At 37.5% G+C, this 144,179-nt stretch overlaps 3 protein-coding genes across 16 annotated transcripts; 2 read left to right on the forward strand and 1 right to left on the reverse strand.

Moving 5' to 3' along the window:
- Positions 1-268: 268 nt before the first annotated feature.
- On the forward strand, positions 269-16,362 carry LOC121332034 (Golgi membrane protein 1-like). Its single transcript, XM_041397032.1, has 9 exons — positions 269-366; positions 661-670; positions 847-901; positions 1,885-1,987; positions 7,543-7,669; positions 11,995-12,124; positions 13,337-13,624; positions 15,592-15,705; positions 16,021-16,362. The coding sequence occupies exons 1-9, from the start codon at positions 269-271 to the stop codon at positions 16,083-16,085; spliced, it is 990 nt and encodes a 329-aa protein (XP_041252966.1). The 3' UTR covers positions 16,086-16,362.
- A 3,600-nt stretch (positions 16,363-19,962) lies between these two features.
- Positions 19,963-45,265, reverse strand: NAA35 (N-alpha-acetyltransferase 35, NatC auxiliary subunit). 2 transcript variants are annotated; one of them, XM_041397030.1, is made up of 23 exons: positions 45,046-45,265; positions 43,687-43,830; positions 40,906-40,939; positions 39,384-39,498; positions 38,204-38,278; positions 37,038-37,205; positions 36,132-36,198; positions 35,370-35,413; positions 34,732-34,782; positions 33,931-34,014; positions 33,041-33,155; positions 32,376-32,554; positions 31,242-31,301; positions 29,914-30,020; positions 29,620-29,686; positions 28,268-28,366; positions 26,829-27,007; positions 25,057-25,193; positions 24,017-24,084; positions 23,636-23,776; positions 21,936-22,058; positions 20,775-20,855; positions 19,963-20,283 (listed from the first exon to the last, which is right to left on the reverse strand). In XM_041397030.1, the coding sequence occupies exons 2-23, from the start codon at positions 43,808-43,810 to the stop codon at positions 20,224-20,226; spliced, it is 2,178 nt and encodes a 725-aa protein (XP_041252964.1). In that variant the 5' UTR covers positions 43,811-43,830; positions 45,046-45,265; the 3' UTR covers positions 19,963-20,223. The 2 variants fall into 2 exon arrangements, with proteins under 2 accessions (XP_041252964.1, XP_041252965.1); XM_041397031.1 differs by having other exon boundaries at positions 44,995-45,265.
- An 8,970-nt stretch (positions 45,266-54,235) lies between these two features.
- On the forward strand, positions 54,236-119,365 carry AGTPBP1 (ATP/GTP binding carboxypeptidase 1). 13 transcript variants are annotated; one of them, XM_041397057.1, is made up of 28 exons: positions 54,378-54,540; positions 55,445-55,515; positions 63,095-63,226; positions 64,236-64,306; positions 71,513-71,643; positions 72,169-72,236; positions 72,651-72,714; positions 73,057-73,203; positions 73,438-73,569; positions 75,408-75,501; positions 77,108-77,145; positions 78,673-78,881; positions 79,286-79,463; positions 80,894-80,991; positions 81,996-82,112; positions 82,708-83,420; positions 86,864-86,947; positions 87,202-87,288; positions 87,375-87,523; positions 88,490-88,577; positions 89,286-89,430; positions 92,108-92,261; positions 92,989-93,169; positions 94,534-94,663; positions 95,024-95,155; positions 96,827-97,003; positions 102,169-102,329; positions 115,889-119,365. In XM_041397057.1, exons 4-28 carry the CDS (start codon positions 64,275-64,277, stop codon positions 116,061-116,063), a joined length of 3,684 nt encoding a protein of 1,227 aa, XP_041252991.1. In that variant the 5' UTR covers positions 54,378-54,540; positions 55,445-55,515; positions 63,095-63,226; positions 64,236-64,274; the 3' UTR covers positions 116,064-119,365. The 13 variants fall into 13 exon arrangements, 12 of the variants coding, with proteins under 12 accessions (XP_041252988.1, XP_041252991.1, XP_041252985.1 ...); XM_041397058.1 differs by lacking the exons at positions 54,378-54,540; positions 55,445-55,515 and adding exons at positions 57,825-58,007; positions 59,179-59,312; XM_041397059.1 differs by lacking the exons at positions 54,378-54,540; positions 55,445-55,515 and adding exons at positions 58,106-58,219; positions 59,179-59,312.
- The last annotated feature ends 24,814 nt before the right edge of the window (positions 119,366-144,179 follow it).

A 144,179-nucleotide genomic window follows, 5' to 3' on the forward strand; every position in this document is an offset into this window, starting at 1 on the left:
GATAATAGGGGAACTGACAATGAAGCCTGAGAAATATCTTCCTAAGTCTGGACTAGATTGTTTCTGAAGAGTCAGTGGATCTCTTTTTTGTATTCTTAAGAACTCTTCTGCATCAGACTTGATAAATGTTGAATATGAATCTGAGTTACCCTGACATCTGGCTCACAGGAATAATTTCACTTAGCTGTGATTTGATTCAGTTTTCAGGTGTTTTGGGGAATGTGTGTATATTAAATGGTAGATGGAGATGGATGAAAGAATAGACGAAATGTGTTCCTATGTTGACTACCTCTTCAGAATGAGAGGGAAAACAAAGCGGAGAAGTGGAAGAAGGCCACTCCAACATGAAAGCAATCGAGAAGATAGGTAGAAAAGTGACACAATGCAACGGTTTCACATTGCTTTCATGGAGTTGATTTATGCTGAATGATTAATGCTTTCATAGATCATCTTTGCATGCCTGAATGCAGGTGTATTGATTCCTGAGTGAGAGGGTAATTGATAGTGAGCTGTGATGTTGTATTCTTCCTGTGTGACTGTGACTCCAGTCATGAGATGAAATTAGAATAAAGTGACAACTAATTTTATTGTCTATAAATTCCTTTAAGTTCTTCCTCTTTTCATTTGTGCAGTAATGTATTCCCCTGCTCCCCTATACAGGAAAATCTGGGTAAAAATGAATGAGTGTTGTTTGCAGTAGGAAATGTCTAAAGCAGCTAAAAGGTTTTGTTCAACTGTGACACACAAAAAGTAGCTCTTGTTACAAGTGCTTTGTTAGGTGTTGCTTATAGTGGTAATACAGGTCCTTTGTAATTAAAACACTTGTTTTTTTTCTGCTTCTTTCAGGCGATGCTGATGAGTAACATCACAGTAAATGATAGATTGATTCAGAGTCTACGAGGTATGTTGTCATACCCCCTGTGATTCTCTCTCATAGTGATTCTTAGGCCCTCTGTTTTTAAGACTTGCGCTTTCTTTTGAGAATGCTGCCTTTCTTCAAGTCGTGGGGGTGGTACAGGGGCTGCCATGACTTAGATACTTCATCTGCATAGCTCCAGTTAAGTGGCAGTCTAGTCTGCCTCAACAGTAGAAGGATTTATCCAGGTACTGCTTGATGTGGTACTCCTGACTCCTATGATATAATATAATAGAACTAAGTTAATACATTTTTTCTTCATTTTACCTGGCAACATATTGCATTCTTCCCTGAGGCGTGGGGTCATGCATTTTAGCACCAGAGGAATTCACAAATCCTGTAATAAATAAAAAAAGTCAGTCGAATTAATTTCTATTCATGGTAGTGCTTCAAAAGTGTTGTTAGCAATGTATTCTGGAGGTACTTGGGAATGAATCCTATAAAGAAGTAAATATGTCGTAGTATTGTCTTCTCATGCCATCTCACAGAGGTTTCTGTCAGGAAGAAAACTCTAAATCATAGATGCCTCTTTTGCTAAGGAACATGAGTATAAAATGCATATTATTCAGGGAAGCATTGCAAGCTTGTCTATATATGACTGATTAATGTGAATGCTGTTTCACATTGTGTTCTGATTATGATTTCACAGATGTAAATATATTTTCTAGGCTACAACTTAGCAGGGGTTGCAAATCAGTTCTGTGTATTCCTTAAGAGGAAAAGTAGGTAAAAATATGTATTATACTGTTTTGCCAATATATTATGCTGAAAAGTTATTCTTACCAGATCCCATGCACCCTTGTTGAATAAATTCAACAGTTATTGATCCATTTGTGTATGAAATGCAGTTTGCGTGACAGATGAATTAATTTAACATTGTTGTTACAGATTTGTTTCCTGATGTTTCTGGTTTAGAATCTGTACGTATATGTGTATTTTAATGTGTATTTTAATCCTGGTTTGACCAGAACACTTGAAAGAGTTACAGACGGAGTATGGAAAGCTACAGCAGGATGTTTACTGGTTTCAGAAGAACCAGACTAACCTTCAGAGGAAGTTCTCATATGACCTGTAAGTATGTTCTTTAGGAAAGATGACTTCCTAAATTACAGGTGACTTGGTTATAACCCAGAGCACTCTTGTGTTATCCATAGCTCTGTTCGTAAATACATGTTTTTGAAGAGAAGGTAACATCTCACTCATCTGAAATTGCTCACAGTTGATCTTTGAGAAGAGCATTAACTTTCCAGTGTTACTCATCTCTGTGCCCAGATACTTCTTGATGTTCCTTCTATTGCAAGAGGATAAAGGTAGTAATATTATCACTTAAGAATTGTGTGGGAAAATTGAAACACTAAGAGGTTAAATTGTGAAGAAGTTTAAATTAAGATAGGGGAACACCTGATGAGAAGCTATACCTTATTGAGCTGACAGAGGTCTTGGGAATTTCTGGTACCATCAGACTCATGTGTTTTGTTTTACATGACATACCTAGTCATGGCTTTTTCTTGAGATTTCCCACTGAATTTTAAAGCATGGATAACTGAACAAAAGTACTTATCAGTATCCTTACACTAAACACACATTTCTGGTATTTCTAGGAATTTCTCCTCCATTCTTTCTGCTCAGTAATATTCTTGTTTCTTTTACCTGCTTTTACAACCTGTAGTATCTTCCCCCTTGTGCATAGATATAAAAATGCAATAGAATTTGCTGTTTGCATGTTCTCATAATGATATTCCATCAAGAATGTAATTGTTGTAGTGATAGGTCTTTTTTCAGCAGCCATTGTTTAGCCAGGTTTTGTTGGAATTATAACTGAAAGTGGAACACAACACTCAAAGAACTTGAATTCTGCAGGCTACACTTGAAGTAAATATTTTCTTATTTTTATTTTTCCCTCCATGTTAGAATTAAAGATTAATGTTAGGGCTTCTGTGATACTTACTGATTACCAGTTGGTTGTCACCTTTTTTTTTGATTATTACTCCTGTAATAAAGATTACCTTAATGGATTATATTAGTGGAGAATTTAAGACTTCTAACAGAAATGTAGAAGGAAGTTGGAAACTTTAGTTTGTACCTGCCTTTCAGTAAGCTGTGTTGCTTATGTGTGTGTTAAGGGGCCTCTGTGTTCCCCCTCTGTGTTTTTTGTGTACCATGGTTGTTAAGCACTGTCTGTTGGCTGTTTAGTTAAATGACACACCTGAGACCCATGGACCTCTGTTGATAGTTCTGTGCTAGTCAGTGAATCTGTTTTCCAGTGTCTTCTTCTAAGTCTGAGATCAGCAGGAACTAATAGATCTGTATATAGCACAAATATATCTATCTGCTGGACAGTCATGCTCCACATGAGAGGTACACCTGTTAAGCACTGGATTGATATGCATGTGCAGGGAAGTGATACATGGCAAATGTAGTTAGTCTGGCTTTGGAAAACTTGGAGGTTTATCACCCATGTCTGGCAAAGTGTTTACAAGCATGGCTGTGTTGCGGAAATCACTGACAGAGCACCCCTGCTTGTGGTAGTGTACCATAAAGAATCCCTCTTTGTTTAACAGAGGAAGGTTGTATTCAGACAGCATAGCTCCAAGATTTGGGCTGGCTCAAGGTGAAGAGCTAAGCATGATACAGTGGTAAAGATAGGCTTGCTTTTATGAGCATAAGTGTAGAGACAGGTGTGGTAGATCAGCCATGTGGTAGTTGAACAGGGACTCAGCTAGCTGAGCTGCTTGTGGTTGGTCTTGAGTCAGGTGCACCATTCCCTGCAGAGCCTTCATGGGAGTCTGTAAAGGCAATTATCTCAGACTAGGAGTAATGCTGTCTTCACTAACTTTGCTGCAAAATACTTAAATGTTCATATTCTATTTCTAGACTTTTTTCCCTAAGAGTGCAAGTGAGGAAAACAAACTTTGGACTCAAATTTTCATAAAATAATTTATAGCTTCAGTACTATGCAGTATTCACACAGTTCTAGGAGGAACATGTATTTTTAAAACATTGCGTGTTGTGTACCTTTAGGGAGGATGTTGAAATGTTAATATTTCTCTGCTAAACTAATTTACACAACTAACTTTACATTGTGTTTAGGTAATTGCAGAAATGGATATTTGATGGTGCATGGCTATATATGTTCCTCTTTGCTATATGCTCACTTAATACTGTCACTTTAAATGCTTACAAACAGCCTTTTCCCAATGTGATTGTGAACTTAGAAAAACAAGAATTATTGGAAAGACTCCATATGTTATTTTTAATGTCTTCCTTCCTCCCCTCCCAATTAGGAATAAACTGCTGTGTTGCCTCTGTGTTCATCTGCCTTTCCAGGAAGGGGCATTAGAGCTGATTATGTGCTTCTTTATTTTACCTGGATTTGCGTGGATGAAGGTTTTGCACCTTAGGTAGCAAGTACACTATGCCCAGTGCAAAAATAGATCATATTATTCATATAAAAATAATGAAAATGTTATAAAAAGATGACAGAAGTCAAATGTCTTTTTCAAACAGCACATTGTAAATCACTCTTTTTAAACATTCAGTGGCTGTTCTGTAAAAGACAGTGGTAAAAGCAGTTGTGCATATGAAATGCATAAGAACAAAATCTGTGAACTTGGAAGAAAAAAGAAAATCATTGTTCCTTCTTGCACCTGAGTCTTGAAGTTTCATCTTAGCAGTTTTTCGAATGAGCTTTGTGTTTTCCATGCAGAAGTCAGCAGACGCTATCTGGCCTTACTGGGGTTGTGTGCAAAAGGAGCACGCGTTCCTCAGCAGTCAACTTCACAACGTACCCTTGGTATACACTGTGCCCAGTGCTGTCTGGTCATGGTTAGAGCTTCTTCAGCAAAGGCTCACTGGCACACTCATCCTTTTCTCTTGCAGCAGCCAGAGTGAAATAGAAGCTTCTGGACTCATCTTTTGAAATTGTTATTGAATACATTCCAAGATTCAAATGCATTTTTGTTCCTAAGAGCTTTGTTTGTTACATAACTGCATCCTTAGAAATCTCACTGTGTGTAAAAAGTCTGATAATTAGTGTGATATTTGCATACCTGACAAGTGCAAGAGTGTAAGTGCAGGAGTAATCTCTTTTGGTAGGGTTGTAAGAAAGAGGTGATAGATTCTCCTGGAGAATAAAGGTGCTCTGTTTCTCATGCTGGGCATAGGCAAATCCAGCAACTCAGCAGGGAGAGGCTGCACGTGTGTTCTGTGCATGCAGACCACATCTGTACATGGCCAGGTCTGCAGAACACAGAACACATAAAGCATGAGCACACACAACACTCTCCTGAGAGTGAGTGTCTGCTAGTGCAAAACATGCTGTGGGATTGGTCTAGATGGGCTGTCTCTCCTTGTACTGTGTAGTTTGGGCTCTTCTCCACCTTTGTGCCTCTGTGCTCCTTTAGGCTCTTGGGAGCCCCCTTGGGTGGGCTGGTGGCTCCCTTGATGGGCCTGGGAGCAGCTGGGGAGGGTATTATTTGGGCTCCTTTGTGTGTACACAGGTGAGCTCTGTGTCATTGAATTAACTGTGTAGTGAAGAAGAACACATGCCACAGAGACTGAATTTAAGAACATTAGTTTTGCACATTTGAAATGTCATGGTGATGGGATGAGGTGGAGAACCTAAGGCAGTCACTTACTCTAGAAGTTGTAAGCATGAGGAGAGTATTCAGATCTCCTTTAAAAGAAGGGAATTCTGTTACAGATAATAAGCTTAAAATGGTGAGGGTTTGTAACAGAAGTTAAATGAACTTTATTTTCATGTGCATTGTGGGCAAGCTTTCTCAAATGCTCTGTCTCTGACGTCAGGTTGTCTGTGTACTGCATCTTTTTCAAACTTGAAAACTGTTACACAATTAATATGGCCTTTTACTTCTTAGAAAATAGTGATGTGAGTATAACTCAAGCTTATGCTGTTTTACTGTCTTCGATATTTACCAGTCTAAAGCACATCTTATTTTGGTGACTCTTCCGTGTATTAGCACTGTCAAATCAGACTTTAGAATAATGTCTGGTCTACAAGAAAACATAATAAAGGTAATGCTGTTCTTCCTTTCTAGGTGTGAACTAAAGAAGGGATTTTTTGCTTTTGAAAGGCAGGGTTGGAGAAAGAGAAGGGTGAAAGTGCAATAAAAATGAGTCACTTGCTGTCATAGAGTGTGTGTAGCCTGGAAACTCCTTTGGATTACATAGTAGTTTATTTTCAGCTTGAGAAACTGCAACGTGCCTGTCTGAAACAGCTGCTGTTGTGCAGAGGGTATTGACACTTGGAATAACACTGGTCAGAGCCAGAATAAGGAGAAATTCACCACCCTTCTTAGTCTTAGTGATGGGGATGAGAAATGTGCAGTGTGTTGACCATGTTGTACAAAGGTTGCTGGAAAAGATTTTGAATGCAGAAAGATGTTTGCAAGGTCTGTAGCTGATTGTATATGTAAAAACTGGAAGTACCTTTGACTGGAAGAACAAATGGGAGAGAGAAAGGAGAAAAGGTTTAAAAATCCCATCAAACTTCCTTCCTGCTAGAAAATGTGGTCCCCAGCCAAGAGCTTGCTCTTCCTTGGGCAGGCTCTCCAGGGCTGTGGATACTGACATTGATAGTGATTTTTCACCATATTTTCCCCTAGTGTGACACATTTGTTATTGGGGCCCACTCAAGCAAAGTGCTGTTCCTGTTCCTAGTGGGGTCAGAGCATACTTGGGGTCATATGATGACTAGTTTCTAAGATTTGTCTGTGTATATTATGGGATAATGCTTGTCTTGGTTTGTTATTCACTAGGTCTTGTTCTTCCTCTGATATAAACTGAAAGCTATAAAACAGCTAGTGAAGCGAGTGGGAGAGAAAGGATTATCTTACCCTGGCTGCAGCCGCTTGCGTTGAGAAACAGATTGACAAAACTCCTGGGCTTTGCACAGGATCCCCAGCACATCCACAGAAGGGGAGAACACTGCCCTGGCAGCTTTAGGAAAAACACTGCTGCAAACAGCAGACCTTACCTAGCAGTTAGGGAGCTGTGAGGGCAAGGCAGGCTGGCTGCATGGATACAGATAGAAGATTGCTGTCACAAAGGTTGAGATCTATTAAAAGTATGTAAAATATATTCCTTCTGGAACTTACAGTAGCTACTAGTGAACTCCATTTCTGTAACATGTTTTGTTACATCTTGCAGCACTGCACTTTGCTGAACAGTAGATTACATCTGTTTCCTATTTCAACTGCTACTATTCTGTTTTGTCTTTCTGGCTAAAACCAAAATACGAATTTCTGTAATCATACTAGAAATGCTTCAAGGATCAAAATTGATTTTAACTTACCTGGACTTGAGTGGTTAGCAAAGACACAATGGAAAAATCATGTAGCTTGTTGAGCTGGTCAGACAAAAGTATTTTAAATTCATTTCTTCCAATAGAACTTGTCTGCACTATGAATTTGTCCTTAGGACCTAGGTCAATGCCTCATATTTTCCTAGTGACTTCTCAGATATAAAACTAGGTAGTAGAATTAAGGCAATAATAAAATGTAAAGAAAAAAATAGATATATCAAGAAAAAAATCAGATAATTTTACAAAATTACACTATAGAAGAGTCTAGATGAGACTTAATTGTCTTGTTTGTGTTTTTTTTCAGCTCACAGTGCATCAACCAGATGAAAGAATTAAAAGAACAATGTGAAGAAAGGATAGATGAGCTTAGAAAAAAGAGTAGCAATGTACCACAAATCAAAGAAAACAAAGACTTCACAGAAGATAGCCAGGTATGGTTTGGATAATTTATTGAAAATACTTTTTTTGTAATTCTTAAGTGTTTCTTCACCTTTCTGCTATCTCCTATTAGCATTACCCCATCTCATTACATTTTTCACTACTTCAGCATTTGTTTAATGTTTCTGTGGGAATATCTGTGGGAAATGGGGTAATTTCAAGGACAGAACAAGGAGACGTCCTGCAGGAGATTCCAAATCACTGTGTCTCTGAGATGGGCAGAATTTGAGAGATGATGCCAGAAGCGGTGTAGGTTCCATTAAGGAATATTTACACAACTGAACTTCAGTTAAAAATAACTTTTGACTTTGTTGAAGTACTTAGTTGCTTTGTGTGTTAATGATGAGGATAAGCTGTGAATCACTTCAGAGAAGCAGCAAACCCTGAATATTGTAGTCCAAGGTTCATCACCTATGAATTTTCACAGAAGTCCTTTATGTCAGCATTTTACTGTAGGAATAAAGGGATAATCAAATGTCATAGCTGTTTAATGTCAGATATTCTGAGCCAAAGAATCAGAAATTCATTGCTGAACCTCACAAGGGTAGGGCAGGCTTGGCAAATAGGTTGGCTGCGTTGTCAGCTGGCTTTTTCTCCTGGGGTGCAGAGGGTGGCAGAAAATCATGAGAAAAGGTAATTTCAGTTCATCCTGTTATCATGGCATGTGACTTGTTGATGCTTCTTCATTGATGTGAGATTTGGTCAGGGATAGGATTTGACTGATTAAGCTTGATATGTATGGCCCTGGAAAGAGGCAGTCAAGCTCTTGTGTGAGAGGGAACCCAGTTTATTTCTGTACCAAAATAGCCCTTTCTTCAGGATCATTGAAGAAACAGAGGTTTCAGTAGTTAGACTTTTCACATGTGACTGCAGGGCTGGCTTTCCCTCTACCTGAGTGGCCTACTCTCATTACAGAGGCAGTGGAGGTTTAGTGGAATACACCCTTTTCTCTTTGGCTAGGAAAAGGCTAAATTTGATGGCTTCAGAAGTGGAAAGGGTAAGGCAGTGAGGAGTGAATTTTGGATTTACAAAGAAGTGAAAAAGCATGTGAGAAAACAGCTAAAATGTCTGCCCAGAGATTCCCATAGGTAATGGTTTCATTCCTCTTTGTAAAATGGGGGAGACAGAACTACTAAAGTATAGTACCTTTTATCCTGGGAACCTGCACTATGTGAGAGCTGCAACATGAATGAAGCATTAGAAACAGGAAGTGCTATCCAGTTATGCCTTAAAATAAAAGTTACAGCTCTTGTCAATGGTTTTTATAAACAGTATCAAATAAGTAGATAAAAAGTAAATAATAAATACATCATTGTAAGTAAATAGAACCTGCATAATTTGGAGATGATACGTTAGTAAAATATATCTTATTTAAGAAAGTTGACTTAGGGAAGACCCTAATAAAGAGGTGGTCAAGTTAATTTTTAGTGTGGCTTTGCAACAGGTTTTAATGACAATTACTTGCACTAGATTCCTTTTCTTTGTTTATTTGTATATGTGTTTGTTTGTTGCATTTTTGGGGTTTTTTTACCACTTTCAGTTTGGAACATAAATTATCTGAGAAGGAACTTGAGGAGTTTTACTGAAGCCCCTCTGCAGGACAATTTCAGTCTCCTGAACAAAATTGTGTAGTTGGAGGCAATTTTTACTCAAAGCAGATTATCTGTAAGGCAGGGCAGGTTATCTCTTATCCTTTTTATATATAAATGGGATGGTCTCAAATGAGCTAACGGATAATATAGCCACTGCTTAAATAATTTCTGTCTGTGTTCCCTAGTATCTGTGGCAGTGTTTCTTTGGCCAAGCTGTAACTTTCTCAGTTGTTTGCTTACCCAAGAATTTCAACCTTTTGCTTTTATAAAAGCATACACAGTTATAGTTAGTGCAAGATGACCCTGACAAATCTATGTATGTTTTTGTCCAGTGTTTTAAGCTGGAGTAATTCCTATTTTTAAGATGTATGTGCTTATGTAATAGAAAAATCTGTCTTAAAACAGAAAGAAAATGGAGTGTTGCTTGGTTAATAACTAAACAGCTTTATTTAGAGCTTTGTAATTTGAAGAATAATGTATACTTCTTGGCTGAAGAAAATACAGCATGTTCAGTTACTATCTTTTTATCCAACTACTTAAATTTTTAAAAAAATCAGCATATACCTTTTGAATCTATTTGACATTAAGAATTACTTAGCTAGAAATTTAAGGTAAGTAAAGGGATTTTGCATGTGTAATTAATAGGTAACTTCTTGCTGTTAAGTCCAGGCTCAGTATTTTTGCAGAAGAATTCATGCCCAACAAAAAGCGCAAAAAGTCTTATGTTCAGGTTCTGATGACTTCTACTATAGAGAGTGATCTTAAGGAGCTAAAATATTTACAGAACAGAACCATGTTTAAATACAGCATTTTTGTTTTACTGATTGAAGGAAGATGGAGTTCTTCTGAATATCTTTACTGCACTAACCAAATATTCTGCAGTAACATTTGCTTATCAAGCATTAATGCTAGATTAGTTGCTGATACTGGGCTTCATGGTGTTGACACAAAAAGATCTTGTTCTGCCTGGCTTTGATGGAAATTAAATGCTTTTCAAAACAGCCAAGTAGTCATGCTGCAACTCTGGTTTCTTGGTGACTTACATACTTCTGTCTGTGGTCATTTTTCCAAATGACTGAATCAATATTTGACAACATAGTGTTTTACTGCCCTCCTTAGATAAATGGGAAGCTACAGTCTTGACAGTACCAATGACAATTGGTAACAGAAAACAATACTGTCAACTGTGAGACTTCCTGTACTATAAGATTGCCCAGTCATTCGTATGATACCAGACACAAAGAGGTTTGTATTTCTGAATGTGCATATGCTTGTTCTTTCTCTGCATATTTTTTTTTTTGAAACAAAAACCAAAAATGCAACCAAAAAATCCCCATAGAACAAATGGGTTTCCTCTCAAGTCTTTCTCTTTGCTCGTTCCCAGAAATTCATGCACAAACAGCTCAGCTCTGCTCTTTCCCCACTGGCCCTGGCTTTACACCCTCATTTAGTGTTTCTAAGATGACAGTGGGGAAAGAGTAACTCCATATATCAGGGCAAGCAGGGTCTTGACTGCATGAGCAATGACCATGAATAGAAGAGCCTGAGTGCTTCAAGGGGTACCATATGAACCATAGGGCTACATTAGGGGAAGCATGGGCGTCCCATCTTTTCAAACCTCTTCTACCTTCACTCAACTCCAGAAACATGCAGAGAATCACCATTCTCTACAGGCAGCTCCAGATTCCCCTCCTTCAGTATGGGTGTTCTTAATTTCACCTGTGTGAAAGCCCCTGGGTACATCCCTCAGTTCACTGACCATCTTTCATTTTCACCTGGAATTAATGGTGAATCATAAGTTGAGTCCTGTGTCTCTCAAGAGATATAGTACAAACCTACTCTCCCAAATACTTAATTCATGTAGTCTGGGAGTAATTTATGGAGGGGTGGTGACATGGCATTCCTGAGCTCCCTGTTCCACATGCAATAGATGAGGGGATTCACTGACAGGGACGGCACCAAGCTCAGGACTGCCAGCCACTAGATCTAGAGAGAGGGAGGAGATGGAAGCAGGTCTCAGGTAGGCAAACATGCCAACTCTGACATACAGGGAGACCATGGCCATGTGAGGGAGCCAATGCCAAGGTAAGTACAGTCATACATAAAATTTTAATTGCCCAGTTGGAAGATCCTCAAGATGGTGTATATCTTAGGCTTAATATCTAAGAGGGTCAGATACTTATAGCAGTCTAGCACCAGAATTTAGTACATTCTTAAGCATCTCCATCATGTTAAGCAGGTATTATTTTCTAGTTGGTTATTTTGCACTTTTCTTAATCCTGCATTTAATATAGTTACAGACCAGTTCTATACAAGCCTTACTCAGCTGATGTCTAATGATGACCAAATTCAGTTTTCTTGCCCTGTAGACTATTAATAGTAAATGGCATCTGTTTATTTGCTCTGCTGACCCTGCAGAACAACAGTGGATAAACATGGTGTTACAGTTCTGTAACACTCTGAGAATAACCAAGGACAGTAATCTCATCATTAGCTGCAGTTAAATAAGTTATGTTAAAATTCTCCTGATGCTGTTATATAGAAACATTAATGCATATTCAGAATTGTACAGTACATCTATTACCAATAAAAATTTCAGTCCAAATATTTCCGAGTGTGTTGGGATTTTTTTCGCCATGCAAAATTCTTACCTAAATTCTACTTCCCTTTCCAAATCCAGGTGCAGTTATATAGACCAGTGCTTATCTGCTGCATTCACTTTACAGGTTGATACTCAACTGCCAGCCTTGAAGCAAACAGGGTTCAAGCAGGCTGACTTGGAACAGCAGAAAACAAATGAAGATGTTCCTAAAGCAGTACCTACAGTAAAAAAGACAGACCTGATGCAGGCTAAAGGTGAGGTGGAAATCCTTGTCTGACTAACAACTGGTTAAGATTGGTTGTTTTTCAACTGAACATTTAGGAACATTTTTGTACACCAGATAAGGATGAAAAAAGTGACACCAACAGTCTGAACATCAGTCGGGTTTCCAGCTGAAGGAAAACTTACTCAGATTTGTTGGTGCTGTTTTGTTGTAGTAGGTATGTTCCACACAGCAGAAAATAGAAATATTTACAATTCTGGAGTCATCTTCCTCATTTAATATGGAGAAAATACCCAACTTTTGGAAGGAATAATTTTCAAGCATACTTAAAATTTGCTTTCTTAGTAAGTTTGACGTATTCAGCCTGGTACCCCTCCTCCCCGTGGAATAGGTGAGAGTTAGGCTTACAACAAACACACATCCATACTTCCCATGTGTTGTCATTGAGCAAAATGCAAGTGTGAGAAATGATACACATGGGTTTAGGTTAGTTAGCCTAATGGTTCCTTTTGGCACTAAACTTCAGAAACTATTAATTTGAATGGATGTATCCTTGTATGTTTGTTTTGCATAGTAGTGTGTGTGACAGAAATTCAATTCTTAAATTTATTTACTCTTACATGCGATTTTAAATTACAATCTTGTGAGCATGCAGCTCTCATTTTAGAGAGCTAGCAGCTGAAGACAGCATCTACATATAGTTTAGTTGAGAAATTTCATGCATTTTTAAAATTAAAAATGCAGATACGTGTGAAAAGATATATGTTAATGTCAACTAAAAATTATAGTACTCCTTCTCTTGAACAAGAACCGGCTTGGATACTTGCAAATCTGCCTATGTGATGCTGTGTCCTGAGCTACTTTTGAACCCCAAATCAATTTTATTGTTGATAATGACATGTAACACACAGAAACCTAATGCTTATACAGGTCACCACAATTTCTATTTAAACTTCTCTGTTTCACTTGCCCAATTTATTAACCACACATAGCAATATTTTAAGGATATAGAAGCATGGATCTGTTGACAGTAAATATAATTCCCTTATTTAGCTGTTCCCAGTAGGAAAAACACAAGTTGTCTTATCTTTGGTACTTACCTTTGGTATTGGAAGATACTCTTTCAGGGGAAAACCAATAATTTAGTGAGAAATATAAAGCATTCTTTATTAAAGGTTTTTAACTTGTGCCACACTGGAAGGCATTTTTTTTTTAAACTCAGAATCATTTTTGTTGTTTTCAGAAAGAACAGACAGCCTAACAGACATGAGAAAACAGAAGCCTAAGGCAGAAGAGGAGCAGCTTTCTAATCAGTTGGAAAAACCTCAAGAGTCGCTCAAGGCTGCTGCAGGCCACAAGGAGATGCTGCCTGTGTCAGAGAAGGACCCAAATCCACCTGAGGATGAGAAACATGTAGCTGGGCAAGATATGTCAGAGCCAGCAGCAGAGCAGGCTGCCAGTGAGGAAGTTGAGAGGGAACAGTTACTAAATTACGATGATAAGCAGGATGACTTGCTCCCTGGAAAGGCTGGTTTGTAGCATGTCATGTGTTGTTAAAAACAGTAACAAGATGAAAAGTAAAGGAATGAAAGTGTGGAATAGGGCATGATTTCTACAACAGTGGTGGAAGCTGGCCAGACTAAGTACAAGTTTTCATAAAGGCCAATGTGATATGGAAGGTGTCAGTCCCAAGCAGTCACCTACAATCCATGAGTTAAAGATGGAAGCTTCTGATTGTGCAACATGAAGCTGCCAAGCTGAATTTGTCTGCATCACCCTAACAGCCCTACTGTCTCTCCAGTGGCTCTACAAAGTGTTTAGGGAAATTCACCCCAAAACTTTTTGGTATTGTGGCTTTAAAAGAATGTGATGCATCTGAAAAGAATGAGATATTAATCATCCGAAGCATTGATGAGTAGACCACTTAAGTGTGGATGTTTTGCAGTTAGTCTTTTTACAGTGTCAGTGTGTGAATACTAGCTATTCGTATTTCAAAATAAGCTACCATGAGTCAAACTGGTAACTCAGACTTCAGATATCTGTAGTTTACTGTTGTGAGTCTTCAAAAACATGGATCAGATATTGTAAAGGTGCCAGTTTCTGGCATCTATCAAGTGACCCTGAGCTACACATCTCAACAGCACCAAGCAGAAGAGTATTGATACTGTGGCTAAACCTAACCAATGTCTAGACATTCCTCTGTCTTGAGAGATTTGGTGTCAGTAGCCCAAAGTAATCAAAAGGCAGCCTTATGGCAGTCAGAGCAGGAATTGATGCCCACAAAAAATGCTGTTTATGCTTTTCTAGTAAACACATCATTAGAATTTTGAGTTTCAGTGTTAGTATTGTTGCTAACTTGGCAGGGATAAATAATCTCATCTGCATTGCTAAAGCAGTATTTTTCCAACTGGTCCAAAAAGATACTGGCCAGATCAGGCTATACACCAAAGAGATGTAATTACAAGTTACCTAAACTGTTTTAATTTTCATGGAAGTAAATAGCAGAAATATTAGATTTTTAAAAAATCATCCAACAATTAGTGCAAGGAAAAATCTGCAGCCCATGAAAACTCAGTTTCAAAGGCTTGCATTTCTGTGAGATAAAAAGGCTAGGAGGATGTTCTTCAGGCTTTACTATTCAACCTTACTGCACAGGTTCCTTGTAGCCAAAGGAGCTTAAGGTAGAAAGACTTCTTCAATAGTCCACGGCATCCTCTTTCAAGAAGAGCTGCTTCTGAAATTTTTAGACATTTAGGTCTATAACTATAAAAATCTATTGGATGTGGTGGTCTGAACATGAATGACATAAGGCTTAAAATTTTCAAGCCTCTTTCTTAGCCACTTACTAACTGGAAGGTTTGTCTTCAGAACATTTAGAAGAGAGGCTGTGATCCATCTTAAGTGAGGTTTACACCTCTCTGCTGTTACCTTCTTTTCTGGTTCATTATTTGAAAAATAAGGATAGTAGTTTGGCAATCAGAAATGTTTCCATTTGTGTCTGAGTCCTCTGTCTAAAGAAATGTGATAGTCAATAAATGTTGCTTGAGAGGAGTTAATGGCTGGGTGAAGAAATCTTCTGGGAGAAAAGTACTTTTGTGACAACTTGGCACATCATATAACACTTTACGCTATAGCATTCTGCTGTATGGACAAGCTAAAAAAAGAAGAGATTTTCAGAAATTGCTTCAGGTTTTGCCCTTCCTTAGGCTGTCATTCAGTGTATTCTGAAATTGTGCAATGCCTCCTCTTTATATTCATGAGAGTGCTAGCTGATTTTGCTATGCTTTCCAAATCCCAAAAGATTATCTTTTATCTACTTTGGCAGGATTTACAGCCAAAGTTGCTCTGAAAATTAACACTTCAAAGAAAAAATAATATAATAACCTACTCAGAAAAGCAATTCATTCAGCAGCAACGTAATTCTGTGGAAGATGTTTACAGTCACTCTTCTTGTGTGCAGATGGTATAGCATAAAATGACTTAATTTTAATCTTGCAGACAAACAGGAGCGTGAAGCAGTGAACCAGGTCAAGGATGTCGATTACAATTTAGATGTGAATGAAGCTGAATCAGAAACTGACAAGCAAGCAGCATTTGCTGGGAGTGAAAATGGTAAGAAAGAAAAAACCCCAGTTTTAACCTAAATGTGCTTAAAATGTTAAGATCATATTTTGCATGGTATCCTGGAGCAAGTGATACCTAGCTAATTTGTTTGTTTTTTGAACTTCCCTCCATGTTTACAGTGTGACCTATTTTCTCTTTAGCACCATTGAACCTACTCATTACTTGGTATCTATATCTTTACTGTACTACATAGTATTTAACAGTTTTTACAAAATTTCTTGTTTTCTAGATAGAACTTTCTATATGAAGAACTACTGCCTCTTAAGAGATTTCTGTACCTTTTCCTTTTTTCCCCCTCATTAGTTCAAAACCATGAAGATACAAAGAACCACTTACCTGACGATGGTGAAGGACGACAGAAGTTGTGAACAAAGGAAGTTCATGCTACAACTGAATCACCTCTTCCTCCAAATGCAGCAATGATCCAGTAAAGTGATCTTAGAAGGTTTTGATTATCTTCTAAAGGCTTGACTAAGGGCCCAAACGAAGTAGTATTTTCTTGTGAAGTTTTAGTACTGTTGCAGTGAGAAGAAGTAAATCTCTGGAGGCTTGTTTCAAAGCAGTTGGCCTCTGCAATGACTTTCTCCTTCCTATCAATTATAAAATTGCAATCAGGTAGCAATAAAATTAGTAACTTTGAAGTTGGCTACCTTGTACAGTCATACTTCAGTAAGCCTATGTGTGGATTGGTGGCAGATGATGAGCAGTCCTCTGACAAGGATGGATCTCTCTGCTGAGCAATGCACAGTAGAGAAATCCCTGGCTTAGTTTTAAGAATTTAAGGGGGTGTGTTACTGCAACAAAACACGGGAAGGATGAAAACTAGTCCATGCTGCAGTCTATCCTTGTGCCTGTTCTGGCTCTTTTTTACTGCAACACAGACTGAGAAAGCACAATTGTAGTCTTCAGATACTATGCAGAATGATGTATGTACCTGGGCCTCTAAATTAAATTCCTACAATACACTGTTGAGATGTGTATTAGCTTCAAAGTTAAAAAAAAAACCAAAAAAACAAAAAGGATTCTGAAAATAGAAGCTTCTTGCTAAGAGATTAGCCAGGAAGATTTTTCTGAAAGCTTTGTTGGATTCCACAAGGTCAGTACTACAATTTGGCTTGGTTACCACTACCGGGCACAAGTGTAGCGTAAAAATTCAAACTCATAAACTTTTCATGATAGAAGCCCTCTGAAATGGTGTGCTACAACTACCCTTTACTCCACCCAGACATTGTCTTTTGTGAAAACAGAAGAATGCAAATGCTTGCTTTGTACAACAGCGATCTCAGCTGTTCAGTGTGACTAATCTTCTCTGCTGGACTTCAGGAGGTAACCAGATTATGCATTTAGAAGACAAGGCAGTGTCTACCACAGGTGAAGCTTTAGTTGTTGTGAAGTTGTATGTTAATCACAATGTATCATCTTGTTAATGTTCTGCAGTTTTTTCTGTAACTTGTTAAATGTAAACTAAAAACTATTTTACTTGCTGTGAGCTACAAAATTCCCTCTACTTACCACAAAGGCACCCTTAACTGCAGTCCAACCACCATGTATAACCAGCTGGTTTGAAGAAATTTTTATATTTGTGTCTGCTCCCAAGACTGACCCCTGTGTTTGGAACATTATGAGTGTGAACCAGCCTCTGTCGATACAGCACAGCAGCCAGACAGCTGTGACTATCTTGCCAACCAGCATTCCATTTAAGAAATTTTGCTTTGCTTTCCGTTAAAGCACTTCACATTGTAACTCCTTTTGTGCTGTGTCATTCTTCAGTGTACTAGTTTATAGCTCCTGTACCTTAAGATGAAGCCGGTTCTTTTGGATATGAAAAGATAGTTGTCATCAAATGAAGGTTAGAGTTTAAGTCAAAAGATACTTGTTAAGCCTAAACACAGAAACAGTTCATTAACAGTTTTTCACCATTTAAGTAAGACCTAACTGGTCTGGTCTACTACAGTCAATATAGCAGGGAAAACATGCTTGTAAACAGGACAGAATAGGAATGAGCATCTCTTTTGGCAAGTATTGGGAAACTCAGGTTACTGGGATTTTTTTTTTTTTTTGCAAGTAATGACATGTTTGAACATCGAAGTGTTTACCCATAATTTGGATAAAAATATTTACCCATTTTCTGAGCATTTTCCTAGGACTTAATCTGTAAACAATTATGCAGCTGAGATTTAAGTTGATCAGGAATTTAATATTGATTGTTAAAAAGCATATATTCTAACAGTAAAAAATAGACAGTGAAACACTATATTCAAGTTGAATGAATAGTTTTACCAGTATCAAGTTAAAAATTCCAAAGAATCAAACACTTAAAGGTAATTAATATATTGGCAGAGGATTATTTTAAAACTAATTGTTTTGGCTATGCTTCTGTACATTTTTAGGCTTCTCCTAGCCAGCTGGATGTTGTCCTCCATAAATATGACCACCTCTGTACAAAGCAGACTTGTAAACCTCTGAGGGCAAAGGGTCTGAAAACATGCATAAGAACAATGTTCAAAATGAAGGAATGCATTCTATTCACGATGACTTCAAGTGCTTCAATCTGATTTGGGCAGTCAATTTCTAGTAGGCAAGAGCCTATATGTCTACTGTACAGAATTTTAGAATTAAAAGAGATTAATTCGGAACTGTGGTGTACATAGTGTTGTCTCTCACTAAAGTTTTTAGCTGGGTGAGGCATTACTACTTTTCTCTAATCATCTTGGTGGTATATTAGCACTTAGGTTTGGTTTTCTTTACAACTAAACTTAATCCATTTTAGGTCAGCATTTAAAAGTAATCTTCTCTAGTGTACTGATGTTATTTTGTACAATTCATCCAGTTCTAATTGTAATGAAAAGGGGAAATATTATTATTGCTAATTTCTTGGTTCCGCAAATCGCATGTGATTTGCTTTGTCTTTTACTTGCTGCTTGCTTTGGAGAAATAACCAAGGCTGTCCTTGAGCTACTGTCATGTAGTTCAGGATCTTTAAGATGAGAAAGATTTTGTGACTATTTACAAGAAGCCAGATGAATGTTCTGTGCCATTTTACCTCTACATCTTCCAGGCTTTTTATTTCTTTGGCAGCTATATGGAAGCATTCAAATATATTAATCACGATGATAAGCAAACATGTAATGTGATATACCATCTTGTTAGCAGAGAATTTGGAAAAAACATGTCTTCAAGACAGTACTTTGGCTTATTTCAGGAAGCTGCAAATTGCTGGAAGACAAGTGGGTGTTCCACTTCAGAGGTTACTCATTGTTTTCAAGCTCTAGCTCGGCAGTGCTGCTGCTCAGGGGATGAAGCTGAAGTGATACTAATTCACAGTAAAATCAGGTGATGGGATTAACACCAAAAAATGTCTTGTATGGCCAATATGGAGTTACAAGCTCATCCCTACAGTGGAAGTCATTGTACACCAAAATGAAGAATTGTCGTGTCCAACAAAGGATTTGCTTGTATGGCCTACGTATGACTTGGCCAGGGCCAGGTCTGCTTTTTTCAACAGTTTTTCCTTGCTTGTAGCAAAGGACAATCATTTTTTCTTTGGTTGCTCTTTTGCTACAACACAACAGCTTACCTTGGTTATTTCACATCTGAAAGCTTGGAAGGCATAACTATTCCAGGAAAGCAAGGATACGTTTGGGGCTTTTCCTGTTTTGGAAATCTACCTGAAAATTACTACAGAAGACAACAGGATGCAGCAGCCCAATTGCAGTCAAAAATGGAGAATAAAGATCATGCAAATGTAGCAATCCTTTGTTTGCACGAGCAAATACTAGGATTGTAACAAAGTTGCAGAGTTGGTAAAATAGAGTCTTCAGTGTCTGGTGCTACTGCTAATGACTACTGGAGTGTCTGCTGTGCAGATGCTCCAGCACTTGGAGAACAAAGACAAAGGAACAAATTCCAAATATCCAGCTAGGAATCACTCACTCAATTGCTCAGTGACTAATTTTCATGTGCTCTTGCTCTCCATAGAGATCATTTTAGCTTGGAGGATGTAGTGAGGAAAAAAATCCCAACATTTCTCTACTTGTAAAGTGAGCAATTCTGATACAATTAAACAAAAATATAGAAACTCAAAATTTCTCCAAGTGACTTTGTAAATGCAGAATTGCAGTAGCTTAGCTGTGCACATCAAACATGAGGCTCTATTGCATGATTTTTATTCAGTTCCTAATGCACCACTTTGTCAGAACACAGTAATAAAAATTATTTATGATTAAAGTCTGTAATAATATCAAGTAAGATACAACTTATCTTTAATAATACAGTTGATTAAAATCAGTTTCACGCACAAAATCCAATAAACTTTATACAAACCACTTTAAAACAGCAGTTGTCATTCAAATCACATAAAGGCAGCAGACTACAGATATTCCATGTTACAGTATTTTTATCCTGGATGTCCCTCGTAGTCCGAGTGCAGCACTAGTTATTCCCTCTTCTAGAGCTGGTATCTGCTACACAGATATTCTTCAGGTATTCTAAAAAAATTCTTGTACTTCAAACAAGCTTCACAACTGGGAAATATTTGTGAGGAGAGAAGTCAAATTCTGGAGGAACCTATAAAGATGATTTAAGATTAGATATTAGACAGCAGTACTACTCCATTTAATACTCATTATGAGAACAACCTGCAGACAGAAAAGAAAAATTAAACAGCAATAGACTAAAAGAACACTGTCCTTGTGGCAGACAGCACTCTCATAACTTTGTTCACACAAGCTGCTATTCCCGCTATTGAAGAATACCCTTATATTCTATGTTGTCCAACATGCTTTTCCCAATTTTTTTTCTCAAAACTTATAGGTTAGAATTTTCCATATTTAGTTAACTACAACAAACTATTTCCAGGGGAAAAATAAATTAAGTTACTTGCCCTGATCTTAGAGTAACTACAGCTTGAATGTGCTCATTTGGCTCTTAAGAGATCTGTGGTGGCTTTACACAGAATTAGATGAAACATTCATGTTGGAAAATCTCCAGATCATTGAATCCAACCTTAATGTATGTATTACTACATTTTACGTTTAATTGAGCTGGCATTTCCTTACCTTAGAGTCTTTCTTGTGGCCTCCTGCCAGCAGCTTCATGACCACAATATTGGGTTTTGCAACTTTTAGAATTCGATTGACCTAAACATAAATCAGAAGGAAGTCTTCAAGTCAAAGCATTTGACCTCACAATTATTTCAAAGATAATACTGTAATGTTGATATCCTATTAGCAACACAGGAGTTTTCTTACAGGATCTGTTTAACAGAGATCAGACTGTTTCAGATTTGTTTTTAAATACAACAGCTGAATTAATTAAATTTAATGAAGGATGCATTTATCTTAATAGTCACTTTTTAAAAAATTTGACAGGCCACAGAAACCACAGCTTTAACAATTCTTGAATAAAAACTTGGGAACTACAGCAAGTTCTGTGGCACCCACACAAATAAAGGTATAGATAGACTCTAGGCATCTAATCTTCAACATTGCAACACAATGGTAAGAGGAATTCATGTATGAAACTGGTGACTTTTTGCATGGAGGTGCTCTGTATGTGCTCAAAACTACCTCTTAACTATCTTGGCCTCAAATAGACAGCTCATGTGTGAGTACCACCATGATCCAGAGAGGAAAAAGTGAGTCCTAAATTCTCAGAAGAATCTAATGCTGTAACTATTCTTAATCTGCTTAGATGTGACAGCAAAAGCATTCTTCTTGCTCCAAAATACAGTCACAGACACTTAAGGTTTTAGGCTATGGACAGAGGGAGAAATTGCTACCCATGTTTACAGCTCAGTGCTGAGAAAACTGCTCCAGGGAACAAGTGCCAAACTCAATCCTCTTTTCATCATAATGGTATTCAAACCTATTTTCCTCACCTCTCAGGAGTCCACCTGAATTACTAGATGCCAACTAAGCATGACAGGCATGTTTTCACTGTCTGGTTAAAAGTGCTGTGCTTTTAGAAGGCAACATGCAAGGAAATAAGCTGCTATCCAGCATCTCAGGTCCTCAGCAGAGAGAGCTTTTTTTTAACAGCGAGCACAACTTTATGCTAGCTGATGTATTGAAACAGACCACTGTCTACTCCTTAATCAAAGCACTCAACTTTGCTCACCATTTTGATGAAGTACGTTTTGGATCTCAAGAAGATTCAGCTGAAGAAACCACTTACTGTATTTTGAGCAAATACTCGTTTTCCTAGTATTTCAGTCTTACCTCATTGTCTGGATTCGGAATATTCTCAAGAATCATTTTAGCTTGCTGGTAGTGCTTGCTAGCTGCCATGTAGAGATCTGATGACTGAGGAGGTGGGCTATACTTATTTAAATCAGACATTTCCTAGTGTGTTAGAGAAAAACAAATACATATTAAAATATATAAAATTAAAACTAAAAATTGCCAGGAGATTGTTTTTGTCACATTACTGTATTCAAGAGACATGTCAACTAAATACTATTGAAAAAATCAAAACTGAAGTCGGAAATATTTACTTAAAATGGCAAAACCCAAGCAATAACACAGTGCTCAAGTATTACAGTGAGCATAATGAAACATAATGAGAAACAGTCTCTCTCTTGAACAAGTCACCACTCATTTGCTTTAATAGTGGCACACAACAGGGTATGATATTACAGGGAAAAAAGTAGATATAAAAAGTACACTGTTTACTCAAAGCTACAGCAAGTCAGATGCTGAAACTACAAAACTTCATTTTATATAATTTTAATTCTTCAAATTTTTTTGTTCTTGATTACAGATTAAAAAAAAAACCTTTAATGACAAGACCATGATGATTTCTTAACTACCACTACAACAATTTATAACATTAAACTGGGGAGAGTAACTGGAATAGAAAATAGCACTGTTTCCATAGAGACTAACCCCACAAGTGAGACCATCTGGATGAGCAGCCAGGGGTACTGCAAACATCTAGTTCAATATGAGCCAGCAAGGTGGTCTTACTACAAATCAGACAAGCCTCATATGGGATTATACTAGCAGGAGTATGGTCAGCATATCAAGGAAGGTTATCATCCTGAACTAAGTTTTTGTGTTCTGTTATCTGAAATACTGCATCCAGGGCTGGATCCACTCAAGTTCAGGAAAGTTGTTGAGATGTGGAGATGGTTGGGGGCCTAGAGCATGTAAGCCACAAGGAGAGGTCAGTGGACCTGGACATTTTCAGTTTTACAGGAAGGATGCTAATGGGTAATTTTAACAGCAGCCTACAACTACTTGAAAGACAGTTACAAAGCTGTCAGAAGATAAAGATTCCTTGTTCATGACAACGAATGTAACATAACAAACAATGTAACATGAGAGGCCACAGATTGTGGCTTGGTAATTTAGACTGGGCATTAGGAAAAAAAATAGCACAGCCCTCAGTTATCCTATGACTTAAAGGACCAGAAAAAAAAAAACCCGGATCAGGTTTAACCAAAGACATTGGAAAATTTCCAACCTTGACTTTAAGATTTGTCTAGACAAAGACACAGGTAATGTGATTTATAATGCTATTTCAAGAAGGGCGCTGGACAAGACAAGCCTCCACTGGTCCCTTCTAAACACCACTCAAAACTTTTTTATTTTTCCATTTGCTTGCTGCACTAATAGAAACACGCTGCTGTAATTAACCACAGCCAAGAAGTCTGTTAATAGACTTCCAAGAGATTTTATTTTCATGCAACTCAACGGAACCATCTTAAACTGCCATATCAGACCAACTGGTAAACATCTAAGTTTATAAAGACTTCAATGGAACATATCTTGCACAAAACTAAAGCTGGAAGTCCTTGCCATTGTGACATAGCTTCAGTGTGAACTTTGAGGTTCTTTTGACCATGACAGTGTTTAAAGCGAGTGAGTGAATGTCTTCTGTAAAAGCATGGGCAGCACCACGTTTGAAGATTACTCACTTTAAATTGCAGGTAGTGCACTGGAGGTGGTGTTATAACACTGTTGAATGGAGCAAATCTGTGCTCATATCGAACTTGTTCACTATCCAGTTCAAACTTAGGTTTTCTTACTTTGCCATCCATGTCAAAGGCAATCATTGTCTAAAAGAAAAAGATAAATATAGTGAAAAGTAATAGCTTTATGTCACATTTTGCTGTGAGGTAGATCAAAATGATGACGTAGATGTAACTGGAAGGATAGAAAAACCGTACAGAATTTACCATAGAAAATTATAAATTTGAAATTAATTTCCAGTACCACTACAAAAAAAGAAGACATGCAATGGATGCAGGATCCCTATTACAAAAAAATTTGAAACAAATAGAACACAAGTGAATTACCTTGTACATCCCAGCACACATATTTTGGTATGCTTGACTCATGGTGATCTCTCTACTGAGAGGGCGAACTGCAAATTTTACAAAAAAATACATTTTCTTACTTCAGTGTAAGTACATGTATTAATTTCAGATCAGCGGAGTTCTTCCAAATTTCCACAAAGTCAAAGAACTCTTAATTATATTTTAAAATAACTGAAGTATACAAAGCCTAGACATGCATTTCTGCTCACCTGACTCCTGGTTACTCTTAGGACACACCTGCCAGTTACATGAACACAATTTTCCTCTCAGTGGAATAAATTGGTCAGTGGTATTCCCGTGACTTTATAAAACACTCAACAACAGCCTCAGACTTACAGTCCGCATGCAAGAGGCTTAGTTCAGGGATCTTTTTAACTTCTACGGCTAAGTTGTTAAAGCACTTCTTATCCAAATAATCTTGACAGCATTCTTTTAAGTTTCCCTTTAGTTTCCAGTGTTTAATTAGTGCCAAACTTCGCAACACTTGGCATTTCAAGTATATTAGTAATTTTCTGAACTTCTAGAGACAAGGGAATTTAGTTGATATGATCCTGAGCTGTTCATACCTGAGCTGTTCATATCTTTGTTCCCCTTGAAAAGGTGGCAAGGAAAAGAAAGGGAAACTCACCACTGTATCATTAAGAAACAGGTTTTAAGAACCTCTAAAGCCAAACAGAAATTACAGAAATATGCTGCAAGTCTAGTGTTTGAATCTAGTTACAGTCACTAAAAGCATAATTCTGCAGGCATTATAAACTCTGAGATGGTCCAACACATAACACAACTGAAGAAACTATATACGGTGAATATAAATGAGTTTGTGTTTTTCTGAAAGATCTATTTGAAAGTAAAAAACTAACTAAATAGGAATTCTTAAAAAGTTTTACATTCAGCCTTCATAAACATTAGGATATTTTTCCTACCCATATCAGTGTTGCCTGTTTAAATTTTGAATTTTAATTCTACATGGCTGCATGAAAGGGAAAAAAAAGGTGTGTTAACACTCTACACCTAGGTACCTTTCTTCTTTTTCTTTGTTTTCTTACTACTACGGCCTTTCTGTTGTTCCTCCATTATCCTCTCCTCTGCCATTTGAGAGCTGTCAGCACGGCTCAGCGTTGACATCAGCCAGGCGTAGAGGAACTCGGACAGGTACCTGCACAGAAGCCGTATGGAGCGGTTATGGGCTGCAGCGCATCGCGCACTTGTGCTGCGCGCGTCCCGCCGAGTACCAAGGCACTTGCTCCAAGCGGTAAAGGATATGTCCTAGCAAAGGACAGTGTTTACGGGCCATGAAAACTGTTTTGCATGGCTGGAATCAACACATTGGTCTTCATTCGTGTTCTGGTTCAGATTCAACCACAAACAGCTCAAGGTATGCAAGATTCTTACACATTTACTAACTGAAGTCTAAGCTTCTTATTTCAAAACTCCTGTAAGACCAAATTTTTCTAGAACTCTTCCGCCACCAAATCAAAGTGGGGGTTTTTTTTAAAGATACTATGTTACTACCTTTTCTACTTTTGTTATGACTTGTTAATCTGAGAAACAAGACAACTACTGACTTTTTCAAGCATTAAAAAGCTGTGAGTTATTGCATAAAGGGGCCAAGCCCACAGACACACAATATCCATATACAGTTCCTTCACAGTTAAAGAGAAAACTTTAAGAACATTTTTTAGAAAGTGGAAGTGAGTCCAATAAATATCTTACTTGACATCAAATCAAAAGTAATAGGGAAAAAGAATAGAAAAAAAATTTACAGATTTGGAGCACAATAAAAATTCAGTAATAGTTATAAAAAATTTTAATCAGAAGAAAAATTATTGAGAAATTTGAGTTTCATTTGCACATTACCTCTCAGAAACTGCTTCTCCTTTTTTTTCCCTTGAGAAAGCAGTTGACATGACAATTGCAACTAAGAGTGGTTTTATTAAAATGGTAGAGGGAAACACGAGCAGGTAAAAAAAAAATAATGTCTTATACAAAAGTTGGTATTATTGAGTTACTAATTGAAAAAGATTGCCATCTTCTGGTAACTTCTGAAATATTAATTTCTTCACTTAATCCACTATTGAAGCAACACAGAAATGCGATGCATTGAAGTTTGTGCCATTTGCACTGTTTTAATCTTTCAGATTAAAAGAAGGCTTGTGACTTACATAGGAATCTCTTGGTAGTTTAGAATTTTTTTTTTAATTCTCTTTCGACACAGGCCATTAACTATGGAAAATAATTAATGTGAATAGAAGTGGAAAAATAAAAGTATTCTGTTTCCAGATAATATAATCATTTTCACTAATGTGAAAGGTGGAGGATGTCTCTTCAAATATACCACAGAAAAGAAGTTAATTTTAGCTAGTCAACTTTCAGATTACAGTTCTGACTTAAAACTTTGCAGAACTTTTCCAGAATACTAGAGATCAATAAGACTAGTGATTCTGATACTGCAAAGGCAGAAAAGAATAAAGAAAATTGCTGTTCTCCTGCATGCTTCTTGTCTACCAAAATCAACACATATTTCATTCATTGTCAATGAAAGACACTCTGCCAAAAAGTGAGAATTACTATTTCAGGAAAAAAAGGTACAGTATTTTGTAAGTTTAAAAACCTAGAGACCAATGGATTTTTTTTTCTCCACTTGTAATATCATAAATAGGTAAACCAAACACAATGGTGATCAAGCTTGAGATCATAAAATCATATTTCAAGTCCCTCCTTCTAGTATGTGTAATTACAGCTCTCTGGGAGCATCCCTCCTCAAAGAGCTGTCAATAAAACATCTTCTTACCAATAGATGTAGTAATATTCATGCATACTGTAAAGTTCTAACTCAAAGCCACTGAGAAGATACTGTATCATAATACGAAGGTTGTGATACAGGACCCAGGTGCCCAAGCAAGCCAAATGTTGCCTTTGTGGTTCCTGCTTCAGTAACATGCTATGAAGCGCTGCATCTACTTTCTCTGCCTGTTGAAAAAAAACAAAGGTCCTCAAAGTAAGAGACAGAGGAGGAAAAATATTTGAGTGAAACAGCACCCTAAGCCAGACATAAAATCTTAACAAACTGGGTCAGTAGATTTATGCTCCATATTAAAAGATGGAAATAAGTCTAGAACTGTCAGAAAACTGGAAAGAGAGTCATCTAAGTAAATTCTGCTGCACAGAACAAAAATATTCTACATAGTAATATAGCAAGAACATTAAATAGGTAAAATTTGTAATTTTTAAATGTATTTGTATATAGATCATTAGCAGTCACATGAGCACAAACTCAGAACCCATTACATGCTGTTGTTCATTGTTCTATATTGGCAATAATTATTTTTTTTTTTAAAATAACCTAGCTGTATTGAAAAAATAACTTTGTAAGCTTTATGTGCAAGAAACACACTGTGTTCCACCAGAGTAACTAAAATATTGCCAAGACAAATTTTGTCTTAAGAAGAAAGTTACATGGAAGACAGTCTCTCAGAGTTGGAGTATCATCAGAAAGCCTAAACAGAACAATCCATATAACCTGCTACAAAATGAAAAAAACAGTGCCTCAGCTACAATACTACAAGAAACTCAAACCATCTTGAAGAAAGCTGGTGCACACAAAACCTCCCTCCAACTCCAAGTTCCTCAACTGTTCTCCTTGCCAAATACATCTTGGGAAGTATTTTATTATTATATGGCTCTCACTGCTGAGGAAACTTACTTCCAGCAAGAGAGAATATATTCTTTCTTCTCATCTCTCCCCATTCTTGATGTCCAAAATAATTTTTATTTATATCACAGCACATATTTTTAAGAGTTATTTTTTAACTTTCCTTTTAATAATTGTAAAATTTTGCAGTTTATATCTCATGTAGGTATAAGGCCGAATTTTCAAAGGTGTCTTGTAAGCACACCTTGTCTATCTCCCCCTGGTTACATCTTGCAGCCTGATAATCACAGGCAGGATAGAGACTAAAAGCTGTGCAGTTACCATTAAATTACAACGCAACAGGTCATTCTGAAGTCCACTTATTGGACAAAGTTAATCTTAAAAAATGTAGTATGTTTTTGTTCAACACATGTAGCACAAAGTTTTTGGATGCATTCTAACAATTTCTTGTTAAATAAGCTAAATTTTAGGAGTCCTTAAGGATTTTCCATCATTCATTTAGAATTTAGTACCATGCTTCACTCTGGCAGTAATATAGCTGGAAAGAAACTTTGCTGGCCTGCTGCCTAGGACATTACCTCATCCTGTAATGTGGCAAATTCTTCAAGGATGTGACCTAGTTTATCTCTCTGACGAGCTCTGTTGTGTCCATGGATTTGAATCAGACTACAGAATGGCTGAAAGAAGCAAAGTGTAATTTTAAATTACCAAAACAACTTCGAAACTACAGGAGAAGTACTACGATGTCTATTTAGGCATCTGGTTTATACATCTATATTAGGAGGTGGGTTCCTTACTACTCCCTACAAAGTGCGATTTAGCAGGAAAGCAAACTCTATGGAGTGATGCAAGAGCCAAATTCTCTGCACACAAGTTGATGTGAGATTAAGTCAGCATCCTTTAGGAAGGTCACCACAGCAAAATGCTTGAGGCTAAAGAGGTATTTCTTATGCCTAAATCCACGTGCCCAGGTGGTTAAGGTGGCCAATGGCATCCTGGCCTGTATCAGAAACACTGTGTCCAGCAGGATCAAGGCAGTGGTTGTCCCTCTGTATTCAGTACTGGTGTGTGAGGCCTTGCCTCAAATCTCGTTTATTTTTGGGCCCCTCACAACAAGACAGACACGGAGGGAGCATGTCCACAGCAGAGCAATGGAGCTGGGGAAGGGGCTGGAGAACAAGCCCTGTGAGGAGAGGCTGAGGGAGCTAGGGGTGTTTTTATTTTACCCTGCAGAAAAGGAGGCTCAGGGGAAGCCTTATTACTCTCTACACCCACTTGGAAGGAGAGTGCAGCCAGGTGGGGCTCATCTCTTCTGTCAAGTGACAGGACAAGAGGAAATGGCCTCAAGCCGTGCCATGAGATGTTTGTACTGAATATTAAGAAAAATTTCTTCACAATCAAGTTTGTCAAGCATTGGAACCACTTCTCAGGAAAGCAGTTAAGTCACCATCTCCGGAAATATTTAAAGAATGTGTAATCATGGCACTTAGGGGTAAGGTTTAGTGATGGACTTGGCAGTGCTGGTTTGGACTCAATGAGCTTGGAGGTATTTTCCAACCTAAATTCTGATTTTGTTGAGATTTTCATCATGCCACATTCAACAACAGAATCTTAAAAAACTGAAACTGAACAGAATGTTAAAATAGTTTTGTTTTTATTAGTGATACGCATTTATGACATGAAACTACTCTGTAAAGAAGTAGTACATGCAGATTTTTTATAAATGAAATGCTAAATAAAAATATGGAAGCAGAAGAAAACCAGCAATAATTACACTGGATTTTTAAAAGGCATTACCAATTTAAGATGGCCAACTTCTTCAATTTTGCCTTCATGTCAGGTGTGTAAAATAACTTGTCTCATTTTCAAATGTATGCAAATCTGCCAAGTTCTCACACACATACAGGTTATAATTGGAAAGAACACTTACCCGAACACAGTGTGTGACAAAGGAATCAATATAGTCTTTTGCCTGGTGGTTATTATAAAGACAACACCTAAAAAGGAAATATCCATGTACATACATATTTTTATAAATGCCACCAGTCTATGTAGCACAAAACAAAAAAAGAAACCTGACTGCAGCAACAGCAACCGAGTCCTTCATACGTAAGCACTATGTACAAAATGTATGGTTTTTGTACGTTTGTCATTGCTCTTGTAAGCAGAAATATCTTTTCATCAGACATGTAAACACATGCAAGTACATTCAAGATCCACTTACTTTGGAGAAAGTACTGGAGGACTGACGAAAGATCTTAAGGCATCTTTTACCATGTCTTGCATGAGATGAGTGCCGAACACCTTCTTGTTATCTACTAGGAAAGTTGTCTAAAAGTAAAGATGTGTTTTTAGAAACATGTTTTAAGTTAAAAGTAATGCTCTAGAATTACTAATAGAAAGCTCTGGCAATACTTTTTTATATAATAAAATTGTAAGATTACTTTAAGAATTAAAATGGTTCAACTAGGTCCAAGGTTAATGACTCAGAAATATTGAGATCTGACACTTCTGTGGTATTCCCAGGACACTACATACAGCTCTAGTACTTGCACAATAGAGTGCATGCAAAATTGTTTCATTTCTTGGATGATAAATCAGACATTTCTGAAGATCAGCATAAAATGTGAGCGTTCTCTGGACACACATAAGGCTATATCTCCAAACTACTGCTGATGTTTTTCAATCCCTCTGTATGCTACTACTTACATCAGTCATGTCTGATACTCATTTAACTTCCCTCCATGAGTGCTGTGTCCCTTTCTTATATGGCTCTTCAGCACTTGAAGGAAAAACTCTGATGTCAGGCACCCACAGCGATTACACAAATACATGTAGTGGAAGGTGAGAAAATACACACTACGAACACATTTTACTTGCCCACAGTTATAGTCCATTGGCTCTACAAATGGTTTAATAGGGATCAAATGTAAAGAAGTTCTGGCATCTAGGGGCACCATATTATTCTGCACCAACAATCAGTTTTACTGTTGTAGCAATAGAAGCAGTCTGTACATTAAGTTCTGTCCAAACAAGGAGATGAATACAAATACCAGTCCCAAAATGGCAAAGCACATAGACAGAAGCATAAAAATGTGTGTACAGGCACAGCTTTATGGTGGAGGAAAAAAAAAATTAAATTATTTCTGTTTTAATTAGCATGTACTAAAATGATCAAAGCAACAGTGTTTAAAAATTATTTTAAAAATTAGATCAAAACATAAGCCTCCCTATATAGAATCACAGAATGGTTGGCAGTGAAATGGATACTAAAGATAATCTACTTCTAAACCCCCAGCCATGGGCAGGGACACCTTCCTGGCCTTGAACACTTGGTGGAGCATCCACAACTTCCCTGGGCAGCCTCTTCCCATGCCTCATCATCCTCATAGCAAAGCATTTCTTCCATAATACTTAATACTTAAATATCACCAGAACACTTTCTACCACTTAACTATTATTAACTTACATGAATATTGTTAAAATACTTAAAGAACAGGAATTTATAATGAATACATAAGTATTTTATTAATAGACATAATTAGGACTTGCCTGTAACAGGGATCTTGAAAGAACACATGGTGATTGTTCACTAAACTCACAGAAAAAGTCCTAACATATATGTAGGAAAGGAAAAAAGAAAAATCAGGTTAATATGCCAATTTATATATGTATAAACATACAACAAATCATTTTTACACACACACATGCATCTTTCCTAAACAAATATACAGCTGTGTAAATACACCTATATTTTGTTTAAAAACATACATAAACAGCATAGCAACAACAACTTCTAAGAAACAGACCATGAATAGTTTGAACAGAACAAAATATATTACGAAGATTTTCTGCAATTACTCATTACTCAACAAAATGATTTCTGAATTTTCAAATGCTACAACTAGAAAGACAATAGTAAAAAAATACTGTGACATTGTTAAGATCATTATGTAACTATATCAGGTATTGAACAAAACTGAGAATTGATTTTAAAAAATTGATTTCAACCCAGGTAAGGTCTAAATGGTACCAGGCGCTTCAATGCAAACACTCCTTTCATTAACTAACAGGAAATAGGAAGACGAAAGGTTTGCTGTAACTGTATCTCTTTTATCAGTCAGTGAATGCATGGATACCAAAAAATATTTCAAGCTCTTACGTGTTTTCTAATAAATGTAGGCAGTAACTAACAGTAAACATCAGTAACAGTTATTAAGGAAAGAATATAAGCAGGTGCTTAACTTTATGCCTATTTAGGGAACAGCATGTTAGGGAACACCTATTTAATGCCCTCTTGTGTAATAGGCACATGTGCAGAATACTGCTTAATGAATTTGAAAAACGTCAGACATATAGCAAAGAATTATGTTCTGTTATTGTAGACACAGTTATTGAACCAAAGAAACTTGCTTGGCCTTGGCCAGTAAGACACATAATTATTTCATGAATTACAGGAAAAGTAAGATGTTTGAGAGAAGGTCTTTATCAAAAGAAGAAAAGTAGTAACTATCAGGAAGGATAGTAAATTTTGAAATTGAGCCTAACAGTTAAAAACACCAAATACACACATAGTGCTCACTTCTCTCTCCAGTAAGCAAGAGCATGCATATATGGAATGATTTTTTTCCAAGTAACATTTTCAGATCTTATTTCTGGCAATAAATAAGAAACATTTATGCTTACCAGTATACAGTGCAAGTTACTTAAGTTGACTACTTCACATACAGTTTTTATTCGGTCTATTAGTTTGGAAAAATATTTGACCATTTCCTCCCTTTTAATGATTTTTGCATATCGAGGGAAAGTTGGTGGCAGCAATCTCTGATTAACCAGTGGCTCAAACCCCATCATAATAGGATGATCTAAAGAAGAAGGGGAGAGAGACAGAGACAAGCTGCATATAAGTTGTGTTTTCATAACCCCTTTCAATAATACAAATTATTGAATTAGCCAAAATGAATTCTTTAAGTGACAGTTAACTTCCTGAGACTCCAACAACCCAACTACGACAATGATTACTCTTTAAAAAACCTAAGTCCTCGTGTACAAACAGTGAAGTACTGTTCCCTATTTTAAAATGGTATACACTCTGATTCTAAGTGCAATGCACTTAACCAATAGTTCACATTATCTCTGGCTTTGAAATTACAGTGTTGCTCTCAGGAGAACCACCACCTGGTAAAATAAAATTAAAATCAAACAATGCAAATCTGTAACGACTTGCATAACGAGTGTTTTAGTTCAAAGTAAATACTGTTTTCAATTTTTTTTTTCAATACACAAAGGTATTTGTGTTTATGAAGGGATCATACCCAGGAAAGGAAAAAATTGTGTAATTTGATACATACCTCCTTTAGTGGTATCATTCTGTGCCTGCATACCATGATGCAGTGAATTGTGTATGGCAGAGAGCAAGTCAGCTGCCTGAGTCATTAGTTTCTGAGCTTCTGCAACTGCACTAGTCTGAAAGGCAGGAAACTATTATTATTACTACAAACCAATACATTTTGACTATCTAATTAATGTTAGTATAAAAAAAAGGAAGGGCATTAAAATTCTGATATTTTTACATAACCTGCTCTGAAAAAAACACCCCAAATGCAACATTTTTGTGTGGTAGCGTATTTTATGTAACTGTACATAAATTCAATGCTGCAAATTTTGGTGTGTAAGACTTTACAATAGTTACAACTGAAAGTCTTGTACACTATGCATGAGAGTCTGCTTGGGGGGGGCACGTAGTTCTACCCCTCTCAGCAATTACAAAATCTTATATTCAAAAAACAGGCAAATTGTATGGAAGACTATTAAATTCCTCTTCCCAGACCAAAGATATGTAGATATAAATTCCATATTACATGGAAGGAAGAGCATACAGTTCTTCTGATATGGACAGAATACTGCCCAGCATCAAGTAACTCCACAGGAGAGAACTGAACTCAAACAAGAAGTTTTGCTTGTGTGTGAAAAGAGTAATTAGAAATTCATAAATATTTTTAAACATTTTGTAATTAATATGTCTTTCTGCAAGGCCATAATAATGTCAGCTACTAGCCTTCCCTGTGCTTCCCACTTTGAACTGAGTATTTGCCACTGTAAGGCTTTACTCAAAGCTTTACCTCCATCCACATCAATTCAAATCTCCTCAATCTACACAGTAATTACCTGATCTTAAAGAATGAAAAATGGGTATTTCACAGGATCCCAATGCAAAAACAGAAACGCCAAATGAACATACCTCTTTTTTTGTAAAAGCTATTAGGACAGTGAGTAAGATGCGGGTAAACTTGACTCTGCTGAAGACAGCTAAACATTGTTGATGCTGTAATAAAATAATACTGCTGATTACTAAGCAGTAGATATTTGATAATAGAATCATAGAATATCCTGTGTTGGAAGGGACCCAGAAGGATCATCAGCCCAACTCCTGGCGCATCCCAACTGCTTGAGTGTGGTCCAAACTTTCCTGGACTCAGAGTTTTGGTGCTGCGACCACCTCCCTGGGGAACCTGTTCCAGTGCCCAACCACTCTGGATGAAAACTCTGTTTCTAATATCCAACCTAAATCTCACCTGACACAACTTCAGGCCATTCCCCCAAGTCCTGTCACTGGTCACCACCAAAGAAGAGATCAGTGCCTGCCCCTCCTCTTCTCCTCACAAGGAAGTTGTAACTGCAATAAGGTCTCCCCTCAGTCTCCTCATCTCCAGGTTGAACGGAGCAAGTGATCTCAGCTGCTTCTCATACAGCTTCCCCTCAAGGCCATCCACCATCTTCATGGCCCTTCTTTGGACACTCTCTAATACCTTAATGGCTTTCTTGTATTGTGGTGTGCAGAACTCCCACAGGACTCCTGCCCTCCCTGCACAAACTGCCACACAAAAAGCCTCGGCATGCCCTGCTGTTTGCCAGCTCTTCCGTATGCTCCTTGGCGCTCACACTTCCTGGCTGCTTCTTATACACATGGGTGTGGTTATGCCATATTTACATCTCCCATTTACATTCATGAAATCCAGGAAAAAAGCAAACAATTCATTACTTCAAGTTCAACTTCCGGATCTCTCTCTTCTCCTTGTCGACTTCGGGTGCTCTGCAAGGTAAAGAAATGTCAAATAATTTACTAAAAATTGCAAAGGGAAGCTACTGATAAAATCTCTTTGCCTTCTCTAAAACATCCACCTGTTAAATAACTCAAAAAATCAGTTTTCAAATTCAAAAATTCTTAAAATATAATCCAGATACTTGAATGACTCTCCTATACTAATAAGATCTATCTCAGTAAATTCTACAAATCAGCAAGGAAAGTGCATGAATGCTTTACACTGTAAGCTGTGGTAAAAGAAAATTAAGTAACTTCTTTAACATTACATACTATATCTGCTTAAAACTTGAAAGTTAAATACTACTTTCTGTGTCCCAGCCCAGTGTTATCTTCTACATAATGATTCTAGCTTCTACTGCTACTGAAGCAACTACTAAGGAGTTTACAAATAAAGTCTGAAGATCTAGCTAGAAGACAAACTAAAAGCATGTTGCAGAAACCATTATGGCAGTTCTCCAAAAACCCCACCCTAATGACACAAACCTCCTTCATTCCACATCATCCAGCTCCCTACCCCAAAACCAATGTTAAGTACACCTGAAATATAATTGACAAGACAAACATGAAAACAATACCTTTACTCGTCTTTGCATGTCATCTTCTACATCTTTCAGCATACCTGGAAAAAATCACAGCATGATTAAAAGCTGAGAAGCATTCCTAGGCACACCTACACCACTCAGGGGAAAAGAAGTTTTATGGGGAAAATCAAACTTGAAAGTGCTTTACATATCCATTAGTCAAAGACTAGACAAAAAATAATCTTGTGAGGGATGGTGGGGATGTCTTGGAACAATAAAAAATCAGAATTCAGACCAACTGATGCAACGCTAAAGCATGCACAGGTTTTTCAAAAATAAATCAATGGAAAGCTCAAACACACCTAAAAAACTAGTGCATCAAAAGATTAATTTACATACTTATACATGTACTTAATAACATATGTATTCATAGCTGTAGAACTACCAGACTGCTTTTTTTCTAAAGCAGCCTATTTAGAGCACAACAAATTAAGAGGCAAAAAAGCAGAATTCAAACAATGCACTTTTCACTGATCTGTAACTTTACTGTGTTGAGCTCGTGCTTAGCCACTTCACTGGCACATCTAAAAGCACTTCTTCTGTTTCTCACGGATTAAAAAAAAAAAGACAACTGAACCTTTTTTTCAAGGAAAAAATAATTTCATCTCATTTTTACCAAGTCAGCAATTTCCACAAGACAAATAAAAAACTTAATAGCTGAGACTCCTAGCAATTAATCAGATGTGTCTGAAAGCAATCACATGCCCAAAAGAGAAAGAGGCTGCTGGACAGATACAAAGAAAGCACAAACTGTACCTGTAACTCTAAGATCTGTCACACTGTTGGCCATTTTAAATCCATAAGTCATTGACTGAAAATCTTCCTAAAAAAGAAAAATCAAAGAAGCAATATGCAGTGAAATATAAAAGCTGCACTTACATTTTCAAGCTGGGGTTTGAGGTTTTCTTTTTGGTTTGGGTTTTTTGGGACTTGTTTTCTTATTAGGTTTTGGGTCTTTTTGCTGTTTTTTCTCTTTTGGAGGAGTGATTGGGGATGTGCATGAGGTGTGCTTTTGTTTAATTCCATCAAGTACAGAATGCACTAAGAATGAATACACTGAATGACTTTCCCACCCAAATCCAGCTTCAGGTAATTATTTTCTGCATAAATCCTTAATACCAATACACCCTTCATATTTTCATCAAGTGACACCCTACCAATATGTTACAAGAACTATAGCTGCGAAGTAGTATTTGATCCATTTTAGACATAGTCAGCAAGAGTGACTTCTTCAAGAGCAAACTCTATTTCCTCTGAGCTGAGGACAGAAAACAGGACTCTGATCCCAGTGCCAGATGGACATTTTAGACAAAACGTAATCATTACTATCTAACATAGAAAAATAAAAAAATTAAACAGTTTCACAACTGAAATGTATTTCAAATGGTTAGCCACAAGACTTGCACTACTTCTTGATTAAAATATTCATGTGACTACAGTATTCAAGGAAAATGTAGAAGAGAGCATGAAATACCTTCATTGTGGCGTTAATGCAAATAACTACATTTTAAAGGTATCCAGTCTAACACTTTTAGGATCATGAACTGCTATTCCTACAGTATCCTCGAATCAAACACTAACAAATGGCATTAATACATTGTTTTACTTGCATTATGGTATAATGTTGCACATTTAACCCCACAGGAGATGGGAAACACATACCTCCTCAAAAACAGCTGCTTTGTTAACCTTTTCTCTGGCAATATCACAGATTTTCAGGATTCCAAGAGCAAAAGCCTTCATAGCAGGATCTTCTATGAAGTCTGGATTATGAATATAAAGGCAAGTGAATACTGTCTGTGCCAAGGAATGTCCTTCTAACCATGTTATCTAGAGAAAAGGAAATTAAATATTTAACTCATGACAGCCAAGTCCTCATTTTTATAGATCCATTCCTTTTCCATTTTACTGTGCTTCAAAGACCCATTAAGAAATGAAACCTTAAAATTAAAGTTGCCTTTACTCAAGGCAAACTTCCAAGTACCAAAAAAGTGAAGGTGTTTCAGGCCTAGAATTCTGGCATTGGATAAACCTATTCTCTGAAGTTCAGGTCTAACCCCTGTGATTTATACATGACATTATGTCAAGAGAACTTCACATTTACAAATTTTCTCTGCAAAATAGTGAATGGAAAATGGAAATGACTATGAGACAAGTCATTAATGTTCTTCACATTCTCTCTCATAAAAGTTTCCGGTCACAATCCCCTCTCTACCACTTCCATGTTTCCTTAAGCTACAGGGAACAATTCAGTAACTTAAGTTTCTATCTTGAAATAGCAAAAAATTAAGTAGAACCATATTTTTAATATGGTCCCCTTTCGGAGACCAGGAGTAGAAAACAAATGATGTTACACTGAATCAGATATACTATGATCTTTACATGTTATTCTGACTAAACTGATTGGAAATATTTTTAAAAATAATATTTTTGATGTAATTTTAAAGAATAGATGAAAATAATGAGTATCATTCACGGAGAAAATTAAAGCATATACACAGAAAAAAAATGCAATTAATAAGTAACTGATATTCAACTTATTTTTACTAAATAGATTTATTTTCTTTGTTCAAAAAGCTTTTGTAAGCTCAGTCAATTTTGGCTGTACAGAAAGGATCAACAGAGTGCTACCAGTTACTGCACACTCAGCTTCCAACACAGTCAAACATCAATACACAGCAGGCAATCAGATAACATGCATTTATAAAACCAGAAACTATAAAATCTTTTAAAGTTTTTAAGGTGCTAGCTGCTGTCTTCCATATTTCTTATAGTAAAAAAATTAAAAATCAAAATTAAGCTAACCTAAATAACAGAAAAATGCTTACCAAACAACAAAAACACGTGTCCATTATTCCTACCAGCTCAGGTGAAGTGAGATCCTTTATTTTAATGGTGCCATCCTTAGAAAACAAACAAACAAAAAAAACCCAACCAAAATTCTAAATACTATGAAAGCATACCGACAAAATACAACTGATTTGTACCAAAGCCAAAAAATAAACTAAAATTTTGTTCAAGGCTTCAGAGTAATTGTATACCACCAGCTTTACTGATCAGCTTTACAACATGTCTCAAATTCTTGAAAACTTTTCATTCCCATCAGTTAACACCAACCAAACATAAAACTATCCAAAGAGAAGACTAAAATAAGAATTCTTATTTATTACTAGTCAGGAAAAGTTTAACACCAGTTAACTTCTAACACTAAAATCACAAAACTATATCATCATAATAAAGATTGAACAAGGAGTAATATACAGTACCAACTCCTTGAAGACTGCTTTTTAAACTGGAAATACTTGTAGTGTTTTACTGCCTTAAAGATCAACACCAAAAAGGCTGCAAATTACGTAATTTAATTTGCCCAGTGTATGCAATCCTGGATAAATTCTACATGACTTAGCTAGTATTTTACGGAGTTCTCTGACTCCAGTCCAAATGCTCACCATAAAAAAATACTTTTTCCTCTGAGTGCATTACTTTTTCTGAAATAACAGCAAGTCTTTCAACCTCTGTCCTCCGATTTATCTTGATCATAAATCAAAAGTTAATCATTACTGTCAATGTTGGTAAATTATCTGGCTTCTGCTCATGCTGATAAACTCAAAGAATGATAAAATGTTAATTTCCAGCTTTTTTAAGAAAGCTGGTTTCCATTCAGGTTAAACAGAAGCTAACCAATACATCTTCACATAAAAGACAGATTTTGGGAAAGCAGAGTGACTTGCAAAACAATGTTGGAGATATATTTACTTGAGGTATCAATAACTAATAATTTCATACTACTTTTCACTGGAAGAGTTAGCATCATTGTGATAATGCAGGTAACAAGAAAGGTAAGCATTACAAGCTACTTTTTACTTAATTATTCAAAAGAAAAAAAAAACCAGAGATGTCAAGAGAAGATTGAAAACATGAATTATGCTGTATTGTGCTTAGCTGTAATTTGACAAAAATGAGTATTTCTACAGACAGTGTAGGCAAAGCCAGGAAATTCACACAAACCTTAATAGCTTGCTCGAAGTTAAGAACCTTTCTGTTAACCTGATTTCCAATCATACCAGCATCCATCTTGGGATCCATCATTTCAATGGCAGACATGGCTTCAAAAAGACCAAAACTAAGAACACAAATGAAATAAATGTGCTGAATGTAATTATTTTATACAAAGTAGTCTTTGCAAACTAACAAAAAAGAACATAGGATGACAAACCAAGTACACTATATTCTGACCACAGACAATAAGGTATGTGAACATTAGTATTGATCTTCAGAGGTCATGGTTTTCAGTTAAGGATCTCTCATGAAATTCGTAGGAGAAGAGATGGCTAAAAGAAAATTATTAGCCTTTATCTAAGGATGAAGAACACTCCTGAGCAAAATATCCCACTACTATATCTTTGCACACTTGTTTCTATAAACTTCACAGCATCTTCTTAAACATCATGTAAAATCATAAACTGACATTAACTGAAGCTGTTCCTTAGTACACCACATCCCAAAAAAAACAAGATATGTTCCCCACACACTAATGACAATATACCTAACATAGACTAATATATATTGAATATACCAGCTTTGTTTAAAATGGGCACATTAACAAAACTGATGCAAAAAAAACCCTCAGCATGAGACAACATATCACGTGTAGTCAGGGAAGAAGAAAAAAAGCTTGCAGAAGAGCCACACCAAAAGACTTGCCTACACATGAAGAGATACAGTGCTTCACTTTATCATGACATTTGTCAGAACTCCAGCAACAGGCTTTATAATACAAAAAGCCTATTGCATATGGCTCATTTAAATTCTGTATTTTCTGTATTTGCTCTGAAATGCTCTTATGTAAAAAACTACACCTGAAAATTTGCTTTGATTCTACTTAGTAACTAGCTGGTGACAGCCTTGCACACACTTTTTAGCAGGTTTTCATTTAATAGCATGCTTCTGTCTTCTGAGCTATTAGTTTCAAATATAACTTTTTTATTTACTCAAGTGAACACCTTCACTAGGAAGAATTTAATCTTTAAAATATTTAAATTATTTAATCATTCTCAAATAAATTCAGCAAGTCTTTACCACATGCTTTTCTTTGAAATATACTTCCAGTGTGTAGAGTTCTCACTTTCTGCTTTAGCATGTTATTTACATTGCATTAAGGCATACATATTGTTTATGAAATACTTGATAGTGACATTTGAGGCAACCAGGTTTAAAGTCCTTCTGGCCTTTTTTCACAAAAGCATGTCCCATAAGATAGTAATGTAATCACCACAGATCATAAGATGTGCTATGAACTTCTGAAATACAATTTCAATCACAATGAAAAATGTAATGTTATACTTAGAGCATCAGACATGTTCAGCATTCATACAGGTGCAGCATATACATACCACTAAGAATATATGATATTCTATATACTTCAAATAGTTTATTTAAAGTGAAAGTCTAAAGCTTAGTTATTAGGTAACATCAACATGTTTGCAGTAATCTTATCTAAAAGCCAGAACCATCCCACACACATACTTACAGCTTGTCATGAAGCAGTTCTCCTAACTTCAGTTCTATAAAGGAACAGGACAAAACAAACAATTACAATCATCCTATTAGCACAACTTTTCCAGAGTAGTCTTGTCACGCACCAAACTGCCTTATGCCAAGACAGAACAAGCTTCAGGCAGCAGATCAGGCATTCCTACTTGCATTGGGTTTGCATGGCCTGGGTTTCGTAGCTTGTGGGGGAATAACTACAGGGATGACTTTTGTGAGAAACTGCCAGAAGCTTCTTCCATGTCCAGCAGAGCCAATCCCTGGCAGCTTCAGAGATGGATGTGCTGCTGGGCCAGATAGAAACAATAATACCTTGTGGTAACAGATTCAAGAAGAAAAACAAAAAACACCCAAATTGCACAGTTTCAACTGCAGATGGAGAAGAGCTGAGTGAGAACATGGGAGAAGAAGAGCACTACAGACATCAAGCTCAGTGAAGAAGGAGGGGGAGGAGGTGCTCCAGTTGCTGGACCTGAGATTCCCCTGCATGGTGCAGAAGCTGTGCCCCTGCAGCCCATAGAGGCCCACAGGAATGCAGAGATCCACCTGCAGCTGGTGGATGCCTGAGGAAGGGTTGTGAACCTATGGGAGACCTGTGGAAAGAGGGGCCCTGCTCCCATGCTGGAGCAGCCTATCCTTGGAGGACTGCACTCTGTGGAAGAGAGACCCATTATGGGACGACTGTGTGTCCATGGGATGGACTCACATTGCAGCAGTTCACTGAGAGCTGCTGCTCATGAGATGGACCCATGTTGGAGAAGCTAATGAAGAACTGTCTCCCATGGGAGGGATCCCACGGTGCAGCTGGGGAATGACTCCTCTCCCTGAGCAGTGGGAGAAGCCTCAGGTGATGAACTGGCCACAACCCCCATTCCCTGTCTCCCTGTGCTGCTGGGGTAGCAGGCAGAGCAGGAAGGAAGGAAGGATGGAAGGAAGGACGGAAGGAAGGACGGAAGGAAGGACGCTGTTTTTAAGGGTTATTTTACTTTCTCACTATCCTGCTCTGATTTTGTCAATAATTAATTCCCTTCATATCTCTAAGTTGAGCCTGTTGTGCCCATGATTATATTTTGTGAGTGATCTCTTGCAGTCTTTATCTCAACCCATGACCTTTCATTAGGTTTTCTCTCCTCTGTCCAGCTGCAGGGCAGAGTGAGTGTCTTTGGTGTGTGCCTGGCATCTGGCCCAGGTCAACCCATGACAGTACTGCTTTTACTTACAAAGCACTTTCAAGACTGAAAGACTGAAAAAAAACCCCATGGTTAACAGTGTGCCCACATCCCTCTGTTATTCTAGAAAGTAAAGAAGTTTTAGAATTATGAAGCACACAGTGCACTCACAGCACAAAAAGCTGATATACTGGGCTGCATGTCAAGGGAGGGGGTTCTGCCTCTCTGCTCTGATGAGACCCCACCTGGAACCCTGCATCCAGGTCTGGGGTTCCAGCACAGGAAGGACATGGGTCTGTTGGTACAAGTTCAGAAGAGACAAACAAAAATGAATGGAAGGCTAAAGCACCTTTCCTGTGAAGACAGGCTGAAAGAATCGGGGCTGTTTAGCCTGGAGAAGAAAAGAGTCTATGGAGACCATCTAGCACCCCTCCAGTTCATAAAGGAAGGCTAGAAAAGAGCTGGAGAGTGACTTTTTACAAGGGCATGTACTGACAGGACAAGGGGAAATGCTGTTAAACTAAAAGAGATTTAGATTAGATAGTGGTAGAAATTTTTTACTATGAAGGTGGGGAGTCACTGGAACAGGTTGCCCAGAGAAGCTGTGCATCCCCCATCCCTGTGACTGTTCAAGGCCAGGTAGGATGGGGCTTTGAGCAACACAGTCTGGTGAAAAGTGCCCCTGTCCATGGCAGGAGAGTTGGAACGAAAGCACAAATCTAGCACAAATCATTCTGTGATGATTATTCTGTGAAATAGTGGCATCTGAATAGCCTGAAATACAGCTGTTTCCTCTGCTCCTTTATGCAGGTATCTTAGTCTATTCCAGGGGAGACTAGTGAAAAGCTTGCTTTCCCTCATAACTTTTAAAGGAGTCTTTAGATATATTTGATGGGTACAGATATAAGTAATCTATTACAGATATAAGTAATATAGAGAAATAATTATTTATAAGTCATTTAGAGTAATATAGAAAAATAATATACAGAAATTGTGCTTATCATTATGTAATAACCTGTGTGGTAAGATGCAGTTTTTATATTTATTTTTATATTTTTTTATATTTATTTTTTCCTAGTGTCATCATAAAATCAGTTGAAAAAACTAGCAGTAGCACCTAACAGTAATAAAGGCACTGTTTAAATGAAAGCAACTGCTTCGCCATTACTGAGATGCACTGCATCAATTCAAAAACTCAGACTTGTTTCAAAGATGAAAAATGATGCACTGATGAATTAAATGAATTACTGGAGCCTGGAGAGCCAAAAATATGCAAGAAAGAAACAGAGTGTTGACTCTGCATGCAGGTATGACATTTCCACTTGGCAGAAGAGACAAAAGAAAGAAAAGCAGATGTGAAAATGCGTAAAATGAAAAAACTTGAATTAAAGAGGTATTTACGTAATCTGGAAGAGGAAACAAAGTGAGGTGGTTCATGACAATTCTAATCTCCGAGTTAACACAGAATCAATGTAGCTCATGCATCTGAAGCTTGAACCTGGGTCACACTATTGCTCAAAAGAGCTGAAAGAACTATGCTTAGGCCTCCAAAGGATTCCAAGTTTTCTCAGAATGAAAGGACTACAACTCACCTCTACAAGCTTCTTCAAAATCCTGGGTTATATCTATCCAGCTGGTATTACTCTTTTCCATCTTGTCAGGCATACCAAGTTCCCATCCTGAATCATCATCTTCTAGTGTAGCTTTCATAACCATGATGCTGCACGCCTAAATTCCTGTCAGAGACACCACATATTTGCACAAATTAGAGAAGGTGCTTTGTGGGAATAATTTTTTTCCTTTTCAATAATCAGGTGAGAATGGGAAACTAACTAACATTTTATTTAAATATCTACTGTTACACAGGCCCAACACAAAAACCCTTATTAATAAAAACTCTTTAAGAAAAAGATTTTCTTATGAACCGTTTCTTTACAAGTAGCTTGTAGGCTGTGAAACCTCAAAAACTAAGGACACCAACTGTACAGACCTATACTAAAGTGTCTATTGTCAAATTAGGAAAAAAATCAGAAGCATAACAACAGATGCAGACATCACAATTTTCTATTTGTTCTTTTATACTGTTAGACTATACGTCTAACAGTCTAACAGGAATTAAAAAGATGGTACTGTAAAACTGAAAAAAATACTTATTTCCTATGATTTCTTCAGCAGAAAGCAGTATCAAGATTGCAGCAGTTAAGCAAGTTCAGACTGGAATATAAGTTTTAAACTCCACCGACCAGCTACTTCGAACTGGTTTTGTTATTTCGCAACCTCGCGACACGCGGGCACCCCCCGGAGGACTTCCACTCCTTCACGGTGAGCCTGCCCGTGCGGTATCAGCAACGCCGAACCCCTCCGCAGACGGAGCTCCCGCAAGGGACAGCTGCGAGCTCGGCAAGCTCGGAGCAGCTTAACCACAGCCGCCACGGAAGCTTCAAACAAAGGCCCCAGTGGCAGAAGACCTCCAAGGCATCGGCAATTAACAAAAACAAAGGGGAGGATCAAAAGGCTTTTGAACAGAAGCCCGAGGGTCCACCCGGCCGAGCCAGGCTCACTCCCCATCGGGGGCGGTCAGGCTGTCACCAGTTCTCAAGCGACCGCAGGGACTGCCAGGCTCAGTGGGCTCTGGGGAGGAAGTACGTGGGAAATCAGTTGAAATAAATTAAATTCCCCCTTGCATTCCGGAACAATCAGGCCCTTGGAGCTCTGCTTTTCCCACAGGTCACCGCAACTCCGGCGCTGCTCAGCGGGCCCCGCGCAACCTGCCGGGGACGCCGGGCACGGCCGCCCGCCCGCACGGCTCCTCCGCCCCGCCGCAGAGGAGGGGCCAGCGCGCCGCCCGCCCCGCTGCGGGGCAGCAGTACCGCCGCCGCGGGCTCCCCCTTCCTCCGTACCTCTGCCGGCTCTGCCTGCGCCCCTCGCCCCGTACCCTCCCCGGGCCTCACCGCTACGTCCCACGCCGCCGCCCGCCGCTCCTGGCTGGGCCGCCGCCGCACACGCGCAGACCCACTGCTGCCGCCACCAGCCCGCGGTCCCGGCCTGAGCGCCCCGGCGCAGCCGCACACACGAGGCTCCACCGCCCCACCCCATCGCCCCTGCACGGCCGTCGCTTACCGAGAGCGGCGAGGCGGGGCGAGAGCGGCCGGGGCGGCAGCGCTCGGCAGCCGCTGCGCCCGCGAGGAACGGCCCGGCCCAGCCCAGCCCAGCGCGGTGCAGGCTCGGGCGCCATGAGGCTCCCGTGCGTGGGTGGGGACAGGGCTGAGTAGCGGCTGGGGGACAGTGGGGGAGCAGCGAGCGGCGGGGCGCTGCCGCGCAGCAGGAACAGAATCCGTCTCCAGGTCCGTTGTGAATGCTGTGTAAATATCTAAAAGGCGTGTGTCGACAGGACGGAGCCAGGTTTTTCTCAGTGGCGCCCAGCAGTAGGACAAAAGGCAATGGGCACAAACTGATGCACAGGAAGTTCCACCCGAAGAACTTCCAGGAGGAAAAACTTCTTTACCGTGCAGGTGACGGAGCACTGGATCAGATGGCGCAGAGAGGTTGTGGAGTCTCCCTCACGGGAGATGCTCAAGAACTATATAGACACAAGCCTGTGCCACGTGCTCCTGGATCATTCTGCTTGAGCAGACAGGTTGGACCAAATGACCTCGTGTCTTGTAGCCTGACCCATTGTGTGAGTCTCTGAATCGTGCCAGCGGGGTCCCGGGCGGCCCCTGGCTCCCCGGCGAGCCCGCAGGCCGGTACTGCCGCTGCCCGCCCGGGGCGCGGGGCAGGTGCGGCGCGGGCGCCGGGGGCTGAACTGAAAGCAGACTCCAAGCAAGTTTTTTTCGTCCTCTGTCAGACGTTCTCTATCCTTCCTTTCGCACTCCGTTTTAATGAACGTCATGTGCTGGAGAGTACTTTACTCTGTGTTCTGTACAGGGTTTACGGAGTTGTGCTGATTATCTCTGTTGAGAGGGAAGCCAGGTGACGTAAGATGATGTCCTAGGGAGCCGTAGCTCCTTTTTAGCATAACTGAATGCTTGCAGTTTCAGGCCAAGATCACCAACGTAAAAGACAGTGGCTGATGTGCTTTACTGACCTGGTAGAGGCTATCTTCAGTAGGCCAAGTAGCCCAAGGTCTTGGAGAAAAAAGTTAGAGATTAAAATAAAAGCACTGACTTTGTCCACCGTCCTTTCTATTCAACATGCAAAGCACAGAGCACTTGTGCTTGGTGGGAAGCAAGAAGAGAAATTTCAGTGAGAGTTCCTGTTAAACCAATGACAGCAACCTACTTTATCTGAAAGAATAAGTTATCTTTAGTTTAATGGCTGTTGAAGTGTCTGATGGCTCACAGCTGCACTGTACTTATATGGAATTCCTGGGGTGATATACAACAATATAGCAGACATCTTGTAATGATCCCAATGTTGTGGTAGAAAGAATAGATTGTTATTATTGAACCTGATGTGGGTTAAAACATCTATACATGAAACCTACTGGTCTTTAATACAGAAGACAGTGATAGCTTGATCACCACTCTCTTCTGTAGTTGATTTTCAGAGGAATTCTATCTTTAGTTTCAGGACAGAAAGGCTGTAGTCCATATAATAATAATTTCACTGTGAAAGTCTCTTTGAAAAAACCCACAATATTTAACAAAAATTACTTTCTGAAAATGTTTGGAGTTTGTCAGAGAGTATTCCATCAGCAAATACCTGTTTGTGGTTCTGTGCAGACTTTATGGTTGAAATTATAAGCTGACTTTTGTAAAGTAATCATGGAAATGGATTCATCCTAAATAAATGTGAGAAATTATCAGTTCCCTTGACAAAAATACCAAGCATGAAAAATGAACAGCAGGTTGGTTATGTGTGTGTGAAATGACCATAGCAGTTAAAAAATGTAATACATGTTCACTGCAATAACCTCTAAGGTGAGATGCTTTGCTTTGAGAACATCAAAGCACTTCAACCTGAAATGATACAATGAAGTGCCTTGACTAAGTTAGATCAGCCTGTGAAAGGCTGATCTAACTTCTGGTACATGTGATATGCACGTGGGGAAATCCAGAGAAATAAAATCAGTTTTTATATATTTTTGGATTATGCGCACAATTATTATTTTTTTGTGGGGATAGTTTACCAAAATCACTAGTATTTAAACTGCCTTGGAGTTTATTACAAAAGTATCCCTTGTTTCCTTAGTCTTCTACACCACAGAGTTAGTCCACCATGTTAAGCAAGAGAGAAGAAAAAACAACCTTCATATAATACTTGCTGGTTATGTCCAACGCATGTTTTGTGCTTCTGTCTTGGTGAAGTGGGAGTAGATCAAGGATTATGAGAAACTTGCTTCAGTATTAATTATGGAGTACTTTTGTTCCTGTAACACATTTAGAACATGTCATCATATGCTTGACTTAAATAGGTTGCTTTGTTTAAGAAAACTTCAGCTAACCATGTGACAGTTTAGGGTGCAGCCATTTGACTGACTGCTATTTTTGTCTCTGTGAAATGATGTTACATTAATTTTGAAAGTACTGATGTATTTTGTATGAGTTTGTAATACAGGGTGTCTATTTTTACACTGCAGAAACTCATACTAAAGCATTATGAATTTTTTAGGGATACTTAAGAGAAGTGAGCAAACTTGTCCTCTACTATTTGGCTTTAAAAAAAAAATTCTGTAAAACAAATTTTGACTGGCATAAGCAAAAAGGCATTTCCAGTCTTTCAAGTACTGTGTGAAATGAAAATCAGATTTAAGAGATAAGTCTGTTTTGTTTACTCTAAAGAATTTGAAGTGTATAGAACTTCTTATTGACATGTTTGTACAAAATTACAATTGTTTATAATTTTCTAAATAGCAGAGATCTGTCCTGTCCCTCAGGTGACAGGTAAGTCCATTGTGGAGATGGTCATCTGCTGCAGGATGTCTTCATAGCCTTGCCCTAAGAAGGAGGTATCTTATACTTGTTTCTGAAGATTATTCTTTACCTTTTACCTTGCTTAAAGTAGTGCTGATTTTTCAGGAACTTGCTGTTGCTTTAGATGTGCTTCTTAATGGATATAATTGGTGCAGGGAGAAAAGGGAAAGTGAGAAATCTCAAAGTATGCAAATACCTTCATAAATAGAAAGAAGGTGACATTCAGGTAGGCTGAAAATGATACACATTTAATTTTTTTTACACGGTGAGCATTTCATCTTGAAATTGTGACTGCCTTCGCTCGTCAGAAGCCTTCGAAGAAGAAAAGTCCTGCCTAAAACAGAGGATCTCTTCTTCGAAGGCTTCTGACGAGCGAAGGCAGTGACAATTTCAAAGTATGGAGGTTCTTGATAGACTGAAACAGATGAGATGCAGTCTTGGTTTTGGTTGGGTCATAGAGGGGGAATTATGTTAATATTCTGCATGTATAAATTAAATGTGATTGTCAGTAGGCATATGGAAAAAAGTGGCTGACTTGGTATGAACCTATGAAGCAGTGCATCACTTTAGAAACTTGTCCTCTTCATACACTGAAAAAATGCCCATTCCTTCCCACCCCACTCCCCAGAAACTTAGATGAAAATATCCAGCAAATCTATACATGCTGAATTCTCTATGAAGAATATTGATGTGTTATTGCATTTGTAGTATTGCAAAGGCTAAAGTAGCTGAATGAAATCACAACAGATGTGAAGTTGAACTAAAATACTTTTTTATGCTCTGAAATACATGCATAAGAGAGCAGAAAAGATCGTCTCAAAAAAAGTGTTCTAACTAATAAGATACATTAGAGATAAAGAGTCAAAACCAAATTCTCCAATGTGCATGTAGGCAGGCACTGGCTTCCAAATGAAGGAGTGATTGTTTTTAAGAGTTATGAAGAGTTGTTAGCTTCATTACTGGAAGTGACTGGATCTGTTCAGTAATAGGCGTATAGCAACAGGCAAGGCAGATTTAACTAGTAGAGGTTAAGTTTTAACATGAAAAAATGATTATCTGGTTGATAATTACAGGGAACAGGATACAATCTAGAGATGCTTATATGTTGCTACCCACTAAATTATTTTGAAGAGCTTTTTCTTATTCTTCTTGCTCTTATCATAGAATCAGAGAAATTTTAAGGTTGGAAAAGTCCTTTGAGTCCAGCCACCAACTCAGCACCACCACCATATTCACCATTATATCACCTCCTCAAGTGACATATCCACACACTTTTTTGAACACTTCCAGAGGGGGTGACTCCACTACTTTCTTGGGTGGTCTATTTTAATGCTTTACAACCCTGTCCTGCTTCCAGAGGGGCTAACCATTATATTTTAAATTTTTTTGTGATTATTTTAAATGTATAGTCTGATCCTGGAAGTTGTGCTTTACAGCTTACTTAATAGTACATACTCTTTTTAGTAGCCTGTAAAAATGCAGGACTGAGGAGCCTATCTTTGTCTGAAAACTTGTGTCTCTGCATAAATGTCAGTAATCTGTGACTCAATTTGTTGCTTGTATTGCCTTGCCAACAATACTAAATGAACAGAACATGATTTATGTAAACTTATAAGCTTTTTTTTTTAGCTTATGACACTTTTGATGTCCTTGCCTTTCCACGCTGTGTGTAGATTGGTATATATTTGTTACCTTCTCTTATTCCATGGATTGTCCCATTAAAAATATATTCCTAAGACTGAATTTCCTACAAATCATAGAGTTATTAAAGTTGAAAAAGACCTGTAAGTCCAACCTTTGACTAATCACCACCATGCCAACTAAACCATAGCCTCAGGTTGCATGTCTAGTTGTTTACTGAACACTTCCTGGGATGGTGGCACCACCACCTGCCTGGTTAGCTTGTTTCAATGCTTAACCACTCTTTCAGTGACTAAATTCTTTCTCATGTCCAACCTGAACTTCCCCTAGCCCATCTTGGGGCTATGTGTTTTTCTCCAGTTGCTAGTTGCCTGGGAGAAGAGGCTGATCCTTGTGTGCTACACTCTAAGGTAGTTTTAAGAGAGAGAGATAAGGTCACTCCTGAACATCCTTTTTTTCTTTTTCTCCAGGCTAAACACCTCCAGCTCCCTCAGCTGCTCCTCATAAGACTTGTGCTCCAGACCCTTCATCAGCTCCATTGCCCTTCTCTGGACACACTCCACACTCCTCAATGTCCCAGGTCAGGATCTGCTGTAGACCCCTAGGTCGTTTTCAGCTGAGCAGTTTTCCAGTCTTTCTGCCCCAAGCCTGTAGCAGTGGATGGGGTTGTTGTGACCCAAGGGCAGGACTCAGCAGCTGACCTTACTGAACCTCATACCACTGGCCTCAGCTCATTGATCCAGCCTGTCCAGATCCCTCTGCAGAGCCTTCCTGCCCTCCAGCAGATCAACACTCCCACCCAACTTAGTATTGTCTGCAAATTGGGGTGGTATTCCAAATAATTGATAAAGACATTAAACAGGACCAGCCCCAGCAGTGAGCCTCAGCAAACTGCAGTAGTGACTGACTGTCAGCCAGATAACTCCATTCACCAACACCCTCAGCCCAGTCATCCATCCAGTTTTTAACCCAGCAAACTGCACCTGTCTAAGTCATGAGCAGCAATTTCTCCAGGAGGAAGCTGTGGGAGAGAGAGTATCAAAGGCTTTACTGAAGTTCAGGTAGACAATGTCCACAGCCTTTCTCTCATCTGCTACGTGGGTCACTTGGTCAAACCTAGAGACTTAATTTTGGTAGAACCCATTCTGCTTCACAATCCAGTACTACTGTTGCTGCAGTTTTCAGACATGCATGCCTGGCTCCCCATCAAGGTTTTACTTGACAGCTCTATAATTAGCCATAACCTTATTTTCAAATTTATTATTTCTTCTGGTTAAATTAAATGCAAATTGTTTTGAATAGTTTTGTATGCTTGTTAAAGATTCTACTTGAAGTGTTAAAATTTTTGTGAAAACAAAAGAATAGTCATTATATTAACTTTTTATAAAAAATTCAATGGATAAACAATCCACATTTGCACGTAGTATTGTGTTTGAAAACAAATAAAGCTAGGGCATATCCCTGCTGTCTCATATAAGTAAAATGCATCTGAATTGATAAGAATTGTTATGTAAATAAGATCAGCAATGGCCTGCTACTCCATTTGTACATCAGAGTCAGGTTTTCTAAAGGTAAAGTTGTTCTCCTTAGAAATAAATCCTAAACTTGAAACCAGTTTACCTGCCAAAAAAACCTATTCTATGTTCAATTGTTCAATGACCTTTAACTTCCATAAACAAATGTTTAGCTAGTAAAAATAGGAGTTCTGCATACAACAGTCTTTTGGGGAAAATAATCAAGATGAATGCAGCATTTAAATTATGTTCTGCATTTTTTGTTTACATTGAGTGAAAAAAGTTAATAGATTTCAGTAACTGATACATATTTTAATTAGGCCCATTACTATCATTCATTTTTTCTTAAATGAGATCACACTTTTTGCCAGCCTTAAATTAATGGAGCTACTGCTGGATCCTCTCTTTTCAGTAGAAAATTCTCATATTTTTAACTGATTTATTTTTGTCATGTGCCAGGACACATACAAAGCTGTTTTAAAACATTATTTTCATAACTAACTTAAATAAACTGACTCTGACTTCAAAATATTTGAGAGATTTTTATCTACACCCCTTTATTTGTCCTTTACTTGCCAGAGCCTGCCTGATACTATTTTTGTCTCTGCCTGAGTCATATTTGAGTACTTCCATGTCTTCTGCTTTGCTTTAGGCAGAGTTATGCATTTAAAATTATTCCATTAATAGAATTCACAGACAACTTGTAGCTGTACTGAATTCTGCTTTATGTATTCTCTTACCCATTTCCCAATGTGACCAGTGTTATGGAAGAAGTGACACTGTTGCCAATGCACTGGCAAAATTCTGTGTTCTGATAATGTGCTCTTTTCATTCTTGCTAGATACCTGGAGAAACTTGTAAGAGAGAGGGAGGAAGGTGCTTCCTGATACACTTACGTTTTGTGATTATAGCCCATGGGTTTGCAAGTTCTATTTGCTGGAGAAAGACCATGTGAGTAACTGAACAAATGGACATCTGACTGTTGATTTTGTAATATGGTGGGTTGAGGACTAACAATGTATATAAGCAGTTATGCATAAATAGGAGGTAGGAGGACCAGGATCTCCCATCTGTCATACCTCAACAAAATTAGTTCGCTGCTCCTCACTTGCATTGGTTTCTGCTGACTTGCCAGTAAAGCAGCTTTGTTCTGTGTCCATAAGGTATGGATGTGTATGCATGCTGTGCAGATCATCTGTGTACTGTTGTATGGACGATAAGCAGAATTCACCTTTCTAACATTGTAATCCAAGTTAAAGGACTAAGAAACAGTAACTACAAACCACCCTTCAGGCGAATCAGAGTTGGAAGAGTATGGAAGAGTTGCAAACTGTCACACAAAATGCACAGCTACCTCCTAGACAGCAGAAAAGTCGTGACTATCTTTACTTTTGCCTTTGTGAGTAGGTTGAATGATGTGTGTAGGACAGGAGTTGCAAAAGCTGTAGCCAGGTACCTGTACTTTGAAAGGGAAGATGAATAAAAGTGTAAATTTAAAGGATCTGAAATCTGCTTTTTACTGAACATGAATTAGAATGGGTAACTCCATGGATACACAATGTTACTGGGAAATTAACTTTGCATCATTCCAGTAGGGATTGTGCCTTTATAATGGGTGTAAGTGGGATTTGAACTTGATTTCTGTTTGCCAACCTTTTATTAAAGGGTTGCTTTTCCCATGTCAGATTTGTAAACTCAATATAAAGATTTGGCCACAGATTCTTAGTAGTTTCTTCATTTGAGGAACTTAATGAGAAAAGAAATACCTGGTTGTTCCAGTTTAACAAGTGTCAGGGAGATTAAATTACCCACTTCTAGAAGTCATCAGTGATACTAATGCATGGTTCAAAACCAGGTGCTAGGCACATGGAGGTTAATTTACCATAAAATGTTTAGTGAAGCGTATGAGGTATTACTTTTCTTTTGCAACGATTTTCAGGGGAAAGTGGTGGGGAGTGTGTGTGAGGAGACATACAAAGTCTTTGACTAATGAATCACTATGAATGTTCTTACTTGTTTCTGTGGTACCTAGTGCCCTGGGCAGTAGCATTCTTTGGGTTCAGGTACTTACCTGCCACAACAAACTGTGTCTAAAGGTTGGACTGGGGGGAAACGCCCCACGAACGTATTGCAGAATCACAGTATCGGTCAGGTTGGAAGGGACAGCAGTGTGCTCGAGCAGGGTCATCCTAGAGGCACTGCACAGGATGGTGTCCAGAGGGTTCTTAAGTACCTCCAGTGAGGGAGACTCCACAACCTCTCTGAACAATCTGTTCCAGTGCTTGGTCGCCCGCACAGCAAAGAAATTCCTCCTCATGTTCAGGTGGAACTTCCTGTGCATCAGTTTGTGCCCATTGCTGTTATGAATAAAAATATACCTATTTTTGTTTAAGGTTACAGAGAAAAAAAAACGGTGGGACCAGTTGCTGTTAAATTAGCTTAATTGTTAAAGAGTTCTTTAATTACCCGTTAATTGCTGGTGATTTTTAACCATTGTCCTCCCTGGTGCTTGCCCCGGAGCTACACCTGGACACGCAGCCCAGGAGAATAGGAGTGGCCTGAGACCACGTATGCAGATGAGAAATGCACCGCTCCAAAATTTTCCCGTTTTCTAGGAAAACCCCTAAAAACAACGAACCAGTATAGAATTAGGGGACCCTAGTTGATGTCTAAGGATGGGCGTGAAGTCCAGTGCCTGCTTGGATCCTTTTTGCTTCTCACCCTGACCTCAAAGGATGTTCACTAAGGAGGGGATCCGGAGCGTTGTGACTGAAAAGTAGGAATCTGCGGATCTCCCGTGAGGACGCAGTCCCCAGCTCTGCCTGCAAACCAGCGGACAGAGCTGCATCACTCTCCTCCTCCGTGCCACTCTTGGGGACAGTGGCGGCGTGGGCGCGACCCGTCGATTTCTCCTCACCTGAGCTGAATCTCTTTAATAAAGGCATTAAAAAGGAGAAAGATCTCCTGCCCTATTTATGTCAACACCGCTCGCGCGGTGCTGCTCCGCCCGTGCGGTCCGGACGGGCGGGCACCGCCCTCCCCGCGGCGGCGGCGGCGCTTGCGCGTGGGGCCGCCGCCGCCGCTCCGCGCCCCCGCCTGAGCGCCGCGGGGTGAGCGGCCGCCTGCGCGGAGGTGAAAAGCGGCGGGCGGGCATCCCCTCGGGCAGGGCGGTGCGGGCCACAGCGGGGCAGGGCCGGGACCGGGATCGGGGAGGGGCGGGGCGGGACGAGGCTCCTCCGTGCGGGGCTACCCGGAGCTGCCGGGCGCGTCCCTGCGGGCACCGGTGGATGCGTGGGGGGCCGCTCGGGCGCGGCGGGTCTCTGCGGGAGCCGCGCCCTGCGTGCTCTCGCCCGCGGAGATGGTCGCAGGCCCTACGGTAGGAGCGGTCCTGGTTTCCGGGCCTGGCCGCGGTCGGGTCTGCCGCGGCACGGTGTGGAGCCGCCGGTGGCACGGAGCCCCGCGCCGGGCGCGGGACGATCTTGTCCCCGCACTCCGTGCGGTGCGCAGCCGGCCCGTGCGCGCCTCCCGCCCTGCCGGGCGGGCCTGCATCAGCCAGGGCTGCCGGGAGCCCTGGGGGCCCCGAGCGCTGCGGCTCTGCCCCCGCTGCCCCGCCGGAGGGACAGCCCAGCATGGGCATTGGGTGGAAAATACAGCTGTTGGGATAACATTTGCCTCATGCGCCGTACGACTTGGCCTGCCCAACGTCTGTTTGACTTAACGCTCTGTGGGTAGGAGTTTGTTAACATTTGGGGTTTGGTTTTTCTTTTTCTTTTTTCTTCCTTTTTTCCTTTTCCTGCCTTTTTTTTTTTTTTTTTTTTTTTTTTTTTTTTTTTGGGTGGGGGTGTGTGTGTGGTGGAAATCTAGCAGAGCAAGTGTTTCTTTATAGGTACCAGTTCAAATGCTCGACAGAGGTCTGAGAAATAGGTTGCACATCAGGGTGGGGTGGTGTTTTTCTTCAGTGTAAACTGCTTTCAGGCACCAAGCTTTGCATGAGATATTTAGAAATCCTCAGCTGGATGAACTGTTGTGGTTACTTAGAGCAATAATCTTGTAATAGTATATATAAGTGGAAAGTGAATTCCTTTGTACCTGTATGGTGTAAAAACACCATTAAACTTCTATATAGCCTTGTGGTGTGAATGTTGATTTTTGTGTATTAGTTTTTCCAGCATTCAGAAATTAGCTCATTGTATTCCCATGAATGATGTTTCTTTAAAGAAATATGTGTCTGCACTACCTTTATAGGTAATATTTCATAAAAAAGCTTCTCTGTTTTGCAGGTAGCTTTCAGTGTGTATTTTGTGTAACCCTGAGTGACTGGATGTTGCTGATGGGATAGCCCCACCTTTTGGTTAGTCCTTCACTGAAATTATACTTACGACCAAAGAGTTTTTCTGGAAGTTATACCTCATCCTGTGTGTTGTGAGTGCAAGTCTGTGTTGGAATATCTTTTAATGTCTTGGGCTGGGGAGTGACAAAATAATCTCCCTTCCAGAAGACTTTCATATTTAACGTCAAGATAATTTTAACACATAATTTCTGATGTATCAGTTCACTACTGTGATTTTTTTTTAATCCTAGTATAAATTAAGCAAAATATCTTTTTCAAAAAAAGTTTCATTGAAAAAAAAGGATTCTGTCTTTATTTTTTTTCAAAAAGGGTGGAAATTATCTTAAACCAAGGAGTAGTCATGGTGTGTGAAGTGATACCTGATATATGTTTGTGTGAAGTGATACCTCATCTCAGGCTTAACTTTCAGTTCAGGTGTTGGAGGTGGCAGTGCTCATATTTTAGTTTTCATGTTTAAGAACGTCACAGATTATTTTCCAAATTTAAGCTTTCGAGCTTGAAAAATATTCAGTTGTCTTGGATTTGTATTAGTTATCTTACTGCTGCTAGGAGCAGCTTCCCGGAAATTATGTATAAGAAGCTACATGCAAAGAGAAAAATGTGAAGGGCTCTGTGAAGTCCTTTTAGCTTACAGGAGGAGTTTGCTATTTCACCTTGCGTTTAAGTTTTAGTTTAGGAAAGACATTCAGCTTTTCACTCAACAGCTTGTCAGCAGTGTGTCACATGATTAGAAACTTTGCAGTCTTTAGAATTCATGGTGATACTCTGCTAGACACAGCTGGGGATCACCTGTTTTTTGGCTCTCAGTATGTTATTTGAAACGTCTCCTTGAATTCCAGTATCTGTGAGCTGCTTGCTCTTAGGAGATTGCTCCCGTGATACAAATTGCTAATGTTCAAAAGCACTGAATGCTAATCAAATCGCCCTGGCTCTGGAGTATAACTGCAGTAACTGAAGTGTTGAAACTCCTTAAAGAACTTAGAGGGGAAGTCAGGTTTCTTGGAGTGAGTGTGAGAGTGCTGAACAAGGCAGCTGCTTGTGTGAGTGCTTAGGAGAGATTTATAACAGCAGTGTATCTCTGGGTATGTTTTCAGGCCCTGCCACTATCCACAGCTTAACTGTCCAATATCCTGTGCTAAGCATCAAGAAGATTATGAACTATCCAGTGTGTGTCCTGGATACATGGGTGATTCAGCATGGTTTCCATTTGGAAATGCAGTAACCATAGAAAGACTGCAAGTAGTGGAGAGGAGGGAGCACCCAAACATCCTTCCTTTCTTTTGCAACAGCTGCAGAGGCAGCAGTCTTGCAAATGTCACCCTAAAATATTTATTACGTTACAAGGCACATAAAAACTTCCACTACATCTTTATAAAACTTAAAATTACTGAGAAGCAGAGTGCCCAGGCATTGCATACTGGAGGTAGGTAATAGTGTTTTAATTGTTCCTAGAGTAATTCATAATCTAAATGGTACAAATCAAAATTTTGAAAGGGAGAACAGTTGCTGGGAGTATTATGGGTTGTTATGATTGTGTTTCTGCACACCAGTGAGGTTTGAAGTGTATTTGAGTAGATAAATCTGCAACATGGAGCCATGGATTTTTTTCTTCTTCTTTTTTTTTTTTTTATTTTATTTTATTTTATTTTTTTTTTTTTTCTGGATTAAAACCAGGATTGCACATTTGCTTTATGAAGTTAGTGAACTAAGAAGTTTAGATCTTTGAGTTATTCGGTTTTTTGTTTTTTGTTTTTTTTTTTTTTTTTTTTTTTTTTTTTTTTTAACAGACTGACCTTAACCATCAAGGCAGTGTAACTCAAAGAAGCAATCACTGGGTTATGTGCTAGAAAGCACCTCTGACATTTACCACTGTATTAAGCTTTTCCAAGAGCTGGCAAAAGTTCCTAGGTTTCCAGTTCTTGTTCAGTTCTTGGTGTAGGGAAATACCTAATTTCTGCTATTTCTGCTGTTGTTGTCCTTTTCCTTCTGGCTATTTTTATTGCTTCCTCCTCCCTCCCTGTGCCATTCACCTTCTACCTGACAAAAGGGTTATGCTGGCTGGGCAAGAAGTAGCTGACTTTTGCAGTATTTCTGTCAGCTTAAATCACGTAAGCTTTGAACGGGATACTATGTGACCCTGATGACAGCAAGTTTGTCGTATCTTGAAGCAACCCTATGCCTGCAATGCTAGTAACTTTCTAGGAGCTTCTTTCCAGGCAAGAAATAAAGTACTGGTGTTTAATTCCTTTCCCAGCGAATGCTTTTCTTGCTTGCTTGCTTAGTTTTTTTGGCTACTTTTGTCAGACTTTGTTTTTGCAGTCAAGTGGTCTGGTGCTAATGGCTGCATGACATAGTTGGCAACGCGCTGTAAAGGACTTGGGTGCTTCAGTTGTCTGTGAAGTTTTATGTATGTCATTTTGAATGTCTGATTATAGGCTGCAGTTTATCTAGTCACGTCAAAAAGTCGGCACTTTGCTATAATGCAGCAATGGGTAAGCTAATCAGCTGACTTTTTTGTTCCCTCCTATAAATATTTATAGTAAATGGCATAAGGGAAAGGCAGTAACTGATTTTCAGAAGTATTTTTTCTGTGATGAGTGAGGGTTGTTAGCCTTTTCATTTTGTTTTAGATTTATGAATTAGGCTCTCTTCCACCTAAAACTTCTTTGTTTTTTTCTGCTTAAGAGGACATGGTAGTCATTAGGTAAGGGACTATTTTCTGCCATTTCCACATAAAGTCTTAAAATTACATCTGGAAGAAATAATTTTTCTACTATCTTGAACAAATGTTTTCTCATGGAAGAAACACTTCTAAGGTGCTTTTAGGTATATTATAATACTTTGATGACACAAACTTTTTCTACTGCTATATATTAAATCTTAGGAACAGACAGCTCTTCAGTGTGTACTCAGTGCCATTCCGTCCTATTTTACAATTCAATTTAAAAAAAACAGCTGATCCTGATAATTGACTCTCTCTCGGCTATTGACTGGGACTTTAATTCCTATGAAACAGCATTTGCGGGGTAGGGCCAGGGGTGGGGATGAGTGTCTGTTTTTGTTTTCCAGTGCCTGTAAAGGTTCAGGAACTGGGCTAGGAATAGTCTACTTCAGGAAACAGACTCTCCGTACCATATTAGTTATCATTCTTTCATTCTTTCTTTATCATTCTATCAGTCTTTATGTATATGGTTCTGTTTACTGGATTGTGATTGAGTACAATGTAGTGTTTGCCAACTTGAAACTTAATTGTGAAGCTGGAAGGATTTCCCCAGATTTTTAGTATGGTTTGTAGGCAACCAAAGCTTTTATGGATTGTTCTGTGGCTTGAGATTTTGGAATATAAAGTAGTTTGTACAAATAACTCTGCCATCTCCAAATAGTTTGTGATTTTTTTTAACCTAACATTAAGTATCATGTTTTTATTAAAGAAATTGTTCATGTGCAGTAACTTTACTAGTTTGTATGCCATTAAAATAGAACTGCATTCTTGGAATAAAACCCAAAAATCAATCCACAACTAACCATTTTTTTCAAAATTATAGTTTGTAAGTTGTCATTTGAGACACTGAACTTGAAAACAATATGTTAGGTATGAAAGAATAAAGGATTACATAGAGGAAGGAGCTACTTAAGGTATAATTGCTGGGACTTTTTGCAAAGGTGCAGTCCTCCTTATGGTGCAAGAGGATGAGATGGGGGAGACAGCACCACTGTGTTAATAGCAGTGGTCATTTCTTACTGCTGTCAAAGGAAGAGTATTCTGCTGTCCTGATGAATAATTATTTTGTGTAATGGTAGGTAACATACTGCTCATTTCTGTATAGTGTGTTGTTTGTGTGGTTTTGCCATGTTTAGAATGCTGGTTATCCTGGTGTTTACCTGCTTTCTACAAGCTTTTTGGCTAGGTTGCTGTTGCTACAGAGACCATGACTTTTGCTGCCATGTGTTGCTGGTTATTCTAAATTTTTAACACAGAATATATTCCTACAAGTGTGAATTCACTTAGGTAAATAGCCTGTTCTTGCAAACAATTTACTTCAATGTTTAAAAACATAAACCACAAGTGGTATTTTGGAATTAAGATTGCCTACAGCACAAGGAATGCAAAAGTCTTTTTATATGGTTTTGTTTAAACAGACTTGTAAGTACTTTGAAAAAGAATGTTTTGACCCATGAACAGCTTCTGAGACTTGGGGATACATGAAATGAGGTAATATGAAAAGTGCATTTGCTTGTGATTTAATCTGCACTGAACTAGGGGAACGCACATGTACTTCTGTGAGAGGTAGAAGTGCTTTTGGAAGCCCAGAATGTAACCAGCTTCAGGGTTTCAATAGGTTCTCTTCTGCCTAGCACTTGTGACCTTTTACATAATTACGTGTTTTCTCAGTCACACCTATAGTTTTTCTATTTAATTTTTAATGTATTGCATTTTGACACTATTCTGTCACCTGCGATTTTGTACTCCTTCCTTTTTCTGTGTACTAGTTTGCTTCTTTTTTTGTACTGCAGCATTTACCAAAGATTTTATTCTGCTACTTACTTGCAGTGTCTCATAAGTAAGTATACATCAAAGCAATTACTTAGTTGCTGCAGACTTGTTACTTTTTTTCACCTTTCAAATCAATAGCTCCTTGATAATCAAAAGTGAAGTCTGAGCTTTGGCTTTGAAAATATTTTGGGTTGCACCAAGATTTGGATACAAAAACAAAACGTAGAGATATATATATGTATAGGTGAACAGTCGTACAGGTTTTTTGTCTGTTGTGGTAGACAGACATAAAAGACTTAAATTTTGGTTTTTCTCTTGAAAAGTGTAATTTGATATGTGGTTTTAGCAACTCCTGGGTTTATGATAATAAGATACTGTGTTTTAATATATACTTAACAGACTCAAGAAATATACCTTGCTGTATAATATTTATTAAGAACAGAAGTTTCTGGAAAATAAAAACTTAATGGAATATTGTGCAAGTAGAACAGATTCAGTAGTATTGATAAACTTTGTATATCAATACTTGGTTTTGATTTTTCTAGTTTCCCTTGGAGAGAACTGTGGTTTTTGAAATGTAATTACAAAGCATTTTGCAGAAAGATCCTAGAATTAGCCATGGAAAATTTCAGACATCTCTGGCTCTTTGAAGTAGTCTATTTTCTGGTTATGGGGTTTTTTGTTATTGTTGGGATTTTGTGGTGTTTTTTTTTAAATTATTTGGGTGGTTTTCTTGTGTGTGGTAGTTTGGTCTTGCTGGTTTTTTGAGGTGTGAGAGGCTTTTAAGTAAAGAAAATGCAAAGGTACTTTAAATTTTATTAAAATTACGTTTGTCCTTCCAGGGCAGGCATGTTCTGTGTTAAAGTATTTGGGTCAATTGAACATGTGAATTCTGTTTATGTAAACTGAGAATGTCCTTCAGCTTCAGCAACAGAGAGATTATCCTTTTTTCCTGTCAGAGAAAGTTTTAATAGCAGGATTTTAGCATGAAAACTCTCCATGGTTTTGAAAGGTAGTATTTCTGCCACGTTCAATGAGAAACAAAAACCTAACATGAAAGTAGAGGTGCCATTGGTTAAAATGAAAATTTTAAGCCTCAGATGTGACATTATTGTGTGTTTATTTTATGACAACTTCTTTCAAGTATGATGTTATTAAAATGGCAACAGAAATGCTCAGCATGAACTGTTGTAATGGTGGCTGTGTTTTTTCTTCCTAGTGTCTAACTTAAACCTTCCTCCTTTCATTTTAAAGCAAATGTATTGCCTCTTGACATATCACTGGACACCCTTGTGGAAAGTCCCTATCCAGCTTTCTGGTAGGCTCTCTCTAGGTGCTGGAAGGCTGCTCTAAGGTCTCCCCAGAGCCTTCTCATCTCCAGGGTGAAGAGTCCCAGCTCTTTCAGCCTCTTTTTGTATAGGAGAATTGTTCCATCACTCTGGTCATTTTTATGGCCCCCTTCTGGACTCGCTTCAGCAAGTCCACATCCTTACTACATTGGGACCCCCAGAACTTGTGTCAGTAAAATCTCCTCTGAATCCTGTTGTGACGTCTGACCAGAATTGTTGCTGCCTTAGAGTGGCTGGGCATCTTGCTGTTCATCTAGTACATATACATATATAGATACATACTCAATATTCAGGTGGATGGAGTTCATACAAGTCCTCGGTAGGCACTCCCAGTAATGACTGATAGACACATCTGAGCATGAGGTCTTAATGAAACAGTGCACCTTCATTCCTTTAGCCATTGTTTTGAGAAAAAAAACCTGCTTTGTGATGATCCTTGCCATTTGGTAGTTTTGTGGTTAGAGTATTTGTCCAAGAACTAGGAGTTCCACGGATTCCATATTATTCTTAATTTTAGATTTTGGAAAATGTCAGAATTTCATATGAAAGGCAAATGCTGGAGGGGGTATCCTCTTTGCTTATGAACTTTGTGAGTGAGTGTCAGATTTTCAGGGTATTGATAATCTGGATCAGCAGGCAAGGTGACTCAGTGACAAAGAATTCACCTAGGAGTGAGGCAAATATGTGCTTTTCTGAGGAGAAAGGAAAACGTGAAAATTACCTGTAACTTCATGCAGGCCATATAATTTATTGTACTGTTGATAGCATTATTACAGTAATTATTACAGTGCAGCTTTCTGGTCTTGTGGAGACTGCCTGTTTCCCCTGTCTAGATGGGAGAATGAATGAGATAACATTTCACAGGCAAGGTGGAAAGGCAAAGGGAGATTTCAGAGAATCCAGCATTTGTTGGTTTGGAGTTCTACTTAGTCAACACTTCTTACTCTCCCCTGCTTCCCTCCTAATTGAAGTGCTTTCATTCAGTTGTTCGTCCTTTGCAAGCAGAACTGATGCTAATTTTTTGTCTGCTCTGATACCACTGAAAGACAAGTGGATTACTTAAAATATATGTAAATTCATTCACCTTCTGCCTTTAGCTTTCTATTAAGTGTTTATTCAAAATAAGGATAATATTAAAAGTTTTAAATTAATTTGGAAGGGTTTCTTTTTTTGCATTACCTAGTCAAATGTTAGAGAATTTTTTTTTTTCTTCAGTATGCATAGATGTCCCACCACATCTCTCTGGATAACTGCTGTGTGTATTTATCTCTTCATTTTTTCTTGTTCCTTCTCATCTGTGTTTAATTTTGTTGGGTTTTTTGTTTTGTTTTTTTTCTTGTGCTTTTTCTTTTTCACTTGACTTCTCCCCTTGACGTGAGCATCAATAAGCACTTTAATGCTTACTGACATACTTTGTGGTGAGTTTAGACAAACAAACTAAGACCTTGCAGTTCAAGATTGTTCAACTTAGTAGCTGGCTCCACTTGCGCAGCAGTTCAGTACACAATAATATATAGACACTATTGGCACTGGCAGACTGTTCATCATCTGCATGACAGCAGGTCCTACTTTTGCTGGAAGCAAAACAGCTCTTGGTTACTTGAATCCAAGGGTCTGATTTCCACCCAGTAAGACTAGCAACATGGCTGGAAAAATCCAGACTTTGTAATTCATGAAATTGTCAGTAATGGGGTGGACACAGCTCTTCTCTTGTAACTTTTTGTTTTGTTTAAAGAATTTCAAGATACTGTTCACCTGAAGGGTGCTTGGACAAAGCTAAGACACCTGTTAACTTGAGTCAAGCTGGAATTCTTGTGAAAAGTTAAGCATTTTCTTCCTGGTTGCTGGGAGAATATTCTACTTTCAGGTAAGTCTGGAAATAAGCCTGTTTCATACTTCATCTGCTTTAGGCTTTTAGCAGTGGAGTGGAATTTACCAGTAATAAAAACCTGATTATTTTTATGTGCTGAACAATAAGGATTTTTGAGAGCTTTTGCAAATTTCTTTGGGGAGAAGGGGATGGGGGAGGGGGTGGTGGGTAGCTGTATGTGTGTAGTTGACTGAATTTCTTGCCTGCATTTCTCAATTCCAATGTTCAATTTCTTTGAACATCCATTTTCTCCTTTTCTGTCTTCTACCTTTAAATTTACCACTGAGCTCTTAGAGGACAATTTTTTTTTTCACAGTGGGAGTATTTGTCTATCACTCATAGTACATCTCAGATGGAAGAAGTGGTGCTCAGTTAATGGTCCTGTAGGCTGCAACCTTAATTGCTTGGAGGCACCATTTGAGGAAGCGATGTGCCCTGAGGACACTATGTCCTTAGATGGATAGGAAAATTGAGTCCTTGGCACGATATGGTTTCTGTCCAAGGAATGTATTGAGGCCCTGCTTAAATAAGAACACCAAATACTCCATGTTTCTCGCTGTGCCTCTAGCCTTAGTTGTTCTATAGATACATGAAGTCAGAAATCAGTGTGTTGTGGCATCTCATAGTACTGTCAAGTAAGCTTAAGAAATGTATTTACTGACTTCAGCAAAAACTTTACTTGATAAAATTCTGTCATTGGCAGGAAAATAATGTCTAGTAAAAGACTGATACAAGTCTCTGCTTTATTGTAATCAGACTTTCTGAACTTTGGAAGACCTAAATAATAATGCAGAATCACACTCCATACTTAAAAAGCAACAGTTTATTTTAAAAGTTGGGTCAAATAGTGTGAAGGGAGAAGAGCCTGTGACATTGTAGAAAATGCAATCACTGTGAATTAACTTAATTTAACATTTCTAGTAAAGTGACATTCAATATGGTGTCAGCATTTCATCTCTAAAGAACAAAAGATGTCAATAATATGTAGTTGTTTAATATCTTACAGGTTGTCAGAGATGGTGATTTGAAGAATCATATTTCCGATATGAACAAAGCAAAAGCATCATCTGAAAAAAGGTAAATTTAAAACTACAGTCACCTCTTAACATCAAGCTATTTGAGACCTGTGAAAAAAGAGTCTTTATCTTAGTAAGAGTATCTTTATCTTCTTAGTAAGAAGATAAATGAAATACACATTGTGAGTCTCTAGCTGGTGTCCTGAAACACTGTGGGAGTAAATATTGATTAACACAAAGTATCTTCACATTTAATAAATAACTTTTTAAATCTAAATTTTCAGTTAATGTTGGACATGTTCAAATATAAAATACATATTCAATTTAATTGAAATTTTAGTTAATTTCATAATTTTATACACATATTGGTAAAACAAAACGTTTTTTCTACTGAAGGAATTAAAGACATTTATAATACTCTATAAGAAACCATGAGTTTGTGATAAGATGTCGTCCTGCAACAATCTTGCAATCCAACACATAGCTAGGACAAACCAAAGTGGGATGCAGAAGATGTCAAGTTGAAAAGATGTGTTTGTTATTTTCATGTGGACTTGTCTTAACTAGAATTTGAGAAATTTGTGAGATTCTCTGGAAGGCTGTTAAGCATCAGGAAACAATTTAAAGGCTTTCAATCTTACTTTTTTTTTCTTAAGCTAGCACAGATTAAACCACCTTGTTAAATCAGATTTTTTTAAAAAAAGGAAAATCAGCAAAATTGGGAATTCTGGCTTCAGTCTTAGTTTTCTGAAGTACTAGTTATTTTCTGTGTGAGGAGGTGAATTTTTATGAAGAACATACTCTGCTGTGAATTATGTTGTATGTTGGGATCTATTTAATATTTGACTTTAAATTCTTGTATGTAGAATTATCGTTACTTTTGCTGACTTTGGATGGAACAGGGTTAGGGTTTATATCAGGCCAGTTTTTCCTGGTTTTGTGAGGGTTAGATCAAAAGAAATTGTAAAAAAAAAACTCTTTATGTTTTGTTCTTGTGGTAGGCTAGCCCCTTAGGCATTATGATAAGCAAAGCAAGCTCTCTGTCAGCAATGAGTATTCTTGAAAATTATAATGTATAAAATCTGCTATCACAATAATATTAGATGTTTGTGAAGTTGCTACTTAAGTGCCATTTATTCTTCTTTACTCAGAGTCAAAATGAAAGTTTCCATGCCTGCAATTCAAAACAGTTGTTCCCTAAGTCAAGAATAAGTTATGGTGACTCTGTGTACAGAGATAGCTATGAATAATCAGAAGTATCAGCTCTCTAATGATTACTTGATAACTGTGGAAGTGGTTGAGGGAAAAAACCCAAAACCATAGTTTGAAATTATTTGTGTTGGAATAAAGTCCTAACAAGCTCGTGAGAAGCCTGCCTGTATTAAAGGCTCATGGTAACCTGCCAAAATGCAGATCTGTTTACTGCGGGGGAAGAAGGAACTCCCTTATACATCTGTGTGCTGGCTGACTGCAGCTTCAGGGAAAGTAGGTATAATTGAGAAACCAATGGCATTCCTCATTTGACTATTGTATTTTGCAAGGCTTCTTGCAAGGTCAGTAGCTAAAATCCATTCTAAGATAATTGAATTTTTATGAGCATCCATGGCTCAGAGTTATCTTTCTCATTGTGGGTAGACATGTAGAAAGGTACAATGATGTGTTTTAGCATTTGCATAGTGAAAGTGGCATATGGTGGGTAATGAAGGATTGTGAATCTATTGCTTCTTCATTATCAGATTTCAAATGCTTAAATCTTTTGGAAATTAAAGAAGTGTCCCTGTAATGAGGAAACTCTCTTTGAGAAGATGTTTTCTTGTTGAGGAAGCTATCTTTCAAATGTGAACCCGTTGTTGAGGTAGTTCTCTTTCAAGTGTGAAGCCCTGAAGTCCTCTGTTCTTCACTTTCTGGGCATGCTTCCGTATTATCTACTTGTGGCTTTCCTGACCAGAGAAAGAGGAAATCCACAAAGCTCCCTGGTTAGCTAGAGTCATGTTCTAAGTTGACATAAGGACAGGGGTTCTTCCTTTGTGCATGCCAAGTGGTGGTGTGATGGGCATTTTGAACTGTAGCATTTGAATGTGGGATGAAGAAAGAGTTTCCTGCCTGTGGAGACATGAAGTGTACCAGATCAACAAAGCCTGGTAAACTTGGCCTCAAGATGCTTAAAGAAAGTGTAAATCTGTCAGAGAATAATAATTATTGGTTGTGTTTGGACAGAGTAGAGCACTGAGTGGAGACAACATCAGTGGTAGTTGACGACTGTCAGAAGGTAATGGTGCACAATTTACTTCTGGATGTGCTCTCTCTCTTTCTGATTACAGCTAATGGTGGCAAATATTCTAGTTTTTTACTAACGATCTGTAAGAGAGGCGTGTTGTTGAAGTTATGGTCAACTTGAAGCTCAAAAGGCCTGCAAAATTACTGGAGGACCAAATTATTTCAAAATACTCTTGTGAAATGTAGAAAATGGTTAAGAATATTTGATGGAAATATGTGCAAGATACTGTGCTTAGAGAGGCATGTCACTGGAACAGATAAAGGACAGTTGCATTTCTAGTAAGAAGTGCCTGAAATGACAATATTAAACTTCAGGGAGAAAATCTTTCAAATGAAGGGATATAAGGAATGAGGTTGCCTTTGGTTATTGAATCATTTTTGCAGGTCATCAGGGACTGGTTTGGCATATATGTGTCATGAAGAGCAACTCTGGTGTTTATCCAGATCTGAAGACAATAGTTTTTATGGTGTTATGAAGTTTCTTCTGGTGCTCTTTAGTCATGTTTTTTTCAGAATTAAAGATAATAGAGACCTATGTAACCCTCACTGACAAGTGCTCTTATGAGAAGGCTTTAGAATGGATGGGGTGAAAAATGTCACTCCTAATAACAAGAAGGGTTCTTTACTTTGTGGCAAAACCAGTCTCATATTGTTTCTGTGCCCCAGCATCAGTGACAAGCTCAGGTACTCACTGCAGCTTGAAATCTGGAGAACTGCATGTTGGTGTGTCAGGTCAGTCTGAGTCATCCCATTCTTTGTGACAATCGCTTTTGACTGAGTAGAAACCATAGTTAATCTTCTTCTAGTTTGATGGGTGATGATTCAAATTCATGTTGGATACTCCAGCTGGAATTCTTGAGACTGGTCTGTATTGTGTTTTTACCAGTTTGACCCCAGGTTTCCCTCAGCAAGGTCTCCAGTGTCTCATTCTACAAACCGATTTACTCATGGTGCAGTAACACAGCTGGTGCCTCCTGGGAGAGACCACGAACAGAGGAACCCTTGGGCTTTTGTGCCTTGAAAGTCCAAGCACAGGAAAGTCTCAGCTCTTCCCCCTGAGTCTTTGGCTCCTGCTGTGTCTCTGTGTCTGGTCACCACACAAGTCTGTCCACAGCCTTCAGGGAATTCATCTGAGGTTCTACAATGTTGGCAGCTTGAGAGAAAACATATCTCGGACGGGACAGAGTTCATTCTGACTCATTCTTGTGGGATTGAAAATACTGAATTCCATGGTGCCTCTCCATTTTGGAGAACTGTCTTCTAGATTTGGATGCTGAATGGTACATTGGTCAAAACATACGTGTTTTCATTACAAATTTGAGAGAGTCTCATTACAACTTGTGCTTTCATTTTGTTCTGAGGTCAAATGGGTGGTCACAGCAATATTACCGACTCTGCTGCTATATGCCTGTCTGGCTGCTGTAATTCCTGTCCTGTGGTACTGTGCAGGCATTGAAAACTGTCAAATAGTTGTATAACCACTATGTAGATTAGTGTAGAATACTGGTAAATAAGACTAAAATTCTTGTTTTAAGAAGAAAACTCAACCATAACTAAGAGGAAATCAAGAGTTTATTTGCATTTGAGTGTTGGCTGATGCTAATTTTTAGGGATGCTTAATTGTGTATGCGGAAGACATGAAATGTAGATAGCTGTATTTATGTTGGAAGGCTTTATACAAGATGACTAGCCTAAAACTATTTTAAAGATATCTCTGCTGCAATAAGCAGTTATTGCTGTTGGTAGAAACTCTGTCCCCAGGAGGAGATTATAACTCTAAATCTTAGAACTTTAGTTGTTATACCACCCAGTACCGAGAATTATTTACCCTACCTAAACCTTTTAAAGTTTTTATTAACTATGGAGGAATTGTGTTAGATGCCAGCTTCTTGTACCCACTAAATGGCTTCCATGTGTCAGTGTTGCTTGAGTTTTCCAGACTGGAGCATTCAAAAATCAGGTTTGCTCTGACATTTTAATGCCTATGAGTGAATTCTATCTTTGCAAAAACTTAAAAAAAAAAATTGTTATTGTTACTGCTATTATTATGATTATTTGTTATTCCTGAGCATCAGCTTTGCTTTCTTGGATTGTTTTCACCTTTCAAACTACATTAATTTAATTGTGGGACCAATGGTGTACCACAATGGAAGTGACATGCACACACACACACAGGCTGAAGCAGCAGTTGTCTTACACATCGGCTTACATGTGGATTGGCTGGACTCTTACTTCTTTTGCTTGTGGAGCTGGTGAAGATAACATCCTATATAATTTGGTCAGTTTGTGTATTAGATCAACAGAGCTTGTGGATTTCATTACAATCTTGTGTCAATTTTGGAGCATTTAAAGTTCAATGGATAAATGGAGAAGCAGAGAGAAGCAAAACAATGCTTATGCAAATAATAACGGCTTTGTACTATTCCGCATAGTGTTAGATGACGAGAAAGGATTGGAGTGATAATGCTTTACTTACACAAGGAAATTAATGTTTCAGCATGCAAGACAGATTTAATTTAGATGAAAAAAATAATTAAGTTTTAATAATTAAACATTTTAATAATTAAATTTTTAAAAAAGTTAAATCAAAGTCTGTCAAATACTTGAGAAGGTGATAGGCTTACTTCACAATATAAAATTACTCCTATTTAAGAGCAGAGCTATAATTAATATAACCATTTCTTATTCTTGTTCTTAGCAGCTTTTAAGTATCATCTGTAATCTGAAATTAATTTTTGGCTCTGCTTCTCATTAAGATGTCCGTGTGGAAAAGTGAGAGTGGTGGAAGCAGTTTCCTGTGCAGCTCTCACATCAATTTGCCTTCATGGCTTATAACTTTTGCCCTCAACTGACTTTTCCCCATAATTTTAACATTTTAGTAGTTAACAGTAAGTGTAAAACCTTTACACAGATGTGAGATATAAATCAAGGAGTAATAATAATTCCTCATTATTATAAACAAAACTGGCTGACTATTCATAAAGCTAGTATTGTAGACTTTAATTTTATTGTAGATAAAGCAATGTGTGTGTAAAATGAATTATTGTTGATTATTTTAGAACTTTAATGTTATGAATGAAAAGCCAAGGTAGTTCATGCATGGAAGTCATAGTTTCCTGTAGTTAATTACATGACTACAATTAAAATGTTAAACACCTGTTTAAAAATTACTGTCAGGCTGTAATGGGTCCAATTATTTAGGAATGTGAATCTCAAAACTATTCTGAATAATTTTTATGATCTGAAAGTATAGAACAAATAAAACAGTTTCTATACTGACTCTGTTTAGAATAAACAGACCAATTCTTTCTTTCTCCTTCTCTATATAAATGCCTGGACTGAAGTGGTGTCTTACACTAAAATACATTTTCAAGTCAATTTTTTGTTGCAAGACTATTGGGTTTGCTGGGGGGAGGCTGCAAGGTGGTTTCTGTGGAAGGCTGCTGGAAGCTTCCTCCATGTCCAGCACAGCCAGTCCCTGGTGGCTCCAATACAGACGTGCCGCTGGGCAAGACTGGGCCAGGCAGAAATGGTGATAACTCTGCTGTGATAACAGATTTAAGATTAAATAAAACAAAGTTATTATGCAGATGTAATTGTGGCCAGAGTAGGGTGAGAACATGTGAGAGGAACAACTCTGCAGACACCAAGGTCAGTGGAGAAGGAGGAGGAGGAGAAGGATCTGCTCCAGGAACCAGAGCTGAGGTTCTGCTGCAGCCCCTGGTGCAAACCTTGGCGAGGCAGCTGTACCCTGCAGCCCATGGAGCTCCATGGGGATGTAGAGATCCACCTGCAGCTGGTGGAGGAGACCCAGGCTGGAGAAGGTGGATTCACAAAGGAGTCTGTGAACCCAAGGGAGGCCCCAGGCTGGAGCAGCCTGTCCTTGGAGGACTGTACAGTCCTCCCACACTGCATCAGTTTTGGGAGGACTGTGTGTCCATGGGAGGGACTCACATTGCAGCAGTTCACTGAGAGCTGCTGCTCATGAGATGGACCCATGTTGGAGAAGTTAATGAAGAACTGTCTCCCATGGGAGGGATCCTACGGTGCAGCTGGGGAATGACTCCTCTCCCTGAGCAGCGGGAAAAGCCTCAGGTGATGAACTGGCCACAACCCCCATTCCCTGTTTCCCTGTGCTGCTGGGGTGGGAGGCAGAGCTGGAAGGAAGGAAGGGTGGCAGAAAGCTGTTTTTAAGGGTTATTTTACTTTCTCACTATCCTGCTCTGACTTTGTCAGTAATAAATTCACTTCATATCTCTAAGCTGAGCCTGTTGTGCCCATGATTATATTTAGTGAGTGATCTCTCGCAGTCCTTATCTTGACCCATGACCCTTCATTAAATTTTCTCTCCTCTGTCCAGCTGCAGAGGGGAGTGAGTGAGTAGCTTTGCTGGGTGCCTGGCCTGTGGCCAGCATAAACCCACGACAGCAGGCCAGAATGCCCTTGCAGTCAAAATGAATCCAAACTTTGATGATAATTTTAGAAAATATCTTTTGTTTCTTTCTCAAAATGGTGGTTTTTTTTCTTCAGCTGGTGTGTGCTAGTTTGCTCACTTCACGAATGACATTATTTTCTTCCTTTTCTGAAATGCCATTTTTCAGCTGTTTTTCAGTCTATTTGTAGCCAGTTTTTCCTTTAAGGGCAAGTTGGATAGGGTATTCTGTCACTTAACATAAATTATTAAATATAAGTCGCTCTAGATGGCATAGATGAAGAACATTTGTACCTATAGCTGCATAGCTGCATTTATTTGCTGCAACTGATTTCCCTGTTCACAGTTGCTCTTGGAGATGCTGTAACATACAATTAGTCCGTTACAGTGCAGGCTTTTCAAAACCTGTAAATTTGCTAGAATTGAGAATTAAGACTGCTTTCCAATCCAGATAAAATATGGAAGTGAATTAGTCACACCCTTTACTCTAGCATCAAGTTTCTGTTGTTAGGAGCTTTTTTCTCTGATTTAGATGGAAAAATAATATCTTTTTTGTAGTGTTTCTGCCAGTTCTCGGACTATATCCCTGCTGTCACAGCTGGAGAAGATAAATTTGGACTCTGTATTAGGAGAATCAGACAATGCCAGATATGTTACCTCAAGGATCCTTCATCTGGTCCAGAGTCAAGGTAATTATCTAAGCTTTGTGGTTTTAGTAGTTTCCCTTTTGACCCTTGCTTCCTGTATCTCCCTTGTTAGACTTAAGTTTTGATTTAGTGAACTTGATTATATATCTGTTTTTGTCACTGATTGTTGAAAACATCTGTTTAAGACCATGTTTAATATATCTAGTATAGTATTGGTAGTGCTGAGTCCATTTTGTGTTTGTCAAATAGCTATAATTTAAGTAATAACTTGCTTCATATGTATATATGTCTGTATGTTGTATATAGGTAAAGAGTAGAAGTATCTGGAAGGCAGCTTTCCTACTGATATTTTTCTTAATTTTTTTTTCTAGGCCATCACAAAATTGTTGAATAATTGAAAACAAAAATTAGTTTTAAAATTGCTTAAGTCTTTTACTTTGTTCTTAGTACATACAAATATGCATTTTTTAATAAGTTTTATTATTTGCAGTGTAAATTTTCTTGTCAATTTGTAGATGATAACATATTTTTTTACTACAAGCCAATGCTGGTCTTTTTCTGTGACAGAAAAAACCAGGAAGGAGATGACTTCTAAGGGCTCCACTGGAATAGAAGTTATCCTGTCAACCCTAGAGGTAAAATATTTTAATTTTTTTTTGTTATGGGTTCATAGCAGTTTTGCATTCTATCATTATGAAATGTATATATTTCGTATTATGAAATATGTTGTTATCCTATTGAGTCTTCAAAACTTGTGTTGGTCTGTTAAGAATAGATACTTCTTCAAGTAACCTACTTGTGATTTTCTCTCCCTTATATTTAGATATTTTAAGGTATTGCTTGTCACCTATCAATTCTAATTGATGTACCACACTACAAAGTGTGTTTTAATTGGTTTTGTGGTTAATTTGGGCTGCATAGTGGGATGGTTGCGATGTGGGTACATTCAAAGTTCTATTTAATTTTGTGGTGGCAATTCCTCCTATCTTTAAGTATCCAAACCATTATTAGACTGCATGTTAAACACAGATCTCTTTTTTTTATTGCAGAATACAAGAGATCCTCAAACTATTCTAAATATATTGAATATTCTCATTGAGATTGTCTCAGTTGGTAAGTTTTCATTAAGAAGTAATATATGATTATATTTATGCTTGCTTTTTCAGTTTATTTTTGTTTGCTTTCTCTAGTTAATTTTATTGTTGTTGGGTTTTTCATAAAGTATCATTATTTTGGTTTTTGTTGTTGATTGCTGAAGCATATGCAGAATTAAAAGAATGTAAAGACTGAAGTTACCTTTCTAATAAGGTAAGTGTAAGTCTATCATGTTCTTGCATAGTGTAGTCATATATAAAGAAAATACTGATGTTTTAAAACCTAACTTCATTATAACTGTCTCTTAGATATTTAATTGTTCTTTGGCTTTAGTTGTATCAATTCAGTTTTAATTTCTAGGTGGTGGTCGGAGAGCAAGTGTCTTAGTCACCAAAGGAGGGACACAGATCTTGTTACAGCTGCTTTTGACTGCCAGCAAAGACTCTCCACCAAATGAAGAACTAATGGTGCTTCTTCATACTCTTCTTGCAAAAATTGGTCCAAAAGGTGATATTATGGCTTAATAATTACTGTTTTATAATTCTGTTATTGTGTAAGCATCCACATACTCAGAACTGGTAAAGAGGAAAAATAATAGTGAAGTAAATTAGAGGGGAGGAAAGAATGGTGGAAAGTAGATAAGCAGAGTTGACATCAGTAGAAAGAGATCAGTAATTTAACTTCTATTTTTTTAACAATTTCAAAATCAGTGTGATTGGTCTTGTATTTCTTTGATGTCAGACAAGAAGATTGGCATGAAAGCAAGAATAAATGGTGTCCTAAACATACCATTGAATTTAGTGAAGCATAATTTGCAGAACCACAGGCTAGTATTGCCATGTCTTCAAGTATTAAGAGTTTATTCAACCAACTGTAAGTATTGCAGAAAATTATTTTCTTTCCTATGTGAATAAAGCTTTTTATCTAGATAAGGCTAAAATGTCAGCTGAGTGCTTGTTTAATGTTAGTTATTTAAACTATTTTTTTTCTGAGAATTTTCTCCTTATATCCTCAAAATGTTTAAATTCTACAAAAAAATTTTTTTTGATCAATGCTATTGGGTGTGTGGAATTTTGAGCCACCTAATTTGCATAAATGCTGACGTTTAAAGCTCTAAACCAGAAATGCTAACAGTTTGCTTGCAGAAGCACTTAGAGATAAATAATTAGTCTCTTTATTATTCATTCTCATGTTTTTTATTTCTGATGTTATATTTATTTCTTTATTACCAATTTAAAACTTGGTTAACACAGAAAATGTTTCAATTTAACTTAATTATTTCTTAATTTAACCTTTTCCTTAATTGTTTTATTCAAGAGCTCCCCTCTCCACTGTTGGACTAACATTCTTCCACAAGAGCCTAGTTGTTTGGGCAGGCAATAGAAAATTGATGAAAATAATGAGATTCTTTCTGTATCTCTGCTATCAGTTAGACGCTTTTAATTTTTTTCATTTGAGCTTGAAATGGTTGTAAATCTTATTTATGTGCCAGAAATTTAACACGTGGCCATGTTCCCCCCCAGAGAACTGATTTGATAATCTGTAAGATTATGTTTTCAGGTCATTCACATGCGCAGCAATAATTCGTAAAGCCTCAATATTTTCAAAACATGGAAGCTTTATTTCTATTGAGCTGTCCTGGCAATGAGGTAAAACACTTCTAAAGTGAAAAGTCTAATACAGATAGTTACATTAGCAACATTGCTTATCTGAAAACTTGCTTCATCCTGAAAATGGGACTGAGTCTCTAATTTGACTTCTTAGATCAGTTCTATTTTTCTGTATTTCTCACTCTTTATGAAAAGAATAAGTGGTAGTAGTTCGTAATTTTCTGATTTTCTTCAAGTTTGTGTAAAGTTACTATTAGAGTAAATCCTAACTTGACTTAGATTCTGGTATGATGTTGCTGCTAATGATGATGAAATTGCCACTTCGAGTTCACGTACTAAATTCTACAGTGATAACAGCGTTTATTATATTGAAGTAAATTCTTAGCTACTCTCTTCCTAGTTTGTTAGGAGAACATGTTGCTAAACTCAGCCAGGTGTCTGTGTCAGCAGTGTTTGAGTTGGCTGTTTGACTTCAAACAAATACTTTAAGGACATATTTCTCTAACATGGGTCTTAGCATAATTTCTTTTCATTTGATCCCGTTCAAATAGATTACTTTTATATTTATTTTTTTTTTTTTCTGAGAACATGTATTCAGAACATGTAGTTCAGGAAAGCTATACCAGTTGGCATTTTAAAATTTTGTAGCAGACTCTTGGATTTCATATCTTCATGAATATAGCTGTTTGTTCAAATATGGAAGGGTCATAGTCATGTTTTATGACAGCAAGACATAGAACCTGAAATTTTAGAAAACCCACTGCTTCAGTAAACTGTGAATTTCTATAAAGAAGATTGGTTTTGTGTTGTATCTTAGTAACAAAGAAAGCAGAAGCCTGCATTGGAAGTAGTATGTGGTTTTATTTGTAAAGTAATGATTAAGATTTCTTCTTTTCCAAGTTTTATCAGGATTGGGTCATCATGCAAATTATGTGTAGAGTAGTGTCTGCTTGTCACTGTATGTCTTAAAGGACTAAAATCTCTAGCATATTTTTGTACTTGAAAATTAACTTGTGTGAGTTTTAGTCTTGAGTATATGGATCTTTTTCTTTTGCCTTTCCTTACTACATTATGTTGAAATTGATTGCTTTTGACTTCCAGCTGTAAATGCAGTATCTCTGGGAAAGAATGGAATAGTAGAACTGATGTTTAAGATTATTGGCCCTTTTAGTAAAAGGAACACTAGCCTTATGAAGTAAGTAAGATCTCTTTAATATACTATGTGGTAAAACCTTGTATGTTTTTTCAAAACTTACTTGTAAATGAAAAACAATATTGAAGCAATCAAGTGCAATTAATATTTGAAGATTAAAGTGAAGGGTGATGGAAAGGAGTATCACAAATATGAGAAATTTTAATTTTTCCCAGCAGATAAACACAAAATACTTGAATGTCTATTTGCAGTACTGGTAAAATAATATACATTATTTTTTATCTTTAATATTCCTGCATGGAAACTGTACAGTGGTTAATCCCAAATCATAACAAGGAGATCAAGACAATCCCATAATTTTTCAGTTTGTTTCTACAACACCAAGCCTGACAGAGTTCAAGAGCATTTAGACAATACTCTCAGGCACAGAATGTGACTCTTTGGAGTGGTGCTGTGCAGGGCCAGGAGTTGGATTTGATGATCCTTGTGTGCCTCTTCCAAGTCAGCTTATTCTATTATTTCCTTTGTGCTTTAGTGTGATATTGTCCCTTTTTTTGGATAATAGATTTTTTTTTTCCATTTTTCTGCGAAGCAAATAGACATCTGGAGCAAGGACACAAAACATAGAATAGGAAGCCTCAGCAATTACTGTCTCGGGGGCTATTATGTTAAGAAAATTAAAATTCATTGTGTAGCTGAAAGTGGTGACTTTAGATTCCCATTCTGGTGGTGGTTGTAGATTTTGGGCCTTTTTGTTTGGTTGGGTTTTTTGATTTGGATTGGATTTTTTGGGTGAATGTAGCGTTAAAAAGTAGCCAAGTGGATGTAACTGAAGATAATCCTTTCTTTATATACTCCACCTTTTTGAAGTACATACCAGTACTAAGTTTTTCATGTGATTAGCAAAGTATTAATCTCATATTGTGCATATTCTAACTTTGTTTCAAAAAGATCACATTTTGATATGTGATCAAAATCAGGTGTTTGTGTTCACAGGAGTAGGGTACAAAAAAACATGTCCTATTCTTTCAAGGCTCAGCTAAAATTCCACATTTGAACATACTATTCTATGATGTGGCTAATCATGATATCATTGTTTATGGTCTAAGATCAGATGCATCAAGTCTATCTTCACAAAAGGTGAAAAATAAGTATATACATTTTGTAGTTGCACAGTTGAGTTGAGGGAAGATCTTTGGGTACAAGAAAAATCTCATGCTGACCATCATGTGTTGTTGGACAGATTGATGGGCATTGCTTTTCAGTATATTCATATACTGCCTGGTGGTATTGACATACTGTTTTCTAAAATAACGTCCTTTACTTTGTGGAAGTACTTGTTCTGCTGCTAACAAAGACCTGAATTTCAGAATATCACAACCAGTGAGTGTCGGTCATAAACATTACGTTGCCACAGTGTTTTTGCAAAAGCTGGAAGTTTGTATAGATGTTGCATTGATATTTTTAAGTTTTGTCATCAGACTTCAAATACATGATCTTGTAGTAGTATAAAAGTGAAGTCTGTGCTACAGTGCAACCAGGAAAACATGAAGTTAGACTCTTTATAAATCTGTAAGCAGTAAATATTTTGTACAGTTTTAAGCTTACTGGTTGGTTGCTGTTTTGACTTTTCTTGTTATGTTGACAGGGTTGCTTTAGACACACTTGCTGCATTGCTAAAATCAAGTAAGTGTTTGACTACAAGAAAATATCTACTTGAGCTATAATGGGTGTGTGTGTATATATGGACACAGTAAAACTAAGCATTAAATTGGTGGCCAAAATAAAAATAGGGCTAGGAAACCTATAAATAAGTTTTCTCTGAAGTTTCTGATGCTTTATTTATGTTGTGTATACATGAATGTTTAATACTTGATTAGTGCTTTGTCAGTTATGCAGCAGAAAGGTTGCACTGCTTCTGCAGAACTGATCTAGGTCCAAAGAGGACAAATTTTTTTACATTCTCTCACCTCAGCCATTCAATAATAGATGCCTATAGCTTAACTCCTGTGCCTCTTTTTTACACATACATCTGAAAATATCTCTTGGATGCCTAGGGAAAATACAGATCTTCTTCAGTACCTTCCTGAATAATTAGGATTTGGGTCCCAGTAACAAATCTGTCAGTGATGCTCATGAAGTGGAATTAAAGGTAGCAAAACCAGTGGTGTGATTCCAGACATGGGCTGTCTCAGCCAGCAGCAATTGATCCTCCCAATGTCATCTTTGCAGATTTTGAACCAGCATTGTAACTAGTAAGGAACTAAAAACTAATTTTCTCCAAAGAGTTGTGTTAAAGTGATGGCATTCATAGTAGTTTTAGTGGAGTTGAATAAGAATTGAGATGTGATGAGATTTGCAGAAAACCATTTCACACAAATGGTGAGAAATTTCTGTACTCACTATCACAGAGTGCTGAGTTTATTCATGTTTATTCAGTGTGATACCTTGGTCTTACAGGTTTGTGTGTCTATGAATTTTGCAACTTCTCCTTGGGAAGTTTAGGGAAACAAATATTTCCAAATAGTTGTCGGTATTCCATTCTGTGAATTGGCAGTTAAACTTCAATACTGGGGAGAAAAATGGGGTGTTGAAAAGGTGTGTCTTTAAAACAAGAGGTCTTGTTCATTTACTTAGAGATGTCTTCTCCTTAGTGGTTTTAACTTGTAACTTCATATACTTTATATAATTAAATATTTTCATAACAACATTAGTCTACTATATATATATATTCCAGCTGTCATACTGATTACCCAGTATTTGGGGTAGAAGTATTTTCAGCTTATGAAATTTGAGTGATAGTTGTGAAACTATATGGATTGCAAGTGAAAAGATGTTTGTTTCAAATCTTGTATATGGACAGTGCGTGTAGATAATGGTATATATACTTTGTGGAAATACTTTTTGTTTTTAATTTACTGGGTGACTGCATCTTACAATTGCCTTTTAAGTGTAATGCATGCTGTTCTAGGAAACCATGAAAATTACGTGAAATGTTCCAAGAATGAGGTTTAGGCTACTGGTCTTAGTTTTCCAGTCATTTCTGTTTAGGTTGATGTAAAACTCTGCTAAGGGTGGCTAAAATACTATTCAAACTGAAACAATTCAGTTACTTGGATAAAAAGAGTAATTTAAACATTGAAAGTAAAATTTGAAAGTAATATCGAAGTCACTGGGCAATTTTAATTTTCTTTCCTAACTTTTTTTGCAAAGAAACAAATGCCAGGAGAGCAGTAGACAGAGGATATGTGCAGGTGCTTATAACGATTTATGTTGATTGGCACCATCACGATAGTCGACACAGATACATGCTGATACGTAAAGGAGTGTTACAGTGCATTAAAAATGTTACAAATATCAAACTGGGAAGAAAAGCATTTCTTGATGCCAATGGGATGAAAATTCTTTACAACACTTCACAGGTAAGTTTCTCCTGATAGGGTTTTTTTATGTTGTTGTTTTTGCCTTTTTAGCTATGACCTCAAGTTTATCATATTTCTTTTATGAGATTGATGGTCATTTCTGATTATAGGAATAAGGATTATATTCTGTAGCCCACTGAAACATTGAAAGAGTATAGAATTAGATTTGTATTTGTCGTTATTTTGCTGTGGCTATTTCTGGGATGGGCGGTTGAACTTACTTTTAAAAAAGAGGGGGTGAAAATGCCTTTCTGTGCTGAAGTTTGGATTTCTAAAGGTGAATTTGAATTGGTAGTTTTTCCTGTCCTTCAAAGAAGACATGAACCAATTTTTTTGTAAATAGTATATAAATGTAATTTGACTTTCAATTTGAGAAATACTTTTCTTTATTTTCCTGTTAACAGGAGTGCCTTGCAGTAAGAACTCTTGATCCTCTCGTCAATACATCCAGCCTAATAATGAGAAAATGTTTTCCCAAAAATCGTCTTCCTTTACCAACTATTAAAAGTGCTTTCCATTTCCAACTCCCAGTTATTCCTGCCAGTGGTCCTGTGGCTCAGCTGTACAATTTGCCTCCTGATGGTATGGTGATTTTGTAGTACTTTTGTCTTTGAGTATGTCTAATTTTGCTTTATGGAAAAGTGGAATCAATTCTACTTAATTGTGTTCTCTGCTGAAAGGACGCTGAGACACTTCTCAATGAGCCAAGTGTCTGTGACTGTTGGTGTGGAGCACCAGTTTCTAATGTTAAGTTTAAAGTGTTAGACATTTTGTCCAGACACATGTGGTTATAAAATCAAAGAGGAAACAAGTACTAAAAGGCGATGCTCACCAAACTCTGAAGTGTAAAGAAAAGGCTGTATTCATACTTAAATGGTTTCTCCTTTCAACTCATGTAGCATATACATTCTCCTATGTGTAATGTGTTGTAGTGTACATCCTGTCTTACAGGAGCTTGTATCCCTTCCTTTCTTTTTATTACTTGGATAAGTTACGATGTGATGAATTTAGATTAATGTTTTCCATTTGAAGTATTGGCTTTTATATGTTATTGTGATTATTCCTTTATTTTCATGATGAGAAAGTAGAGCTGCTTTCTTGGACTGTTGCAGTCTCTTAGAAAACACTGTAGTGCAAAGCATTTATATGCTTCTTTGTAGAAAATCGATTAATCCCATTGTGAACACCTTTCATTATTTTCGGGTAATTAATACATATTCCAATAAGGTGAAACAGCTTCAGACCTGGTAAGCAACTAATGAAGTTGCTGTCAGACAGTTAATCTGAAATGAGTGGTCAAAGTCAGCTTATTAATATCTTTTATTCATGATACCTCCTGAAACAAAATGTAATCATAGTCTGAAAATAAGTTATCGTATTGGGGTTCATGTGGGTCAGACTCCAGTAGTTCAAAGATTATTTATGTTTTGTCTTCAAAGTAGAAAAGAGATTTAGATGTGAGTTTCAAAGCCCACGGGAATTAAATCTCTGCTTAATACAGTAGATTGGTACTGTATAATGCCTATTTAGAAATTTCCTAGTTTTCTAAAGTGAACTATTGATATGTTTTTTTAATAGGTTTGTTACCTGTTATAAAAAGTAGTGAAAAACCAATAGGAAATAGGATACATAGTGCTTTAAAGGAAGAAGTTCTATATTAAAAGACACGTGGAGTGTTGGTGGGTGGGTAGAGGTCTGGATTTATTAAAAGTATAATCTTGTATAGTCAGTATTATAAAACCAGTACATATAGTCATTCTGAGTACACTAAAAAATCAGTGTAATTTGTAAATCTCTGAATGAGCCCTTTAATGATAATCAGCAAATTTTCTGCATGGAAAACACTGTGAGAAAATTTAAACCCCCCAGCACTAATTTACTAGTTGGTTTTCACATTTTTTTCAAGGAGTATATGAAAAAGAAAATAAATCCAGAACATCAAAAATCTTGTATGAGCATGTATAATTGGATTAAATGTATAATCTGCCTTACAAAACCTTTTTGTATTGTAGTGGATGATGTGGTGGATGAAAGTGATGATAACGATGATGTTGAAACAGAATCAGAAATTGAAACTGAAATTGATGATGACAACGACCAATATTTTAAGGTTGGTGGAGACAGAATTAATAGGCAAAAGTCTGCTATAGCAATCTTTTATTTAAGTTGCTTAAGTTGTTTAATCTGGTATATAATGCATTTTAAGTGTTAGAAGCAGTTTGAGAAGGTTTTCAGGGCAATTTCTAAAATTAAAAAAGCTTCAGAAACTTAAAGAAGGTGGGTGCTGCTTGAAAATATCAAACATTCTTGTTCAGATTGCTTCAGCATTTTTGTCAAAATTTGTTTGCTTCACACTTGATGTATCTGGAGTGCAGTGGAACAGAACCACAGACTTCTTTAGCAGTGTTCTCTTCCCAACTTGTACTTCTCTCAGCCTGCTTTTCTCACATGAGCTGGTCCATATGTAGGAGCTGCTCTAACCTTTTCCAGCATTCTGGACTGGGATTGACTAGATCAGTGTTTCAGCATGGTAGCTGAAGTTCAGCCAGCTGTAGAGGTAGACATCATACCTCTAACTGTTGTACCACTTAGGGGAGGTATTCTCCTGTTCTCTAGCTGCCAGATGGGTGTTCAGTCAGAACTGCCTTATTCTATATTTTTATGTTATGTGTATTTAGGAATTAATAGAATTTCCTCTCCATGAACTGGAAAAACATACTGTATTCAAGGATCTCATGAGACCTGATGGAAGGAGTATCTTCCATACAAGCAGTATTCCTTTGTCACTGCAATCAGATGAAGTCTTCACATTCCTGTACTGTGCTGGGAATATGCACAGATTTCATGTAAAATCTGGTGTCTGTGCATAATAAGTTTGGATGAAAACAAGAAAATGGAGATGCTCATGATATTGATGTTGAAATGGAGGCTTAGGCATCCTAATAATACTGAGCAGTCTAAATCTTCATGATGAAGTTCAGCTACTTTTGAAATAGTGGTATTTTATCTTTTAAAGCATAGCTGTATCAGGAGTAAAGGTGAATGTTTCAGATTAATGTTGTAGAACATCATTAGTTTTGGATGCAAGATTAATTTGTTCTGGTGATTTTTCAGAATGATGATATTGAGAGTGATATTAATAAACTGAAGCCTAGACAGGAATTGGGAAGACCCATAGAAGAACTGAAAATGTATGAGCGATTTTTCCCAGAACTTTCAGAAAACTTTCAGGTAAAGCATATTGTTCCCAGGACATTTCTGGCCATGTCATGTTGACTCTGGAATATACTTTGATGTTGTTTTTTGGGTGGATAGTTCCTCTAGCCAAAAATCAGGGGTCTGCAGTTCTGGACCTACATATGGGAGTACTTTATTGTAGGTTATTTAGTTATGTGTTATGGTTGCTTCAGTCTTACTGAGAAGGGGGTACTGTGGGTAGATGTAAAGGAAAACTGTTTTCTGATGTCTGATTATTATATACAGCAGAAAGTAAAATAGTGAAGAAGGATGTGAGATTTCTGAGAGTGCCTAATTGTGTTAGGCATCTCCTTTAACGCTGTACACCTGCTTAAAATATGTAGTTAAAATATCTGGGACGTTGCATTGACTTTATACTTTGTTTTTAATGAACTGCTTGTTGTTGCTTTAAGGCTTTCTTGTAAAATAGAAACTTCATTGCTCTGATGCCTTATAACAGCTGTCACCTTTTAAATTACATTTAAAACAAGGAAAGACAAATGTTTCTAATATACATGAAACTTGGGAACTGTTTACATTTTTTGTTAATAATTTTTAAAATTACTCTTTCACCTTTGTTTTTTTTAAGGAATGGGACTTAGTTTCCAAGGAACCAAAGCCTTCTGTACCTGATGCAAATTTGAGTGGACCTATTGTTGTTCCTACAGCCAGTGAGGAGCACTCTGCTGAAGCAAACCCATCAACAAAAGGAGTTGCTTTAAAGGAGTGCAGTCCTTTATTGACAGAGGAATACAATAGAAGGCCAGTGTTTCTGGAACTACCAAAGAAAGATAACATGAAAGGCAGTAGTTTACATCAGCAAAATGATCAAAGAAACATGCTTCCATCATGCCAGTGTCTAAGCCAAGAAATTGTGAAAGGCTTGGACAAAATCAGTCTCCAGAACAGTGCAAAAAATGATCAACATTATGGTACCAGGTGTGTAGTAAAGAAAGAAAACAAAGCTAGCGTTGCCACACTTGCTTGCAGTAAACCCTGTGAGCATGTTTCACCCTGTGGAGGTAGTCTCTTTGAAGGATCATCTGTCCAGCTGGGAAAACTCTGCTGCACAGGAGTGGATTCAGAGGAGGAGGAGGATTCCAGATCTAGTTCATCAGGAGAACATGCTATGTTTCAAGTTTATGACATATCACCAGTTCATGACTGTGATCTTTATCTTGAAATGGTGAAGAACACAAAGTCTATTCCAGAATACTCAGAAGTGGCCTATCCAGATTATTTTGGCCATATTCCACCCTCATTTAAGGAACCTATTCTGGAAAGGCGATATGGGGTACAGAGGTGAGTTACCATACTCCTTTTTTTGTTGTTGTTTTCATTCCTTGGAGAAACAGTGTTTAGGATGAGATTTACCTGATGATCTCCAGAGGTCCCAACCCAACCCTAACTATGGCTGTGATTAACAAGCAATGTTACACTGTTTACTTGGGCATCTAAAACTGTTTCCAGTGAAAAGCAGTTTGAAGGTAGGTCAGTGTGCATTGATCAGCACAGAGCCATAAAGAGGAACGCAGTCTGATTCTGTAATTGCTAATTCTGGAATTCAATTTCTAAATATGAAATTAAGTTTATATTTTCCTTTTCTGCCTTCCCATCATTTCTCGTGTAAATCTTGTAGTTTGCAAAATAACAAACCAACCTACAAAATCCACCACCAACCAAACTAAAAAATCCTCACCTGAATGCTCCTTTCAGGTCTTAGCAAAGATGGGACAGTTAATAATTAAAAGATTCTTCACCTCTTTTCTCTGCTGAACTAAAAATCTGTCTTTCAGGGAAACATAGTGCAGAAAGTTAAAAAATTAATACACTAAAGTGTTTGGTTTTAGTGTTCACAGTATAAGAGAATTTTGAATTAACAAATGCAGAGGATGCACTTTGTGTTAGGTACTGCAGAATGACATACAACAAAAACATATCAACACACCCTTTTATTTCTTCACTGAGAGATAATAGAAGATGATGAAGAGTGATGAGATTCTTCAGAATAATTTGCAGAAGTGGTATGAAGATCTGGCTAATATTACATAGTGAGTTACTGTAAAGACATATGAGTACATTAGCAGAACATGTAGAGCTGTGAGACCTTGCCACTTGCCTAATTATGAGACTGAATGCCTTCACCTTTATACTCATAACTATAACCAACTTAATGAGTTTCTTTGTGGTTATATTTAGATATTAAAATTATTAAGAGATTAAATGTCTTTAGCTGGTTGACTGAAAATCCTTCAGCTCTTTCACACAAGTAATGAAAAAGTGATCTTTGTAGTGAAATGACAAGTGCTGGAACACTAATGGCATAATGAACATATCCTTCAGTGTTGAAGGAGGAGAATCTTCCCTAGCAGGTTTTTGTTAGCTAGATTCAGCTGATTTAGAAGGGAGATGGTCTTGAGTCAGGAATCACCTAAGAACTGCACTTAAACAAATCTTGCAGATGCTTATATATGTTTTTGTAGTACTTAATAATTCTGAATTTCCCTGAATAAAAAAATTGAGTAAAGTCAGATACAATTTTTCTCATTGTTAGATATAAAGCACTGGAGAAATAAACCTTGCACGATTATATATAAGGCTGATTTCTAGACCATGAAGATAATTTTAGGGTATATTTTAACTTGAAATGTTCTATTTTTTTTTTTTTTTTTTTTAATGTTGAAAGTAACTTTTTGAGGTCTTGTAGGAACAAGAATGAAATACCAGGTAATATGGCTAAACTTGAATCAAAAATCCTGCATCATTTTTTTAAGGAACACTGTTTTAAGAATTCAATTTTCTACAAACAAATCAGTCTTGTTACTGCAACATAAAAATCTTCTGAGAACTTCTTTAAAAAAGGCATAATCTTTTCATTATTTCATATTTTAAAGTGGATTGTAAAAATTGTGTGGTAGGGAACACGGAAAAGCTTAAAGTCTTTTGCAAATCTGTGTCCTAATTGTTGACATTCAGTGTGATTTATGTTCTCTGTCATGTAAGCACTTAGTTACTGCTCATTGGGTAAGTCTTACTTAGGAAATATATAGTTGCTTTAATCCATCCATGTAATTTGAGAAAATATTGTGTGGGGTCTAAGGTGTGACCTAATGGATTTTCTTCTTATTTTTATTAGGACAATGTAGGATTTGGGGGTATTTTTTAGTTTTGCAATGTGCCAGGAGATTAAATGCTTTTGAATTTGTGCTTTGGAGTGCTTTTTCTTTCTCTTTTAAATTTAGTAGCATATAATTATTACTAAATATCTCACCAATGTATTACTGTTAGGATAAATGAAATTGATTATGGTTGAAGTGTTTTACACTACTCTATCTTTTTAGGAAGAGAATTATTATATAGTAAAATACCCTATAAATTGGGGTATTTCTATTCCTTAAAAATTTAGTTGGCTTGGGGATTTTTTCTGTACACTTTAGTGTTTTCTAATCATCAGGATTCACAAAGGAGTAATCTCTAAGCATAGGGCTCACATCTAGTGTTCTAGATTTCTTTTTCCTTTAATTTTCTTTAAATAGTTTATCTTCATTTTTGGGAACATGAAAATGTCTGCTACTACTTCTCCTTCTTGAATCTGTTCTTGAATGCTATTTCTTCTTTGCTTTCATCTACACTGGTTATTATAACGGTATTTAAAGGATATTATTATTTATAAAATACTTACAATTAATATTCATTGATGGATTTTGTGTTGGCAAAACTTCTGTGATATTAGGAATTGTTATGGCATTTTAGAGCAGAGGCATGCCAAGATCGAATGAGTTTTCTAAAATCAAGTGTAAGGTCACAAATCTGTAATTCTGTCCTGATCTGAACCTATTCAGATGAATTCTCATGAGTCAGCCTTGTCACAATATTGTCAGTTGAACTTGAACTTGTGGCTTCTTTTCTTTTTCAGTTAATTTCAATTTAATACAATGTGCTAGAGTTGTGCACTTACCGTCTGTTTCTCATTTGTTAATAGTATTTATTTTAATTAAACTGAGAATTTCCAGCCTGAATGTACTTTACCATTCTGTTTCTGTGTTCTTCATTGTTAATCTACCTCCTTTTCTTCTTATTGCAGGTGCTGTGCAAGCTTTTCCACACAGCTCTGCCACTATATTTCATTCTTGAACTGCAACACATTCTTACTTTTCCAAGCCAAGACCTAGATACTGCCCAAGTTGTGCAATGGTTTTATGATGTGGATAAGCACAGACCTGACATTTGGCTGACATCACCAAATTCTTTCTTATTTGTTATGTAGTCAATAAATGAACCTAGACCTCCAGAGGTGAAAAGCTAGTTCACTAACACACTTACTGTACGACCTACTCTCTAAAACTCTTTAATTTTGGTTATGGTAGGATTCATTTAAGTTACTAATGTTATCAAGTGTTGTCATGTTAAAGCATTAACATAAGTAATGTTTGAGTAATTTCTGCTTCTGTTATAAAGTATGAAACTGCATTTTTTTCCTTCAGATAGAACCCAGTGAGTTGTGTGAATGAAAACTCAGTTCCCTCATGTACAAATACTGGATTCAGGCAGCTCTGAATGCAGGTGTTTAAGCTTAAGTACACGTTGACTTTGCGCACATAAGTGGGGGTGAAGCTGAGGTCTGTCTGAACTGTACCACTGTCTTCATGTCAACTTCATTAGTTTTCCTCTATGAGGCAATTCCTCTTTTGTGATTGGAAACAGTAAGTAACAATTTAAGTGAGAACTCTGCTTTTCTTTTTTAGGATGAAAATCTGTCAAGATATTGAAAGGTTGATTTATCAAAATGACATTATAGATAGAGTTGTATATGACCTTGATAATTTGAGGTAAGATTTTACCTTTCTGTAAACAATATTCAAGTAATACTCTAAGCCAGTTCTACTTCTCTGTGATGTGACTCATAATATTTACATCAGATTTCATACAAAGTTTGATCTGACATAACAGTGCTTTTGCTGTCTAGGATGTATTTGGAGGAAGGATCAAAATAGTTTCTGAATAGACAAGTGAGGACTAAAGTAATCCTGTTTGGTTTAGCTAAGTTTGTTTTATTCATTTTGGTCCCTTTTTCTACTCATAGTTGTTCTGTACCAGAGGAGGCAGATGTTTTGAAGTTTAATTCCAAATTTGAATCTGGAAACCTGCGCAAAGTTATTCAGATCAGAAAGTAAGATATTTCCACTCTACTTTTCATGGTTTAGGCCTTTTATTTCTGCTTCTTACAATCATTGATATGATTTTGCTAATTTTCAGAAATGAGTATGATCTAATTCTGAACTCAGATATAAATAGCAATCATTATCATCAGTGGTTCTACTTTGAAGTCAGTGGAATGAAAATTGGCATTGGTTACCGGTTTAACATCATCAACTGTGAAAAGTCAAACAGTCAGTTCAACTATGGTAAGACATGTTTCCCATTCTTTGAGAAGAAATATTTAAAAAATACCTGTGGTAGTCAACTCAGCTCCTTCCTTCCCTCCTCCACAGGATTAGCAGTATTCATGTCAGTTTAAATTCTTTCTTTTAATAGTATTGCTAGAAAATGTTTTGATAGCTGTGATTAAAAAGAAGAAATGCATCTTAAACCAAAGGGCTGTCAGTTTTTAAAATTAAGTTTTGTTTAAGTTTTGTTGTAAGTGAGTGTATTGTCCTTTGTCATGCGCTTTCATCCACACTGATAAAGTCACAGAATACCAGGTAGTTTGACCAATAATAAGATGCTTTTAAGTTATTTACTAATCTTCATCAGTCAGTTTAGATTTCTTTTATGTTGTGCATACTTAATAATTTCTTTTGGTTTTTTTGATGCACTGATTGAATTAGTCAGTGTGGTTGGCTAATAATCTAATAAATAAATTATACTCAATTAGTATGTATTTTTTTTCTCCTCTAACTTCCTACTAAGTATTCATTGTAAGTATAATATCCAAAAATAGACTTTAAAGAGTTACTTGTTAAAAAATTGTCCTGGAATATCAATTATTTTTCAGTTATTTACATGACTGGATGATAGCATAAATTTTTTGTGTACTGTGTGAAGCCTTTTCATAGTGTGAGTTGGATGGAGTGGAACTGCATGAACACATTCATGCAAACCTCAGCTTTCATTTAAACATTCCATTTTGGTCTTCCATAAGTCTTACTCTTTTCTTTAGTTGTTATTTTCTGAAAATTGGCAATCTTTTGTTGTCTGGTTTAAAAAGCACACAGTACAATACCCAGACATTCATGAAAATGCACTCTGATAGTGAGTGAATAAGTAGAGGTAATTTGTAGACTTGTGTGTAAGTGTTGATGTGGTACATTATTGCTAATATGTTTCTGTTTAATGGTAAGCATTAAAGTGAGATGAATTTCTGCTTTCAGGTATGCAGCCCCTCATGTATTCTGTTCAGGAAGCGATACGGTCTCGACCATGTTGGACTCGTGTTGGGACAGATATTTGTTACTACAAGTAAGTACATACACGAACCCAACATACAGCAAATCTTACACTGAAGATTAATATAAGGTACAGTTTTTGAGCAGAAGTTCTTCTTTCTGCACTTGATCTATGTTATTCTGTTGTGAAAAGGGTTTTTTTTCTGAGTCACTACAGAGAGTAATATATGTGATAGAAATATACAAGGTCTCATTTTGTAAGCACACTACTAATATTTAAGCTGTTAATATTTTATACTTTTCTTAGAAAATGGACACTGTTTCTGGGAAGCTTTTAAGGGAACATATATATGCATACTTGAAATCCTATTAGTAACTTCCAGTAATACTAGTCTCACGGTCCTTGTGATGAGCCTTCTGTAATCTGTGGTGGAATTATTATAACAGAAGAGTTCTAAAACACAGGATCAGATGGTGCAGCATATTGATATGTAATCCTTCTTGGTTGGTAGCCCTTTTATTACTTTTTCTGGTTTTTGTTTGTTTTATTTTGTTGCTTGTTTTTGTTTGTTCACCTTTTATCAATGTCAATGAATGTGTGTATCACTGTTATAATAAACAGTTAAAAAGCTGGTGGGAACCTGTATTTAACCTGTATATACATAGAACAGAAATACAGTCACTAAAAATCCTTCTGACTCTTAGAATGTGTGTTCAGAAATAATCAATAGTATGAAAAAAATTACTCTAATGTGTGTATTACCTTCATTTTTTGATTTAGGAATCACTTTTCAAGGAGTTCAATTGCTGCTGGGGGCCAGAAAGGAAAATCCTATTACACAATTACATTCACAGTGACTTTCCAACACAAAGATGATGTGTGCTACTTTGCATACCATTATCCATATACATACTCGACTTTAAAGGTGAGAAGCTGTATCTTTTACATAAATGAATATTTATAATATTAGTATAATCTATTGCATTCATGACTGAATTATTTTGTTTCTTTTAATGAAGTTCAAAATGCTCCTTTCAAGGGAAAATTTTCATAATATTAATATTTAGACTGACAAAATATGTAGGTTGCTCTAATGAACAGTCCTAGGAAAAATGAAATTAATGCTTACAGGCTTAATGAGTTTCCTGGGTATGACAAAGGGTATGATTATGTGACTGGAGCATCTCTCTTATGAGGAAAGACCTTGAGCAGAGATGACTGAGAAGGGACCTCATCAATGTCTAGAAGTATCTGAAGGGAGGGGTGTCGAGAGGATGGAGCCAGGCCCATCTTGGTGGTGCTAAGAGCTGGGACCAGAGGGAACTGGCACAAACTAATGCACAGGAAGTTCCACCTGAACATGAGAAGGAACTTCTTTACTGTGCAGGTGACCAAGGCCTGGAACAGATTGCAAGGAGAGTTTGGAGAATCTCCATTCTTGGGGAGCTCAAGCATTGTCTGGACACAATCCTGTGCAATGTGCTATAAGATGGCCCTGCTTGAAACAGGGAGGTCAGACCAGATGGCCCACCTTCAACCTTATGCATTCTTTGATTCCGTAATAATTGACTGGAAGCCGTGCTAATTTGATGGAGTGGTTTTGTGTTTGACTTAAATGACTTGTATCCTGCTGTTCTACATATACTTTTTGATAACTAAAGCTGCTGTAATTAAGATAATTAGAGATCTTTTTAGATTTATGAATTGTCTAAAGAAGCCTTCTGATGATTCTAATACTAAGCAAAATTCATTTGGCTAGAATGTCTATTGTTTGCCTCTGTCACAGCAATAAAAGCAAAGCAGAGGATTAAGTGGGCCGTGTATAGCAGCTTTAAATGCAGCTTTTCACTAAACTGTGCTGGCTTTTGAAAGAAGTACCTGTTAAGTCCTGTTACAAGTAACTGCTGCTTCCAGCAGCTCCTGGTCCTGGAGGTTCCTCTTGCCCAGCTGTTGGAGGCCAACCAAGGTGCCTGAGGGTCTTTGTCCCGGCTGATAGACACAGCTTCTGCTTTCCTGTTTTCTTATATATTCACTAGCAATGAGTATGTATCCCAGGGAGAGACAGAGACTTATGCACATGTGCTTGTGCACGCCTGCTCCCGCTGGGCAGGGCCGGCTACACGGACTGGCCCAGACAGGCACACCCCTGTGTAACACTACTGTAACTTGCATAACAGGGACAGACACCCCATCCTCCTCTGCAGTTGGTGTGGATTGCTGTTCACTAGTAAAAGTACAAGCTGGCCTACTCTCTAGAATCAGAAGCATGTTTGTGGAATACTAGCATGGCCCATCCATGCCATAGCTCTGCCTCAATCCCAGATCTCTCTTACCTGCTGTGCAGGCCTCCAGTTTTTAGTCTAGTCCAGCCTGATGCTCACTAGCAAACAGATACGTGCACTTGCACACTCATCTCAGAAGCACTCTGCTCTTGTGGCTCTGCCCAGATGGCAGTATGGACTGTCTGCCTGCTAGGTACCCCTCCCTTGACCTGGGGCCCATACTGTCTGGGTAGTTTACCTTGAAGTTTACTAGCAAGTTTCACATGTGCCCCCACACACATCAGCTGCAGGGAAGATGCATATGCTTTGCCCCGAATCCCTAACAGCTGTTACCTTGCACATGGTCTTGTAACCCATGTTCCTGCTTCAGGTGTTGTCACGGAGAAACTCAACCCTTATTGTCTCACCAGATGTGTTTTGATGGATACACTGTCCTTGCCTCAGTGGTTGGATACCAACACCTTTACCCACTGCAGTCACTGGCAGTGAGACGTTCCCTTGCTTCTTTGCTGACACCACTGAGTGAAGAGTGTTTACAGCTCCAGCTGCTGGATTCTGCTTTGATTCCAACAGTAGCTGGGAACTGGGACACACAGAGATGCTCCCAAGAGCTTGGCTTCTCCAGCTACTGATGTTGAGACTCTTATGCATTCCAGCTGTTGACCCCAAATTGACTTATACCTGTCCTTTTAGTTGCACTAGTCCACACAGCATTTGGATGTACAGGGTAGAGAGAGTAAGGCTGCAGATGTGGCTGAGAGCATACTGTAGGAATCAGGTGCTTGAGTTTTGTATGGTACCACCCCACCTCCTTGAATGTCCCAAATTATCCCGTTCCACTTGTTTATCAGGTGACTCTCTCCAAGTCTTTGTAGGTTCTTAATGGCCTGTTCAAAGAGAGACTGGTGACTTTGGTCTTTGCTATGGTTTCTGTTACATCTCAGCTCTCTGTTCACATGTATTGATTCTTCCTTTACTTATTACCTCTTCTTGCAGCAAAAAGGTCCCTGATCATATAACCTTAATGAAGCAGAGGTTCTTACCTTCCTTATACCCTTATAGTACCATCTGTGTACAATAATTTACCCTCTTTTCCTTCCTCTTTCTAAAAGCAGTTGTAAAACCAAACTATGTAAAGAGAAGTATTCCATCAGTCACAGATGTAGAAAATGGTATTTCATGGTCAAAAATTATCCTGGAAACTTAAACATTGTTTAAAACATCTAAAAGAAAGATCTGTTTAAATAGTACCTCTGAAATATGCTGTCATATGTGACTGCAAAGAATTTGAAGTATTTTTTCATTATTTTTGGTATGAAGATGCATCTTAGGAAGCTGGAATCTATGCACAACCCTCAACAGATATATTTTCGGCATGACGTTCTCTGTGAGACCCTGGCTGGCAACACCTGTCCGTTAGTGACTATTACAGCCATGCCAGAGTCCAATTACTATGAACACATCTGTCAGTTCAGTAAGTATTACTCTTCTTTCTCATCAGCTGAAAATAATGTAAAACTAGGTATTTGTAGAAAAAATTTAGTCTTAACCTCTATGCAGTGTAAAAATAGCAATGTAAAATAAGGTTAATGAATTTCATGAAACTGAGAGGCATCAGTATTCAGGAATTGTTTTGTATATAATTATACTTATTTGTAGTAGTGAAACAAAGATATAAATATCTTTAAATGTAAAAATATATATTAATGCATTTTAAATTTTTGCTGCTAGGTTTGTACATTACATTTTGCAGACAGCACTTCTTGGAAAAGAATACTGGACAAGTAACTTATTCTTAAAGTGCTGAAGTTATTAGCTTGTAAAAAAAATCTTCTATAAAGCTAACATCTAGCTGCTCTGATTTGAAGTGGGCTTTTGCCATTTCCTGATTTGTTTGTCCACCTCAGTATTTTTCTTGGCTATTGGGGAAAAAAGTAATGAAAGTTGGATCATAACTTCCAGCTCAAATTAGTTGTGTAATTGTCTGATCAAATTTAAAGCTCCATTGTGATAGTTCTGTAATTAGCAGTCCTTTCAAAAATGTTGTGGCAAGCTCTATCAATAATACCCATACTCATTAATACTTACAAATGTTTTTTGCGTTGTTATAAATGCAGTGGGCTATTGGCTCTTTTTCCAGTCAACAAACTGTTTACTCAGCTTAAATAATATTTTGCAATTTCTGTGGATATCTCTTTTAGGGAATCGTCCTTATATATTCCTGTCTGCCCGTGTGCATCCTGGAGAGACTAATGCAAGCTGGGTTATGAAGGGAACACTGGAATACCTTATGAGCAATACTCCAAATGCGCAGTCTTTACGGGAATCTTATATTTTCAAAATTATTCCCATGCTCAATCCAGATGGTGTCATCAATGGAAAGTAAGCATATATTTACTCACAAATATTTAACCTCTAATTGTACTAAAATGTACTCTAATTCTTTGCATCAATATTTAAAAAGAAATAATCTAAACTAATCCTGCAAAGGTGCAAATGCAATATGCAATGTGATAAAAAAGCAACAGACACTGGCAATATTGCTAGGATTTTTGGCTTCTTAAAAGGCAGTTACATTCCTTCACAAATTTCAGTTTTACAAAAATATTTCCAGTTGTTCATGGATGACAATCATTCCTATGTGATTTGACATGAAATTTTAATTGTCTCTCTGTCTTGGATTTCTGTAAGAGTGTTATATGAGACCATTCCTGCATTTAGATAAAACTAAATAAGTTCATGGTCTACATGAAAAAAGAAAGTGCTTTACATTTGAGAAAGCCTTTTACATAATTTTTTTGAAAGCTGGTTAGTTAATAGACATGCAAGAGAAAGGATAATAGAGTATCCTGGTTTGATTGAAGTTATTAATAGTAGTTATTTCAATTGCTACACTTTTCTTGATAAATTTAAGGGATATTTCAGAACTTTTTGAAACTGCTGTGAGTAAACATTGAGCAGTCTACATTTACTTGGTTGCAGGGAATTCATGTAAAATGGAAATTTTGCTATGATAAAGCTGCAGTTTCTATTAATCTACTATAGGTACTATTTTAAAAGGTTTTGTGAACAAAATGATAAAACTAATTACAGATTTCAGTAGAACTTTGTCTTTATATATGTAAAAGAATGTGTATACTAGAATACATGTAATTAAATAATTCAGGATACAGGGACAATTAAGAAGGCTGTCCCAACACACACAGTCTAAAGGCAAATATAGTGAAGATGACTGCATGATCATGAAATCCTGCAAGTTTAAAGTTCTTGCTGATAGCTGACTGAATACAGAGATGATCTTTTTGTTTCCTGGGTTGTTTTAGATTTTTTGTCCTTGTTTTTCTCATAGCTCCTTGTCTCCTGACAACTTCACATTTCAAGTATTAGATTTCTAGTTGACATTAGTCTCTAAATTACAGAAGACACCAAAATTGTAAAGATACCATATGTATGAACTAGAATTTGGATGGAATTGCAAGCCTTCATTTTCAACAGCAAATAAGTAATATTACAGTTGGCTTCACCTAAGAGGCTACTTCTAATTTATTTTTAGATTTTCTGTAATGTAGCTTAAAACACCCCAAACATTTCTATTATTTGGCATGTTAGGAAATTGAAGTTTGTTTCTTGCCAGACTCCTTCCAAAGAAGCAGTGTTGATGAGGAAAACTTGAGGTGGGGGGAGGCTTATTTAAAAGTATGATAATACAGACTACATCATGCGTTTTTCCACCCCCCCCGCAATAGCCACCGTTGCTCTTTAAGTGGAGAAGATTTAAACAGACAGTGGCAAAATCCAAATCCAGATCTGCATCCCACTATTTACCATGCTAAAGGGTTACTGCAATATCTGGCTGCTATAAAACGTTTGCCTTTGGTAAGTATGTGTGTGTAAGCAATTCTGAATCTTTTTAACTTTATCTATGTAGCTAGTCTATAAATTAAACATTTTGATATGGTCTTGTAAACCACGTCACACTTAAATTTGACTTGGAGAACTGGTCTTCTGCAAACCTGTAGATGTAAATCTGTTACTTTGGCTAGGCTAGAAAGTTAAACCTTCCTTAGATGAATCACACACTTTTTGTCTTAATGAGAGTTAATTATATAAGGGATTGTGTTGCTTAATTCTTTTGAATGTTCAACAGTATAAATAAAAAAAATTGTCTTTCTATTACTTTCTTAAAATTTTTATTCCATATGCTCTGAGTTTATTTTGCCAAATGATTTATTATAGGTCTACTGTGATTATCATGGTCATTCTCGTAAAAAGAATGTATTTATGTATGGCTGCAGCATCAAAGAGACAATGTGGCATACAAATGATAATGCTGCCTCTTGTGACCTGATGGAAGACCCTGCTTACAGGGTGAGTTTGACATTTGTACCTTTTACTTGGCATGGATTTGGAACATCCTTTTCAAGTAGTATCCTGATCCTATCCTGTGCTAATAATTACTCTATAGCATAAGCAGACTTATTTAAAATCACATCTTTTTAGTTTGTGAGTGTATTTCAAAGTACACTTCATGAAGCTTTAAACATTATACATAGAGTGCTTTTTTTTTGTTTCTTTACACCAATATTTCTTTTTGTGTTTAATATTACTTTTATAGAAAATAGATGGAAAATATGCTTCTCTGCATTTATAATTACCAGATTAAAAAACAAGTCATTGAGGAAAGGCAAACAGTATTCTAGCAACAAGGCAAAAAAGAAACTGAATTGTTCTGAGAAATACTTATTTTGTATATGGACATACGCAAGATTCCTTTTTATTTATTTCTTTATATAAAGATGTGTAGCTAAGACATATGCCTTTAATTAGGTATATATAATAAACTTGCACAAACACATCCTCTGCATTGTACAAGCTTTCAAACATGCAAAATATTTAGAGAATTATGTGTTTCTTGGAGAGTTACCTATTTCTTCTGTGTGTCTCCCTCCATTGCTGCCTCGTGGGAACTGCAAACCTGTGTGACATATATGCGTGCAGGCTCTATTTTTTTGAAAAGATTCAGAGCTAAACTTCAAAAGCATGTGAATGCATGTTAAAACACTTGTTATGCATCCTTTTCTACAGATGCTTTCTGTTTTTCTTTTTCCTTTAAATCTTCCTCGCAAAAAAACAAAAAAACCCAACCAAACAAACAAAAAAAACCAACAAAAACAAAACAAAACAAAAAAATAGTGGCTTCTTGATTTTCTTGTGTGATTTCCTGGATGTTGAGCCAGATGCCAATCATGTCTGCTGCTCTAACACATTTATATGGGGTTTTGTCACTTCAGTGTGCACTACTGTAATGCACAAATGACAGTAGTCAATAAGAGCTGTTGGAAAAAGCCTTTCATTTTCAAAAAGGTGCGTTGAAATGTTTGGACTAATGGGTTATGCATTACTACTGAAATAATAAATTTGAAGCAGTCATGTGTCTTTTCTTAACTGACACAAATGAAAACTAGAAAGAACAGTCATTTAGCAATAGTCAAGTATATATATTTGCATGACTTTTTCACTGAAACTGTCATGTAAACAGAACTGAACTTTGATTCACATGCTTGAAGTGAAATATGCAACTAGTGCTTTGCTGAATATAAATGAATTTTATGTGTTAATAAAATACTGCTTTTGTTAGGTCTGTAAATGGGATTTCTGAAACGGTCTGCAGTTGAATTAAATACTTATGTGGAGTATGTGGTACACTTAATTTGAGCAAACTTAACTTGGTGAGTTAGGAGTGATGGTGATCAGCTGAAAAATTCTACTGTATCCTGATCCTTATTTGCATGACTAACAATTTTAGTGACTGAACCTGAAAAAAGGGATTTTAAAAACTAGGAAAAGGCCTGAAGACATTGTTACTTGAACACACTGATTTTTGAAAACTCAAGATGGAGAATGATTTCTTTCTTTCATTTTTAATGCAAACTGCATCAAATTTTCTGGTAGTGGTGTATGATTACATGGTCCCTTTTCACCTCCATCCATATGGGAAATAAAGGAATCACTGTTTTTTTTCAAATCGCTGTCCTGCAGGCACTCCCCAAGATCCTCAGTCAGACTGCCCCCGCATTCTGCATGGGCAGCTGCAGCTTTGTAGTGGAAAAGTCCAAGGAGTCTACAGCACGAGTTGTTGTCTGGAGAGAGATAGGAGTACAAAGGAGCTACACAATGGAAAGCACATTATGTGGATGTGACCAGGGCAAGTATAAAGTAAGAGGATACATCAGTTAATATTTCTTAATTATTTCTTTTTAATTTCTTCCCTTTGCATTGTTATCTTCTGTAACCCTGCTTGCTCAATTATTGCTTGCTTTAATCTTTTGAAACATTTTAAGGTCTGGATAGGCTAACGTAATTTTCAGCTTTGTAGGTTGCATAGCAGTTATGCTTATGGGCTGTTTTAACAAGATTAATATTAATGATTGCTTGTAACACATGTGTATGCATGCAGTTAAAAAAACCCAGAACTGTTCTGCCCAACAGATTATTAGGATTTGGTAGTAGTATATGTCAACACTATAATAAAAATTTCCTTGACATATGGCAGTTTCAGGCTTCACCATGGCAGATCATAGCTCTTCAACAGATATTTAGCAGTGTCCCTTACAGAATTTTCCCATATAGCTGGGGAAACAGGCTTACAAATCAAAACACTTTCACACCAGCTTACCAGCTCTACAAATTACAGATCATCTCTGAACTCACATAGTTGTGTGGCTTCTTGACTTACAATATGTTTTCATGTCCTCTCCTTGAAAAGTGTTAACAGGGCTGCATATCTGAAAACAAAAAGTGACTCTGTTGGTAGTGTCTCACTAGTAGACAGCATGCATGGAAGGAGTGGATTTCCTCTGATGAAAATTGAGTTTAGGCATGCTAATCAAGAAAATTATCACAAATAAGGTGCCTGACAGAAGGAGGATCAGAAGGCTGAGACAGAAACAAAAGAGAGAGTTGAACAAGATATATTTATTATATTAATGTATGCTCCAACATCTGTGCTTGTATCCCCATAGAGTAGGAAGACACATAATTTTGTTGAGAATTTCAGTAGGCCTGTAAGTACTACATTTTGTCAATTAACAACAGATGCATTCCTGCTGTTGTCAGAATATTCCTCAGATGATAAAGCTCATTATAGAGCTTTAAAAAAACATAACTCATCCAATTTGCTTATTTTGAAATTTTGAAAATATTCTTAGGCATGGACCCTCATGGCTTTTGCAGTGTTGCTACAGGAAGTACTTAAGAAAAGTGAATTGAAGATGCTTTGTGGACATACTTTCAAGATTCTTAAACCTCCAAAACTATTCTTCAATAAGGAAAGAAACAAATGACTGAATTTTGTGGAAGAATCATTTACTCAGGGGAAGAGCTTTCTTTTATGTCATATAAACTAACTGATGAGACTAAATTACTGTTCTGACATTCATTTTATGGAGTAAAGCAATTTGTGAGCTCTTAGTCATCCTCTGAATATACTGGAAGATTCTTAATTTTTTCTTCATTATGATAATGCTCAGACTTATTAAGAAAATATATCTAAAAAGTCAAGGTGACTAGACTTATCAAAGTCCTTAATTTCTCCAGTGAGAAGATGAAAAAGGTGAAAAGGCTTAATCCCAGGGTTTTTGTGGGGGCTTTTGTTGTGTTGTTTGGTTTATTTTGAGATTTATTTTGTGGAAGGAGTAGGGCCAGTAATCTGTCAATAAACTTACGGTATAAATTACATTACCGATGTCATAATATGTTATTTCAAAGCAGAGAGAAGTTGAACTATAGAAATTTCTTTCCCTCCTACTTGCCATCCTAAAGAATGTTAGAGTTCAGATCTGAGGGATGGAAACATAAAGGTCTGAAACACTTTGCTAGTCTTACTCTGGTTTGGCATCCTTGCTGAATTTTGTTCAAAGCATGAAGAGGATTACTTAACAATTTGGTTCTTTGTGGAAGAAGTACTGAGTATTTGCCAAGCTGAACATAATTTTTATTCCAATTCATTTTATTTGGACAATGATAAATCTAGACTATTTCCAGCCAGGAAGCTGTTGAGCTGAAGTTAGCTAGTCTTACCTCTATTTGGGATCTCCGGTAACAGAGTTGTCTCTGGAAGCAAATTTTTTTGAGCTGATCATGTAGAATCTTTGTAGTCTGTTGACAGTAAGTGCTGCAAATATAGGTCAATCATCTGTGGTTCAGGATATGGAAAAACAAACTTTCAGGTGAAAGGATTCTCCAGGATCTACTATGGAGCATAATTAAGACGCCATACAAAAGAACAGTGTCTTCAATGATTCATGCCGCCTGAAAACAGAAATCAATGTCTTTGCTGATTGAAGATTAATATATTTGGAAGTATTGCTTGACTTTTAAGTTAATTGAAAAGATTTTGTTATCTGGCAATCTTACGACTTAGATAAAGAAGACTTCAGGAAATGAAGATTGTGTTAACAAATTTCTCAGTAACTGTGATTTTTCAGTCTTTAGAATTCAAGTTCTCAGAAATGATTATATCTTTGTAACCTCTGTTGGATAAGAAATCAGAAGATCTGCATGATATTTTACTGACTTCTTTACCAATTTACTTCTGTGAATCTTTCTATAGCTGTTTTCCTTTTATTAATTACGTATTATAGGAATATTCTTCTCCACTTGAGGTCAGTCTGCTGTGCCTTTATTTTGTATCTTTGCTTTCAAGTGGCAAATTTAATCACTGAGATACTGTATTGATATGAAGGTACCTTCATGACATGCTTAGTAAGGAAGACTTCAGCCCTCCATCTAAAATTCTACTGTCTAGAAGAAAGATTGTTGTATAAGATGTAGAGAAAAAAGAAATTAAATTTAGTTTAAAACAAGAAGCAGCATTGAGATGGCTTGAGCTTAAAAGCAATGCCTGTAGCATGTAAGTAACTTAGCCTCAGTTAAAGGTACTAGAACAACTGTTGAAGATCTCTAGAAGATAAAGAAAAGGAATGTAATGAAGGCTTCAGTGAAAATGAACTTGACCTCACGTCCCTTAGGAAGGGCAGCTGATGATGGTGATGATGACTTCTTGAACCAGACTTTGGCTCTTGTTTCATGGAAATGAAGAAGTTTGGCTGATGGAAAAATCAATTAAGAAATTTGGTATTTGGCATTTTTGTGATATTACATTCTCCCTTATGATTAAAAGAAATTAAAGAAGCAAGTCAAGATTTGGCATGAGACTTTTACCACAATTGTGTAGACCCTTCAGTGTAGTAAATTCAAAATTTATCCTTCAGGTGTTTCCCAGTTATCCACCTCCAATCTGTGCCATTTAGGTTTCTCTTTAGTTTCATCCTCTTTCTACTGTGCTAAAAATAGCAGCCACAGAACATGCGCACGCTATTTATCTTTATAACGATTGTATTTGCACTTTCCTTCATGCTGTACTCTTGTCCTTTTTCAACTTAGAGACACTCTGTTAGACAAACCTTGCCTATAAGGAACCTGCCAACTAACGATAAATTCTCCAGCAACAAATGCAGACGATAACTGGAAAAGTTTCTGAACCATCAAGTTGTGCACATTAGTAACCTGTGTAACAGTGAGATTACTGTTACCTTTCTCCTTCCTCTTCTACATACTTTGTTGCCTCTTGACCTTAATGTTATTTTAATCTCTTTGGGGCAGGGACTGTGTCTTCCTGTGATTAGCGTAGCGGAGCCCCAGCTATGATTGGGGTCTTCGAAAGTTAATGATGTGCAAACAAATACAAAACAAAACCAAAAAATTGGTCTCTATGGATAAGGTACTGCACTGAGTGAGGAGAACTGATTTCTGTTCCCAGCGGGGTCAGTGACATGCTGTGAGACACTGTGCAAATCGCTTCAACCCTCTCTGCCTCCATTTCTCCATCAGTACAGTGAGGATAATTCTTCCTTTATTAATAAGTGCTTTGAAACCTACAGCACAAAAGCATTATAAAAGAGGTAAGTAGTATTCTATTAAGAATAATACTCAACTATTCAACTCTTGTTCACTGCTAACGGGTTTCAGTACCATTTGGCCAGAGGATGGCACTGTTCAGAATCATGGATATAGATTTATCTTTCTTGTTACTAAAAACCACCTTGCTTATGAGTACTACCAAGGCAAAAAAAGAACTCGGAAGAAAGTCAAACTTTTCTTCTATTAAGTATGTTCAAAACAGCACATGGAGAATGTGTGGGCTGTGCCATTTCTGCAGCAACATACTTTCTTTTAAACCTTGCATTTTAAAATGCTGTGTCATGTGGCAACACATACAAGGCTTGTGTGTTTTTTCCCTAGCTTTTGGTAAAAAAATTCCTGCTTCATCCTTTTTTGCTTCTTTCGTACTTGATGGCTTAGCTTACCACCAATTCCTGGCTCTTCTGTTTCCCTGTTTTGTCAAAGCTTCTTTTTAACTAATCTGTATGTTAAGGGATTGAGAAGATCCAAGCTGAAGTCCTTTTAGATTCCCCAGAGATACAGAAGTTGAAAAGGGGGAAATTGAGTGGAGTTGTGCCACTGAATTTGCTAGTGTATATACCATTAGTACTAGCCAATTACATAACTGTTGAGGCTCAGTCTAGGTTACACTCTTTTTATAAAGTAGTTGAGGTCAGAGGTTATGTCCCTATATACTGCACTTCTGGCTAAATTAAAAATTTAGAATTACCTGATGGGAAGATTTATTAGATATGTAAACTTGGAGAGCATGACATAAGTTCTACCTTCTAAACAGTCTTTACAGAGGAAAATGCCTGGCTATGTAATTCAAGTTAGAAAACAGCTATAGCTTTTGAGAATTTGTTTGTTAGTTTTAATTACTAAATATGTGAATAAATACTTTCAGAATTAACACATCTAGTCCCTTACTTACAGGCAGGGAAGAGACATCTGTCTCATGGAGTAACTGCTGCCTTAGGTAGTCTTACCTATGTGTGAAAACATAGCAATGAATTTGAGCACAACTACGATATTAATTCTCTCCTTTTTAAGTTATGTTTGGTGGAATTTATATTGAGGAATCTTGTATTTTAAATTCTTATTTTAAAATAATTTATACTTCTGAACCTAGACATTGTCTCTCTTCCAATACCACTGGGAAAAGATTTGTTAATTTTGGGGTGTTAGGAGTGTAGACTAGGAAGCTCCAAAAAAAATTAATACGTCTGTTCAGCCTTGAAGGAATCATGTATGTATTCCTGAGTCGTCTCTGATACTCTTAAGTGTTTATTCTACAAATCTGATTAGTTCTGTCTTTAAAAGAAAAAGAATGTATTAAATAAAGTAAGAAAATATTAACCTAAAGAGCTATTCTGCAGCATGTGTGGGTCCATCTTCCTGTACTTGTTTTGTATTTTTAAATCTTATTTTCACATTAGGGATTGCAGATAGGTACAAGAGAACTGGAGGAGATGGGAGAAAAGTTCTGTGTTGGCTTGCTGCGTTTAAAAAGAATGTCCTCACCTTTGGAATACAACCTGCCTGCTAGTCTGTTGGATATTGAAAACGAGCTGATTGAATCAAGCTGTAAAGTGACAAGGTAGTACACTTTTATTATATTCACTTTTTCTTTTGGGAAAAACTTGCAGTTTCTCAAGTGGTGTAAAGATTCTTTCAAAAATGTTCTTCCACTCATCAAAAATAATGCTGATGTGTTGTGACATTACTGTAACAATAATCTGAATATGTTGGAGACCTGTTGTATTAATTCAGTTGCCTGAAAGTTTGAAAGAAAACAATATAGACAGAGTTAGACTATATGTCACATATTTTGCTGCTGGGATAAACACTAGCCATTTCAATGTCATTGGGGAATTATTACAGGCCATAAAATTCAGTAGTAGGACCTAGGTCTCAACTGTCTCTTTCAAAGTGTTGTTTTTTGTTTTTTTTACTTGCTGCGGTATTAAAAATGTGTTTAAACAGACTTAAAGTATGTGAGGTGAAGCAGTAAGGACTGTAAGTATTTCTTCCTAATTTTTTTTTCTTATTTCTCCTCTGGTGGAGATATATAATAAGACTTGAAGAACTTAAAATATATAAATAGTTTGGGTCACAAAAAAAATTTATATGCTCAGTAGCCAGGTTACTAAGTTGCTGGTTCTTAAAGCTGTAGATAGGCTTGCAAATGTATGCACATGTTGCATTTTTCCATTAATGTAATTCATCACTGAAGTATTTACATGTACATGGTAAATAAGGATGGACAGCAAATAAGTGATTTTGAATGTACAAACATATTTTTCTGAAAATGTGGTTGACAGACTAATAAAGTTGAGTTCCAGACTTGAAAAAAAAAAATCATGGAAAAGGAGTAAAATTTAGATGGTATAATATATCTACTAATGTTGTCTGTAGCTCCATTGATAAGGCAATGGAGTAGAAATTTGGGGAAAAATGAAATTTGTTACTGCTTTTGGGCAGTTGAAACAAGGAAGTACTTGATAATAAGACTTACACTGGATGTAAGATTAATAAGCAATTTGTCTGTAGAACATGGAAACGTAGCAGAGCTATGGGAGGGCATCTGTGACACCCTATGACAGGGAAATAATATTTATTTCCCTCATTCAGGCCCATCAGTGTTCCTGGAGTGTCTAGTATTAAGACAAACTGGAGCTTGTTCATGCTTACCTTTTACAGATAATAATGAAAAACAAATCATAAGCTAAAAGGTGATAAAAACAATAGGAGTAACCATAGGAGGATGTCTTAGGAAAGTGGTTAAAAGTGTAGGAATAGTAGTGGTGATATGCTGGCTCCAGTGATGGTTGGATGTCCCCAGTATCATTTGCTCACTAGCTGAACATCAGATGTTTGTAATGACTAAAATTTTACTGTCAGAACAAGTTTTGTGCTTGGATACAGCTGAGTTAGTGATTCCTGGAAAAGATCGTGTCAGAAAGTCGGTTTGGGGTAATCAAAGAACTTCTGTAAGTATATAAGTAGTAAAAGAAATTTTAGGGGAAATAATGGGTCCACAGGTGAATGGGACAGGAGCCCTGGTGACACAGGAGATGTAAAGGGCTGAGGTATTGACTGCCTTCTTCATCTTACTGTTTACTGGAAAAATCAGTTCTTGGTGTGCTAAGGACCCAGACACTGGGGAAGGATTGGAGCAAGAAAGACCTACCCATAGTGGGAGAGGAACAGGCTGGAGAATACTTAAGCAAGCCAGTCTTACCTAGGTCCAGAGGTCCTGATAAGATGCACCCACAAATACTAAGGGAGCTCACTGATGTCACTGTGAGGCCACTCAATAATTTTTGACAGATCATAGTGATTGGAACAGGTGCTTTCGAAGGAAATCAGATGTCCTGCTTGTCTTCAGGAAGAACAAGGAGGAGAATCCAGGGAATTACAGGCTGGTCAGTCTCACTGTGATCCCTGATAAGGTGATCAAACAAATAATCCTGGAAAGTATTTGCAGCTATTTGAAGAAGGGTGTTCATGAGCAGTCAGCATGTGATCCTTCCCCTCTCCTCAGCACTGGCAAGGCCTGCACACCTGAAGGACTGTATTGTTCAGTACAAGAGTGTCATGGACCTACCAGAGATAGTCCAGTGAGGAGCTCCTAAGATGTTGAAGGGATTGGTGTTCCTCTCATAGGAGGTAATGCTGAGAGAGCAGGGATCATAAGTCTGGAGTAGAGGAGGCTCAAAAGGCTCAAAGTATACAAATACTTGCAGGGAGATTGTAAAGAAGGTAGAGCCAGTCTCTTTCCAGTGGTATCTGCTGGCAGGCTAAGAGCACAAACTACAGAGGAAAGTGAATTTGTCATTATATACATAGAAAGGTGTCTAGGTTTGGCCAGATCAGGGTTAATTTTTTACCATAAACAAAAAGGGGCTTGGCCAGACCCTACTGCTATTTGATACCATCTCATCAATTGTCAGGGGCTGGAGTAAGAGACTACCTTATTTCTGGTCAGGCTTGGGGGGAGAGAAACTGTGGCAGGTAAAGAGTCTGGTATTGTTGCACTTTCTTTGTAAATTATTCCATTGTGTTTTACCTGTTATTTATGTTGTTGTTGTTTCCTTTCTTATCTCATTGCTGCTTCCAGTAAATTGTTGTTATCTCATGTTGTAATTTTTTACCTTTGCTCCTCCAGTTCTTAACTCCATTCCCAGAGAGGGGAAGAAGGGGAAGGGGATGGAGCAAGTGAGCAGCATTTGGTTTGGGAGGGTCTTGGTGGGGGCACTGAGCCATGACACATTTTTATATATACATGTGTATGTATATGTTAATTGTGAGGATGCTCAAACAGTGGAACAAGCTCCCGTGGAGGATATAGAGTCTTAGCCCAGAGGATATTTGAAAGCTGTCTTGATGTGATCCTAGCAAACTGCTGTAGGTGGCCCTCTAGAGCAAGGATGTTGGGCAAAATGACCTCCTCAGGTTTTTTCCAAGCTCAGCCATTCTGTGAAAAGGGGGAAAAGTCTCCAAGTCTTTTCTCAAAAGGTACTGAATGCTGGTGTTTTGGGCACTTCAAATTTGAGTGCTAGTGTAGGTAATCAGAATACAGGGTTCTAAAAATCACATATTAGTTGCATTTGTCTCTCTCAGAACTTAAGCAGCGAAGATCCTGTTCCCTTGGCATTTCTGTCGTACATGCCATCCTGATTCCATCCAGGGCAAGTTTAATTTTTGCAGTAGCTGGGAGGGATGTTATTCTACACCACCTCACATCATTGTCAGGCACAGGGGAAGGGACTCTCTTCAGGGAATAAGGAGTTCCTCACAGTGGAGCAAACACAGCAGACGGAGCAGTCTGGTATTCTGTGGCTCATTTCTTTTCTTATATCTTTTGTTATTTATATTGTTGCTGTTACTCTTCACCTTCTTATCCCATTGCTGTTTCCAGTAATTTGTTCTGATCTCCATCTTTTGTGATCTCTGCCTTTTGTCCCTCCAGCTGACAGGAAGGGGAAGTGGCTCATGGTTTTGCGGGAGTACTGTATTGGAGAATACTGTTTTTAGACCACAACATATGCTTTAATAATTTTTTAAAATAGTAATTCTTCCATAAACACAGGCTGGCTGTTAAGCAGTTTCACTTGTTAACTATTGTGGATGGCCTCTAAATGATAGCCTTTCAGCCAGCACATGTGTTTCTTGAGTTCCTCATGTGCAGCATGTTTAACTTGGAAATTGTGCCTACATATTGCACCTATTTGTCATACTTTTTTTTTCATTTGCAGCTGCAATTATATTATATCACTGTCAGTTTTATTAAAACTAAAGCTTCAGCATAAATATGTCTCTTTGAAATACTAAAATTCAGTTACAGCATTTTGAATCAAGATGTGGTTGTGAGCAATTAATCCGTGAGAGTGGCATTGAAAAACAGCCCAGATTCCCATGTAGCTTTATATTACTGGCTGCCTCAAGCATGGGATCTCAATTTTCTGTTGTGTCTTGTGTTTAGTGTTAGCATCCTAGTTCACAGGTAGTTAGTGGCTATTCTTTGGAAAAAAATCTGTGCTGGATTTCTGTTTATTAATGTTACTTATGGTGGATTTTCCATATGAGAGCATCTATTGAATTGAGAAAAGTCATATCATACACAAGTCACCTCCCTTAGTATTTGCTAGGAAGCTAAACACACATCAAAAACACTTTAGTATCAGAATGGGATAAAAAAGGGTGATATGGGATGTTTGTTTTCTCTTTGATAGCAAACTTCAGTAATGCTAGATGAGAAGAGGAACAAATGGAAACACATAGTTTGTTTTAATGTTATGAAATACAGCAAATCCTGGTATATTAATAGATGCACGTAGTTTGAACATCCTTTACCAGCTACAATACTTCATTGACCCAGCTATCTCTAAAAAATTATTGTGTATGAAAACTAATTGCATGTGAAGTACAACCATGCTGGGGGCAGGGGAAAACTGCCTCTGACTTGATTTACATTTCATTGATGGGAAATGAGTGGCACAGAGACTGTTCTAGCCTGGATTTTTGGAAAGCACTGATAAAAGTCTTAGTCCTACATAAACATAATATTTTTCTCACAGGTAAAATGTAACATTGGGCTCATAATAAGCTTACTATTACTGAGACTCTATGTAAAAATATTTATAATCCTGATCTGTGATGAAAGTAACCAGTACTCTGGAACTTAAAAAAACCCAGCAGGTTCAGTTCCATCCAAAAGACTAGATCATGAAAATCACAAAAATAATTGTACTGCAAGATGAAATTGTAAATTTGTGAGAGATGATTAAATAACTTCATTCAGTGTATTAAAACTGAATTTATACCTAGAATTTTTTTTAAATGGTTTCCCCTAACATGACCTTTGGGTGTTACAAAGCTACAGATGGTGAAAGGTGATAATCAAGTGCTTCTGCACTAAAGAAATTAGGAGAGTGGGGAAAAAAAATCAGATTCTGTGCATGTAAGAGTTAATATTTTTAATCTATATGGAACATTGACGTAAGAAATGTTGAAGTTTTTTGGAGGAATCTGTTAACTTCTGTTTAAGTCCTGATGGCTTTATTTCTTAAAGTCATTAAATGTGAATCTAAGATGTAAAACAGAAAAATACGCCGCATGAGGTGAGAAAATAGGTACATTGCTCTCTGTGTTCACCTAGCAATACTGTGTAATTATGTGAGAATCTGTGATGGAAAAACTGGATGTGTGAATTCAAACAATTTAAAATATGGCATTAAGACTGAAATGTGTTTCTGGGTTACCTGGGTTTCTGAGCAATCGGATGTCCCTGCCCACAGCAGGGGGGCCTGGAACTAGATGATTGTTAAGGTCCATTCCAACTCAAGCCATTCCATGATTCCATGATAAATAAGAAACTACAACTTTGTTCACAGAACCTCCAATATTAGCAGTAAAAGTGCCATATATTAATCAAGTTTGCACATTATCTTCTTCTATTCTTTGCCAAAGGGATCAATACTGTCATAGGTGAAGTTAAGAGGTGGTCTCATTTTTTTGTTGCCAGAAGCTCAGAAGCAGAGTTTTGCTGTATACCTTAGGCCATATTTAAAAAAAAAAAATTTCAGCCAAGGTGTGCATTTATTATTCACTTGAGTGGTACACATATACAAAGAATCCCTGTCAAGCAAAGTTTATAAAGCTTTTTTCTATTCCTCTCCTGAGACAGTCATGGGTCAGAATACAGTCACACAGCTTCTTGTTTTACATGCCCAAACTTCAATTTTTACTTTTCTATTACAACGAAAGAACTGCTTATACTTTCTTTATGCTCACATGATTTGCTGCTTTTGTCATTAGAGACAAATGAGAAGCTACCTACAGGAAAAGCAGGTAAAAAGTTCATCAATAGGAAGTATAAAACAGAATATTTTTACATAGCTGTAGCATTCCTGTAGGGTTACAGTAGAGCAATTACTAAGATTGTGGTTATTTCCTTTATTTTTGGGTATTACTGGTATTACTTTTTACCAAAGCAAAATTTTAATGCTTTCAAGACTAAGCAGGCAAATTTAAACACAGAAGCACTGATTTTATTTTTTGAAAATGATTTTGAGGGTTTCTCACAGCCTTTTGTTTTTCCAGGTTGTAATTATAATGACCAAGTGCATGTTAATATTTTAGAATATATTGCTAGTATTTCATTACACATAGACTGAATTTGAATGAGTTCATTTTGAACCATGTCTGAAACAAGAAAAATAAAGCAGTAAGTAGATTTATTTCCCTCTGGCAGTGAACTTTAACCTTCTATGTGATGAATAAAACACTTAGTTTTTCTTTAATTATTTCCAATCCATTTGACAGTATTTTCATCCCTATTCCAAATGGAAAAGATTAAACTGAATGTAATACCAGTCTTTTATTGAGAATTGTAGTTGTTGTGCTGACAGGTTTGATAGGGTCTATACGCAATGAAACAAAAACACATGACCGCATTCATAACTGTTATGACTTACTAGACTTATCCTCTGCTCAAAAACTTGACCACTTTTTGGAAATTCTAGTTAATTTTAATGATTCTTTTGAGCCTCATTGGTGTGTTCTAGAACATGGTGTGGTTGTGTTTGTTAATTTGATTTAATTATAGCAGAGAAGCAGACTGAGCTTTGGGACCCAGCATGTCTAGAAAATGGTAGAAAAAGCAGACAGCCAAAAGGAGCTGTGGGAAGGGAAAAACTTGATGAAAAATCCATTTCCTGCAGTTAAGTCTTACACTTGAGAAAAAACGTCAGACTGGTGAGGCAAGGAGTGAGGGGTATATGCAGTAGGAGTGTGTGCAAAGTTTTATAAGGGATTATTTCTGCCTAGGCTGTCAGATAGAAACTGGCTTTGTCCTATGTTATTTCCCTCCCTCTTAATAACCCTTAAACTTTGTTCAGACATTTGTATATTCCTAATCTTCTTCACCTGGGACTAAAGGGTTTTTCCTTCTTACTCTCCTGCAGTGTTGAAGCTTTACTTTCTTCCACTACATTAGGAGTACAGCTTTGTTAAAAAGAAGGCATCTTATACTGCAGCTTTTGTCCAGTCTGTCCCATTCTGAATGTTGGAAGAAAAAGCTATTAAAAATCAGATTCAGAATTCCACTTGTGGGCCTGGTAGCAGTGCCCATGCACCAAGCCTCTGCTCTGGCCTCAGTGAAAGTGATTGCTTTTAATTCTGTGTAGACTGTAGTATTCAGTGTACTGTTCGTCTTCTCTAGGGCAAAATAAGGAAACTAGTAATCAAGGGAAAAACCCCAAACAAACAAAAAAACAAGTGTGATGAACTGCTTATATGTTCTTCCTATGATTCTTTAAGTTTTCTTCTACTCTTGATGGCGTGATCCAAATACTACTATGGCCCACAGTAAATGATTGATGAATCCCAGCTGATTTTATTCAGTTTTGAATTTCATAAAATATATTTCAGGGTGAGAACACATAGAACATGTTGCTGTTACTTGTGATTAAGCTGTGGAGTAAAATTTTGTAACTCTAAATGTGAAGATACCTAAAAAAATGATTCGAGAGGATTTGGATGTCCAGCTTCTTATGGCTTAGAAAAGAGTTGGGTACATCCCGTTGAGCCTTGGAAATTCCCTTGAGAAAATATCCTTATTACTTACAAAATCTACATAGGTTAAGAGCAGTTGAACTGGACAACACCTGTAGTTGTATATGTGCTGTTGCCTCCAGCAGGATTGCTAATCTCCAGAAGAGAATATAGACACTGAAGAGAAATTAGAAGGGAAATTATGGAGAAACAATTCCTTTGTGATACTTTGTAACTGTCTTTCTCATCTAAGATTTGTTTTTCCTCCCATGACAAAGCAGTTTTAAAAGAAATCATTAGTACTTCAGAATTCTCTCTCCTTCCTTTTCCAACTCCCCAGGTAGCTGCAACTCTCCATACTTTGACAGGGAATATTTCTTAATTTTTTGTTCCGAAGTTGTAAAATGTATACACATCCCCTGGCGTATGAAAAAACTTCTGATCTCCATGGGGTTCAAATTGGTAATGGTTACGTCTACCTCGTGGATTAACTTTTCTGTAATTGAATCTTGTGGATAATGAAAAATCCAAGTATATCTTTTATGGGACAATTAAAGTATTATTTTGAAAAAAAATATACCATGTTTGTGGAAAGGTTTATTAAATTGTAATATGTTTGGAGCATTAATGTAAATGAAAAACACATAGTAAGGTACTCTCATTTTAAAAAATAATAGTCATAACATGGTTTGGATGGGAAGGGACATTAAAGATCATCTAGGTCCAACCCACCCGGCATGGACAAGGATGCAGCCCTGTAGATTAGGTTTCTCACAGCCCCATCCCACCTGGTTTTGAACACTTCCAGGGATGGGGCATCCACAAGTTCTTTGGTCAATCTGTTCCAGTGCCTCACCACCCTCACAGTAAATAATTTATTCCTAGTATCTAATCTAAATATTTTCTCTCTTAGTTTAATAAAATTACTTCTTGTCATATCCCTGACTGACTGTATAAAAAGTCATCCTTCCTCTCTCTTGTAAGTCCTGTTTAGGTACTGGAAAACCACAGTGAGGTATCACTGGAGCCTTCTGTTCTCAAGGCTGAAGAACTCTAGCTCTCTCAGCCTATCTTGGTGGGAGAGATGCTCCAGCCCTCTGAGGAGCTTAGTAGCCTCCTCACAACTCACTCCAACAGGTCCATATCTTTCTTGTGCTGGGGACCTCAGAGCTGGATGCAGGGTTCCAGGTGGAATCTCACCAGAGTAGAGCAGAGGGGCAGAATCCCCTGCCTCACCTTGCTGACCATGCTGCTTAGGATGCAGCCCAGGACATGGTTGGCTTTCTGGGCTGCAAGCTTACACAAGTGGCTCATGTCCAGCTTTTCATCCACAGGGCTTTGCAGGGCTGCTCTCAATGACTTCTTTTCCCAGTCTGTGCTTATGACTGGGGTTGCCCTGATCCAGTTACAGAATCTTGCACTTGAACTTGTTGGACTTTATGAGGTTCTCTTGGGCCCAGTTCTTAAGGTTGTCCGTTTGGATGGCATGCCATCCTTCTGTTGTTAACTGCACTGCTCACCTTTGTGTCATCTGCAAACTTGCTGCAGGAGCACTTGACTTCACTGTCAGTGTCATTGAGGAAGGTCTTAAAGGGCACTGGTCCCATGGCAGAGCCCTGGGGAGCCCCATTTGTCAACAGCCTCCATGTGGACATGGAGCCTTTGACCAAAACTTTCTGGCTGTGTCCATCCAGGCAATTCCTTGCCTATCAAACAGTCCACTAATCAAATCCATGTCTCTCTGATTTGGAGTTAAGCATGTCATATGGGACATTGAAGATCTTACCGAAGTCTAGGTTGATGATGTACACTGATCTTCTCATGCTGACTGTTGTAGTCATCCCATCATAAAAGGTCATCAGATGGGTAAGGCATGATTTGCTCTTAGTCTCCAGGTGTGGAGAGAACTCTGTGTTCCTGATCCCTTCAACGTCTTTCCAAGAGACCTGAAATCCCATTTGATATTTCACAGTCTCATAGTTGCAGCCTCATTCAACCCTTTTTGAAAGAGTAGGAGTGGTTGATAATCGTCTGGTTCTACCTGTCTTGGTAACCTCTTTGTGACATGATGAATGTGGCCCTGAGAGGTAGCAAATCTTGCTAGAGAGGCTGGAGGGTAAATGGCTGCTTCCATGTGTCTCAGTGAGGATTTCCAGTAATTACCACACTTCATGCACTTTTGGTGGCACTCATATGAATGGTTGATTGTACCAGTTTTGTAGCATTCTCCTTTTCTTGTTCTGGACTACTTATTGTGGAGTTTTCTTCTCCAAGCCTCATACTGTCATATTTGTTATGTAGGGGCAATTTGATAGCAAGGGGGAGACTCTTTCTTTTGCTCCAAGCAGAGATGAGAATTCAGTCTCCCTTGCCTTACAAATCAATCAAGTCTATCTCAAGGCTGGATGCTAATGTACCTTCTGTTCCCAAGGTCTTAAAGCAGCAGCTACCTCTCTGCCTGTGTCAGTGCATAATCCCATACCTCAGTCTCCTGCTAGGATTCCCGGATCGCATGCTGCCTGATGAGCTTCTCACACAACATGGCAACCTGCACAAAAGGCAGGTTACATATCTGGGCACGCTTGTACCCATGACAACTACCTCTGCCTTCAGGGCTTGGAGGGACTTTCAGATTATGGAGTTTCCTGCAGCTGAGGGTCCAGGTGGTTCTCTTAATCTTCAGCAAGTCTGTTTGTGTCTAGACATATACCCAAGGTGGCTGTGGGTCTCTCTTTGTTTTAATATGACAGCTGTGATATATAGGTGCCATTTTGGTTAAAGAAGACTGCTTCCTCTTCTTCCCCAAGTAGAATTAAGTGGCCTTTTCTGTGTGTCCTTCCTGGAGAACTGCTGCACCATGTCCTGACCATGGCACCACACCCTCATTGCTTGCACTCTCAGGGGCCATTTAAATCTGCTGGCAACACTCGCCCCGTGTCAGCCTCACTTATGAGAACTGATGGTTCCTGGTGGCTCTCTCAGCTCTCACTCATGTTTCTCTGATCGTGGAGGCCCTGCCCAGCTTGTTCTAGTGCTCAGCCCCCAGAACTTGCCATGGCTGCCACTGCTGTTGCTGCTATCACTGCTGTGTGTGCCTGGCTGACCTTAATAATTAAAGTATGCTTTAATTAATAATTAAAATACATTTTAGGAAACTATTGTATTAATTCCTAAATTCAGTGTATTCAGTGGCAGGTGATGAAGAAAATACTCTTTTAAATGAAAGAGATATTCTTCAAGTTCTTCATAAACTTGAAGACCATATATCAGGTGTATTAATCAGGCATTTAGGAATTCCTCTTTTTACCCATAAAATGTTGTTTAGGTAAAATATACAGAACTTCGGAATTTCATTTAGTATTCTGTTTCAACAGCCATGACTTCAAAGAAAATACACAGATCATGGCATCCTTTACATTACAATACTGTAGGTGTGGGATAAACAACCTCTGCTAACCTGAGAAAAATAATAGTTTCCTTTTAAAAGAAAAAGTAGGAGGTGTAGGAGTAGAGGAAGAAGGATTATTGAGCAAGTTAATTAGAAAGAGCCCAAGGGAAAAGTTAGGAAATTAAAGCCCATAGAATCAGCATGACAGCAGCTAAAAATATATCACTACAAGATACACTGAGGGTGGGGAGCAGCAGGGAGGCAAATAAAGAATTTGATTAAACAGTGAGACATTTTTTTTTGTATTTGATTTCTGTATTTCTTGTGATCCAGCCTCAGTATAACAGTGGAATAATAATTATACTTCTCAGATTCATGCTAACCTTTAGCACAGAGATTACTGAAAAGTTAAATATTCAAGGCTAACATTTGCTACATCAAAAGACAACATCTCATGGGAAAGCGAATATATGAGTAGTATGTGACACAGTTTGGCTACAGTTTTATGAAGAATGAAAACTTAGGAAGGGGAAAGTGGAAAAAATAACCTTAGTAAATATTATAGTATTATTTGAGTAATACACAATTGGGAAGTTGTGATGTGTTGCTCTGGATGGTAGCAGAAAGCAAAGACTAACATGCAGTAGATTTTAGAGACAGATTTTGTTTTAAAGGTTTATGTCACTTTCTCAGTAAGATCTGTTCTAATCTTTGATCTATTCCAATGGTACTTCTCTTGAACAGAGAAAATTACATATAATGTTGATTTTTGCTTTATTGAATGTGACATATATCCCTCAGTTCTGGATGTACATGTGCCAGAGCAAACGCCTAAAATGTGTTAGAGCAAACAGGTTGGCTTTTTATAACCGCTCACAGTGCCTGAATTTTTAGAAGTTAGGGGCGTGCCTACATGTTTACACATACATGAGTAGGTAAAATGAATGTATACAGCTATTAAAAAAAGTATATTGAATAAGTACTTGTCAGAATGTGATACATCTGGTGAAGTCCCTTTCATTTGTTTTTTTTAAATAAACTAAACATTTAAACTTTTTATTTCCCCAACTTGTTCTTTCCTTAAAGATATTTTTGGTAGGTGGTGACTTCCTAGGGCAGAAAGCATCACACGATGAAAGAACAAAAAATTTGTATACCTTTGCTGGTTCTCCCACAGGTGCTTCATGCAAAACACATATTCTTATTGTATGTTGGGTTCCCCATATGTGAAATGAAAGAGACTTCTTAGCAAAGATCCTGGTTATTTTCTTCACTCTTTGTCTCTCCTAAATGGAAACAATTTTGTTTTAAACACCCAGTTCATTAACCATCAGTGGGTTATTGCCCTAATTACAGCTTAAATAACTTATGAAGTATTTTGTTTTGTGGAGCTTTCTGTTTCGCATAGCTAATAGAGTACAGGCTTGTTTAGTGAACCATGATACAGATAGTTTTGAATGTAAATTTTTTTTCCCCCCTAAGTTGGGGACAGTTTTTCTCCCAGTATTTGAATTAACTGTCAACAGTACAAAATACTACAATGTGGCATGTCATTGAAGTTACAGGTAGAGGAAGAATACTGTGAAATTTATCTATATTGAATAAAGATAGCATTTCAGATTTCAAGTGGTGCAGCTGAGCTCCTAAAAGGTCTTTAGAAAGAAGCAGTGATTAGTCCTTTTAATTATAAAGCCACAGTGAAACTAGGTTTTTTGTATCTTCAGAGAAAATTAATTAAAATTAATATGCAAATATTTCTACAAGTTCTTTATGATGTTTCTCAATAAGAACATTCTCACTGTTTTGTATGAGTTCTGCTTTATTTGATTATTAGGTAAAATGCATTGCAAAACTTTTTTGGGCTTAAAATGAATGTAAAAATACTTATGAAATATTTAGGAATACTTAGTGCTTTTAAGCAGATAGCTTTTTATGTCCCGAGTAAAACTGGGTCTGGAAAATACTTTTCTGCCTCCCCCATCATCCCTTCCTTTTTTCTAGGGAGGTAAGAGGATCAGAAATTTGTATTTTAACCTTTTCCTTTTTCAGTTAACACTGAAGGTGCTAATCCTCTTGTTCTCCGACGCTATTAGTTAAAGGCATAGACCATTCTGTGGGCAGAGCATCAGTTCACTAAGTGCATTGCCTCAGAGTTGCAATGCTTGACAAATTTTAAGTTTTACCAGGATACAAATGTGTGAGAATCTGATAGAAGTTAAGTCATTCATGTGGGAATTTAATTGTAGGTGTAACCATGACCCCTTGTTCTGTCATCTCTGATATGTATAAAGTAATTGGTATAATGCTTTTCAGTGAAGTGTGTTTTATTTTCAATAAAATACAGCAGTTTGTTTATACCCTACATCAATGGCTGTGTCCTTAGGTAGTTGGATCCTTCTTCAGCAATTTCTGATACTGCGGTATTTACATTAAGTTCTTACGGGCCATTAGTGTAGCAGATTTGTCATGGCGCATTTGGATAATGAGTTGTATATGACTAACTAATTAGTTCAAGGCATTACAACCATGGGTTTGTCTCTCAGTTGTTCTACATTCAACTAAAAAGCCAGTCCCATTTCAGGTAATCTGCCCCTTTTCTGAGGTAATTTTTGGATTACTGTATGTCAGGAAAGGGATAGGGCACATGGTCTGAATGTGTTAATCCAAATAATACTTTTAATATGATTAATGGAGCTTCTTGTTTGTTATAGCCCCACTACATATGTTTTGGATGAAGATGAACCTCGCTTCCTTGAAGAAGTTGATTACAGCGCAGAGAGTAATGATGAAGACCTTGAATTAGCTGATAATGCAGGTGATTATGAGGCAACTAATCAAGATGATGGACTTTCAGACCCAGATTCAACAAGGATACTCCTTTCTTGAACCAGCTTTGCTGCCAGTAATAGAAAAGAAAGTGTCCTGGATTTCCAGTCACATACTTCCTTGCTGTTTTCTACAAAGGGGATAAGCTTCAGTTAAGACAAATAACTGGGGCCTGCATAGCTCAAGGACAGTAAATATTTCTGATAAATTTGCATTTGTTTTGTTTAAGGAATTCTGTGTATTCTTTAAGCCCTAAATAGATAAATTTATTTACCATTTTATTTTCTACTAAATGGTACCGCATGGCGTTTTGTGTTTTTAAACCCTATCTTCAGGGAAATGGATTATAATTTTTAGTGTGTCAGAGTACAGAAAATAATTTTTGTGGTACAGTTCTTTGAGTTGCTTCCTGACAAATACATATGTACATATTTTCTAAATTAATTTGTGTATGTCTGTGTATATGCGCGTGTGTATACTGAGGTGAAGAGGTTATTTTTCGACATTATTTCAATGATATTTGATTGTGTTGAAGCAATGTAGTGCCTGCTCTGAAACACTTCAATTACTAAATTAAAAATAAGAACATGATGTATAAATTTTTGCACTTGTTTCTTGCTTCTTATGATTATGTGGTTTTGCCACAGTATTAAGTGAAAATTCTTACTAATGTCTGTTCAGAGTTCAGGAATTTTGCACAGTGACAAATGCAGCCTGTGCTTAGAAGAACTAGACTCTTGTATAAAACTCACCCATAAAATAGGCATGATTTAATTTGAAGAAGTTTTCTTGTTAAGTGTGCTTGTCTACAGGAAGAGGTCAGGTATGTACTCTCTGTATATTCAGCTACACAGCTGCTCCATTTTTCTTCTTGAATATGCACGTAGTTAAAAAGTGTTCACTTTACCGGAGGCACATTAACTATAGACCCAATTCAACTGCTTTAAGGGGGATAGTGCATTTCGGTTTAAACCTTTTTGTCTGATTGCAACCTAGTGTTAACTCTGCTGTGATAAGGAGATTGGACTGTGACTTCCTGAGGTCTATTCCAGGCTGAATAATTATTCTGTGGTTCTGTATTCTTCATGTTTAAAGTCAAACTGTCAGGTATGGGATTTACACTTCTTCATCTCCTATCATCTTCTAATTCTTATTGCCTCTTGCCTCTGCTTGAAATAAGATCTAATAGAGAAATGAAGAGAATTGTAGTCTGTGGTTTACAGAATTGACATGTTTTTCAATGAAAAATACTTTTCAAAAATTGTTTTTACTTGATGTGACCCAGTTGTGGCATTCATTTTCTTCTGTATGAGCAAAGGCTTTAGAACATGAAGAATAACATTTCTAAGTTACACCAGGTTTCCAGGTTTTTAACTGATGAGGATTTTCTGTATGTTTGTTGTTCCAAATAAAACTGTATTTCAGAGGGGAAGGGCATCTTCAGTAGAGGGATTGAAAAAGAATAAAATTTATGAGAATTAACTGTATCAGTGTTTTTCAGCCAGGAGTTGGATTTGCACCAGGATCTGTTCTTTCAAATTCAGCATTGTTTGGTCATGCCTTTCCATACTATCCTGATTCTGAAACTGGGGTAGGGGTTTTGATCCCTTGTTATATGCATCTGTATTTTTGTTTAAGGGCTTAAATTTATATTAATAAACATATGGAGAGAGGTAGGGATGGAAAACGTGGAAAAGTTGGAAACATTTAGAGTCTTGTTCCTTTTTTTCTCTGCAGTGAAAGTTATTCTTTCCTTGTGTTCTGTGAACTACATACTGTAAATAAGATTTATTTATTACCCTGTTGAAGAGGAGCCCTCTGCATTGAAAGTAGAGGAATTTGGGAAAGTCTCAAATGGAAGAGTTATCCTTGCCCCACAGAATTTGAATTATTTTTCTGTCCAATGACAGCAGTTCAGAATGCTCATATTGCCCTGTTAGTCTTAGACTAGTTATCTGCACAAATAGATTTTCATCCTTAAGGACTCCTACTTCAGTGGGAATAGTATTCATAAATAAAATTATTCATAAACAATTTCACTTAAATTTCACAGAATGCAGGATGCCACATGTTTGTTAACTGCATTGTGCATGTCTTAGGTTTCATTTGAATTTGTATTAATCTTGGAAAACTATTTTTATGCTACTGGCAAGACTAGAAGTATACTTCATCCATTTAGAAAGAATGGTGGCTTAGTAGTACAAAATTGTATTTTTCTCCTAAGTATGTATATTCGTTCTTCTTATGACTCCTAGAGCAATTAATCTGTGCAAAAAAAAGTTATCAGCTATATAATGTCTCAGGATAACATGTTTATACATTAGATTTCAATGCTGTTATGCATTAGATGTCACTTAGGTGTTAGATGTCACTCTGGCAGCTGTTGGTCTGAGCTTCTGCAAGTGTAATTCTAATGCAAGAGGTGAAACTTTGCCCCTATCTTACACATTGTTGAAAATGCAAAGGTTGTTACCTCAAACATTTTCAAGTACTTGCCTTTTGAAAGGTAAAGTCTCCATTCCTGCTCACGGGGATGCCAGTTCATGGGAAGAACTGCTGCAGTGAGAACTGCTCCATGCTGTTTATCCCTTTTCCAGTACCTGTTGCCATTGTTGCAGTGGTGTTAACAGACATGCTGGTGCACCCATTTATGTGTTTTGGTGGGAAGTCTGGTGTTTGGCTGAAAAAGGAACAGCTAACACTTGAGCACAATCAAGTGTTATTGTGGCATTTGCCCTGGAGAAATGGGTAGATGAGAGCAAAAAATGCCGGCATCTTGGACTGTCTCAAATCAGTCACTGAGCATGGTCTGTCCCAGGCAATTTACTGTCTTTATTCTATGCATTGGCATTTCAGTGTGGCTTTGGTTTTAAATGATGGTGTGTGCTATAAGCATGACTGATTCTGTATAGGCAAAGAAGATATCCCTAGATCTTTCTCCACTAATAACAACAAATAAGACTATAAAAAATAATTACATCTGTGTTATTTACTGTCTTGCTTCTAAGTAATTGCTGGACAATGAATTACTCTATTCCCTTTCCAGAAATAATTCAAGTTGCATCACAAATTTTGTTACTGTGTTTTCACTGGTGACATCCCCTGGTGTAATATAACTTAAAGCAATTTGTGCCAAAATCTTGCCTGGTCGTTTTTCGAGGTGGATATCTTTATCAGCCTGACTTACCAGGGAATTTGGTTTGAATCTCAAATAAGACTGCAGAAGCAGTAAACACTGTTCACAAATGCAAAAATGGTTTCAGATAATTTCTGTTGTAATACTGTAATAAATATAATTGTTGCAGTGTTAGTGTGCATGCCCCAAATACCAATACTTACTAATAAAAATGCATAATAAAGGATTACTTACAATCTTTTGCTTCCCTATTATTGGTTAGTGATAATTAAGGATTCCTCATTCTAGCATTTGCAGCAATGTTCTTACCTGTAAGGACAGCAGTGTGCATAGCATTTAAAAAACCATATTTTGTTTTCTGTGAAATTAAACTCAGTGTGCTACAGGCTTAGAGTAGCATTTGTATATTAATTGACTGAATTATAACTATCTAAAAATTTCTGAGATTCAGCAGTGTTTGTAAAACTTATGAAGACTGGATGAACCACAATGAAGATCTTTGCAGGGCACACAGAAGAGCCTTATGGTGAGACTCTTTCCTTCCCACACAGTTAATAGGCTATTAATCAGATCTAGGAAAGGTACAAGATTATTCCTCAATAAGTCATCCCTTTACAATTTAACTCAGACTGCAGTTGAGTTATTTTTACTATATATGTTTTTGTAGCAGCAATTTTAATATTTCAGCAATTTTTTGAGAGAAAACTCAAGATAAAATGAGGTAATCTAGTTTTATGCAGCTGTATGAGAAGAGCAAGTGATTACTAGGAGTCATCAATGTAACTTTTATAAATACATTTGCAGTTTATTTAACTACACCTGTCACGTTGCTTTAAGTTGAACAGCTTCACAAACTTTGTTGTCTAAATAATTTTAAGGATCTACAATAGTCACCGTGTCAAATTAGTCTTAGGATATTTTTGTCAGTGTTTCTAAGGTCATCAGGTTGCAAGTCATTTGAGATATGAGCTCACATCTTGTTTGCTTAAGTAAACTAACTCTAGGTTTCTTTTAAAGGTGGGCTTTAAATACAAAATGCCAAACAGCTGTGACACTTAGTAAAGAATACATTGTCTTGGCTGTTTTTAACAATATCATATAAAGAACTCATCTAGCCTCTAAATAATTCTTCATAACTGTGAAAGACCCTCCCTTATTTCTTGTTATTAGAAAAAGTTAGGTGCTGTATTTCTTTTTGCCTTTTTTAAAACAAAGAAAAAACCCAAAAGCAAAGAAAGAAACAAAAAACCCTCACCAAAATACAGTAGTGTTAGTTCATTCAGTACAGCTCTTATTGGAGCTCTTATACAGCTTTTGAAGCAGTTCAGAAAGAGTCATTGGTACAAAAATATGGGTTTATCATCAAAGGAAATGACGCACTGTGGGATTTGCTGATCCAAATTATGTGGTTATGAAATGTCAACCAGATTCTGCCTCTTGTTGTCTTGCAACATTCTTACCACAAGATGTTTGTGCTTAGAGCATGCCCTTCTCTCTAGCATGGGCTTATTTCTCATGCAGCTTTTTTCATGGTAGATTGGAAGAATATATACTAGCAGCACCTCATTATTACATAACTACTGTCAATTTTCACCAAGCTGAATGCTAACTGATAAAAGAATCTAACTAACAAAACTCCACAATAGTACTTCCATACATGAAATACTTCTGTTAACATAGAGAGGGGATATTCATTTTAAATGACCTGAAATAGGACTTTTCTTTACATTGTCCCTCCAGACATATAAAGATAATAAATTTCTGTGAGCATAAAATGCTCTTAGCTGACAGCATTGCATTCATGCTCATTTTGTTCCCAAATAAATGGACACGAAAAGATTTCAGTACAAACAAGACACAAAGCACAGAGTAAGGAAGACAAATGATCTTTAATACTTTGTATAGTATTTGCTTAATGGTACTGTATTTACATAAACTTTAACGATAGTCCAGCTGACCCCACAGATTAAAATGGTTCGATTGTACACTTTATGAAGACAAATTGAGATGTGCTGTGCAAACCTTCAGCCAACAGACTGCCTTAATACTTGGCCTTGATCATCATCCCACACAATTTAGTACTTTATACTGCCAAATGAAAAGTCTTAAACTGAGTCAGGCCGTATTCCAAAATAAATGCTTTGGGTTTTTGTCTTGTGAAGATTTTTGCAAAATTTTCAGATTCTCTGCAACAATCATCCTCCTGTTCTGGCTTTTGTGTAATCACAAAAGACACGAGTCCAATTTAAAAGTACATTGTGCTTGTGTACACTTTTACACCCGTTCAGTTTAATCCATGTCTGCTCTAGGTTACTTTCCTCTTCTGAAGCATCCAGTCTAGTCAAGTCTGTCCTTTAGCTTAAGTGATGAGCCAGTGATGTCATCCTCTTCTTTTTGTTCTGATCTCACCATTGACAGAAGCTTTCTGTTATGAATCCCATCAGTCAGTATTGCTCAAAAATGCTGCTGTTCTCAAATGTACACGATTGTGTTCCAGAATGAGACTCCCCAAATCATCTATTTTAGTACAGTAGCTCATTTGTCAGTTCCTTTTGTCCAAAGACAAAATGTTTAGAACATAAGTAGGTGGTATTTTGGAAGAATAATTTTTCAGATCTAAGTGAATTCAGAGACATATTAACTCTAAAAACCCCTCCGTGCACCTGACCCCAAAATCTAATAGGGAGATGGATCAAATCTGATGTACTCATGCAGGGGGTCAGCTAGTTCTATCAGGAAGCCAAGTCACTTGGCATTCCTCCTCATGCAGCTTCCTGTGCTGAGGAGAAAATGCTGTCAGTCACAGCAGAGGAAGAGGTCTTCATCGTTCACCTTGCTGTGTCTGCCTCACAAACTCTAGAGATTGACAGACACATTTTTCTGTCAGCTGTGCTGTATGGTATGGAGTGAGAGGGACAGAAAGATAAATTACAACTAGTGATCGCTAAGGGTCACATCAACTAGTGCTTAAGAAGGTCCATGCCCCTCCATGACTTGTCCACCAGGGTGAAGTGGCTATGGGGCAAAGTCCCCCTGTCAATGAAAGAAAATGTAATAAGATAAACACAGTACCTTTTGGTTTGTAGATGTGAACAGTGAAGGCATATGGGTCCTGAGCAATGACTTGGCCACCTATGAAACTCCCTTTCCACAATCTTTGGAGAGCTTCCTACCATGCTGTAGCGGGAGGCCCTGATGGGACACTGCTTGCTGACCTGGGGCCTGGCTGCTGGCACAGCTGTGGGAACATCCCCAGAGTGGTATGAAAGGTAATGCTGGAGGTGTGAGCAGGGTTGTCGAGATGGGATCATTCACAAATCAAGGATTCAAGAAAGAAAACACCAGCATAGAAATCTTAGGAAAGACCAGGGAGCAGGTGGATAGGAGTCACTGGCTGGGCCATTGGTGCCAATGTGTGCCAGTGGGTGGGAAGTGTCTCTCTGTTGGGCTGAACATTACATGGAAGCCCACCCTGCATTTGGCACCAATGCTCACCAGAGCCTTCTTGGAGTGATCAGGAGACTTGGACTTTGAATAGCAGATCACAACATCCCAGCAATCTTTTGTCCATGACAGGCAGTGAGTAAAAACACAGAATCATAGAATTGTCACACTGGTAAAAGATATCTAAGATCTTTGAGTCTAGCCATTAACCTAACTGTGCCAAGTCCACCACTAGACCATGTCCTGCATCCTATCTGAACATTTTTTAAATTCCTCCAAGGATAGTGACTCAAGCACCTTCCTGAGCAGACCGTTGCAATACTTGATAATCCTCTCAGTGAAAAAAATCTTTCCTAATATCCTGTCTAAAATATCCCCTGGTGCAACTTGAGGTCATTTCCTCTTGTCCTGTCACTTGTTTCTTATGAAAAGACATTGACCCCCACTTGGCTACAAGCTCCTTTCAGGTATTTGAAACCAGGATCTAACTACAACACCATCCCTGTTAAATTTAGTGATTCACATCCCGAGGATTTATGTTCACCCTTAGCAGGTGCTCATACAAATGGAATAACATAATTGGAGTCCAACAACAAAATTTTAGAAGTATTTTCCAATTTGACGGTGGAAAGGATGTGTTTGATATTGTAGCTTTATGTGTGGGAAGGCTTATGTGTTGATGGAGCTCTGGGGTTTGCAGGAAGAGACATTTAAGCCAAATATATCTGTTTAATATCTGACTGATTAACTCTCAGGAAATTTGAAAAGACATTTTCTCATTCCCAGCTGAAAGGTTTGATATGTCTCTAAGTGCTAAGGATTTAAATTATTCCAAATGAGGATGAGAAGAGGTTATGATATGGCAAATTAAGGATATGGAAAAGGGATTTCAGAAGCTTATATGTACTAATTTATAATGCATAAAAACAAGAGGGAGTTGGGGACATGACACAGTTCAGGTAAAACAAATTCAGTATAATTTCTGCAATCACTAAAATGCTGTTTCTAAAATTCAGTTACTCAGAAAATTAAGCTAATTAAATGTTGGTATTGTCTTGATTTGAATAAAGAAATTTCCTGGTATGGAGGGAGAAGAAGCAGTACAATACTGTTTCCTGCAAAAGACCACTTAGCACTTAAAGGCTACAGCCATGTATAGCATGAACCCTGGCTTGTTCTGTTTTCTTCTTTTTAGTGACAACCTTGAAAGCTTCTTTCATAATGTAGGTCAAGGCACTTTCCAGATCGAGGTTAGTAAGATGGGATGGACATTTATATTACATCATTTAAGGATACAAAATATTGATTGCTATAATGAAAGCTATGAAGACTGGTGGTATACTCAGAATGTGTTGCCTGATAGTATTATATATGTAAAATATTCACATGCCTACATGATGACAGGTTATTAAAATAATCCCCTTAGGAATTATAAAACTGTGAAAAAGCAGTCCACATGGCATTCTGTGGAGTGTAGAATGTTTCAAAGCTGCTGAGGAGAATCTGTGTCTTATTTTTATAGAGTTCCTGTTTACGCATCTGAAATGTCATTATTTTCACCATACACCTGGCTGCCAGTAAATATGTTATAACAAAATAAACAGCAGAAGGTTGCACACCAGTGGAAGTGGAAGTGGTGGAAGTGGTGGAGGAAGGCGAAGCCATTTTTATGGACAGGAGACTTTCCAAGCCGCAATGAGTGGCAGCTACAGGTCATATTTACATTGTGTTTCTCTGGCAACTCTCCTTTTGAAAGGGTGTCTTTAACGATGAGGCAAGCTTTGGCCTAATAGGGTGGTGAAGGAGGTGTCTTTCAACAAGTATTGACCATTAAATGCCAGGAGGAATCATTAAATAATACTTAACCTTCTTTCTCTGGTTTGTTTTAATTTACTCTGTTGTATTGAATAGTCAGCAATTAACGCATAAATGAGGTGATACAAGAGGATTCATATGCTATCAAAAATATCCACTGTGTTTCTTTATGCTGACATAATTTCCATGCTAATATATTTCTTTTCTGACAGCCTGGAAAAGGTATAGCACCTGTGCTACTGACCCAGGGAAAGAGTTTGTAATCTCAGCAAGTGTCGACAGATCTAGGAAAGATATGAGGAGCCATTTAATCTAGGCACAACATAATTGCCCCTAGCAGAAACAGATTGTTTAAAACCCTGCAGCAAAAGAAGCTTGTTTTGTTTCCCTTCATTTATTGACCATATTTACTCCATGTGTGCAGATGTTGCTGTTTTCAGTATTGTTTAGTATTTTCAGTTAACTGAAGTGTTGTGGCAGCTTTATCCCAGTGAAAGTCCTGTGCTACTGTTTTTCTGTCCTACTAAATATTCTCTGTTTACTGTGTTTAAGATTATAGGTAGCCACAATCCTCTTCTATTTGTAGGTGGACAGGGCTACAGACACAAGCAAGTGAAAACCCACAATGCCTGTTAAAACTTAATTGTTGTGCAAATGATGCATTACACTATTATTGTGAGGTCAACATTAACAGGTCGCAATCTAAACAAAGGAAAGGCAGGACAGAAGCTCTCTGTTACTTTGACCTTGTTAAATAAAAATATACAGTGGTTAATGTCAATGTATTAAAAAAAAAAAAAAAAAAAAAAAAAAAAAAAAAAAAAAAAAGTTTCTAAGAGTCCTGCAAGGAACTGGAGGATTTTGTTTTCAGAATAACTTGAATAGTGTGGAGTTAAGAAGGCAGGAGATCCTACATTGAACAATAGCTACAAAACAGAATACTGAATACACTCATTAAGTGCACAGAGTCTCCTTCATGCAGTGAACAAGGCACAGGTGCAAGGGAAAAAAAGTTTATACCTAAAGATTGCATCATACGTTATATGAATATGAAACCTGAAGAGAGTCCGTACAGGCAACTTTCAAGTTGTTAAATGCAGCTTTACACTAATGCAACTTTCTAAGAAGCACACAGTTAGGTCTTTTACTGCATTACAGGAACCAGTAAATGCTGTTTCAGTTTCACTATCTTCAAATGAGTTCATCAAGTTATATGTGTTGAAAAAAGAAGATAAACATCTGACAAGAGCTGTACTAACATATGTAGAGCACACAGACATTTTGACAGAGTAACTGTAAAATACTATTAATTTATTTACATAATAAGAAAGCTCAACATTCTGTAAGATACCCTCATACAAGAATTCAAACTCCTTTTTTCTTATCTTGTGCTTATTTTGAAAGGAAAGAATGCAAAGAAATCACATTTACAGCAGAATGAGAAATAGTAACTTGAAAAAAACCAAACTTATCTCCACTGTTAGAGCCTTCACTTCTTCAGAATATAAATTGCATTTATTTTAAGCTTTTAAAAGGACTGTTATTCATGCTTTTGTTTGCTCTTTATGCTAAGGCAAAAAAGGGATAATTGCTCTTCCATTCTACAGACCTAGGGAGACACAAAGATCCAAAAAGCAGAAGGAGGATTGCAAATTTGAAGTCTGTGATGTTTGGGATAATTGAAATTATGAAAGTAACTCTCTATAATGTCACAAAGAGATTAAAAAAAAATATCATTCATGTCCTCATTACCTAGAAATGGACCACAGAAATAATTAATTTTGAGATGTTTGTAATCTAAACATGCAAAAGAAAATACTTGTCTGCCATTTATTTTTTCCCTACAGCAATTGCTAAAAATTGCCAGAGAATTACAGAATATATATGAACATGAAACACAGCATGTTGGTGATTCAGCAAAAAAAAAAAAAAAAAAAAAATTAGCTTGAAAGAAGAGACCGGATTAATTAGTAGCTTTATAAGAAAAAGCCACAATAATTGCTGTCTTCGACTTTCCTTAGTTTTGCAGGGGGTACAACATCCTGTTAAATGTGTTCTGAGTGGAAACAGAATAAACCGTTTGCCCTAAGTTTAGGTCCTGGCCAGAACATCAAAAATTCTGTTTTAAAAAGTTGCTCTTGCTTTACTTATGCTGTCTTCCAAAACCTAATAGATTTTAATATGGGGATTAAACAAAAGAGAGGAAGACTTAGGATAGATGATAGGAAGAAAATGTTTACTGTGAGGGTGGTGAGGCACTGGAACAGGATGCTCAGAGAGCATCCCCATCCTTGGAAGTGCTTGAGGCTAGGCTGCATGGGGCTTTGAGTAACCTGATCTAGTGGGAGGCGAACCTCCCTGGAGCAGGAGTTTGGAACCACATCATCTTTAAGGCCTTTTCGAACATGAACAATGCAACGATAATACCAACAACATAGTATACAAGGTGAGAACTGAAATAATGGAATTTATGAAATTATCAGCCTCTGTTTCAGAGGGCAGATGTTCACTTGATCAAGTTCCCTCCTTTAAGATATTTCATTTAGTTCACCTTTTATTTTAAAAAAAAAATTAAAAAAAGAAAAAAAATTAAAAAAAGAAAAAAAATTGAGATTGCCTTGGCTGAAAAAAGGCAGTCACACTATGAACTTGTCTTCACAGCCTTTCTCCCCCCTGCAGACGTTGAATACACACTCTGTATCATCCCATCCCTCCTGGGAGAGGACACAGCAGCTGTGGGCTGTGGTATGCAAGGGCATGGCACAGCAGGCAAATGCTGTCTGCCCACAGAGAGGTCCAATGCACAGCAAACTGGATGTGTGGAGAGAGAGAGAAGTATTGGCAAAGTATGTTCTGGGGGATGGGACAGGATAGGAACTTTGGAGATGGCAAGGTTCCCATGCCAAGGCCAGAGATGGTCCCAGGTGGCCCCAGCTGTGCAGCTGGAATGGGTGGAAGAGTGGAATGGAGTGAGTCTCTGTAGGCAGGCAGAATGCTGCAAGGGTAGGCCAGGCACAACCACTCTGGGGCTGCACAGAGGAACTGGAAGAGAGTTCACAAGTCACAGGATCTTTCTGGAGACCCTACAAAGCATGAGAACAGCCTCAGTCTGGGGATCTCAGAAGTTCATACCACGGTCCTCAGGCTCAGGAAGAATTCATATTCACTCATGCAATCTGCTTCAGCATTCTGACACAAAAATTACCTGGCTGGGGGGACCAGTGTGTCTTCTCTTTCCTTTATGCTTGTGTCATATGAGAAGACAATATTCCCTGACACGTGCACACCTTTACAAAAGTACTGAGCTCTTGAAACCTTATTGTAGAGAAGTATGGGGAGAAGAGAGAAGCAGATTGAGGCATACTCTAGGCCTGGAACAACTATTTTTAAACTTTGTTCTCCCTTTGCTTCCTCTGTTTTCATTTGGCTTACTACCATGGGGGAAGAGGGATAAGATTTAAAGTTCACAGGACGTTTAGCTCGATGTTTCTTTTTCTGTTTCTTCTAGATTGGAGGATTCTCATTAAACAAATTAACTAATTTTCATCTGAGAGAAGTCAAGAATGATGCTGCGGTTTGGGAGCATAACTCCACTGATGATTCTGATTTGCCACAAGAAACCTCCCCTAGAAGGGGCAAGGTGTGAACTTTCAAATTTGCTTCTGTAGTAGTCTAGCAGACATTGCTGTTCTCAAAAAAGAACAATCTTCTATTTCAGTTCTGTGCTTATGTTTCAAAACCATTAGCGGAACTAAGAGATTGGATGGCTGCTTGCTTCAAGGTCTGTTGTGCTCAGCTCTTGGTGCTAAGGAGCTGGCAGGAAAATAGATATAATTTCAAACTCTTCGATAAGACCCTGAATTTTAATCTGTTGGGGAGAATGTGGTTTACAGAGCTGGAGTAGTTTTATCTTGGAATTAGATTAAGCATATGAAAAATATTTTCTCTTTGCTTGGTACTGTTTTTACAAATTATTCCTACTATAACAACTTTGTAAGAAACAGTATCACGATGTGATGGTGTCATGGTTTGAGGCTGGCACAATGCCAGTGCCCCCATGAAAATATACTTTCCACCTTCTCGCTCCACATCCCCCACTTCTCCTTCTGGCCAGCCATGCTGCCAGCACAATATCACATTCCAAGGCAGCACAGGCATTGGCTCTCTCTATCTCTATCTCTCTCCCAGGGGGTAGCAGGGCCCCGATGCCTCTCAGGGCTCCTCCACCCTTCCATCTTGCCAGGCCTTCACCCCCTCCTCGGCCCCAGGCTCCGGCCTACCTCACCCGGCCACATGGCTTCCCTCCCCCAGCCAGCCCCAGCTGGGCAGGGCAGCTCCGACCTCCTTCAGGGACCACCGGGACCAAGAGAGAGTTCTCCTGGGAGTTCTTGCTTTTAACCCCCTGCGTTCTCAGAGGCGGTCCACACCTTCAGTGGCCAAACCAGGTGCCAATATTCAAATCCAAGCACTGATTGGTTTGACCACAACCTCCCAAAAAACTCACTTCCTTCTTAACTTACAACAGGTGGCATGTTGTGAGAGTTAACAATTCAGCCTAGACTTTGCTAAAAAATAGGCTGTATAATCCATTCTGTCCTGTGACATGAGATACGCTTATTTCTTTGAAATCCATTAATTATGGCATAAACACTTAAAGAAGTTTTATGAATTTTTATTCATTATTGATTCTATTTTTTATCATTGCTGCAGTGTTTAATTTTGAAGTTTTACAATCTGAGTTTATACAATCTCTTCCAATTTTTTAACTGCAGGTTTTGTTGCAATTGCAGGAGAAGAGAAACATGACAGTATTCTGTCATAACACGCTACAGACAAAATACAAGGAAATGTAACAGCTAACCTGTTGTTAAATATTACTTAAGTTTTGGTTTGTTTTTTTTTTTCAAATAGACAGGTTCCTTCAGTACTTGATTCAGGACAACAGTGCCCAGCATCTGCTGGACACAGCATTGTAATGGGGAGAAAAGCACCATTAAACCTGGGCACAGCTAATGCCTGAACAACACCATGACCAGTAACAAAGGCAGATAAAAATTTCAGTGTCTCTAATTGACCAGAAAAGACACTGTTGAAAGATTTTGGTTCATATAGTAAACTGCCAGGTCTATTAACTGAAAAATAAGCCCTATTTCAAATGCTTGATAATAGAGCATATGAAGAAAATTCAGGAGTTTGAAGATGATTATATTGCATAGAGGAAGATGTGCTGGGTCTTAGCAATCTCCTGTAACCCTACTGTGTTACATTAAGCTTTCTAATGGAAGCAAAACTTATTTTAATACGAATTAACAGGCATTGTACCACCTCAGTAATAATTAATGAAACAACTCCATACAGCAAGGAAAACAGCATCAGTTACTTGCAACATACTGCAAATAGAGAATTGCTTCATTTTGCTCCAGTCACTAAGAAAATTATTTTTCAGGACTTGCTGGAAGTATTTTCATTTTGAAAAAGATTATCAAGGTTCCCCCAGCTTTTGTAGGTCTATGGAATCTTATTTCCTCTATTTCACAAATGTTCATAAGCAGTACATATATAGTTTGAAACACTGAGATTATGTATCTTTTCATTAATTTATCTGTCTTTGCTTTCTTATAATTCTAGCTGCATGTGTTTAATAGTCTCTTTAATAATGTTTCTCCTTCTGATTGACTGGTGCCTAAATACATGAAAGTCACAGATGCAGGTTGAGACATTGCAGCTGTAATGCATTTAAATGAAAAATGAAAAAGAGAAGAATCTTATTCATTTGCAGATAACTTTGTAATTGTCTGTGGTATAATGTGAGTGGATGAAAAGGCTCTGTCCCTCATTTAGCAACTACTTGAATACGGCCTTGGGATAGGAGGTTCCAGAGCAAACTACATCTGATGCCAGGAAGGAGAGCCTCATAAAGTAGTTTTGAAGCACAGACTGGCTTTTGCACCCAACCACTTGCAGGATATAAGTACATAGGAGCAGTACATATCAATAAAGGATCCATTCTGAATAAAACTGGCTGTGCAATTACAGTGTTGATTACCATCTGACATTTAGGCAAATCACTATCCTTTTTTGATGTTTCCCTGTCATCTCATTAAATGAACCCAGTGATTCACTCTTCTTAGCTATGCAAATCCAACTGAAAAAACTGCAAGACTGAGGGGCAGGCTAAAATTTATGTGATGATAACTATAGCCTGTGAGTCAAAATTTATCCCTTGAACTATTTTGTTTATTTTACAGCAAATGAAAGCCAAACATTCGCTCAAATACTTGGGGGAAAAGCGCCTATGTGATGATTAACCACCTCTTCAGAGACCAACAGAAGCTGTTCCCTCTCCCCATGTTCACAAAGGCAAGTCAGGAGTTTGCAGCCTTGATCTTTTGCTGTGGATATGATTTTGACACTGTTCCCCAAAACAAAGAATCACTAGTGTTGATTAGTGTTGGGTTCAAATGCCAGTATTACATTGCTCTGCCTCAGGACTCTGGATCTTGGCAACTTTGAAAAATGTCTACAGCCACTTTTTTTGTGTAGGTGAGTTTGGACATGCACAGTTGTGAGGAGAGACAATAAAAAGATCATCTGGCCAATAAAACAAATTTGGAAGTTTGAGATCACAGGTGCAGCTGGCTATCAATCTACCTGACACACTAACCAGAACAAAACCACGAGCTCTTGTCATATAACTTTTTCTGTCAGACATCCCTCCATTTTTCTCTCTTTTTAGTTAATATCATGCATTCATCACTGCCTATTTTAAATAAATAGAAGGAAGTAGTGGAGCGTGTATTTACTTAGGAAAGCAAATACATCTAGTTTTAAGACTTACAACTGTATATACAAGAGAAAGCAGAAAGAAAATTAAGTCATAACTGCAAAGAGAAGCTGACACCCCTTAAACTGCAGCTGTGTGACTTTCTTCACTGTGTTCTTCAGAGATTATTTTGTCTGTTTAACCAAATGAATGAACAAAAAACATCCTTCTGTGCAAGTACTCTGTTTTAAAATATTGCTGAGAAGTATCTTAAGATATGCCAAGCGGTACATCTTTTTGACTTCACAATTTTTATAGATATCCAGTTTATCTGCAGGCTCCTATTACTCTGTTCTTCAAGCATATTCACAGAAGCAGCATTTTAACTCACTGGGATAGCTCACAGGCCTAGACTAACAAACTAGTTTGATTCAATGAGATACAGCCACAAATAACGTCTTTGCAAAACTTTATAAATAAAGCAGAAAAAATTCAAATCACAGGTCTAACATAACATGACATCTAACATAAAAGTAATCTTGTTATCAGATTAGCACAGTGTTTGTAGGATATTTATGTTCCTTTATCTATGTGATTCCAGCCATTGATTGAAATCCACTTCAAGCCTTCACAGGACAGATACCTTGAACACCAGAAAATGGACTTGGTGACAGTGTACAGAAACCAGACTTTCTAATTGGCAGCAAATGTTACAAATTTAACAGCAAATGTTGAAAATAACTCTCATGAAAAAAAACCATTGTGGTAATCAAAATGAGACGCCAAAAATCTGGACAAAAAATTAAAGTAAGGCTAAAACTAAATGACACCATTCTTGACTTGCTCAACATGTTAATGGAAATTCTTTCCCTTTTGTCATGAGAACTGGTGTCCATACTGAATATTTCTGTAAAATGTTGTAGTTTTAACAATTGATAACTTCAGGGTGAGAAAACACAGTGAGTAAATTTCTGATCATCTCTGAACAGTTGGACCTGCACATGAGAAGTAGCAGCTTGTGGGGTACAATGTAAATCTATATCAGCTAAAAGAAGAATTTTGTTTCAGGTGTGGTTTGAAGAGAAGATTTGGTTCAGCTTTTATTTTACTAATTATTTTACTTAATTGCTAGTTAATTAATGTTGATTTTCTACTCAGTCTTCTCCAAAAACTGAGTAGCTTTTTAGGCCAGGAAAGTTTTGTTTGCCAATGGCGTAGAACAGCTACAGTTTTTCCTAAGCAAGTGAGCTGTATCAGTGCAGGGAAGCATTTCAACATCCTTCATTACAAATCAACAATGTCACACTGTTGTGTGAGCTGTGTCGCCTTTCCACAAGCTCCAGTACACCAGAAGAAGCTGTATGGGTAGCTCTAGGATTTTTTAATGGACTAAACCACTTTTTATATAGTTCATTGGTTTGGACAGCTGGCATTTTCCAGGAATTATATATAATAAGTTGATATGACACATTGACTTGTTTGTAATCCCCTTCTGGGAAGCAAATTGGTGGTCTCAAGTCAAAGGCTAGTTCGAAGGGCTGCAGTAACAAAATCCACCAGACAAAGAGCAATACCCTGGCACCGGCAGCTAAGAGAGTTGCAAGTAGGCCAGAGGACCCACCACTTGAATGAGGGGGCCCCACTTTCCTGGTGAGCTGCTGCTAATGAGGCTGTCGTGGGAGATGCACTTGCTGCATCTGCCATAACAGGTCTGTCTGTAGGGAAGGAAGGCAAAGTCCAAGAGTCCTCCAGGAAGGTCCTGTGGCAGCTGTCCCACAGGAGATTGAGGGAGAGCCAGGTGAAGTACCACTGGGGCCAGCTGGGATGGTGTAGGAACCTGAAAGGTTTGGGAGCTGCTCTGCCTTGCTCTCACAAAAATTGATAGGAGAAGCAGAGAAACATCCTAAAAATATGAAATATAGGGCTCCAGGAGAAGGTTGAGTGTTTGGTTTTTACCATAAAACTAGACTAATGTTCACCCAGACTTTGTGCAATTTATTTAACTTTCTTCCTGCTAAATGTTGACTTTGGCCCTTTTAAACTATTTTGGTTTTCTTTTTTTTTTTTTTTTTTTTTTTTTTTTAACATTCTCAATCAGAAGTGGTACAAAATGAATCTATGACTGTTGCATGGCATTGAGGAAAATGCATAGTTTTCTACTTCCCTTTTGTTCTAAAGCATGTAGGAGGATTTTTTGTATTCATGTTCTCCAACAAACTTTCTAAGTATGTAGTACTAATTTAAAAGGCTATCTTGGAAAATTTCTGACTGAAAGGTAAAAACTGTAGAATGCCCTGTATATCTGAAAGCAAAGGTTTATAACAAAAATAGTTCAGTAAGCTTAATTCTCTATTTGTGGTCCTTGGAAGTTCAGCAGTAATGCAGTCCTCATCCCATTCCTGGGCAACTCAGAGAAGCAATCATAGATACAATGTTGCAGCTGTTTGCATATCTCACTTAAAACAGCCACAAATTAATCACTAGGATTATGACTGGGAATCAAACAAGGCAATTAGTTCTCATCTCCATCTCTGCTGGAAGTTGCATGTTCTTAAGCACTTAGTTTATCCTCCTTTTTTTCATCTACTGCAGTCTGAGTGCGCCGTCGGTGTTATCTTCACATGGCAGAAGGAGAAAGGGATCCTTGTGTCTGCCACAGAAACCTTTGCATGATCCCTCTTGTTTATCATCTAGGTATATGGAAGACAAGTTGCAGCCTTGTTTCAGGTGCCTTAAGGGAAAAATCTGGGATCTGAATCTAAAGCAGACACCCAAGAAAAAAAGCATTTTGAGGATCTTGTTGCCAGGCAAAATTATCTGATTGAACCTGGAGCTTTAATGAGGTTTGCAACAGTATACTCAATGAACTAGCCTTCACAAAACAGGCCACAAACTTCTTGGACTGCTTAACTGTAATATATCTCTTGTGAACCTATGGCTGCAATGCTTATTCCACCCTTTATTAACAGAGAGTTAATAGATGTGAGTGAGAAGTTTTTAGTAGGTTCTCTGTGTGCTTTTCCCCAGAATGGAGATAGAATTACTATTGGTTTTGTCCTGAATGAGATGCACCACAGTTTTCCAAATGTTTGACTCTTTTCTTCTGGCAAAAAACCATTATTTAAGTTGTTAAAGCCATGAATAGAAATATTGACAATAAAACACTTTTCACTGAAAACTGTCCATCAAAGTGAATCCTACATCCTTATCCATATATCCTGTAGCTTATATTGATTAATGGGGCATAATTGGACCCAAATTCCCTAATGCAATCCATATATTTTTAGGTTTTTTGAAAAAGTTGTTATTTGCAAACTAATACTTCAAGCTATATTTCTATAGTGCTACACATGAGAATTTCCTATTTAATTTTCTATGTTAATTGTTTGGCTAGGAGAATATTTCTAGGAGAAATATGACAGTAACTGTAGTACATGATTTTTACTGCCAGTGATACTGGAGTAAAAATCCCTGTGTACCTGTTGGAAGAAGGAATGTGAGGAAACTGTCCTTGCTTTTTAACCTGTTGATTTGCCATGACTTGATGTTTCTAGAAGGCCAGATGAACAAGCTGGACCTGCTTTAGGAGAAATTGACATTTTTCTTTGTTTTCTTGCACCCCAAATTCAAAAAGACCTGGAAAATAGTACATGGAAAAAATATACTTTAATGTTTCTTGCCAAATGATTCCTTGAAGAAAGGGTTTCTTAGGCCATTGTAATCTCAAAACCACCCACAGAGAGAAAGAGAACCTTTGTGAAAGAAAGCAGTGCATCAGTGCTAAGTTAAAGAGAAAGATCCTAAAAAGAAAATTTAAAATCTTACTGCAAAATGCCACTAGTTCATTTGTCTTCAAATGAAAATATCTTGCAAAATCAAGATTTTTTCTTTGCTTTCTGCTTATAGAAAGCTACTTAAAAGGCAAAGAAAAACAAAAGAAACTAAATTAGCAAATCACATAAAAGGTAATCCAAGACATGGAGAACAAAGTTTCATCCCTTTTTTATAGACCCATTGATTTAGCTTCTGATGATTTGTATGAAAAGCAATTGGAAACATGACTTTCATTACTGCCTTGTGCCTTTGATTTCTCTTCTGAACTGTTACTTGTTTATTTGTTCAAGCTATTATGACTCTGAGTCATTTCTGATGTGTGGAGCAACACAGCTGAGCTGACTGGAAATAGTTCCTAAGAGGTTTCCCCTAGATGAAATCAGAATATGTTTCTCCTGATCACAGTATTCCTTGTGTGGGATCAGCAGAAAACCTGCATTTTAGGGGACATGTTTTTTATACCATGTTGATTCCCACAGAGAGCCAGCTGAACAGATCAGATTACTCCTCAGAAAATACTAGCTTCTATTGATTTGGCCCTGTGGGATTTTCTGCCTAGCAAGGATCATGATTTCCCTCCTTTCCTCTTTCCTCTGTATCATCATCTTTCACTTCTCCTTTTCCCACTACAGATTCTCCTGGTATTGTACTTGGCCTTTCTCTGCAAGTAGGACACCTGTTCTCTGCATGCTTCGAAAATCTCAGCATAGCAAGCTGAGTGTCTTTTCCTAATGTCTTTGATACTCTGTGCTGCGGGTAAGAGGTGCCTATCACTGAACTTTTAATAACTAGTTAATAAAACAACTGATTATGCATGCTTAATATAGAAAGGATGCCAAATATTATAATATCAGGCAACATTTCTGTTGGAAAAAACTTATAGCTGGCAGCCCCTCAGATTATTTCTTCCAGCAGGTAGGAGGATGATGGCTCATATGGTACAAGGTCTGTTTTTCCCTCTGACTGCAGAGAACTGAAGTAGTCCTTCCTACTTGATGCTTTTTGATTCCTCCAAAGGCTGGCTGCTGGCAGTGAAGTCGTGGGTGTTACTACCAGCAATCCTGCTCTTGGACATGGTTACAGCACTCACAGAAGGAGAAGAGAGAGCAATTTCAGCTTCTAAATTTGTAAATCAGAAAAATATTTAAAGTTATGGTGGTAGTTAAAAACTAAGGGGATTGAGGCAAACTGGGAACTACTAGAAAGGGAAAGTAGGTTTCTGGCTGCAGTGTGCGTAGGGTGTAAGAAATTTCCTTCTCTGCTCCTTCCTTCTTCTTTTGGAGGTGATTTCTAGATTGGAGGATATCTGATATCTAGAAAGATACCTAGATTGGAAAGACTGGAGATGAGGGAAAAAAGGTGTTCTTCTGGGTGCTCAGGAAATAGCAGAGGTCTGACATCTGCTGGTAAGAGGGTTCTGTATCAACTTCTGGCTTTCTGCTTTGAATTCTTGCTATTTTTAAGACGTTTTTTCATTGTTTAAAGTCTGAATTTCACTTTGGTTTTGCAAATCCCACAGAACAAGTGGTGGGAGGTTTCTCACTTAGTAAAAGCTATGAATGCCTGGTAGCTAAAGAGGTGTCATTCTCAGGAGAGAGACCAGTCCCTTGTAGAAAATAGCCCAGATTTTTTCACCTAGAGCTGTCATCTTTCTGACTGAGAAGCAGCTGGAGGTATCCTTCCTGACATTCTGACTTGTTCTTTGGGAGAAAGAGATAGTGCATCTCCTTGATAACTGCTTCATAAGAGCTACATGGAAAGGAAATTCTGCCTGGCTACATGTGGCTTGACTAGAGTGGAGGAAAAGTCTCTCTCTTCTCTTTCACTTAAAGTCTGAGGGACAGTCATGTTCCAGGACAATGAGAAGCATATTCTTATGGGGATAGCAGAGCCTACCCCTTTCACTGGGTAAGTGTGTGATCCTCACAATGACGTCTTAAAACAGATGTGAACATTTAATAGCAAGGGTTAGTAATGCATACCTAGCTCATGGAAGTGTTGCTATTAGAGACAGTCTAAAAATTTCTTCATATTTATTGGTGCCCCTATATGCAAAGGAATAGAAAACATCTGCTCTAAACAAGAAAATCTGGATACTGTGTTTGCTACAGGATTCCTGAGCACCGACAAGCTTGAAATTCTGGAGCCCAACGCCTTCATAATTTAAATTGCTATCCCTTTGAATGATGACAGATACAAGTTTATTCTGCATTATTTTATGATAGTATTGTTAGTGGCAAGTTCAGAGACATATCGTTTTCCCAAAGATTTTTAACAATTTCCTGCTTTTTGGGACAAGTGCCTTATTACTGCATACATTAAAACATCAGAGGGCCTAGCATCTGAGAACAGATGTTTAATAGAAACAAAACCAACACTGTGATAATCTCTTCTTTTCACTCTCTGAAAATCAGTGACAGACAAACAGAGAAAAAAAAATTAAATTATGAGATATGTTTTTCTGCATTTGGAAATACGGACTTCTGAAATTGCTGGATTTCTGTGAGTAATGACATAAAGTGGAATACAACCTGCCTATCTAAAAGGAAAAGCTGACAATGAAAATAAGGTAAAAATAAGTCAGATTATTTATTTTCAAAATTGCTTTAACAGTAAGATTACTTTTTTTGTAATAAATGCATGATCATTCACTTCTTTGCTTAAGAAGATAAAACTGGTTCTGAAATTTTTAACTGTGATTTTATCTTTTGGCTTGTAGAGCAAAACAATTATCTTAAAATGATTAAACTTAAAAAGTCATAAGCTCAATATGTTGAAATCAGTGGGAAGATTTCTTGATTTTAGTTGTGTACCAATTTCTTTAATGTGATCCATTTTTTTTCTCCTTTTCCTTCATTCTACTTTCAATATACATGTAGCAATAGAAGAAGAAATAGGAGAAAGTCTTAGGAGGTATGGCATGGCTACCACAAGTTTTCCCATGCTCTACCTTCCTTCTGAAATACGAATTTCTATTCAGATACTTCATATAAAAAATAACAATGGTTTATAATACTTCTGACTTTGCATCCAAACAGTAACATACAGATATTTGTGTCCTTCAGATCACAATATATTTTCTCTAACAACAGAGAGGGATAGATGATGGCATTTCAAAAACCAGTATTCGTGGCTTTGTACACAAAAAAGTATATCTTCTCATAACGATTTTAAAATAACTGATTCTCTGTATACAGACAGGGAAACAGAAACAGAGGAGGACTGAAGGATTTGTCAGAGGGATTTCTATCCACAGCAGATGAGAAAACAGAATACCTCCTTACTAGGTACTCTGTTATAACCAAAACGTATAACTTCTCCCACTTTTGAATGCTGGTATTTCCAAACTGGCATGCCAAAATCACCATCAGAGAACACTGCAATACACAGATCAGGGTCAATGGTGAAGGCCATGCCCTTTTGAATAAAAGATTCACTAAATGACAGTAACTGGAATGAATTTTGGCTTCTAATGTAGTATTTGGGAATGCATCTGAGCAGTTCTTTTTATGTATTTCTCAAAAAATAACATTATTTCTCTCCTGTCTTCTCCACCCAAACAATAACTTCTCAGACCAATGGGAGCAGTATTTCACATTGAAGTATACATATATCAGATTTAGCTATTCATTAGTAAAATAAACGCAGAGATGATCTCTCTTGGTAGGATGTGTTGTCTGCTTAGTGTTTTTTCTGATGGATGGCCTTTTTTTTTATTGCATCTGTTTCCTCAACTTTTATTTTTCATAATCACAAGAATAGCTGTTCTGTTTTCTCAGCTGAGAAGCAGACTTGCTTGTCTCAACTGCAAAACAGCAAACTGGGGATAGGACGTTTCTTGCAGACTTAACATGGTCACTGCATTGAATGTGATTTCCTGTTTTCTGATCTTCTCCCCAGGCATGGGAATCTCTCTGGGATAGCTGCAAAGACAGAATGCTGATGAGTGGCAGGGGTCTGAGTGCTGGGTCAGTGGTGGGGAACAACAGGCCTTCACAACTAGCTCTGCAGCACCAGCAGTCACAAACAGGAAGGAGGCCCATTTTGGGAAGACACCTGCAGTAACATAAAGTCCATCTCTTTGGAAAGCCTTTATACAGAAGGTTTTCCACAAAAGGCAGAAAAGACAAAGAGAATTGCTGATCATTTCCCAGTAGTGACTGGCAAGACACAAAATGCACCCCAGCATTCTTTATCCCCCATTTCACATCCTTGAGTGCAGATCTGAGTGTAGTCTGTGCCTCTGGGATGAGATGAAGCCCCAAGGCAGATGCACCTGCCTCACGTGCATGCAGCCAGTGCAACACAAGCATTGCTTATAAATCCACATTTGCTTGTACCATGGCAAGAGCAAAACAAAAAAAATAAGTTGTAAGGCAGAAGTGGCAGACCACTGGAAGACAAGAAAATCACCCCCTGGGACCTGGTTTTGCAGATGGACTGTGAGATGCCAAAACAAGGGTGGGCTGTCTGCCTGCATGCCTAGTTTTCGTGCTTTGCAGGTAGTGGTGCTTATAAAACATCTGTAAAGCAAGCCTTACTTCTTACTAATTTTTTTTTTTTACTTAAAATATTGAAGTTTTTATCATTAGTATTCTTCTTTAAGTACTCAAAATAAATAGTTAAATATTAGACAGAAACATGTTTATTTTCCCTTTGCCAGTACATGCACACCCCTGCTCTCTTGTGCTCTCTCTTCCTCTCTCTCATTTGTTTTTACATCCTCCTAGACAGTTCTTGTGCTCACTTGTGCTCAGCTTTCTTTAACAGGACTGTTTTATTCTTTGTAAAATTGAGACTTATAAAAGAAATAAATCTTGCTGTTGTTCTCTTGGGGTGCAGCTGTGCTAAACTGCAATCATGGGAGTTGAAACAGGTTTCCTCTCACAGTAACACTTACCCATTTCCTGACACTCTTTCTTAATAATATGAGTGTCTTCAGCTGACCAAGGGGAACAAGAGCCCTCTGCTCAGCACTTCTGAAGCTAAAATAACACTTGTGTAGCACAGAGCAGTTACTCTTATATTACAGTATTTTATTTTTTTTCCACTGGATAAAGATCCACTAAATCTCTAATTTCTGAGTTAATACTACCATTTCCCCCTGTTGCTTCTCTGACTGAAGTTTCTCCTACTACTGAGACATATTTTTGCATGGAGAACTAACTAATCTAGGCCTTAACCACTCACCTCACCTTCTTCTCTTTGTCTTTTTCTTCAAAGATGAAAACAAAAAAGTACATCAAAACATCTGAGAAAGATGCAAAATAGAGCTTGCTGAGTCTCATGAGGATGGAAAAACATAACACTTCCAGCATATTGAGACACTTCCTCTGGCTTCTGCAAGTAAGAGTGAAATGGTTATCTTTGCATTTCAGATTTTTCACTTGTAAAAGTTACTGGAGTAGTGGAATGGTGTTAACCATATCTCCTCTCTGTGTCCAGACCTTTAGATAAAACATGTGGCTAGATATAAGTCTGATTTTTATCAGTGATTTATATACGTGAATGTGATACTCTTACTTTGGACAGATCCTAGTGATTGATACCTTAGTGGCTGACAAAAAGATGTCTTTTCCTCTTTTTATTTTCGTGATATGAATAAATGATGTTTACAGAGCAGCCAAGATATTACAAATATTGTTGAAAACAGGAATGAGTGAGTTCTTCTCACTTTTATTTCAGAAGATGTTGCTACAGAAAGCAATATCTGCTTTAGATAAGTGTGAAAAGCTGTACAGGAAATGAATCTTTTTATGTTAATAGTTTTAACCAATAAATTGTCTTTCTTTGTATATAACAAGGACTTTCAAGCCCTTCAGGAAAACCTGCTTTATGAACACAAAACTGCCTCATGTTGTGTTTGCATCTTCCATGTCTGCCCTGCATGACCTTATTATTATAACCTTTCCTTTAACACAGGGGAGAGCCTGGATCCAGTACTAAGAAAGAAAACATGAAAAGACAGTGTTTTTTTTGTTTTTTTTTTTTTTTCTTTCTATTTTCTAGGGTAACAAGGTAACGCCTGGGTAAACTGCTGGTGTGGAAGGAGCTACCAATAGGAAGAACACCTGTAAAGGGCTCTGTACTATCTCATCCTCACTGTGTCTCTCTTACTATACACAAAGAGCACTTTTTGTGGAGTGCTGTCACAGACCTTTGCTCCAGTTCTTAAGGGCAGCATAACAGATCCAGGCAGAGAGAGTGGGAAGACTGTTCCACTGATGTCCATAGTGACATTTGCCTGCTCTAGTATTGCTATTTATTTAAGCATAGCATTGCATGGATTTCAGAGCCTGACTTCAGGAGACTTGGATGTTTCAGTCCTTGATACACAAAATTTATCCTGCTCAAAAACAATAATCAACAGTGTTTTCAAGGGCTATGACATACTGGAGAAAAATGCCTGGCACTGGAAATCATATGGCCTGACTTCAACTCTTTGTAAAGCTTACTATGAGGTCTTGGGAAAGACATCTAATGTATATTTATGTGTGTCAAGCTCTTCAGCATGAATAATTGTTTTTAACATCTGTGAACTTCTATGAGATCTCCAGTGGAAAAGCACTAGGGAAGCTTATTCTATAACCCTATTCAGAGCCCTCTCACCAATCATCCACATGTTTCTGGCATGACTCACTCTTAGCTTTGTCCTTCTACCAGCCTTAAGCAAAGCTGTGTGCATGGGTTTTGCCTGAGACTGAATTGTTTGTGAAAGGTTGAGAAGAAAAAAGTACAGCTATCCTGTGCTGAAATGTGAGATGAGAGGAAGGAGGAAGAGCCCTAAACAAACAAAAATGAGCGAATGAGTCCTGTGGTTTTTATGTGAACATCTGGTAGTACCAATGCCACATGAGGCCAAAGGCTGAATTTCTGACTCTTAAGAAAGGACTTAATGAATATAATAAGCAGTACTGATAGTTTCAATGAAAGATTGCTGGGATTTAGCAAAAAATGAACATTTGAAAGCCATCATTTTAGTAGTTCTGACCATAGCAATGTTTTCAATCATGATTTGCCAACTTTCCAGCAGAAGTTCATATGCTTTGTTCTTGTCTGGATGGCTGATTAGTCTCCTTATTAAAAATACACAAAGCTAAAACTTCTGCCAATGCACATAAGGACAAGGTCACTTGTATTACAGTTACCTGAATAAGGGTAAGAGGTTGTCTGTAGGTTTACAGGAAGGTTTGAATCTTTAATTGGTTATTCAATTACTAGCTAATTACTGATTACTTAATGACAGAGAGTTCACTCTCTACCTATGATAAACAAAGAAAATGTCTCATTTTAGCATAAAGGTGATGTGGTACTTTCTCTCCCTTCAAACCACAGAAAAACTGTGTATCTGATTTGGACTTAAAATGAAAACAAAAGAATTGTCTAAAGGTCAAAACTTGCCCTTGGATGCAAGCACAGCTCCTGAAGTCATATGGAGATGTATACCTGTATCTAAAATAGAATATAGCCCCCAGTTTCAGTTAAAAGTGCTATGCCACATATTAAGGTGCTCTCCTAGGTTAAACCAGTGATATTCTCCTTCCTCAGCACTGATTTAAAAGGCTGAAACCACCCCCACCCCCCACCCCCTAAATTTATATGGAAAACTGTGTATTCTGAGCAGTACAGTAGACTTGGGCTTAGTAAATCAGATTTGAAAGAAGGTATTTCTTGTGCCAGTTACAACATATTTAATAGGAAATACTTCTCTGGTTAGAGAAGTACAGAGAAAGTTATCACATTAGTCCTAATAAAAACAGATTGCCTGAACACTCTAAAAACTGCGTCTTTGTGGTTTTTCCCTGTCTATGCACTTATCCTATTTCGCACTATCCAAAATGTCAACATAAATTATGTCTCCTTAACTTGAACCTATCTATCTGGATTGATACCTGCCATCAGTTCTTTTGATGATTATCCATTTTGTGTCAGGACATTTTCCAAATAAAGAACAAATAAGCCAAAACAAACTATTAAAAGGTACCTATCTTTTTGGTGCTTATGCTGAAAAAAGATGGGCAACAGTTAAATATTTCCAGAGAACTCTGCTGAGTATGTTGCCAACATTTTTCTGAAAAATGTAGATTCTAGTGTTGTTTCCTTCTTAAAACATTTTCTGCCTTCTACAGCTTTTCTATGACTGCAAAATAGAGCTCCAAGGATATAAAATATTCAGTCTGCCTTTTTTTTTTTTTTTTTTTTAATATGTGCACTGGCAACTTAGTTGAAAGGCAATATATATAAAATATAATGGCAGGAGAAAGGTTCGTTTTCCAAAATTTTTCTTTTAGCTTTGTAACAATACAGTTATAAACACTCTTGGGATATATATACTAACAATGGGTAGCATATGGATAATCTGATATATGAGTAAGTAAGTAGCTTCACTGATTGAATTCTTCAGTGGATTTATACTGGTTTAACAAAAGGTGAAAGTTTCTTAAGTATTAAATGTATATTTGAGGCATGTTTATTTGATACAGCGTGGTAAGTATGGCCATCTTGGAAACAATTTGGACAGAATTACAGGGTTTCTTAGTAAATGCTGTCAGAAAGCCACAATTTGGTTCAGAATGCATCATTCATGGGGAAAATTCTGGAACTGAGAACTTCATTTTGCCAATGTGCTTCTCCAGTAGATATCCTACCTCCCAAGTATTTATAGGGTGTAATTTTATGTGATCTATTGAATTTATTTCATATTCAGCAGCTTAGGATCAAGATCAAGAAAAAAACCAAAACAACAAAAACCAACCAACCCAAAAAAACAACAACCCAACCCAAAATCTCCAAAAAAACAGGGCCCCAAAAAGTCAACACACAAATATTTCAACACTAGTTTTCAGGAGTTAGTGGCAAAAAGCCACTGCACAGCAAAAGTTTTCCACTGCCTGCAATAATGCTTCTAATCATATTACTTCTAGGCATTATGGGGATAGAAAATGATTAAACTATTGGCATTTACCATGACACTTGTGCTCTTTGCAGCTGTTCAGTGGTACATGCACAAAGAAAAAGATACAGACACAGATACTTAGATATTGACAGCTGGAGAGGGGCTGTCCACAGCAAGTTAACCCCACACTAGCTAAATGAATGCAATCTTTAAATTTATATCAGGTTTTCTTCCCACTGCACAAAAAATAAAGATTGAAGGATATTTATTTGTCTATTGGTTGTTTTT

The sequence above is a fragment of the Onychostruthus taczanowskii genome, unplaced genomic scaffold (genome assembly GCF_017590055.1).
Source record: "Onychostruthus taczanowskii isolate IOZ18803 unplaced genomic scaffold, ASM1759005v1 scaffold134, whole genome shotgun sequence".
NCBI lineage: Eukaryota > Metazoa > Chordata > Aves > Passeriformes > Passeridae > Onychostruthus > Onychostruthus taczanowskii.

Bases quoted from the DNA above. Each gene is read 5' to 3' on its own strand.
- NAA35 (XM_041397030.1), bottom strand. From the start codon at position 43,810: ATGGTTATGAAAGCTACACTAGAAGATGATGATTCAGGATGGGAACTT. The intron at 35,414-36,131 runs GTACAGTTTGTG...GATTTTTTCCAG, and splicing joins GACAGATCTTAGAGTTACAG to GTATGCTGAAAGATGTAGAA. The intron at 33,156-33,930 runs GTATGTTCATTT...CCTGCCTTTCAG, and splicing joins TAGCTTTTACAAAAAAAGAG to ACTAGTGCAGTTGCAGAAGC.
- LOC121332034 (XM_041397032.1), top strand. From the start codon at position 269: ATGTGTTCCTATGTTGACTACCTCTTCAGAATGAGAGGGAAAACAAAG. The intron at 12,125-13,336 runs GTGAGGTGGAAA...TGTTGTTTTCAG, and splicing joins AGACCTGATGCAGGCTAAAG to AAAGAACAGACAGCCTAACA. The intron at 13,625-15,591 runs GTTTGTAGCATG...TTAATCTTGCAG, and splicing joins CTTGCTCCCTGGAAAGGCTG to ACAAACAGGAGCGTGAAGCA.
- AGTPBP1 (XM_041397054.1), top strand. From the start codon at position 64,275: ATGAACAAAGCAAAAGCATCATCTGAAAAAAG. The intron at 77,146-78,672 runs GTAAGTGTTTGA...TTTTTTGCAAAG, and splicing joins TGCTGCATTGCTAAAATCAA to AAACAAATGCCAGGAGAGCA. The intron at 93,170-94,533 runs GTAAGCATATAT...CCCCCGCAATAG, and splicing joins GATGGTGTCATCAATGGAAA to CCACCGTTGCTCTTTAAGTG.